Source organism: Arachis stenosperma, chromosome 2, assembly GCF_014773155.1.
Source record: "Arachis stenosperma cultivar V10309 chromosome 2, arast.V10309.gnm1.PFL2, whole genome shotgun sequence".
NCBI classification, from domain to species: domain Eukaryota; kingdom Viridiplantae; phylum Streptophyta; class Magnoliopsida; order Fabales; family Fabaceae; genus Arachis; species Arachis stenosperma.
In genome coordinates, this window is record NC_080378.1 from 8,441,299 (window position 1) to 8,585,477 (window position 144,179).

The 144,179-nt window shown below is 31.3% G+C and overlaps 12 protein-coding genes across 19 annotated transcripts in view; 7 read left to right on the top strand and 5 right to left on the bottom strand.

The window, feature by feature from the left end:
* The first annotated feature begins 3,647 nt into the window (after positions 1 to 3,647).
* LOC130960359 (GDSL esterase/lipase 5) lies at positions 3,648 to 10,426 on the top strand. The gene is made up of 5 exons (XM_057885741.1): positions 3,648 to 3,954; positions 4,480 to 4,604; positions 8,279 to 8,512; positions 9,391 to 9,646; positions 10,082 to 10,426. Exons 1-5 carry the CDS (start codon positions 3,672 to 3,674, stop codon positions 10,315 to 10,317), a joined length of 1,134 nt encoding a protein of 377 aa, XP_057741724.1. The 5' UTR covers positions 3,648 to 3,671; the 3' UTR covers positions 10,318 to 10,426.
* Positions 10,427 to 11,555: 1,129 nt separating this feature from the next.
* Positions 11,556 to 21,382, top strand: LOC130961771 (GDSL esterase/lipase 5-like). Of its 2 annotated transcripts, XM_057887775.1 has the most exons (6): positions 11,556 to 11,921; positions 12,809 to 12,936; positions 15,466 to 15,702; positions 16,327 to 16,588; positions 17,632 to 17,817; positions 21,095 to 21,382. In XM_057887775.1, the coding sequence occupies exons 1-6, from the start codon at positions 11,645 to 11,647 to the stop codon at positions 21,112 to 21,114; spliced, it is 1,110 nt and encodes a 369-aa protein (XP_057743758.1). In that variant the 5' UTR covers positions 11,556 to 11,644; the 3' UTR covers positions 21,115 to 21,382. The 2 variants fall into 2 exon arrangements, with proteins under 2 accessions (XP_057743758.1, XP_057743757.1); XM_057887774.1 differs by lacking the exon at positions 21,095 to 21,382 and having other exon boundaries at positions 17,632 to 18,119.
* A 5,861-nt stretch (positions 21,383 to 27,243) lies between these two features.
* On the bottom strand, positions 27,244 to 30,193 carry LOC130960518 (GDSL esterase/lipase 5-like). Its single transcript, XM_057885934.1, has 5 exons — positions 29,660 to 30,193; positions 29,454 to 29,575; positions 28,718 to 28,954; positions 28,398 to 28,650; positions 27,244 to 27,602 (listed from the first exon to the last, which is right to left on the bottom strand). The coding sequence occupies exons 1-5, from the start codon at positions 29,913 to 29,915 to the stop codon at positions 27,367 to 27,369; spliced, it is 1,104 nt and encodes a 367-aa protein (XP_057741917.1). The 5' UTR covers positions 29,916 to 30,193; the 3' UTR covers positions 27,244 to 27,366.
* Positions 30,194 to 37,927: 7,734 nt separating this feature from the next.
* LOC130962474 (GDSL esterase/lipase 1-like) lies at positions 37,928 to 45,516 on the top strand. Its single transcript, XM_057888681.1, has 6 exons — positions 37,928 to 38,064; positions 41,731 to 41,945; positions 42,955 to 43,076; positions 44,039 to 44,275; positions 44,726 to 44,978; positions 45,272 to 45,516. Exons 1-6 carry the CDS (start codon positions 37,928 to 37,930, stop codon positions 45,514 to 45,516), a joined length of 1,209 nt encoding a protein of 402 aa, XP_057744664.1.
* Positions 45,517 to 55,927: 10,411 nt separating this feature from the next.
* LOC130957550 (GDSL esterase/lipase 1-like) lies at positions 55,928 to 58,741 on the top strand. Its single transcript, XM_057884399.1, has 5 exons — positions 55,928 to 56,183; positions 56,725 to 56,846; positions 57,147 to 57,383; positions 57,473 to 57,722; positions 58,480 to 58,741. The coding sequence occupies exons 1-5, from the start codon at positions 55,928 to 55,930 to the stop codon at positions 58,722 to 58,724; spliced, it is 1,110 nt and encodes a 369-aa protein (XP_057740382.1). The 3' UTR covers positions 58,725 to 58,741.
* Positions 58,742 to 60,330: 1,589 nt separating this feature from the next.
* On the top strand, positions 60,331 to 63,074 carry LOC130962475 (GDSL esterase/lipase 1-like). The gene is made up of 5 exons (XM_057888682.1): positions 60,331 to 60,607; positions 61,313 to 61,434; positions 61,897 to 62,136; positions 62,445 to 62,703; positions 62,839 to 63,074. The coding sequence occupies exons 1-5, from the start codon at positions 60,331 to 60,333 to the stop codon at positions 63,072 to 63,074; spliced, it is 1,134 nt and encodes a 377-aa protein (XP_057744665.1).
* Positions 63,075 to 68,279: 5,205 nt separating this feature from the next.
* Positions 68,280 to 76,129, top strand: LOC130960471 (protein PIN-LIKES 3-like). 6 transcript variants are annotated; one of them, XM_057885868.1, is made up of 13 exons: positions 68,280 to 68,449; positions 69,372 to 69,486; positions 71,866 to 72,027; positions 72,181 to 72,337; positions 72,819 to 72,898; positions 73,374 to 73,498; positions 73,644 to 73,765; positions 74,454 to 74,687; positions 74,943 to 75,038; positions 75,171 to 75,271; positions 75,399 to 75,451; positions 75,540 to 75,725; positions 75,821 to 76,129. In XM_057885868.1, the coding sequence occupies exons 4-13, from the start codon at positions 72,203 to 72,205 to the stop codon at positions 75,946 to 75,948; spliced, it is 1,260 nt and encodes a 419-aa protein (XP_057741851.1). In that variant the 5' UTR covers positions 68,280 to 68,449; positions 69,372 to 69,486; positions 71,866 to 72,027; positions 72,181 to 72,202; the 3' UTR covers positions 75,949 to 76,129. The 6 variants fall into 6 exon arrangements, with proteins under 6 accessions (XP_057741851.1, XP_057741853.1, XP_057741852.1 ...); XM_057885870.1 differs by lacking the exon at positions 71,866 to 72,027; XM_057885869.1 differs by lacking the exons at positions 68,280 to 68,449; positions 69,372 to 69,486 and having other exon boundaries at positions 71,720 to 72,027; positions 72,129 to 72,337.
* A 128-nt stretch (positions 76,130 to 76,257) lies between these two features.
* LOC130960470 (uncharacterized) lies at positions 76,258 to 79,437 on the bottom strand. Its single transcript, XM_057885865.1, has 7 exons — positions 79,284 to 79,437; positions 78,904 to 78,965; positions 78,010 to 78,407; positions 77,525 to 77,835; positions 77,374 to 77,430; positions 76,903 to 77,210; positions 76,258 to 76,626 (listed from the first exon to the last, which is right to left on the bottom strand). Exons 3-7 carry the CDS (start codon positions 78,387 to 78,389, stop codon positions 76,426 to 76,428), a joined length of 1,257 nt encoding a protein of 418 aa, XP_057741848.1. The 5' UTR covers positions 78,390 to 78,407; positions 78,904 to 78,965; positions 79,284 to 79,437; the 3' UTR covers positions 76,258 to 76,425.
* Positions 79,438 to 80,114: 677 nt separating this feature from the next.
* LOC130961820 (peptidyl-prolyl cis-trans isomerase FKBP20-2, chloroplastic) lies at positions 80,115 to 83,029 on the bottom strand. 2 transcript variants are annotated; one of them, XM_057887841.1, is made up of 7 exons: positions 82,912 to 83,016; positions 82,736 to 82,811; positions 82,447 to 82,651; positions 82,080 to 82,189; positions 81,208 to 81,316; positions 81,014 to 81,090; positions 80,115 to 80,476 (listed from the first exon to the last, which is right to left on the bottom strand). In XM_057887841.1, exons 2-7 carry the CDS (start codon positions 82,757 to 82,759, stop codon positions 80,357 to 80,359), a joined length of 645 nt encoding a protein of 214 aa, XP_057743824.1. In that variant the 5' UTR covers positions 82,760 to 82,811; positions 82,912 to 83,016; the 3' UTR covers positions 80,115 to 80,356. The 2 variants fall into 2 exon arrangements, with proteins under 2 accessions (XP_057743824.1, XP_057743823.1); XM_057887840.1 differs by having other exon boundaries at positions 80,116 to 80,476; positions 82,447 to 82,658; positions 82,912 to 83,029.
* A 12,226-nt stretch (positions 83,030 to 95,255) lies between these two features.
* LOC130961571 (hydroquinone glucosyltransferase-like) lies at positions 95,256 to 97,287 on the bottom strand. Its single transcript, XM_057887520.1, has 2 exons — positions 96,178 to 97,287; positions 95,256 to 95,947 (listed from the first exon to the last, which is right to left on the bottom strand). The coding sequence occupies exons 1-2, from the start codon at positions 97,196 to 97,198 to the stop codon at positions 95,523 to 95,525; spliced, it is 1,446 nt and encodes a 481-aa protein (XP_057743503.1). The 5' UTR covers positions 97,199 to 97,287; the 3' UTR covers positions 95,256 to 95,522.
* Positions 97,288 to 115,931: 18,644 nt separating this feature from the next.
* Positions 115,932 to 118,052, bottom strand: LOC130958066 (hydroquinone glucosyltransferase-like). The gene is made up of 2 exons (XM_057884958.1): positions 117,159 to 118,052; positions 115,932 to 116,685 (listed from the first exon to the last, which is right to left on the bottom strand). The coding sequence occupies exons 1-2, from the start codon at positions 117,984 to 117,986 to the stop codon at positions 116,014 to 116,016; spliced, it is 1,500 nt and encodes a 499-aa protein (XP_057740941.1). The 5' UTR covers positions 117,987 to 118,052; the 3' UTR covers positions 115,932 to 116,013.
* Positions 118,053 to 143,121: 25,069 nt separating this feature from the next.
* The window catches only part of LOC130961662 (actin-related protein 2/3 complex subunit 5A), a 2,700-nt gene continuing 1,642 nt past the window's right edge, over positions 143,122 to 144,179 (top strand). The window contains exons 1-3 of the mRNA XM_057887643.1: positions 143,122 to 143,455; positions 143,587 to 143,659; positions 144,055 to 144,155. Coding sequence (XP_057743626.1) covers positions 143,358 to 143,455; positions 143,587 to 143,659; positions 144,055 to 144,155 — 272 coding nt within the window. The 5' untranslated portion in view covers positions 143,122 to 143,357. The remainder of the gene's footprint in view (positions 143,456 to 143,586; positions 143,660 to 144,054; positions 144,156 to 144,179) is intronic.

Sequence of the window (144,179 nt, forward strand, 5' to 3'; positions counted from 1 at the left end):
AATTGAAATTTAAAGAGTATCCCTATATTCATAAGAGATTTGCTTGTCTATCTTATGTATAATTTCATGTGATCTTTTAGGCCCAGACTTAACGTCACTGTTTAAAATATTTTATACTAACTAGTGTATCAAAATTAAACTCTTTTAATAATGTATGTAAAATTTTTTGTTGAAATCTGATTATTTTTTTTTACTATATTTCTTTATCTTTGGTGCATTTTATCAAATTGAGATTATTCCTTGACAATCAAAAAGTCATTTCTTTTTTTCCCAGTGATTATTTAATAAAAAACTGAATCTTTTAAAACAAAATTGGTAATTTTCTATGCTAACTTATTTTTTTCTCCCTTTTTTTCATAGAAAATGGGCTTTTGAGGCCCTGGTACGGTTTTGGTATTCAAACCCTGCAGGTTCTCTGAAGCAACAAGTTTGGTTGAATATGGGCTTTCTATTTTAAATAAGTAGCGGGCTTTATGAGGCTAAAGTAAATATTATTTCAAGAAAAAAAAGTGAAAGACATATGAATGATATAATTTTGAAGAATTCTATTTTAATGTATTGACACTATAATATATATGTTATTCTCAAAATTAATAAAAAATTTATAAATTTTATTTAAAAATTTGTTGTTAACAATAAGATGGAACTTAAATTTTTAATACTTGTTTAATGGTTTAATTATTCTGTTGGTCCCTATAGTTTTGCGAAATTTTTAATTAGGTCCTTATACATTTTTTTCTTTTAATTAGGCCCCTGCACTAATTTTTTTTAATTAGGTCTCTCTTGACGGTAATTAACTTAATTTTACAGGGACCGGACTAAAAAAAATATTTGATGCAGGGACCCAATAAAAGGGAAAAAAAGTGTGTAGAGACTCAATTAAAAAAAATTTGGTGCAAGGACTCAATTGAAAGGGAAAAAAATACAGAGACCAAATTAAAAATTTCGCAAAACTATAGAGACCAATAAAATAATTAAACCTTCTTTAATTAAAGAGACAAGTGAGTAAATTAGACAATTTAGGAATTTAAAAATTTTTTTTACAATATTTTTTAATCTAATAGATCAAAGATTAATATATTATAAATTATTTAAAATTTATTTAAAAATTTATTATTGATCAAATAAATTATTACCTATATAAAATGAGATTCTCTTCCAATCTAAGTTCATTTTTTACAAAGTCATATATAACACAAGGATATTCTCCAAAATCTTAAGATCACCCTTAATTATTCTCTTCTTTAAAACGAAACTGTTGTATTTGTTATTATGATCACAGCTTGCCCTAAAAAAATTATTATAGAATGTTTTTGTTCAACCAAGCAACCCTAATGAATAATAATGATATTATATTATCATCAATTGGAAATATATTTGGACAAAAGATTGAGTAATTAATAGAGTCATGGATCACGCCGGGGATGTTTAATTAATTTTTAAATGCAAGTGAAGAAGATAATCATGTATATATAAGATATAATAATAGTAACAAATTATTAACACGCATTTCAACAAATGTTTAAATAACTGTTTTCAGATTAACTTTGTTGTTGCAATCACATATATATATGATATACCCTAAAATTCAAGATGATAAACTTGATCCCATTATTCCCATCTAATAATCTGAATTCAACTTTGTTTTGCGTTCGACTTTTTTCTTTGCCTCAATCAAACTCGGCTCATTCTCATTATTCTCATAGATACACACACAGAGACATATATTCTAAGAAAAACGCACGCTTTAAATAATGTCAAAAGTGTAAAGCATGTAGTTTGTTGACCGAAAAAAAAAATTGAATGTGAGTTGTTAGGCAAATATAATAAAATAATTATTTATGTGGCTTTATTTATTAAGTTTAAATTTTTAGGATATGTAATTTTATAATATAATATTAGAATATTTTGTTATGATTAAAGAATTTTAATTTTAATGTTCATCAATCGAAAAAAATGAAAATTTTATCTTAAGATAAATAAAAAATTATCTTTATAATAATATTATTGCACCATACGCAAGAAGTGGTAATGTTTAATTTATAGATATATAGTCAATACGAACTAATATGAGAAAAAATATAAAAAATTGATAATTAGTAATAAAATAAAAAGTAAAAGAAAATCTAAATATTAGAATAAGAGGCTAAAACATTTAGATAATCTAAAGTTGGTATAATGCTTTAAAATAGAGTTTACGAGTAAAATATAAAAATATGAATTTAAAACTTCTCGTAATTTGTGAGAATATATTTTTTTTAATTTTTTACTATCTTTTGGCAATATGTAAAAGATATATTAACTTATTAATTTGGGTCGATCGAGTAGTGAGTTTATTGATTTACTTAAACAAGTCTTGAGTATTTGAATTTTATTTTATATATGTAGTAATTCATTAATTAATAATAAATTTCGTAACAAATTAATTATTATTTTATCGGATTAAAAGACATAGTAAAAAAAATGTATATTAAATTTAGACACATAATGACGTTGGACTCAAACCATGTGAGAATAAGAAAACTCCATACTAGAATAATCACCTCAAATTCTATTTTAGTGTATTAAACTTAAATCAATGAATAAAAACCACATTCACTAAGTAAGTAAGTAAGTAAGTAAGTAATTTTCCTTTAAAAAAAAAAAAGAAAGCGTGAGAGTAGTAGGATAATGACGTGACGAGATGGGTATGCTTAAATCAAACAAAAATGAAGGTATAGGAAATTAATTAATGGTTCACATGAGAGACTTCCACATAAAATATTTCACCTATTCTGTGGACCCCTCTTTCTCTCTTTATCTCACCAAAACGTTCAAACATTAATGATTTGCAAAACTTTAATCTATAAATTGCCGTGGCTGAATAAAATTAAACCTTTTAAAACATGCATTACACGTCCAAATAACAAGCGTTTTAACATCTATGTAATTCTGTGTCGGCTATGGTTGTGGCTGGAATCAACTGCTCTTTTATTTCATGAGTCAAGAATAATTAGAGATATTGTAGTTTCACAAGTTTACTTTAATGTTATATATATCATTTATTTCGAATCTCAAATAAAAATATTTAAAAATAAGACAGTTAAAGAAAGAAAAAATGTCTCATAGACATTTTTATTGTAAAATTATTTTTCTCAAAAAGCATAATCTAATAAAAAATATAAAAAATTATATCTCTAACATACTTTTATATGCAAATATCTTTTTTAAGTTTGTGTGAATTTTTTATTTAGACATTTTTTTTATTTGTTGTATGTTTAAATTCTTATTTTTTAATTAAGGTCAACAATAATCAAATATTAGATTTTTAAGTTATAGAAGCAAGTTTTGATGCTATTTTTATGTCATGAATTATTCTTTTAAAAAATTTAAATTAATAAAATAAATATAAATGAACAAAAATGATTATATTTATAACCATGTTAAATCTTAATATATAGGTTTAAAAAATTAATAAAGACGCATCTCAATTATTCTTTATTCATGTCCTTAATTGTGATGATTTCATTCACATCATCATTATTATATATGGAATCATCAAGTAACATATCCTCCAATTAAATTGCTGTTGACTAGTCCAAAATAGCATATAATATATATATGTTAATTAATTGTCTTCACACACATACACATGTATAAATGTTTGTTATTAATTGAGTGATAATGAATGAATGAAGTTGATGATGGCAAACATAGGAAGCTGTATCTTCTCCCTGCTTTTTTTGTTGTCTCTAACTCTTTTCTTCTCTCCAACCCTTGGAAGAAGTATCAATAATAAGAAGCATCATATGATTGGGTTGTTCATATTTGGGGATTCATTCTTAGATGCAGGGAACAACAATTACATAAACACAACACCATATGATCAAGCTAATTTCTTTCCTTATGGTCAAACCTACTTCAACTTCCCCACTGGCAGATTCTCTGATGGTCGCTTGATTTCAGATTTTATAGGTAATCAACATTCTTTCATTTCCATATCTTATCTTATATATTATATTCTCTCCCCATTGAATTAAGTAATCTAGCTTCTTTTTAATTTTCTCTTATATGTCTTATGTTATTGGAAAAATTTCAAGTATTTTTAGAATACCAATTTTTTTAATCGTTGATTTTAATTATATAAATATATGTTAATTAAAATTAACGATTAAAATTATTGGAATATAAATATTTTAATAACATTTAAAAAAATTTTTATACTATATATTATATATGCCAAATTTTATATTAATTTTGAATTCGTCGTTAAAATCGTCGCTAATAGTGACGGTTGTAAAAATCGCCACAAAAATGTTGTAATTCGATGATCTTAGTAAAGTGTATATTTTATTTTATTTTTTTTATAATTAATCATGAGTAATCAAAATAAAGAAGAGTACTCATTATTATCATGTGTAGCACAAATTAAAATTAATTACTATTATCTGGATCGATATTCTTGTAATTAATATATGATTATTTGGTTTTTATTTGTAGCTGAATATGCGAACCTGCCATTGATACCACCATTTCTACAACCTGGTAATTACACACAATTCTATGGTGGAGTGAACTTTGCGTCTGGTGGAGCAGGTGCTCTTGTTGAAACTTTTGAAGGTTCGGTAAGTATATACAAAAATATATTTATTTTAAAAAACATTATTTTTCTTGTATTATTAGAAATTTTTGAGTTATATATATCCTTATATATTCAAGTACAAATTCAACACGGAATTACTAAACTATTGAGTTGTTAAACGATTTAGAATCTAAGCAATAATAAACATGATGAGCTTTTTCCTTGGTCCGAATGCACCTACTATTTCATTCACATGTTATTAGTTATTACTGTATAAAGCTTAGCTTAATTAATGGAACTTTGAACAAGTTTTTATATGAACATAGCTAGTGATATAGCTGTTAGTAATTGACCAAATTACAATTATATGCTATACTACTTTGCCGCCAAGCATATATAGATCACTATAATGCTAGCTAGATAACCACGTTCACATTATAGATTAATTAGCTTATAAGAAAAGTTCAAAAACCAGTAGAATTTGTTATTTTTTATTAACACTTTTAGTTATTAATTTAATTATTTTAGTTTAATAATTTAATAATATATTTTTAATTTATATTTTTAAATATTAATGATTAATTACTGGTCTTGACTCTCTAATATTCTTCTTTAACTTAATTGATTAATATCAATTTTAGAAGCTAGGGTGGAGATGAACCTAATGTTGAGAAAGAATTATTATTATTTGTATTCATAACATAGACACGCAAAGAAAAAAGAGAATAGTGCTAGTGGATATCTTAAGAACAAAATTATGTGATTAATGTGAAGCTACCATTTTTATTTATTTATTTGCAATAGTTAAATACATACACTTCATGGTAAAAGTAAATTATACAAATTTTTTTTAAAGAAAACACAAATAAAAAACCATCTTATAAAACTTAAAAACGAAAAAGCAAAACAAGATTTTATAAATCCTTAGTATTTTAGAATAGCACTAAGCCTTATGTTTGACTATGAAAATAAGACAAGACATTAAAAATAAGATATAAAATATAGAGATACAAAAATTAGTATTTTTATTTTTTATTTGGTGATAAATTAGAATAAATTATGAAAGTCTAGTTAAATTTTAATTTTTTTTATATAAAAAATTTGGAAAAACATTAATAATAAAAAATATAATTCTAAAAAATTAATAGAAATAATAAAAAAATAAAAAATAAATTATTTCTTGTTAATAATTCTGTATTCTTTCTATCAAAGACATAAAATAAACTAATTAATATCGATCACAAGTTACCACTTTATATAAGTTTCTCATTTTTAATATATCTATAATTTGCCTTTAATATTAGTAGAAATAATATTTTTTCCGTTCATAATTTTTTCTCAAAGTTGAGAGCCCATGAAAAAGGTGCAGTGATAGGTCAAACATCAAGTACAACTGTGATTCAAAGACAAGAAGCAGTACAAGCACAAGTAGTCATTGGACCCATGACACCAAACAAGACCAGAATCAATAAATCACTCATGGCCCAACCAATCAATTTAATTAATTATTTGACCATGAAATTAATGATAGAGATAATTTTGAAAGAATTTCAAAGACAAAAGATAGACAGTGTGTGTGGAAAAATGATCTGGTAGGAGTCATTTCATGGATAGAAGTAGATTCCATGAAAACAATATATAACTAATTAACTATAATTGTTTTTTAAATTTTATGAAGAACATTTAAGACGTTTTCTGAAAAATCATATACATAGTCCACAAATCAAAAATCAATTTTGTTCAAATTTTCATAAATTATACATCAATTATTGCATTATGTTATAAACTTACCTTACAATTTATGATGCGAAATCTAAGGAAAAGTGCTAGAAAATTAAATTCACGGAAAATATAATTAGAAATGAAAGTGATATAACCTTAGCTTACACACTTTTTCTCTATTTTTTCTTCTATGTGGCCAACAAATAAGACTAAGGGTGTGTTTGGCAAATCCGTTTGAGAAGAAAAAGCACGTTTAAGCTTCTTGAAAGTTTCATATTTTTGTTTGGCTAATTTTTAGTTTGGTAAACGCAGAAGTGATTTTGTATTTAAAACCACGTTTACCAGAAGCAACAATTTCTAGCTTCTGCGTTTCACCAACGGGCTTTTAGCCATTTATCCTCAACATCTATTTTTTCTTTACCAATTTTATCTTATAGACATGTTATTGTATTATCTATGAAATTCTTATTAGGTGAATTGGCCTTCTTTTCTTGTTATTTCTCTTGATATGAGTTCTTTTTTTCTATTATGTATTATTTATTATTTCTCTTTATATAAGCTCTTCTTTTCTATTATTATTATTTTTAATAATAATAGTAAAAATTTATAAGGTACTAAAAAAGAGTACTAAGAGAATTAAAAATATATTATATAAAATACATTATAAAAAATTTTTAGATTTTTTTCATTACTGTCAAGATAAATATTTAATTTTATTATTTTTAATATTTTTTTATAATTATAATTCTGGTATATATAGTTTTTTATTGTAATTTTTTTATAATATAGATTATGATCCTATTAAAAAAGATAAATTAAATAAAAAATTAATCATAAGTATTAATAAAATCATACACGTTAGATTCTAAAATAATATTAAGAATAAAATTATTAAGAGTATTAAACCGAAAATACGATGTAAAAAAATACTAAATTAACATTTTTACGTTAATACTTAAAATTTTAAAAAAATATAACATATTTGATTAAATACTCTTATATATAGTCACCAAAAAAATACTCTTATATATATAATTTTATTTTGCTAATTTTTATATGTTATTTTTATTTAAAATAATATATATTAATTTTATTATAAAATTAATTAATAAGATTATTCAAATATCTAAATTAAAATGATAGGATAATATAAAAAATTATTTAAATTGATGTCTATTTTAGTAATTTTTCATCTAAAAGTGATTTTGAGTAGTGTATTCCAAACCATATTTATTTTACTATAATCCATTTTGATATAAAGATAGCCAAACATAAATCACTTCAATACAAACTTACTTTTCATCAAAATCAAGTTTGCAAAATCAATTTTATACAAACTCCCGTTTACAAACTAAAATCCAAACACACACTAAGACGATCTCATCAGTTCTCATTTCATATTTTTTTTCCCTTTACTTTATTTTCTTTCCAAACATATTGTTGATATATATTGTGCAAGTAATTTATAACCTCAAATGTCTCTATTTCATAGTCACATCAAAATAGTAGTGGAGCTGATGAATTATTTCTTAGAGGATAATTATTACTTTTATTGTTGTTGTTTCCATTTTAAATTTTATTCTTTATTTCAGTGAACTTAATAAAGGAAATTAGGAACTAAATGTAAAAAAAAAAAAAAAACAACTAGGAACTATAATAATACTATTTTCTCAAAAAATTTAAACTATTACATAAATGATTATATATTTAACATGTTCTATCAAATAAGAGTTTCTTTTTTATTTGTTTAAATTTTTGTATGAATCTTTTTTTATTAACCTTATGCTGAAATTCTTTTTTTTTTTTGGAATTTAACAATCATCAAATTCTAAATTTTTTGGTGATCATAAAAATTTTTATACTATATCATAATACTACTTTTTAAAAAAATTTAAACTGATAGAAAGAGACACATAAATAAATGATTATATATGTTTCAGGAATTACTAGTATTATAATTCTTTGATAATTTGTAACATTAATTTTATTTTTCAGGTAATACCTTTGAAAACACAAGCTAGAGATCACTTCAAGAAAGTAGCAACATGGTTGGAGCACAAGTTAGGAAGTTATGAAGCTAAAATGTTGTTATCAAGAGGTGTATACATGTTTAGCATTGGAACCAACGATTACCTTAGCCCATTCTTGACTCAATCTGATGTTCTTAATTCTTTCTCTCACTCACAATATGTTGGCATGGTGGTTGGTAACATCACTTCCATTATCAAGGTATATAAAGTTCTAAATTATGGCCCCTCTATATATATGTTCAAATATAGAGTTAGATTATGGCACATAATGGGATCTTAGAAATTTAAGATAAGGATCCTATAAACTTTTTAGTTGGTGATGGCTAATAATCATTTTCTTCATATGAGAGTTAGACAATAATCATTTTCTGTCTAGATATTTAATTTTAATTGAAAAGTGATATTAAAATAATTATTTGTAATTATAATATTATATATAAGATAAATAGTTGCTAGTTAATAAAAGGGTATAATATAATTATTATTCTATTATTATATTATTATCATCATTAAGGACAACTTGATAAAAAAATACTGTATAGTTTTAGAAAATATTTTTACAAATAATTAAGGTTTAAATTTAGTCCTTTTATTATAAGGTTAAGAAAAGCTTTAATTCTTTAATTAATTTTAATTATATACATGATTATCCTTTTTAAACAGAAATTTTGTGGGAAAAAAAATATTTCTTTCCTTTCATTTTTCCTAACACACTACTCTTAAGTTAACTCTAGTTGTGGAATATGCAAACAATATATCTTTAATTTTATCATCATAAAAAATATTATTCGTACACCAAAATCAATTATTAATATATTTATGTATAAATACATATATAATTTAATTTATTTTTAATGTATACTTATATTTCAATATATATTTTATAATAATGACTGACTTTGGCGGTTAATTTTAATGTATACGTAACATAGTCGATCACGGCATATAGTATGACAATCTGCTTGCTTTTCTAATTAATTAACTTGTTATATTGATGATTAGGGTTATTCAAAACTATTTGTAATAAGTGTAAATATAAATGCTGATGCATGGTATATTGGTATGGTGTATTGGCAGGGAATATATAAGAAAGGGGCTAGAAAGTTTGTGTTCATGAATCTGCCACCATTGGGTTGCCTTCCAGGGACCAGAATAATAAAGTCAGATGGAAATGGAAGCTGCTTACAACAACTTTCATCACTTGCAAAATTACATAATCAAGCTCTATCTTTGGCTCTCTTTAAATTGGAGAAGCAGCTAAAGGGCTTCAAATATTCTCTCTATGATTTCAATGCTGATGTAACTCAAATGATCAACCACCCCTTTAAATATGGTTAGTACTCCTTAATTAATTATTGTTTAGATTGAATTACCCATATGAATTTTGGATTCCAAGAGTTTAATTGTTATGTGCTTATTATGAAAAAGAATTTTCGGAGCGTTTAGTTTGCGCTTTTATTTTTTATTTTTATTTTTAAATTTTTGTTAAAAAATCAGTAAAAATAATAAAATTATATTTTGTATTTTTATCTCATGTTTCTCCTTTTTTTCACATAATTTTAAAATTAGAAAAACTGAAAATAAAAAAAAAACACAAACTATAAAACTAAACATACCTTTATTAGTTTTTTATTTATATATGATAATATAACATATTATTAGATTTCTGTATAAATTAAAATACTTTTACATTGTGAATACATGAAAATTAAATATAATTAATAATTTAAATTTTTGGTTAATTAATTAAGTATTTGATTTGATGTAGGTTTGAAGGAAGGAAAATCAGCATGCTGTGGGAGTGGAGCATTTAGAGGAGAGTACAGTTGTGGGGGTAAAAGAGGGAATAAGCATTTTGAGTTATGTGACAAACCCAATGAATATTTGTTTTGGGACTCATACCATCTTACAGAAAGTGCTTATAAACAATTGGCAACTAGGATGTGGGCTTACACAACTAACTCTCACTTTCTTGGGCCTTACACTATTAGTGATTTCTTCTAAGCCCAATACTTTGTTTTCCAATTCATTCTTGTTTTTCCCTTTGTTGCCACTATATGTTTTTCAATTATGAATTAAAATGTAGGTGCAAGCTATGGTATTTATATATATCTACCTAATTTACTAAAAAAAATTAATATTAAATTCAAAAAAGTACATAATTTTTAAATATTTAAAATTTATCATAAAGGGCAAGTTAAGAAATTTTGACACTAAAATTATAGATACCAAAAAATTTATCTAAAAATATAATTGCAGCTTAATTTATTACTATGATAGTGAGACATTAATTGATCATATATAATATTAAATTAATTGGGTAATATTAGGAAGACAAAAAATAACTAGAACTTACATTATTTAACATTCATTAATTATCGCAATAATTAATAAATACTAAATAAAATAAGTTATAATTGTTTTTGGCTAATTTTGTTTGATTATTAAATATTTTCGAAATTAAAAAGTCAACTGCCAGTTCTAGAATTTTTTTTTATGGGCTCGTTTGTCTTTTTTAGCTATTATTAGTTTACTACAGTTCTTTTTTCTATTATTTAATAATATTTTTAATTAAAAAGTTGTAATGCAAAGATGATAATAACTTGTATGAGATCATGAATATGACATATATGCAACAAGTGTAATGTATTCCACAATTTTTCTCAATTGAAAATAACTGAAGCAATAGAAAAATAAAAGAAAAAAATAACAGAATTATTACTGGATATCCCAATTTAAAAAGATCTTTCACTCGTTTGGCATTTTTAGCTGTTTATGCATTTTATTTTTAAATTAGGAGTAAAATTCAACCTGATACCTTTAAATAAAAAAGAGAGATTATATTATTTAATTTATAACTCGTGTTTATACATTTTTTTATTTTTCAAAATATATCCATTTTTATCAATTATTTATTTCAATGTTTGTCCACATAAATATGACATTATTGTATTTAACGTTAGAATAGAAACTATAACTCAAATGATATAGTCTTTTCATACTCATTTAGAAGTTACGGGTTCGAATCTTTTTATTTTTGGTAAAAAAAAACATTAGAGGAGGAGCGAAATTTAGTCTATTAAAAATTCACATGGTGAAAAAAAATTAATTTATTCTCGAATAAAAAAAATAAAAGTTAAAAAAAAAAGAGAAACCTTGGACGGCAAGCAATGTCATAATTAATAAATCATGATTCCTAATGTAGTTTATATATCAAACTCCAAATTTGAATATACATGAATGCCACCAGCAACACATTAATTAGAGAAAATCACAAATTATAAGAAGGGAACTACACTTGAATATTGCATTATTGCAAGTGTAACTAACTATGTCTATATTCACCTTCTATCTTTGCTATTTCATACTCAATATTATTATTATTATTGGTTACTCCTTTTCGCATCAAAGCCATGCTTCTTATTATTGCTTGCCACAAAACCACAGAGCCCTATTCATATTTGGAGATTCATTGTTTGATAATGGAAACAATAACTACATCAACACCACCACTTTTCTTCAGTCAAATTTTCCTCCTTATGGCAAAACTTTTTTCAAGTATCCCTCTGGAAGATTTTCTGATGGACGTGTAATACCAGATTTTATTGGTATGTCTCACTTCAAACAATAATTTAATTATTAATTCTTTCATGATAAATATATTTTTAAAAAGGGTCTTTTGACAAATATATTAAGCATACTCTTTAAAGGTTTCTTCAATTATTGAAAATTTTTAATTTTTTTTTCTTTTATGAAAAAATTTAAATTTAAATTTTTATAAAATTTATTTATTTTAAAAATTCTCAACAAATACTCCTAACTAATTTTTTTTAGTCATTAATCTATGGTTCTATCTTCTTGCTTTCTTAATATAACCTTAACCGCTCCATTATTATTCTCCAAGACAATTTTTAGGTTAGGTTGAAATTCCAAATATATATAAAACTTGTTAGAGGATGATAATTCATATATCTGTTTTTATCGGTTTAAATTTTTGGAAGAACTAATTCGGATATAATACCAAAATTTTATAATCTAAAAATCCAGAGTTTAATTTTTATTTATCCCAAAAAAAAAAGTTTAGCATAAGACAAATAAAAGGAGAAAGAAGACTTATGTAAAAAATTTATGTAAATTTAAAAGAAGTTCTTACGTGATCATTACAGAACTTAAATTAAATATTTATACTTTTATAAGAACAAAAAGAAAAAAAGAATTTGTTTAAAAGATGTTTGAGAAGTTTTTTGAGAGGTTGCTAATGGCACCCGATAAAATCTAAAAGGCAGAAAGTTTATACAAAATTCAATAAATTCTTGTGTTGATTATCATTGTAAACTTAAAAAAAATGTTTCAAACATTTTCTAATTTCAAAATCGACTTTTGTTTTATTATGCGTATAAAATTTGTTGAAGAAAAATAATTAAATTACACAGCTTATGAAATGAAGTTTTAGTTTGAGGGTTCTAATGTGTTTTGCTTTGAATTTTGATTGTAGGTGGCTATGCAAAGTTACCGCTAATTCCGCCATATTTGCATCCTGGATACAACCATTATCAATACATTTATGGGGTGAATTTTGCATCAGCTGGAGCTGGTGCTTTAGTTGAAACTAATAAAGGAGCGGTAATTATATATATAATAAGATGCATGGTCTTATACATTATATACTACTTTGGTTTTTTCTTATATTGAACAAATAATAAAATTAAAAAAGACTACCTGTAAAAAAATAAATATTAGAGGCCTATTATAATTTATTATTTTTTATTATCAGTTAGTCATTAATGTTTAAAAGTACGGGATAAAATATGTATTACTAGATTATTAGATTAAAGAAATTAGATTGATGATAAAAAATAATAAACAATAACAATAAATTCTAATGATCTTCAGTTGCTAAGAGAAGAGGGGTGGGGGGTTGAATCTTAACCCCTTTTCGCTGAACATTAGTTTCTGACTTTTAAAAGAACTTCAGGAGATATTTTTGTTTTTTGTCTCGTGTCGAGTTGAGAGACACTTTTGTTTTGTCTCGTACTGAGTTGAGATATATTTTGTTTTTGTCTCCTGATAACCAGAAAGAGAGAAAAGAGTAGGGAAGAAGAATTAAAACCAGATATATCATGGTTCAGCCACTAGGTGCAATGTGGTCTACATCCAGTCTCCATCATAACAATGATGGAATTTCACTATGTTTTTACAACATTACAAACACCAATTTCTCCCTAGGAACTACCCATGGGCAAATTCAGATTCTACACCCAATCTGAATTTGACTAGGACTCACAACCTAGCTTTCAACCGCAAAGTGCTAACCCAACTTGTAAGGGAATTTCCACAGGATCATGAAACACAACAGATAGATGAACAAAGAAACTCTGAGACATCTATGACTTTTTTTCTAATATTGCTCACTGCTTTTTTTTTCACTGACTTTTTCCTACAAACCTTACCATGTTTGTCTTTTACCATGAGACTCAGACAGACAATACTAAGAAAAAAAAAACAAATAGAACATCTTTGAAGGAAAAGAACTCAGAGAGCTTGGGTAGCTATGAGAACTCTGTGCTTTTCACTCTCTCTTTGATCTCAACCTTTGGCCGTTCACCTTTATTATAGAAGGGAAAGCTTCCAAGGTTGAAACTGGTTCAACCAAGCCACTTCTTCTCCAACAAAAAACAGCAGCGGTTCAGACAAAGAGAAGAGAGAGGAAAAACCAAAAACCCACATGCATGTACCTCTCTCAACCCTTTTCATCAAGCTCCTTCAATCTGAACCCCTTGATCTTGTCTTTGGCTCCAAAAAAGGATTCGAACCCTTGACGATCTTCTAACCCAGGATAGCTTCTTGCTTTCCATTTTTGCTCCTTTCTACGTGTAGCTCAGCGGCTATCTTCTTTTTTTAATGAACAAAAATAGAAATAAACTTTTGCAACTGAGATCTTCTTCCTGATAGAGGCAGATCCTTTTCTTTTCTTGACAAAGAAAATCTTGAGGCCCTTCTTCAAATCATGCCTTTAATGGCAAAAATCTTGCCATACCTTTCTTCAGATCTTCCTTCTTCATAGTCTTTCTTCCATGATTTCTATCTTCTTCTTCTCTGATGGATATGACCGAAAAGTCAAGAGAGAGGAGAGAGAAGAGACAATGCTTTCAATACCCAATAAACTCAATTTAATTTTGAATTTCAGTTACCTATGTATGCATTTAACTAAATTAAATTTTTAATTCCATTACATAAGAGAGTGGGTAATCCAGGAGTGCATGCTCCATTATTTCTTTCTTCTTTCAATTCGGACCAAAGAATTTGTTGGTCCAAGAGAATATTGACTTGGGCTTTGTACTACTTTTTTAGCCCAATCTATTTCTTTATTTTATTAACATTCAGCTATATAAAATAAAATATTTTTTTGTATAAAAACTCAACATTCTCTAATTATATTGGGCTTGATTTAATTTGGTTCAATACAAAATCTACACACTATAATAAATATATCAACCAAACAATTAAAAGTAAATAATAATTTAGTAATTTTTTAATTAATATTTAATAATATTTGATAATCAAATTTGATACCAGTTTTCCAAACTCAATATAAAACAATGAACGAAAGGAGCAGTGAATTTCCAATAGCATCAATAATTCAATATACATAATTAGGGTCATCGGCTCCGTATTATACATGTTATATTTATTTGTTTATAGCATATCATATTTGTGAATGATTAATTAGTTTATTAGAGGCTGGATTAAGTTATATGCAATCTTCCCGTCTAAAGGAAAAAAAAAAGCCAAGTCTAAACTCTTGAAGTTAACATTAATTATTGAATAATAGTGTTTCTATTTAATTTAATTGTCGGATGTGGACAACATGTAGCATTCTTAGAATTATATACAATAATTCTAGTTTTTCACAATCATATTATTACTCAAACTGCTGTTAAATATAATTTTTTTAGTGACAGTTTTAAAAAATTACTGTTAAAAATTTGTCGCTATATGTCGAATTTAGTAATCCAAGGGTATTTAGATATTATTATTTTTTCATTGGGACAATGGCAAATTGAACAATGTTATGAGTTCTAAATGAAAATTTAATCCCCTTAATTATTTAAGCTTTAATAATGGCGATGCTTGATTAATTGATTTAATTAGGTGGTTGACTTGAAAACTCAGTCATTTTACTTTGGACAAGTTAGCAAGCAATTGAGGCAGGATCTAGGAGAAGAGGAAGCCAATAAAATGCTCTCAAAAGCTGTCTACATATTTTCCATTGGAGGAAATGACTATGCTGCCCCTTTCTATAGTACAAATTCCAGCACTGCGCCTCTTCCATACCCTCCACAACAATTTGTAGACTTTGTGATTGGCAACATTTCTTCGGTGATCAAAGTATAAAAACAGAGATTTGAATCCTTAATTTGCCTAATTCTCAAATATATGATTATTTATATGTCATTTTTCTTATCAATTTCGATTTTGGAGATAAGTAGTTACATAATATAATTTCAGAACTTATGACAAAAAAATAATAAAAAATTTAATCATTCTTATTCTGAGAAAAAAAATCTAGCATAAAGACTTTTTTTTGAAAAAAAAAATGTATACACAATCACACTTTAAACTCTAAAGCACAAACAAATCATATTGCATGCACTAACATAATTTTATTATTCTTTGCATATGGTTTTAGTCTATAAAAATGTGTCATTTTGATTTTGGTCCTTCAAAATGTTTTTCTTTAATTGTGATATATAAATATTCGTGTGAATTCAGAAAATATACATTTGCAAGAATAAAAAGAATAAAGCTTTTTAATATATTTATATGAAATACATATTTTAACATTTGATAGTAAAATTTATAATTATTAGGAATACAAATAAAATAAAATAAAATAAATCAAGTGAGACTAAAAAAATTATACGGACTAAAAAAATTATTTAAACCTAATTTAGTAATTTTATTTATTTATTTATTGTTTAATTTTGCTAATTTAATAATTTTGCTAAATAGGATATCTATAATGAAGGTGGAAGAAAATTTGGATTTTTAAATGTGTATCCATTGGGATGCATACCACTTCTAAGGATACTTATTGCTGGAAACAGCTTTGATGATTGCTTGCAACAAGAAGCTACCGTTCTTGCAAGGCTTCATAACAATGAACTTCCCAAAATCCTTCAGAAGCTTGAGAAAGAGTTAAGTGGATTCAAATATTCACTCACCGATATCTACGCTGCATTTCTTGACCATATGGAAAACCCTTCTAAATATGGTAAGCTAGGATTTATTTTGTATATATATATATATATAACTTATTTTTAATATATATTTTATATTTTAATATGTATTTTGTATTGATAGTTGATGTTAGTATATATTTAGTATGGTTATTTAATATTTAAAATAAGTATACAGAGAAAAATATTTAATTAGGTATATACGTATAATTACTTTACACACTACAAAAAAAATAATGAGCATTCTTGATGATGAGAGAAATTATATAAAAAGGTTAATTATTTTATAAGATTGTTGGCATGAAAATGTTTAAGAGTAATTTTAACTACTATGGGTAATTGTTAAGAAAATAATTGCCAACACTCAAATAATTAGTGATCATAAATAATACACATAATATTTTTTTCCTTTTACAATTATTGAACAATTATTGTTGATACTACAAAAATAGGTTTAGTTATTCTTCAAATTCTATAATTTTACTAAATTTTTAGTTAGATTTTTTTTAATTAAAATTCTATATTATATCAAATTTTGTAATTAAATATTTATCATGACAAAAACATTGTAACTAACAGAACATTTCGTTAAATAAATAGAATATTCAGTCAAATATTAGACATATTTAATTTGTTTAACGAAATATTCTGTTAATTCTAATGTTTTTGTCACAGCAGAAACTTAATTACAAAATTTGATATGGTACATCAACACAATTAAAAATAAAAAATATTAAATATTAGTTAAAAATTTAGTGAAATTATAGAAATCGATAAAATAATTAAATCTAAAAAATATTTATGTTTCACATATATATAAATTAGCCTTTGTATCTATTAGAGAAGGATCAGGAAGAATTGGTTAAGGATGTGTATGTAATTGATCATCACTGTATACACTAAGAGTTGGTTACATGAGTCTATATACAGTTGATGCCAATAACAGAAATATGCTGAGTCAGCATAACTAACATAACAGATTCTAACTTCTCTAACTTCACAAGCTTCTACACGCTTCTCTCATTACCTATTTTATTTGATGTGGTTATTGCATGATTTGTATTTGTGTTGGTACAAGGTTTCAAAGTGGGGAGTGAAGCTTGCTGTGGAGGTGGTCGTTATGGAGGAGATTATAGTTGTGGAGGGAAAAGAGGAATTGAAACATATCATGTATGTAGCAATGCTAATGATTATGTTCTCTTTGATGCTGCTCATCCCACTGATAAGGCTGCTAAGCATATTTCCCAGATCATGTGGATTGGAGGTGATACACATCCTAAACAATCTTCTTATAATCTCAAACAACTCTTCCAGCTTTGAAAATTTGTGAGCTCATCCCCATGAGCGTTCACTAATTAATAAGAATAACAAAACATTCACTAATATATATGCTCTCTGTTTGAATTAATTTCTCCTTATTATTGTCTTTCTCGTATACATGTCTTGCAAAAACAATTGATTTGTCTTTGTTGTGTTGTGCTGTAACCAATCCAAATGAAGTCTTTTATTCAGTCTAATTCAAATTGAAAATTGATTATGAACCACACTAATTTGAATTAAATTTGATTCTAATTATGACAAATTATATGGATTGGATCGAATTTTAAATTTATTCCAAACCGATTCAATTCAATCCAACCACACAATGCAATATAATATTATTGTTTTATTATTATATTTAAAATTTTACTTATAATATATTCAATTTATCATACATTTTATCTTGTTGATATATTATTATTGTTATCATTATTATTATTATTATTATTTAGTGAATATTTTATAAATTTAAAATTTATTTATTTATTTATTTTAATTAACCTATAATTTTCTTTCTATTGTTATATTATTATTAATTTTTTAAGATACGATTTAGATTTATTATGTCATTTTTAATTATTTATTTATTTAAAAGTTGATATTAAGGTTTGTTATATATATTTTATTTTTTTTAATTTACAAAGTCTCAATTTTAATCCAATTCAAATTATACTGTAAGTAAATGTTTCTATTTTACCGAAAATGTAGTTTTTTTTTTTAAATGTGATGGTTTATTAAAAAATGATATTTTTTCTTTTTAATTTAAAAATAAAAAAAAGTTATGTTTACATACATGAGATTAGAGACATTGTAGAAAGTGATTTTAATGGTTTTAGAAATTAATAGTAAGCTGGAATTTATTTATTACTTTTTTTTGTCAGGAATTTATTTATTACTTATTTCAATAGTTCGGATAAACTATACAATAAAAATATGCTTTATGATGAATTTGTTTTTTGATGGGTGAGCCAACCAAAAAATCAACCCAGTGAATATATAGAAAATTTGTAAACTGAATGAAAAACAAAAACAAAAACAAGACGATCTCCTAAAGTGAACTGACGTATGCATCAACGACTTTAGCCAGCGTTAGGGTTTCAGCCTTTCAGGGTTTTTATTTTTCGAAGTAATTTTGCTGGTTAATTGTTGTTAATTTTACTAAATTTGTTATAATTTATTTATTTGAATATAAAAATTTGATTTTTTTTTTGTTTATAGATTTAATTATTCTGTTGTTCCCTATAGTTTCATCAATTTTTTTATTAGGCCTCTGAACTTTTTTTCTTTTCAATTAAATCCCTACATTACTTTAATTTTGTGATAAAGTCCTTTCTTGTGTAAAAAATATTAAAATTAACTGAATATTTTTTTACAAATTATAGGGACATAATTAAAAATTTGGTAAAACTATAGGGACCAATAGAATAATTAAACCTTTATTATAATTTGTCTATTGATTATGTTTATAGTTTTCAATTGAAGGTATACAGTCTGCTATTCCAAAAAATGCTCTTGTAGACAGTAGGTTTGTAAGTTGCTGAAATTATATAAGTTTAAATAAATATACCATTTGAGAGTCATACATATCCAAATTAGTAGATTACTTAGAATCTTAAATAGATATACTATTTATATAATTAATTTTTCTTTTCAATATTTTATTGTCTGGAGAGTTTTAACTATGTAATTTATTTAGCCACCATGAGATATCTTGTTTTTCATATCGAACCTAATGTAAGTTCATCTTTTCTAGATTTAGAGTATCTATTTATAGTGCTACTTTTTTCATGCACGAGTAATTACTATTTTTTTTATTCTTAAACTTTTATCTGTGAACTTATTTGTGAACTTTTAACGAAAAATTATAGACAAATTATTATGAAAAATTGTAAAATTTTGAATTTTGTTCGTTTAAAAATGATTGAATTTTTAAACAATTTAAAAAATAAAATAAAATTTAAGATTACTGTTGGATTTACCGAGAAATAATTCTGATGGTAACAAGTTCTAGAATTTCTCCAATTAAAAGTTAATATCCGCCGCTAAATCTTTTGGTAATTAGTGGCGGGCGAAAAATTCTGCTGGTAAACAATTACCGGCGTGGTTTTATACCGTCGGATTTATTCCCGACGGTAAACATATTACCGGCAAATTTTTTGGGTAAATCCAACGGTGTACGACGAATTTCTTGTAGTGTTTAATGGGTAGTAATAAGTTCTTTAACAATTGGAGCACTAAGACATAGGATTTAGTGCTATTTACAATAAATAAGGATGGTGAGTTAAACCTCTTAATGAAATCATAATATTATTTTTTAAAGGATTCTACCTATATGAAAATAGGAGTAAGCCACTCCGATAAAAACTTTTTAGAAATTTTATTTTTGTAAATATTCATGAAACCAAGATGAGTATAACGTTGTATAAGTGTTTAAAATTATAGACCCTTGAACTCAAAGGATATAAGTAATGTATGATTTTTGGTTCTAGCATATGAAGTATATGTTTAATCGACTAGACACCTATTATTTCTTTAGAATCTTAAATTTTATACTAAAATGATGTTTAATTTTAGTGACATATTCTTTATGCATATACTTGTATGATATTTGAATTTTGTAAATTGTGGGAGATTGAAGAATATTTATAAATTAATATATTAATGCTAATTTTATTAATAATAATATTAAATATAAACAGTTAAACAATGACCATTTCGATTTAGTTTTTTTTAACCGTTGTACATGTACATACATACATACACATCGTTTGTATATATATATATATATATATATATATATATATATATATATATATACACACATGTACATACACAACGGTTAACAAAAAACTAAATCAAAACTGTCATTGTTTAACCGTTTACCTTAAACGATTATATATATAACCCACTATTTAAAGAGTGACTTACAAATAATTCAAAGTGTGCATTTAATTACTTTTTCAAGAGAGTTAAAAATTTTTTATTTTTACTAAGTAAGAAATTTATAATTTGATTATATGTTAAGAGAGTATTGTCATCAATCTTATAATGGTTATATTTTACGTACTCTTCATGTACTCTTGAAGTATTTATACTGTAATTAATTATAACTAACATTAAACTTACAAGTTAAGATGTCTCTTAGTTAACCAACAAATTTGTTGTTGTTGTTATTATTATTTTATGGCTTGTTGAATTTGCTGTTATGAATTTTGTTTTAGTTGCGTACATCAATAATTAGAGTGACCAAATTAAAGAGGTAACAATTGGGAAAACAAATCCTCAGTGTTGATAGGACTCGACGACAAATGGAATCTCTTGGGTTATACACAACAAATCGAAGAAAGTTTTCGAAGTTGTATAAATACGATCAAGTGTACGAAACACTTCACTATCGCATTCAACATACTCATTCCCAATGAATGTGTCAACATACTCAGACAGTGTTTTATGGGATTTTACTCGGAAGAAAAAAAATTGATATATTCTATTTAAGATGAAATGTCTGTATTGATGAATTTTTTTGAAATTTTTTCCTTACGTACTCTTTATGTACTCTTGATGTATTTTTATTATAATTAATTATAACTAATATTTAACTTACAAGTTAAGATGTCTCTTTAGTGTAGTTAACTAACAAATTATTATTATTATTATTATTATTATTATTATTATTATTATTATTATTATTATTATTGTATAGCTTGTTGAATTTGCTGTTATGAATTTTGTTTTATTACTCCATAAGAATTACTATTTTGTTGCCGAGCTTATGAAGTTCTTTTTGGTAGAACTTGTGGTGGAGCTCATTTCTTGGGACTAATAGTCAGCTTTTTCCTAATCATTCTTTCTTCATATAAAGAAAAATATGCCGACAGTGCGTGACAAACCATCCATCAACAGCAGTCTCACTGATGCTAAAATGGAGCATGTTTTGCTTCTAAGCCCAACTCCAGATCATTTGACTCTGCTACGAGAGATCTTAACGATAAGGATTAGAAAGTAATCAATATTTATTGCGTGTTTTGGTTGAGTACATCAATAGTTGGAGTGACCAAATTAGAGAGGTAACGACAGAAAACCAAATCCTCAGCGTTGATAGGACTCGGCTAGAAATGAAATTTCTTGGGTTACCAAAGGATGGCTAGGTTTGTAGCCAACAAATCGAAGAGAGTTTTCGAAATGGTGTAAATATGAGTTAAAACCGGACAAATCCGCTACTACGATAAAGAAGTGTATGAAACACTTCACTATCGTATTCAACATACTCATTACCAATGAGCGGATGTTGTGTCAACTAAATTTTAGCTAATAATGTCTCCATGAAATAGGGAGTACGGATTTTAAATGAATATCTTTAAACGTTCTTTATTAAATAGGGAGTACCGTACTCCTTGTTAATTTAACAAATCTCAATTCTTTATTTATTATATTTTATGTGAATGGTTTAAATTAAAAAAATAGCTTATTAATCAAGTTAACTATTTTTTTAATGCTTTTTTATTAGACTAATAACTAATAACTAAGAATGCAAGTTAGAATATAGGATAGTAAAGATATATTCCAAAATTCTAAAAAAAAAAAATTGATATATCAGCAATACAAATTTTATGCCAAAAGAACATACATATTGTAATGATGAACATCTATACCATCAGCAAGATTATCAGACAAATTAAAATCAAATCGCACCAAAATAATTATCATTAGCTATAAATTATATCGATTAGTGAGACGTTAAGTAATAAGCCAAATTGAAAGTGTGATCCATAAATCTTACACCCACTAAAATAGATAATAAATCATCAATAATTTACTTCATTAATTAGTATGCTTCAAATACGGTACATCTTTATATAAATTTTATATTCAGCTATTGCATTTAATCTTCAATCCATGGTCTTAAAATTTTAAACACATTATATAAAACTAAAAGAAATGGATCATAAGATAGATTCATATATAGTATAAAAATATGAAACATCTATCCATTCAGATCAATGATCCCGAATTGCACATACATTTTATTTAATTAATGAAAAGACGATATTAATAAAATAAGTTGGTAATTATTAAACTAATGAATGAAGGTAGAAGATTATTAGAATTGAAAGAGTTAGTTGAGATTGCAGGGCTATTGAAAGTGTAGTTGCCATCCCATATGTCTGTTGTGGTATTAACGTAGTTGCCATCCCATTTTTTTTATTGAACGAAGCTAATAAAAAGAATTAAGTGAAACAATAGGAGCAAAAGAAAAATATTATGTAGTCAATGAATGAATGAATTTGGTGGTCGTTAGATCTCTATCGCAATAAAAAAAACACCATTCATTGCTATAGCTTCGTTCTTATCATCAAATTAACATGGTCAAAACCATCAGAATTCATCAAATTCAAATTGGTGGCCCTCAGGTCTCTCTCTTTTTCTCTCTCTCTCAAAATAGTGATATTTTTTATTTCTATGATTCCTCAATGCAAATTATATATAAATAGATTGAAAATAATCATATTTGAATTGTTAATTATTGAATATTTGAAAGAGCAATGCCAGGGGCATTAATTTTTGTGATTTGTAGCTATCAAATAGCCATCAATGATGATTTTAATAGTGTGAGATTGGTGTGAGATTTCATCCAATGACTCACTTTTCTTTGCTGGTTACATGCTGGCCAGAATTTAACAAAGTTGCTGTTCCCTAGACTTTTCCTATTTGAAAAGTATGGAGAAGTCTTGGAAGGAAATAAGGCTGAGGTTGTATAATGCTTTTTACGAGTCAACATTTACGACTGAACAAAATATTGAGTACCTTCCGCCGGGAATTGATCGAGAACATTGGAGATGGTTCTTTGACTATCGCGCCAAAGCTGAGACGAAGGTAATCTAGTTTATCATTGGTACACAACAAAACAATTTATGTTGCATTGAGTATTTTTAAATCAGTTCCTAATCGTCCGTTGTCTCTGATGGACCAATAGGAGAAGTGCCGAAAAAACGCGAAAAATCGATCAAAGCAACTATATATCCACACTGGCGGTTCAAAAAGTTTCGCACGGCGGATGGAAGAAGAGGTACTTACTTTTACATTCACTATTTGGACTATCTCTATGAATTAATTTTCATTGATTTTATGGAATACGATAATGGCAAAAACTTTGTTGTTACAGTCGGAACAACAAGGGAGGAGAGTTATGGATCACAGTGCACAAAAAAAAAGATGGCTTCTATATCAATGATGAAGCAAGAGCAATCGGTGTAAATACTACTTGTTAGACTTTGTCGTTAAAATTATGATCTCACATAGGGTAATCGTTTACTTCTACATGAAATGATATATGATCTTTTCTTAATTTTATTGTGGCATTTATAAAACGATATATGATTGACAAACATTCAGATTTGATTCTGTGTAATTTTTAGATTTCATAAATTTTTGGCACCATGTTGATAATAATTTATATAAGCTTTATTGATAGAGCAAAAAATATTATTTGTGTTATTTCTAAACCTGGATGAATGGATTTAGTTAATGAAGATTACAACACATTTTGACATAGGAGGTTATTTTTGGTGTGCAGATTAAGTAACCTCAGGATTAATTCGAGTGCATGATGATATGCTTATGGTTGAATTTCATCTGTGATTTCATTGAATTTGTGGATTACAGTTCCTTAGTTATTGTTGCAGATAAAATATATGCTACCTAGTACAATTGTTAGTTAAGCATTAAAAAGACATGTCCTATATTGCATGAGATTTAAATCCTTAAGTAGAGGTTCACATTTCTTAGAAAGGCAGAGCTGGAAGGCGAGAAGTTGAAGAGGAAGGCGATGGAAGATGAGGCAGCAGCAGAAAAAAAAAGGATGAAGGCGATGGAGAGTGCTCTGATTTATCTATTTAAATGGCAAGGTGAGGAGCTGCCATCAGACATTGCTACAGGGATGAGTTTCGTGGAATGATAGAGTAATAAATAGTATATTAGGATTGGAGACATTTGGGATTGAAGCGAACATTTTGTTGAATTAGACTATACAACTCTTTGCAAGAGATTTGTTTTCTTCGTATTTTAATGAATATGTTATTTTGTTTTGCAGATAATTTTTTTGTTTTTACCACAAGTATAAATTCTAAGGTTGAAAATATTCACTCTTAAAATAATAAAAAATATAAAAGAAAAAAATTAATTCTATAAAATTTTAAAAAATTTATCCGTGTTTCTTTGAAAAACCCAAATTTTTTTATTTTCCTTAAATTAGCGGTGGTTTTAAACCGCCGAAACGTGGTTCAAAAATTAAAAAATCGGTTACATCTGGCGGCGATTTGCAATCTCTGGTAACTGTGTCTGAAATTATAGTACCATTTAGCGGTGGTTTAAAACCGCCGCTAAACGTTCGCCAACTTGGACATATCGAGATACATAGCGGCGGTCTTGAAAACTGCCGGTAAACATGAAGCAAATCATGTCAGTCTCATTTAGCGGTAGTTTTCTAATCATGTTCCACGAAATTTTGATTTAGTGGCGGTTATAGCAGCGGTTGCTAAAAACCGCCGCAAACCCAATCCCGGTGCCTATATCCATGGCGGTCCAGTTAGCTGCCGACTTTTGATTTTGTCAAGAAAAAATTTGCGGTATTCTGCGCCTCTCTTGTAATGATTGTTGTTCCCAACATCAAATAATGAATCTTCAAAAAATAATGGAACATGTTCTTCTTCTAATTGTGCCACACAAATTTGGCCATGGCTTATGGCCAGGTTTATTGCATGAAAATTATTTAAATAAAAATGTTAAAAATATTTTTTTATGAATATATTTTGTATAAAAGTATAATTTATTTATTTGATTACACTTTAAATAAAGATAACACTTTTATAATATATCAAAATTTAATTTTTACAAACCAACAAATTATAACTCAAATGATATATATATATATATATATATATATATATATATATATATATATATATATATATATATATATATAACAGAATATAGTTATAGAGGATAACTATTAAGAAGTCTATTAATTAGAAAAACTTACGTGATAAATGCATCTTCCCAAAGTTCTTATGGCAGGGATGCGATAGTTAAAAGGTATTAAGTCTTACATTATTTAAGATTAAAAGTCTAATAGTTTTTATAAGTGGAAGACAAATTCGTTTTTGAGATAAGTTAGATTGACTTCATTTTTTATATGGTATCAGAATTGTTCTTGTATGATTACCTGGACGTGACCTCGGTTAGGAGAACCGACGCCGAGCTTTAGCCTTCAATTCCGAGTTATAAGCTGGGATGATTCGAACTCTCCGTCCAGAGAGATATCACGTCATGGAGAGTATGAACAAAGGGGGAGTGTACCTGCAAAAGGTACTCCGATGCTTAAGTTAGTACTGAGAATTCAGTGTACCATTTGAGGATAAAATACCATATCTTTATAGGTGAGGTGAAGATGGTCGGTTACATTCTATTGATAATCTGAATTGAAGAACAGTTATTAGGTTTTAACGAGTGATAATGCCTGGTCGGACGTTTTTATTCCAAGATGTAATCCGTTGAGTCTGATTATAACGTATAACGCCAAGTTATAACGTAAAGTGCCAAGTTATTGTATATAATGCCGAGTTATGACATCGAATTTGTAACGGCCATATCAAGAACAAAGTTAAAAATTATTATTGGATCACCCTCATATCATAACAAATTCAAATTGTCCTCAAATTTCACCCTCCAAATCCTTGTCCAGGAGCGTGAGGGAGTGTTTTAAATGTGAGACAATCCTTATTTTCGATAATTCAACCTTTGCAAAGATTAAAAAAAAATAAATGTGAGACAACCTTTACTTTAGAAAATTTAGCCCTCGCAAAGATTTAAAAAAAAAAAAGTGAATTTAAAGACCATGATCTGATTGCAGTGCCTTGAATTTAAAGCCTGTTTGAGTCTCTCCATAAATTGCTTAAAATTTTTTTGGCGCCCCTAGACATGAACAAACACAAGCTCAAGAGGCTGAGAGTAAACTGAATCAGAATCACTAAATGGAAGTCTATGCATTTTGGGCATGGGTTAAACAGCACATTAACACATATTATGAGACCAAGGATTAAAAGGAGGTGATAAAATTCATTGTTCCATAAAAGCCATAACCGTTTTTATTTCATTCAGTATATGGAATTACAGGGTTAAACAGCACACAAAACATATGTATATATATAGCGGATAAATAATTTCGAATTAAAAAATGTTATTCGTATACTAAAATCAGTTACTAATATATTTGTTTATAAATATATGTAGAGTTTAATTTATTTTTAATGTATATTTATATTATTTTAATATGTATTTTATACTGATAATTGATTTTAGTGTACACGTAGCATAGTCCTCCCAAATTATACATACATTTTATTTAATCAATCAAAAGACAAGAATAACAAAATAACTTGGTAAAGAAAATAATGATATATATACATATATATATTGAAAATTATTATTATTGAGATTAGAGTTGAAAGAGTTTGCTGAGATTGTAAGGCTTATTGATAGTGTAGTTGCCATTCCATATGAGCTGAGCAAAATGCTCGCAAGCTTTATCGGAAGGATGATGGGAGTCAAAGAAAACATAGTCATTTGGATTGTCACATAATTCATATTCTTTGATCCCTTTGTTCCCCCCACACGTGTCTTCTCCTTTGTATGCTCCACTTCCACAGCATCCCCCACTCCCTCCTTTGAAACCTTCAATTCAATTCCAACATGCATTTCTATTTGTTAGATTATTTAAATGTTAATTACAATAGTATGTTTAGATACTTCAATTCATACTAGAATTTGATAAAGATTTACTACTCTTCATTCATCCCTCTTCTCTTATAAATTTAAATTTTTTAAAAAATAATTTTATAATATAATATTAAAATTTCTATAACTAAATGATTTAGAATTTGATCTTTGTTATTTAAAAAAAAATAACATAAAAAAATTGTATACAAAAAATTTACACAAATTCAAAAAATATTTTTTTTAATTTTTAAAATAAATAATTTTACGACAGAATTTAACTTGATAGATATCTTTTTATTATTTTTTTAACTTAACTAATATATACCTATGAATAAATTATACCTTGTATTATATTGACACTTAAAAAAAAAAATACATATCTTCTTTTCTAAATCTTTTTTTTTCCGTTTCCAACATAATTAATGACATGACATATACTAATAGATAATCATGATATTTTAGGATTTTTCCATTTTGGCATTATGCACATGTGGCTGAATTAGTGAATTTGCTTAGTAATTAAGCTAATTCTGACTTATCCAACTACTAGCACACCCTCGTGTTAAGAAAAACAAGCAATTTTAACTGTGACTAGAAATAGTTATTTTGATATACAAGATATTTTTAATCGTCATCAATTCTCAAAAAAAAAAAAAAATATTAGAAAATAGTTTAAAAGTTTTATTGTTTTTAATAATGTGCATTATTATTGAATCAAATTAAAATTACTGAATGGATGAATAATAATACCATATTTTGAAGGATATGTGACAACTTGAGAAAGTGAAGCATAGAAATCATGGACTGAATATTTGAATCCATTGAGCTGTTTCTTAAGCTTCAGAGTCATCTTTGAAAGTTCAATATTATGTAACCTTGCAATTGCTGAAATCTCATCAAAGCATGTGCTTCCATTGTTTTTCAGAATCCTTATGCTTGGAGAACACCCTATAGGACCCACATTTAAAAAACCAAACTTTCTTCCACCTTGCTCATAAATTTCCTATAAATTAAATAAAGTTTAGAATTATGAATAAGTTTAGCAATAATGAAAATATATGCTTACATACTTTAATGGCATTTGTAAGGTTTCCAATGACAAAACCAACAAATTGTTGTTTATCAACCGGCAATAGGCTCACAGTGGAGTTTGTAACATTCAAAAGTTCACCATAATTATTGCTTCCAACACTCAGAAAGTACACAGATCTTTTGAGAAGTGCCTCTGCTTCTTCTTCTCCTATTTTCTCCCTTAATGTTTTCTTTACATTTTTGAAATATTTCACCTGAGTGTGAAGGTCTATCACCTATATATATATGTCAACAAATAAATTAATTAAAAACCTTAGCTTGATCAATATAATGTTCTATTCCAATCATGTACCTTTACATTCTATAATTCTATGTTTAAAAATTTAATTTACAAGTCAAGATATTAGAATATAAAAAATTTAAAAAATCAGTCACTATTTTATATATATATATATATATATATATATATATATATATATATATATATATATATATATATATATTTGTGTGTTAAAATGATCTCTGAACGTAAATTTCATCTAAAACGTTAAAGACAAAATTAAAAGTATTTTAGAGTAATTTTGACACAAATTAAAAACAATAAAAAATAAATAAATCGAAAATGTTACCGACAAAATTAAATAAAAAATATTAAAAATATTTTTAAAAAATCACAATATTAGAGACAAAAATATATCTTATTTAAAAAATATATCAAAATAAAGTTAACTTAAAAAATGATATTATTTATTTATGGGAATATGAGGTTATTACATATCCTTGAGCAGTTTGAAGCAGAGCACCAGAGCCTCCAGAGGCAAAATTGACTCCATAGGTGAAATCAGGGTTTCCAGGATGAAGATATGGTGGAACCAGTGGCAACTTTGCAAGCTCAGCTACACATAAATAATAATTAACTCCTAATTACTCAAATCATTTATGAAAAACAATAAAAATCAGTTAATAATGAGAGATCTCACCAATGATATCTGGAATCATACGTCCATCAGAGAATCTTCCACTTGGATACTTGAAAAGGGTTTCTCCATAGGGAGGATAATTTGCCTGATATGAAGTTGTTGTATTGATATAATTGTTGTTTCCAATGTCAAATAATGAATCCCCAAATATGAATAAGGATGCATGTTTCTTGGGTAAGCATATCTGAGCCTCACTTGTTTGGATAATAAGAACACTACTCAAAGAGAGCACCAACAAAAACATTAAACCATCCATATTATCCTATGATGTTTGTATTAACCATGATCTAAGTAGGTTTATATAGATAGATAGATATAGAGGCATAGTCATTGTTGTAAAGTTAATTACATTCAAGATCTTGCATGATGAGAACTTTTCAAAGGCGGCAAACATATAAATCTAGATGGTAGCAGGTGTCCAGGTGAATACTAGCGAAAATTGATGTTTAAAAGTAGACATGACAAGTAATTGATGTTTGCAGAGTCCCTTGCCGTGTTTAAAAATTGAAAAGTATACAATAAATCAATAATAACAATTTCGGAACAAAGTTGAACATCGCTTCTATAAATGACAAGGATTGTGTATGTGGTGTGAATTATTTATACTTCAAAGATATTTTTTTAGTATCATCCCTATCATATTTTAGTCATTATTGTAGTATTTTATTAGAAAACACTGTATGCAATTTTTTGTACCAGAATTTGTGATCAATTTTATTAAACATCTTCGTTCTAAACTATATATCACTATTTCACATGTTAGATAAACAAATGCAAGCTACTTATTAATTAATTGAATTTAACTCAATTTTAAAAATATAATGATAATTATTTTTAATATTTTTAATATATTCATTGCATTGAAAACGTAAAAATATTAAATTTTGTAATACATTTTATAATATATATTTTTTATAATAATATACTTAACTTATATTCTTAAGACACAAATTAGCAAAATTCTAATTAATTTTTCAAAAATCCATGATTGACACGATAAAAGTTACTGGAAGCAAAGCAAATGTAATAATATATGTAAGCAATTTATTTAGACTAGCAAATATGACTTTGTTAGCAAAAATGAAAGTTCTGAGAAGCTAATTAAGGAAACTAGGAAAGTGAGACTTTATGATTTCAATAAATTTCCGCGTGTAGAATTGTGCATGGTTCCAAAGAAAAAAAGGAATATTTAATTAGTATATTAGATTTCACATTTGAAATTGAGCCGAATATAAGTAAGTTATCCCAAAACCACGTTATTTACTTTTTCGTTTTCTTGTTTTTTTCTTGTTTTTTTTTTCCCCACGGTTTCTCATTCAACCAGATTTAATTTGTGGCTACGATTTTCTCTAATTTTTTAATTTGTCACTCTTGATTTTTCTTAATCTCTCACTTTTGCCTCTTTGCTATTACATTTAGCAATGATTTTGGAGGTATCAAAACGTTGTCTATTTTTTGTTTTGTTTTTGGGCTGGAAATATGTGTTTGCTTGAATGAGCAAGCACTTGTTCTTTTCCGCAGCCTTACACGAAATTTAAACCATATAGTTATTCATGTTGGGCCTCCGGGGAGCCTCGACTACTGAAGAGACATTATAGAAGTACACCACAAAAATTAAATAACATACAAGACCAAAAAAATAAAAAAGTAACGTCAACGAAGGATAGACTCTAACAGATTTGGATTCTCTAAAGTTTGAATTTCACTTTAGAGAGTAAAGTGTGATCTTTCACCATTGATTTCATAAGTGAGACTAAGAATAAATATGAAAGAGAAACTATTCAAGAGTAGAAGATCACACTTTACTCTCTAAAGTAAAATTCAAACTTTAGAGAATCCAAATCCGACTCTAACATATGCATACCACCGTACCTCTTATTGTCAACGTTGTTTAGGGTGGTTGGCGCATAGATCTCCACGAAAGGTATTTTCTCTCGGAGGGAGAGTTGATTTCTCTAAATAACTAGAGCAACTACTTCGATAGGAACCTTGTTTATCTTCGACAACGGAGTTCTGTTAAAGGAAAAAAGAGAAAATCATAACATCATCAACCAAAACGATCACAAATTTCTGAGTCTAAATTTTAAGTTTAGCTAGTCAACATTTCAAGCTCATGGCAGTATTGAGTGGAGAAATTCTTCACCTTGATGGAGACCAGGATCTCGGTGAACATCAAATCAGAAAGAAGCTAATTGAAAGAATTTTGACAAAAAAGAATGTAAATAAAGTCACTGTGGAAAAATCAATCAGGAGAATATGGAGAGACCGCCAAGATTTGATTATCTCAAGCATAGGCGCAAATACATATTTGTTCAACTTCAAACATGAAGAAGATGCCATAAGAATTTATGAAAAAGGGCTATAAAGGGTGGATGGACATATGCTTAGCTTGCAATGGTGGAGGCCAGAGCTTTCATTCAAAGAAGTATGTTATAACTCCATTGCTATCTAGGTCTAAGTTCATGACTTGTCCTTGAAAAAGTTGAACAAAAGTAATGCTGAAAAGATAGGAGCTTCTATGGAAAAACTATTAGAAGTTGAAGATCCTTACGTTGATGGAAACCTGCTTAGAAACTTTTTGAGAGTCAGAGTGGAGGTGAATGCATTGGAGCAATTGAAAACAGAATTTTTGGTGCAAAAGAAGTAATGGCAGCTATTCTTGGGCGTCATTTAAATATGAGAGGTTATATTATTATTGCTATAATTGTGGAAGGATAGGTCATGATAGGAGAAGCTGCAGAGAGGAGAAGGCCATGTCTATTCACAACTCAAACTTACCAAGATATGGGTCAGATCTTTTAGCTCCAGAACTCAGGTCAATTTCTTCATTAGCTGAAAAAGCTAGAATCAGGTAAAAAGACATCAGAATTAAAACTTCAGAACCGATTTTATGGGTGGCGCGTGAAAAAAATACATGAAATAGAGAGTGAGTAACGGAAGGAGGAAGAGAAAGCAGGCCTATCCAAGAGCAGGTAGATACTGCAAAAGCTAGAGGCACAGAAGTAAACCTACATGCAACTAGAAGGTTCCAACAATAGATCGAGATAGAAGAAATGAACAGGGGAGAAGATACACAATGTCTTGAAAAGTGTGATGGTCAGAATGTGTAGGAAGAAACAAACAAGATTAATGAGATATTATTAGTAGAGGGGGAGAGTGAGAAAGGGATTAATGAGAAGGTGATTGGGCCAGGTTCACAAGACCCTTTCCAAACTTTGAAACCAAACGAGAAAGAAGCTGAGCCATGCAAGTAACACACATCAAAAAGGCTTTAAGTATATAGGAGCAGGAGTACTTGGACAAAGGTAAAAAAAGTAGATAATCTTTCACAAAAAAATAAAGCAAAGCTAGATGGGCCTGAGAGGCAGGATGCAATGTCACTAAACAAGCAGGATGATGCATCCCAAAAAATTAACAGGGCCATATTTCTATTAGAAAATGGCCCACAAGAGGAAGAGCATGATTTAATTTCTGGGCAGCTGCTGAAAGGGGCAATAAGGGGAGAAGGCAGTGGAAGAGCAGCGAATGGAGTTGGACAGAATAAATATAGAAGGCATTCAAGAGAGAATCAAATTCGATTATGTTGAGAAGTTCCAGAGACATTGCAGTCAGGAAGACGTAAAGGAAAAAAAATGGAAAACAAATATACAAGGCTAAAGATGGAGGGTTTTATATTGTTGAACTTGCAGATGATGAAGAGGAAAAAGTCAACAACAACCAAATTATGACAGTAACATACCAGTATGAGATTGACTTGACCTAAAGATTATGTAATACTTTAAGACTAAAAAGAGGAAGGGAAGAAGAGGTACAGATGCAAATAGAAGACGTCACTGAAGAAGAGGAGAATTCGGCACAATTTCAGAGAGTGAGAAAGAAAAATAAAACGGTCCCAACAATTTCAGGTAAAGGTCAGAGAGTGAAGATGCGCAAGGAATTGAAGAAACTATGGAAGGCATGAAGGCTAAGGAGGCGGGCCTTATCATGCCCCACCCTCACCCATGAGTATAATCAGTTGGAATTGTCGTGGGTTAGTGGCTCCCGCGATAGTTTCGAAATTAACAAATCTGTGCAAACAGATTAAACCAGCCGTTGTCTTCTTAATGGAAACAAGAACAAAGAAAATGTATGTAAACAAACTTAGGAAGAAGCTTCATTTTGATAAAATGTTTTGCATAGAACCCCAGACTTTGTCCGAAGGTCTTTGCTTATTTTGGAAAGAAAATTTGGATATTAACATATATTCCTAGAGTATCAATTTTATTTTAATGCGGGTTAAGGATAAAAAAGGAAATAAATGGTATTATAATTTTGTATATGGAGACTCTATTTTTGCTAGAAGGAGGCAGCTATGGAGTGAGCTCATTTCCAGAAAAGATGACCAACAAAAGCCTCAGGTTTTTATTGGAGATTTCAATGATATTTTAAACCAGGAAAAAAAATTGGCCTTTACCCAAAACTAAACAGCCAAATCATTGAATTTAGAAAACTAATTGATACTTATGCTCTCATGGATTTAGATTAAAAGGAGGAAGATTTACATGGTACAGCAACCCAAGAAATGGTTTCATTACAAGAGAAATGATAGATCGAGCTATGGCAAACTGGGAATGGAGAAGAATGTTCCAACATGCTACCCTGATTGCTTTACCAGCTATAAGTTCATATCATAGTCTTATTATTATAACGCCAGAACCAAGAAAGAAGAGCAGCAGATTTTTCAAATATGAAGCATACTGGGAGGACCATGAAAAATGTGAGGATATTGTGAGAAGAGGGTGGAACAAGCCAATAGAAAATGAAGAAGCATGACAGAAATTAGAAGAAAAAATGAAGAACTGCACACAAGAACTGAAGAAATGGAGCAAAAAAATATTCTCAAGAGAAGACAAAGAAATTACCAATCTAAGCACTGTATTGCAAAAACTACAAACTACGGATCTATCAGAAAGACAGCAGGAGCAGATTATTGAAATAAAATCAAGAATAGCCAATCTTTGGAAGCAAGAAAAAAAATTCTGGGAGGCAAAGGACAAGACTGAAGTGGCTCAGGTGGGGTGATAAAAATACTTCTTTTTTTCATACAACTACCATTCAGAGGCGAGATAGAAACAGAATTGAAAGATTGAAAGATAAAGATGGTAATTGGATTTGTGAAGAAGGGGATATTATGAGGATGATTGAGGAGTATTTTGGGAATCTATTTAAAACTTCAACTAGATCAGAGTGGCAAGGGTGCATAAGCAAGATTCCAAAGAGGGTCACACGAAAAATAAATGATGATTTAATGGAAGAAATTAAGGACAGTGAGATAAGGGATGTTGTCTTTAGTATGGGAGTTCTCAAAGCACCGGGACCTGATGGTTTAAATGGACTCTTCTTCCAAAAGCATTGGGACGACATAAGCAAGGAAGTTGGAGATGTGGTCATGGATTTTTTCATGAACAAAAGATTACCAGAGAGTATAGGAAAAACTAATGTGGTCTTAATTCCAAAAATCAAGCAACCAGAGAATCTTAATAATTTAAGACCGATAAGCTATTGCAATTACATTTACAAAATCATTGCAAAAATCATGGTCACGAGGCTAAGAAAATGGCTCAACAAGCTAATTTTACCTATTCAAAGTGCTTTTGTGGGCGGAAGACTAATTCAGGATAACATAATTATAGTTCAAGAAGCTTATCATAGTTTAGAAAAGAAAGAAAAAGAAGCTTCAAAAAATTTGGCAATCAAGCTAAACATGAATAGGGCCTACGATCGCTTGAAATGGGATTTTTTGGAAAAAAGTTCTTCTAGCTTTTGGGTTCCAAAAAGAATGGGTACAATTGGTGATGACGTGTGTTAAGAGTGCAAATTATAGATTTAAAGTGAATGGAAACTTAACACAAAAGGTGTATCCGCAAAGTGGACTTAGACAAGGTGATCCTTTATCACCATACCTATTCATATTAGCTGCTGAGGTTTTCTCCATCCTTATGGAAGAGGCACATAAAGATGGTCGAATCTCGGAGTTCAAAATCAGACCAGGGGCTCCAACTCTCACTCATCTCCTTTTTGCAGATGATTGCATCATTTGACCGAAGCAAAAAAAGAGGAAATCTACCAGATTATACATATACTAAATGAATATACGAAAGCATCAGGTCAAAAGATCAATGTGGAGAAATCAGGGATCATCTACGAAAGACAGGTTCCAATACAAGTTAGGGTGAGCATAGAGAAAATTTTAGAAATGTCAGCTTGGGATAATCTGAAAAAATATTTAGGCTTCCCAGCTCAGTGGAAAAGATAAAAAAGCAGGGCTCTAGGATGGATAGAAGAGAAAGTTATGAACAAGATGGATGGATGGAAGGAAAATTTTTTGAATCAAGCAGGTAAGAAGGTTTTAATAAAGTCAGTGATACAAGCTATCCCGACATACGCTATGAATGTGATCATGTTTTTCAACAATTTTTGTCAAAGACTAACGACAAGAATTGCCCAATTTTAGTGGGCAGCACTAGGTAGAGACTGAGGCATACGTTGGAAGGATTGAAAAACCATTAGCAAGTGCAAGTTGGAATGTGGGTTAGGATTTAAAGATTTTCAATGTCAGAATATTGCCTACCTAGCGAAGCAAGCTTGAAGGATGATTAAGGATCCAGAGGCACTGTGGGTAAAAATTTTAAAATTTATATATTTTTCTAACTCGGACTTTTGGGATGTGCAAGTTCAAAGGCAAGCATCACGGGTGTGGAGAAGCCTCTTAATTGGGAGAGATTTTTTTAGAAGAAATGGAAAATGGGGTGTGGAAAGTGGAGAAAAAATCGTAATAGAAAAAGATAATTGGATAGCAGGCATGACAAAAGGTAGTGACAAGACGGGCAGCACAAATAGAAGAGTATGCGAGCTAATAATTAGAGGAGAAGGATGGAATAGAGCTAAGATTGAAGCAGAATTTTTTCAATGTATGATTCAAAAAATCTTTCAGACACCTGTCAGCTTAAGGGAAAGGGAATATTTCTTATACTGGCCTTATAAACAGGACGGCATGTACACTATTAAAGCCTTCGAGCTCAATAACTAGAGCAGACTGGAGAGAGTTATGAAAAGGTATATGGGAGTTATAAGTACCACAAAAAGTTAAAATGTTTTTATGAAAAGCTTCTCAAAATGTTGTACCAGTAAACTCTAATTTACACAAAAGGAAGTTAACTAAGACACTAATATGTCATATTTGTCATGAGAAGGAGGAAACTACTGAACACACCCTTCTACTATGCCCGTGGACTAGAGCTACTTGGTTTGGAGCGCAATGTCAGTTCCTTCTAACAAAAGAGACAGTCTCATCTTTTGAAAATTGGTTTTTAGAAAACATTTTGAAGATAAAGCAAATCGTAGGGAAAGAACAAGACATCAGATTAGTAGAGTTGCAGTTTTATGCTGGGAGATTTGGAAGACACGAAATAGAGCAATATACCAAAAAGAGGAGGTGAATCCTAAGTTGACGATCATGAAAGCCAGAACAGGAGAACTGAAATACAGAAAAGCCATACAATCAGACATAACCAACAAACACAGAATTAGCAGAGAGAGTAAGGCACATTACCTGGAGAGCACCGCCAGAGGGTTGGTTAAAAGTTAATGTTGACGCAGCATTCAGAGCAAGCACAGGGGAGGCAGCAACCGCGGTTGTGATCAGAGACACAGATAAAAAGCTTCTGTTGGGAGCAGCAGAGATAATTGCTTCATGTTCAGCACTGGCGGCAGAAGCAAATGCTATAAGAAATTCAATGATAATAATAAGTAATTTAGGACTAAGCAATGTTGTGATAGAATTAGACTGCTTACCCTTAAATCCAAACATTGAAATTGAAAGGTAGCTTGGGGGAAGTGAATCCGATTATGATGGATATTGTAGAGATGAAGTAGGAAGTCTCTGGTGAAAAATTCACATGGACACCTCGGGAAGAGAATCAACTGCCCTACCTTGTGGCCACCCTCATGCTCAACGGAAAACTCAGCAAGGATTGGAACCAGCATCCATCGGGAGAAATATCAAAAATCCTAAAGAGGGAAGAGACGGCAGCATGGCGGAACAAAAGAAGACAGGTAAATTCGCTTCAACTCCTCAATCAGGGAGAAGACGTGCACAGTCATAGTATCACAACAAAGCAAGAGCAGCCGTGGAACACCGTGATAGCAAACTGCGAGGTGTACTGGAGGACTCTGCTGCAGCAAATCGACGATGAAAGGGGTAATCATCTGTGATGGCAAGAGAAATCAATGCAACCGGCAGATGGCGGGGTGGACGGCGATGCAAACGGCGGTGTGGAAGTGTCACCAAAGCTGCAATGGAACCAGAGAAGCGAAGCAAAGGAAAGACCGACAATTGCGGAACCAATGACGGTCGCGACAGCCATGTGAGCACGAGAAAGAACCGGCCTAGCGGGTGAAGCGGCCCGGTGACGGTGACATGTTCGCGGTAGATAAAGGTTCTCTTGGAAGTTCAAAGGTGTTAGAGTAGCGCCCAACACACACACAACAAAAGAGAAGAAGTTTGAAATTTGGATCCGGAACCAGGTTAGACCCGTATTTCCTTAGTTCTGGACCTGGATCTAACAAAAAAAAATATACATACAAAAAAAAAATATTAATAAATTTAGAGTAATATTAATTAGAATAAAATATTATTTTAATTTTTACTATTTAGACTAAATTCTAATTTTATTTTTAAAAATTAAAATATTTTATTGTTATTTTATTTTATCCTATTTTAATTCTATGATCAAAATAAAAAATCTTTTAAAAACATCATTTTTTTTATTATATTTTTTTAATAACGACAAAAATTGTAATTATAATGGTGATAGTAGCTATAGTGATTTGAGAACGAAAGTCACAGAATAATAAAAGAAAAAAAGATAACAATAAAAAAAAGATGTTTTTGAAAAAAAAATTTTGACTAAATAACCAAAATTGGACAAAATATAATGTTTAGAATAAAAATAGAAAATTGTAAACATTAAGAATGAAATTAGATCTTAGACTAAACGTTAAAGATTAAAAAAGTATTTTATTTTATTAATTATAAATCCTAAATTATATATTTTAAATTTTAATTCTCCAAAATATAAAAGTTTTTAGAATTAAGAAAGATTAATATTAACTAACTAAAAGTTCTATACAATTTCTCATAAATTTACGATCTTTCATCTTATATACCATTTTATTCTTTTTATTCTTTTTGATATAAAATGAATTTCTCTTCTCCTTCACACTTACTACTGGAATATTCTATAAATTGGAGCTAAGAAATTTTTGCTGGGCCTGCAACTAATGAACAATTTAATGAAACTCGTCACGATAAACCATTACTACTTCTGCCCCCTGTTTTCTTTTCTTTGCATATTACCGGACAGCTACTTCCATTTTATTAATAAAATGCATGGAGGCGTGGAGCTACCACGAGACATTATTATTTCTCATTTTGTTAATGAGTCCTGCTAGGGAGATAATGGCTTATTTGTATAATATCTACAATAGGTTATATGAGTTACAAAATGAACATCGTCTATATTATCTAGAATAATCCGAGTATTAGGGATAATAAACATCTTCTAAAAAATTTAAACTAATTTTTAGGTTTATCAAGAATCGAACTCTTGATCTTTTAAATCTAAAGTTTTAATACCATGTCATGGTACTACTCATCCCAAAAGCTTCATCTGATGAGAAAAAATAACACTAATAATTATATCTTTAATACTCTCTAAACCTCTATTATACATATTATATAAATATTTCATTGGCTCATTGTACTTTTCATTTGTTAATATATGTAGTGAGAAAGAAAATTAATTAAACTTCTGGAATGACCAATAATTAAGTACTTGGACTTTTTCATCAAAAAATAAATTATTCTAAACTTTTTGACCTTTTGCATCATCTTTTTCTGTTAGTAAAAATTAAACACAACTTCCAATGAGGTAGTGATTAACAACATTTTTAGGTAGTGTGTATCTGGTACCATGCATAACGGTACGCTCGCCGCCACTGAAATTTAAAATCATAAATAATGCTCAATTTTACTCTTTAGCTCGTTAGAATTTTAGAGTGCCTTTCGTTTACATTTTTATTTTTTATTTTTTATTATAAAAAATAAAAACACAAATCAAACTCATTCTTATTTTTGTTGTTTTATAATTAATAAGGTTATATCTACTAATATACTTAGGTCTAATTTAGGTGAATAGTTTAATTAAATTCTTTTTAAAAAAATAGATCAAATAATAAATATTTATATTAAAAATAATTTATAAATAAATTATTTAATATTTGATTTTTTAATTTTAAAAATATTTATTTAAAAAAATATGATAAAAATATTTTATTATGAAAAAAATTATTTTTTTTAAAATTTTTTTATAAATATTTAAATAAATTTTTAAAAAATTACAATTTAATTTTAAAATTTATACCTTATATTAATACTATTACTATTACTTTTTATAAGTTAAAAATTAAAAAGAGTTTTGAAGCTTTCAAACGAGCCCCTAATCTTCTAGTTGCATTTGCTTGCAGTAGTTTTCATTTTCAAGAAATTAGATTAATTAATTTGCAGCTTGCATTTATTTATCTAACATGGGAAGTAGTCATATATATGTGAGACGATACCTATTAGTAAAATTGATCACAACTTCTATATCCAATGAGAGAGTCTAAAGTGTAGAACATAAACAACATTTTCTGCTAGTTTTCGACTGGTACCCGTAAATACATATATATGCTGTGGCCGCCTTTGGAAAGGTGGTTACGACAAGCAATTATTAGCCCTAATAAAAACAAGTTCCATTATTTATAAAATGAAATAAAAAACTAATATATGATTCCAAAATCAGAGATATAATAAATATTTACTATCTCTTTTTATCAATTTAAATTTTTTACAAAAATAAATTTATAACATAATATTAAATTTTTATGACCGAAATAACCAGTTTGATTTTTACTATCTCCCAAAAAAAATCAATACAAAATATAAATTTAATTTTTTGTATAAAAATATAATTATTTATGTACTTCTTTTTATTAATTTTAACTCGAGAAAAGTGAATTCATAATATTTAGAATATTATGTGTCTAACAATTAGTTATGTTATTTTTTAATAAATAACACATGATTACGTATTAGCTATATCTTTTATGAACACATTATTTTTTAAAAGTTTATATGAAATTCGAGTAACTGATTCGATTTCTATAACTCCTTTTTATTTCTCTTAAAAATTTCCAGTAAAAAAAAATCACTTAAATGTGAAATTATTAAGTAGTTTAAAGAATAGAGATATTTTATTTTTCTAAGTATATGTTTGTAAAAAATTGTGCCGTAATATAATCTCTCAAATATTTTTGAGTATATATCCTTTCATCATATTTGATGTAATTTAATGTATCAAATTAAACATAATTATTTCAAATATTATTGTATGAGAAACGGTTTTTTGTAAGACAAAATAATAAGGGTAAAATATATTTTTTTAAAATTTAGCAAAAATTTTAAAAATATTTTTAAATTTTATTTTGTTTTAATTTTGTCCTAAAATTTTCGATTTGTATCAAATATATCCTTAATAGCTACATTTTCAAAAAATTTAAGACCAATTCAACAAAAATGTATGAAAATTATACTTGGTTTGCTTGTGTTAGAAGATTGTTTTATGAAATTGTCGTTGTATTGGTCTTAAAATTTTTGAAAAATTAGTAGTCATGGTATAATTAATGCAAATAAAAATTTTTTGAGACAAAATTAAAACAAAATAAAATTTAAGAATATTTTTAAAACTTTTGTCAAACTTCGAAAACAAAAAATATACTTTGCCCAAATAATAATTATTAAGTCTCAATTTTCTTGTTAGCTTCTCAGAACTTTCATTTTTACTTTGCTAACAAAAGTATACAAGAAGTTTGCAATGGGTATTCTATCTATATATAGGGGTTGATCATATATCCATGTATTCACAAAGCATAAAGAATACATAAGATAATATGGATAGTTTAATGTTTTTGTTGGTGTTCTCTTTGAGTAGTGTTCTTATTATCCAAACAAGTGAGGCTCAGATATGTTTACCCAAGAAGCATGAAGCTTTATTCGTATTTGGGGATTCATTATTTGACATTGGAAACAACAATTATATCAATACAACAACTCCTTATCAAGCAAATTATCCTCCCTATGGAATAACCTTCTTCAAGTATCCAAGTGGAAGATTCTCTGATGGACGTATGATTCCAGATGTTGTTGGTGAGCACAAATTCCTTCACCCCCTGAATAAATTTTTAATCGATAATATTAGAAAGATAAAAAATAATAAACTTAAATAATTTAAATTTATTTTATTTAAAATTTATTCATTATAAATATATTAAATAAAGTTAAAAGTAATAAATTTTCACAGTTTTTGACTAATATTTACCTTTTTTTAATTTGCGGGGTGATTTAATTGCAAAGAACAATAACATGCATGCATGCATGAATTTCTTTATCAATATTTTTGTGTAGTCATCATAATAATGTTGGTGTCTTGCTAACATGCTTATTTATTGACTATTGTTGGATAAAGGATTGCTCAAATTTAGATCATGTAAACAAACCACATATATATATATATATATATATATATATATATATATATATATATATATATATATATATATATATTTTAATAATTTTGGTCATCATTTGATTAGCACGAATATAAAATTATTTTTAATAAATAAATTTTATTAATTTATGTATATAAATTTTAAAAAATATGAGTGTAAATTATATTAATTTATGTGTGCAAAACTTTGATAAATATAAATAAAAATGATATATTTATTATATATCAAACATTTTAATATGAATATAAATTATTGTTAGCTATATAGCATTTCTCAAATAGTTATTCTTACTCTTTAATATCATTAACAGTGTGTCTTGCTAAACAATAGGTAAGTCTGGTTTTTTTTTTTAATTTGTTATATTTTATATAAGTAAATAATTTTTTAATTAAAAACTAAAAGAAATCAGTTTTTAGACTAAAATATCAACTTTGAACCAAATTTTTTTACCTTTTTAATACATGATTGGATTAAAATCTGAAATATTTGAAATGAATTATTAAAATAGTGGTTAATATTTTTATAGAAAAAAAGAATTATAAAAATTTGAATGGATCAATCTATTTATTTCACAGGTTAATCAGATTGATCTCATTCAACGTCATATTTTATTACAAGTTTATTTTTTGTGTGACGTGTATGTGTAGCTGAGCTTGCAAATTTGCCTCTGCCTCCACCATATCTTCATCCTGGAAATCCTGATTTCAGCTATGGAGTCAATTTTGCCTCAGGAGGTGCTGGTGCTCTAGTTGAAACTGCTCAAGGATATGTAAGCTCATTTTACATATATACCCATAGATAATTAAATGATACATTTTAATTTATGGCGCAGAAATTGGACTCTTCGATTTTTAAGAAGTACGTAAAAATCAAACTATATATATATTTAATAAACTTTGAAATAAAAAAATTTATCACGTCAAAAAAAATAGAGCCTCCGATTTAATATTAAAATTTTTTGAAAAATTTCCATGTATAGTAAACGTACTAATTGATTATATTTTCTTAATTTTTTATCATAAAAGATTAATCGAACCCTCCGATTTAGTTAAAAAATATAAAAATTGACATATTTTGTTATAAAAAATTTTTTTATTTTCAGGATATTTCTAGTACATAACTATATGTAAATTAAATTAAGTTTGATATATTTTATTACTTAAAATATCATGTACATTTTCTCTTTTTTTTTGTGTGTGACCTTTTGAATCATAATGTGCCACTGGTTAGAAGTTTTAATTGTATTGATTGGAACCAACATGTGGGATTGTTGTTTTCACTCTAATCATCTCATGACAATATAGTGACAATAGATATGAGAAAATGAATAAAATAGGAGTTAATTATTTTCCTAACTAATTTATATATGGGAGGAGTGGTTTTATGACATGATATTAGAGTTCTATGTTCGAAAGGTCAAGAGTTCAATTTTTGGTAAATTTTATAAGTGAAAAAAAAAATAATAAATCAAACAAATCTAAAAAGAGAGCTTAAAAATATAACCATTAATGTTACATTCTTCTATCAGTTTAAACTTTTGAAATGAGTGTGACAAAATCTATATGTTTTATTTAGAATATATAGCAGGGAATATATTTTAAAAAACAAAAAGGTAGAGAATGTAAATGGATATGTACAAGTAGTGATGGACCATACCATGATTGGAATAAAGCATTATTATATAATAATCTTTTCAATTTCTTCTTGCATTGGATGTATATATATATATAGGTGGTAGACCTTCACACTCAGGTGAGATATTTAAAGAAAGTAAAGGAAGTATTAAGGGAGAAAATAGGAGAAGAAGAAGTAGAGGCACTGATAAGAAGATCTGTGTACTTGATCAACATTGGAAGCAATGATTATGGTGCTCTTTTGGATGTTTCAAACTCCACTGTCACTTTCTTACCCGTTGATAAACAACAATATGTTCATTTTGTCATTGGAAACCTTACAATTGCCATTAAAGTAAGTATTTCAAACATATTTTTTAATTATTTAATTAATTTATGGTTTAATTATTCTATTGTTCTTTATAATTTTATTAAATTTATAATTAAATTTTTATATTTTTTAATTGAATTCTGGTTACATTATTTTTAATTTTATAACTAGATATTTTTTATATTAAAAAAATTAAAAATTAACAGAATATTTCTTTTAAAAATATGTGATTAAAGATTTAATTAAATTTTTTTAATTGTAGGTATTTTTAATTTATAAAAAAATATTCTATTAATTCTAGTATTTTTTTTATACTGATAACAACTTAATTACAAAATTAAAAATAGTATAAAAATTTAATTAAAAAATATTAAAAATTAATTATAAATTTAATAAAACTATAAAAACTAATAAAATAATTAAACCTTAATTTGTTCGTGATTCTAATAAAGTTACATTATTTAATTTATATAGGAAATTTACGAGCTAGGTGGAAGGAAGTTTGGTTTTTTAAATGTGGGTTATATAGGGTGTTCTCCGGCAGTAAGGGTTTTGAAAAATAATGGAAGAACATGCCTAGAGGAACTCACAGCAATTGGAAGGCTACACAACATTCAACTCTCAAAGATGCTTCTGAAACTTAACAAACATCTCAATGGATTCAAATATTCGCTCCATGATTTCTATGCTGCACAATCTCAAGTTATATTATATCCTTCAAAATATGGTATTATTATTATATATGGTCACTAATTGAATTGCATAATGTTTTTTTTTTTGGTGACTAATTGCATAATGTTTTGGAATTAATATTAAGAATATAAAAAATATTATTTATATACTAAAATTAGCTACTAAAATTAATTATTAATATATTTATATATAAATACATATAATTTAATTTATTTTTAATATATATTTTATACTAATAATTAATTTTAATGACTAATTTTAGTATACACGTAACATAATAGTAAAAATATATATAATTGTTGATTTTTGGTGGAAATTGAACAAAAGGTTTCAAAGGAGGAAGTGGGGGATGTTGTGGAAGTGGGCCATACAGAGGAAGAGATGCGTGTGGGGGGAACAAAGGGATCAAAGAATATGAATTATGTGACAATCCAAATGATTATATCTTCTTTGATGCTCGTCATCCAACCGATAAAGCTAGCCAGCACTTCGCTCAACTCATTTGGGATGGCAACCACACTCTCAATAAGCCCTACAATCTCAAACAACTCTTTCAACTCTCATCTCAATAATAACAATAATAATCTTCAAGAGATCTATAATATCTCGTTATTATTTGCTTTACCGAGTTATATATTTTGTTATTCTTGTCTTTTGGTTAATTAAATAAAATGTATGCATAATTCGGAATCATCCGAATTTATATACATATGTTTTGCATTTAGCCGCCCTTTTGCGTCCTACCGTGTAATTCTATATACTCAATGAAATAAAATGGTTTACGTTATTATCATTGTTTGATAATACAAAAAATTTAGTCAAAATTAGTCATAATTTATTTTATCTAATATTTATTAATTATTAAAATAATTAATAAATATTAAATAATTAAAATAAATTTTAACTGTTTTTTAGTATTATCATTAATATTTTTATAGTTATCAAACGACTTATTCTAAAAATTTTAATGGATAAAAAGATATATATGAATAATTATATTTCTAATACGCTATATTCCTTCACATAAAAATTTTTTTGGATTCTTATAAATTTTGAATAGAATTTGTTTTTTTCTTTTTTTTTATGCTAAAACTTTATTTCTTAGAGTCAACAAAGAAATGACACAATGCCATAAAATCATTTTATTCATAAAAATTTTGATATTATATCATAAAATTATTTAAAAAAAATTAAATTGATAAAAAAAAGACACATAAATAATTATATCTCTAATAGGTTCTTTCACAAACAAATTTTTTTAGATTTGTGTGGGATTAAATTCTAGATTTATATATAAATCATAGAAACGGTAAATGTTCTTGGTATACCCAAGAATGAAGAATTGCATTTTATGCAGAGAATATGCAGAGATTTGGAAACTGAATGTACTTCTATATTTAATATGTAATTCACACCTATTACAATATAGCATACTTCCATATATACATATTCCAGGGATGCATCAGCATGACTAATTAATAGAAATCTAAATTCTTTTTAACAGAATTATAACTAATTCAAACTGATTCTAATTAATTCTAGTTAACTTATCACACACATCACTAATCTCTTCCCTTAACACCCCTCTCAAGCTTAGTTGGGATTTGATTCCCAACCTAAGCTTGGACTTAAAGCGATCAAAAAGTTTAGACGACAATAGTTTAGTCAATAGGTCTGCTACTTGATCTTGTATCGGCAGATTAACAACAAATACTTGTTTCTGGTTGACAAGCTCCCGAAGAAAATGCAGGTCAGTTTCAAGATGTTTACATCTGCTATGCATAACTGGATTTGCTGCCTACATGTACTTTGATTATCGCAGTAAATAATAGGTGTAATCATTTGTGGTACTTGTAGTTCCTTTAAGAGATTCTGAATTGCCATAATCTCCGTTTGAGCTGATGCAACTGCACGATACTCTACTTCCATGGTTGATCTGCTCATCTTAGACTGTTTTCCACACTTCCAAGCTATCAAATTACTCCCTAAGAACACCAAATATCCACTCACAGATCTTCTATGATCCAAATTTGTCGCCCAATCTGCATCAGCAAAAGAAATAATTCGATAGTCAGTGCATTTGCTAAATATCATTCCTTGATTCATACTACCTTGAAGATATCTCAATATTCACTTGACTGCTTTCCATTGTTCAACCGTAGGTCTGCTCATGATCTAAGAACACTTGTTCACTGCAAAGGTCATGTCTGGCCTTGTTATAGTCAGATATTGAAGAGCACCTATAATGGACCTATACTTCTTTGGATCTTCAAACACCTCTGAATCATTCTTGTGTAATCTTAATGAGGACACCATAAGAGTGGGCATAGGTTTAGATTGATACATCCCTGCCCTTTACAGCAAATCATTAGTGTATTTTGTTTGTGTAAGTAGGAGTTTGTTACTGTCCAAAAATTCAGCTTCCAAGCCCAAGAAGTAATTAAATTTGCCTAAATCCTTCAAAGAAAATTTGTTATTCAATGCAACAATTAAATCATCAATTTCAATAGGATTGGAACATGTTATAATAATATCAGTAACATAGATAATCATATATATAACTGACCCAGATGACTTTCTAATAAACAAGGCAACATCAGAAGTAGATGTATAAAAGTAAACTGTTTCAATGTTTGGGATAGAGTCTTATACCAAGCCCTTGGTGCTTGTTTGAGATCGTAGATTGCCTTATGCAGTTTGCAAACTTGGTTAGAGTTCTAAACAGCGTAGCCAATAGGTTGTTTTATGTATACTCGATTTTCTAAATGTCCATTAAAAAATGCATTGTCAAAATCAAATTGTGTCATCATTATTTTTCTACACTTCTATATTTATCTAAGACAACAATTGTATTGTTAAAGGGATTTTTGAGGCAGAAGATATTAGGTTAAGGGCTTGCATTCATACTTGCTGGTGGATCTGGTACAATTCTCTTTCCTATTAGTCTGTTACAATGCTTAAAATGCTACTTATGGAAGAAATAAAGTCAATTGCAACTGTTTCTTCCTTTTCCAATTTATCTTCCAACTTTTAAATGTCATTCTTGAATAAGGTCTACGCCAATAGTATTTTTTTGGATAATTACTATAATATTACTTTATTGCTTATTTTGGTTATCCTTGGGTTTTGTTTATTGCTAGTTGTACAGAAAAATCTTGAGGGCAGTGAAGTTCTAGCAGTTGATGTTTCATGCTCCATTCCAATTTATTGCTATTTCTTGAGAAAAAAATGGGTTTTGTTATTGATTGAGCTAATAGTTGTTATTCTTATTATTTTTTCAATTATGGTTATTGATTCTTATTGTCTTGATTTTTGTTATTTTTATTATGTTTGAGTTCTGACTGATTAGTTATTATTATTATTATTATTATTATTATTATTATTAGTATTATTATTATTACTACTACTACTTTTTTTTAAAATAAGTTTTGTGGAAAACCACCCTGAAAAGATGGCAGCGGTGGGCGTCGCGGGTGGCAACGTCTAGGGACGGCGTAACTAACGGTGGCTGGGTTGGCGTAGGCAGAGGCAGAAGCAGAGGCGGAGATGATGGTATGTTCTTTTTTAAAGCAATGGACTTTCATTAACTATATAAAAAATGGACTTTCATTAACTATGAACCCAATGCTTAGCTGAAAAATTTGCATGAAACATTAAGATTCCAGCAATCTCAACAAGGTGTCTATTCTTCCTCTTTGCTATCAGACTCTACTAGGAAGTATGTGGACAAATTAGCTGATGTAAAAAATTGTAAGGTTACATAAGAAAAAGGATCAAAAGAAAAGTTTTCTTTCGCATCGCCACTAATAGAGTGAGTTAGGAAAGTGTCTAGAAGAGTGTCAAAACTAGAAGTGGTTACTGATCTATTAAGACAGTGCCAGTAAGGACAATTTCATCTAGCCAACTCGGATTTTTTTAACTGGCTTAAGTGTGACCCTTCCGCCCCTCTTCATTCTATACTTAAAAAAGACTTTACTTGGATTTTAATCTCGAATTTGGTTAGTACATGATCTATTATCCGCTTAAGCTTTTGTAGGAATTCGTATTTTGATACAATTTTAAGGCATTTGTTTCCAATGTAGTCATGTGTTTGATCCTTTCCACTTATTCTTCATAATTATATTAAGAGAAAACATGCATTCTGATACTTGAAAGATTTCTTTGGCATACTTTAGTTCTTTATAGTTCTTAATACTTTAGTTCTTTATTCTTATTTTTATTTTTTTTAAAACAGGTGTTGGGGACGGCCTTCTAATAATGTTGACCGATGCTGTGGAGGTTGTTGAAGGAGCTACCAGGGGAGGCGACAGCAAGGGCCTAGGGAGGCAACGACAGGGGCCGGGGCCGCATCGGGGGTGGCATGCACCGGGGGCGGCGTAGTCGACGATGGCCTGGGGGCTGGGTTGGCGTAGGCAGATGCAGAGGCAGAGATCTCGGTATGTTATCTTTTAAAAAAATGGACTTTCATTACCTACACAAAAAATGGACTTCCATTAACTATCAACTCAAAGCTTAGCTGGGAAATTTGCATGAAATATTAAAGTTCAAGCAATCTCAACAAGGTGTCTATTCTTTCTCTTTGCTACCCTGTCTGCTAGGGAGTATGTGGACGACTGATGCAAAAAATTACAATGTAACATAAGAAGAAGGATCAAAAGAAAAGTTTTCTTTTGCATCGTCACTAATAGAGTGAGTTAGCAAAGTGTCTAGAAGAGTGTCAAAGCTAAAAGTGGTTACTGATCTGTTAAGACAATGTCAGTAAGGACAATTCCATCTAGCCAACTCGAATTTTTTTAACTGGCTCAAATGTGACCCTTCTGTCCCTCTTCATTCTATACTTAAAAAAGACTTTACTTGGGTTTGAATCTTGAATTTGGTCAGTACATGATCTATTATTTTCTTAAGCTTTTGTGGGAATTCGTATTCTGATGCAATCTTAAGGCCTTTTTTTCTAATGTAGTCATGTGTTCGATCCTTTCCGCTTATTCTTCATAATTATAATAAGAGCAAACATGGATTCTGATAGTTGAAAGATTTTTCTGGCATACGTTAGTTCTTTATAGTTCTGAATACTTTAGTTCTTTATTGTTAATCTTAAATTTTTTCAAAACAGGTGTTGGGACGACCTTCTAATGCGGATGGTCGATGTTGCGGAGGATGATGAAGGCACTGCCTGAGGAGGCGACGCCCAGGGGCTAGTGCCGGGGCGGCGTCACGGGTGACATGCGCTGGAGCTGGCGTAGTCAACGCTGCCCCGGCGGATTGGTTGGCAGAGGCGGAGGCAGAGATGATATGTTATTTTTTTGAAAAATGGACTTTCATTAATTATACAAAAAATGGACTTTCATTAACTATGAACCCAAAGCTTAGTTGGAAAATTTGCATGAAACATTAAGGTTCCAGCAATCTCAACAAGGTGTCTATTCTTTCTCTTTGCTATCCCAGTCTGCTAGGGAATATGTAGACAAATTAATTGATGCGAAAAATTACAATGTTACATAAGAAGAAGGATCAAAAGAAAAGTTTTCTTTCGCATCGTCACTAATAGAGTGAGTTAGGGAAGTGTCTAGAAGAGTTCCCAAGCTAGAAGTGGTTACTGATATGTTAAAACAGTGCCAGTAAAAAAAAATTCATCTAACCAACTCGGAATTTCTTAACTGACTCAAGTGTGACCCTTCTGCCCTTCTTAATTCTATACTTAAAAAGACTTAAATTGGGTTTTAATCTCGAATTTGGTCAATACATTTTTTATTATTCGCTTAAGCTTTTGTGGGAATCCATATTTTGACACAATATTAAGGCCTTTGTTCCAATGTAGTCATGTGTTCGATCCTTTCCACTTATTCTTCATAATTCTATTAAGAGCAAACATGCACTTGGATAGTTGAAAGATTTCTCTGGCATACGTTAGTTCTTTATAGTTCTTAATACTTTAGTTCTTTATTGTTATTCTTATTTTTTTTCAAAATAGGTGTTGGAGATGACCTTCTAATGCGGGCGGTCGATGCTGCGGAAGATGTTAAAGGGACTGCCTGGGGAGGCGACGGCAAGGGCCAGGGCCGGGGCGGCATCACGGTTGACATGCGCTGGGGCCGGCGTAGTCAACGACGCCCCGAGGGATGGGTTGGCAGAGGCAGAGGCGGAGATGGTATGTTATTTTTTTAAAAAATGGACTTTCATTAACTATAAAAAAATGGACTTTTATTAACTATGAACCCAATGCTTAGCTGGAAAATTTGCATAAAATATTAAGGTTCCAACAATCTCACCAAGGTGTCTATTCCTTCTCTTTGCTATCCCAGTCTGCTAGGGAGTTTGTGGACAAATTCATTGATGCAAAAAATTGCAATGTTACAGAAGAAGAATGGTCAAAAGAAAAGTTTTCTTTCGCATCGTCACTAATAGAGTGAGTTAGGAAAGTATCTAAGAAGTGGTTACTGATCTGTTAATACAATGGCAGTAAGAAAAATTCCATCTAGCCAACTCGGATTTTCTTAATTGGCTCAAGTGTGACCCTTTTGCCCCTCTTCATTCTATACTTAAAAAGATTTTACTTGGGTTTTAATCTCGAATTTGGCCAGTACATGATCTATTATTCGCTTAAGGTTTTGTGGAAATCCGTATTTTAACACAATATTAAGGCCTTTGTTTCCAACGTAGTCATGTGTTCGATTCTTTCCACTTATTCTTCATAATTCTATTAAGAGCAAACATGCATTCGGATAGTTGAAAGATTTCTCTGGCATATGTTAGTTCTTTATAGTTCTTAATACTTTAGTTCTTTATAATTATTCTTATTTTTTTTCAAAACAGGTATTGGTGACGACCTTCTAATGCGGGCGGTCGATGCTGCGGAGGATGTTGAAGGGACTGCCTGGGGAGGTAACAGCAGGGGCGGCGTCGCGGTTACCATGCGCAGGGGACGGTGTAATCAACGCCACCTCGGGGGATTGGTTGGCAGAGGCGGAGGCGGAGATGGTATGTTATTTTTTTAAAAAATGGACTTTCATTAACTATAAAAAAATTGGACTTTTATTTACTATGAAACCAATGTTTAGCTGGAAAATTTGCATGAAACATTAAGGTTCCAACAATCTCAACAAGGTGTCTATTCCTTCTCTTTGCTATCCCAGTCTGCTAGGGAGTATGTGGACAAATTCATTGATGCAAAAAATTACAATGTTACAGAAGAAGAAGGGTCAAAAGAAAAGTTTTCTTTCGCATCGTCACTAATAGAGTGAGTTAGGAAAGTGTCTAGAAGAGTGCCCAAGCTAGAAGTGATTACTGATCTGTTAATACAGTGCCAGTAAGAAAAATTCCATCCAGCCAACTCGGATTTTCTTAATTGGCTCAAGTGTGACCCTTTTGCCCCTCTTCATTCTATACTTAAAAAGACTTTACTTGGGTTTTAATCTCGAATTTGGTCAGTACATGATCTATTATTCGCTTAAGGATTTGTGGGAATCCGTATTTTGACACAATATTAAGGCCTTTGTTTCCAAAGTTTTAATTTACCACAAATTTTTTTTGCAAGTTCCCATTCCTCATTACTTGGCACACTTTTATAATTGGAGTCTTTTTGTTTTAGTCGAGCAAAGACATCTCTGTACAACATGCAATTTCTAACATCACATAAGTGGAATTACATCTAGTCATACAATCAAGAAATAATTTTTTGGTAAAGGGAACACCTGACTTACTACACCAACTCACAAAGGTTTCATGTTTTTTACTAGTTGATGTCCAATACACTACACTATTACGAATTTTATCCACAGTTTCTTTAACTAAATTGAAACCATCCTTCACAATTAGGTTTAAAATATGAGCACAGTAACACATATGCAATAACTTACCCTCTAACAACAAATAATTTGAATTTAGACGTCCCAACAACACATCAATCATAACATCATTTGTAGAATAGTTAATAATTTTCTATCTAAGTTCTACTCCAACAAAACTTTCATTAATGCATTAGAGAGAACTTCACTTGAATGAGGAGCAGGAACATAAGTAAAATTGAAAATTATTATAAATATATCAGATAAAAAAATATCACAAGTACATCAAGCATTAGAAAGCATATCTTATACTAGAAGCAAAGTTTAAGGTATTACCTCAATACTCGCATTTGCAAATTCCATGAACTATCAATGTAGTGTGCTGTAACAACCATGTATCCTTTTTCCTGGTTAGAAGTCCACATGTAAGTTGTAATAGCCACTCGACTATCATTTGCATCCATCATCTTATTTATGTTAAGCTTCTCCACTTTGTACATTTCAAGGATATCCTTCTTGATTGTGTTTCGGCTCGTCATCTTAAATGTTGGTTGCATTGAAGCAAACACTTCTCTTGTTGCAACATGGTCCACATATGACAAAGGATACTCATGCATACGAATGGACTTAGCAATCAATTTTCTTGTGTGAGATGCATCAAATAATAAAGCATCTAAACTATTCTTTCCATGTCTTTGAAGAGATTCGTCAATTGTTGATTGTCTTGAATTTGCTAATTTTATTCTCTTACAATAATAGAGCACATGTTTCTTCAAATTTGTAGTCACATTCCTTGGATTGGCACCAAGAACAGACTTACAATGGTTGCACTTTGCCTTCTATTCTTCTCCCTCTTTATATCTACTAAAGTATTGTCAATAAACACTTTTCAATAAAGATTTATTGCTATTTTCACTCGAGGCAGACTCGTCTGGAATAAAATTAGCGTTTCTTCAACAAGAGTTTCTTCTTGTTATTCTTGAACAACTATATCCATGTTGGTATTATCCATTATTGCCTACACAATAGTAAAATAAATAATTAAATATTAAAAATTTAAGCATACTGAAAAATAATTAAAATTCAGAAAAATTATTTATACATAAAAAAAACTTAGGAATCCAATTTTTATACATAAAATTTATCAAACTAAATTTACTATGTATCCAATCTACTTTCGCTCTTTCTTTCAATTACAAATTTTTCTAAAAAAATTAATATCCTTTTATAAAAATTGGAAATTTTTTTATGACCTGACTTCAATTAATTTGAGGGCCTTATTTTTGTATATATGACTACTTCCTCAATGTTAGATAAATAATAAATATGCAAGCTGCACATTAATTAATTTAATTTCTGCAAAATCGATTATTGAAAATAAAGTTACTGGAAGCAAATGCAACTAGAAGACTAGCTATCAGTTGCAGATATATATGACCTTGATTGTTAGCAAAAAGGGAAAAAAAAAATGAAAGTTCTGAGAAGCTAAGGAAATTGAGCATTTATGATTTTAAATTCAAAGCGTACAGTTATGCATGGTACCATATACACACTGACTAAAAATGTTGTTAATAATGTCACTATCTCATTGGAAGCTGTGCTTAATTTTAAAAATATTACAAGATGCAATTTTTTTTTGGATAAAATTACAAGATGCATTTTAAGTATACTAAAGTTCTACATGTTCTTCTAGTGTTTTTAATTATTGAGTTCAATAGTAAAATTAATTTTAATTATTAATCTAGTTATGATACAACTTTTTTCAATAAACAATTATATATATAATTAAGATCAATTATTGAAATTAGTCAAATTACTGTAACATTCGAAATCATAGTACATTTCAAACGTTTCCTAATATTATATACCTTGTTCATAACTATGAGAAAAAGATGATGCAAAACGTAAAAAAAATATTTGAATTTTTAATTTTTTTGCAATTATTGTTAAAAAAATAAAATTGGGTTGGTTGAGGAATCAACTCACTAGTTCGCTTAAGTATTGAGAATTCGAATCTCGTCGTCTTGTACATACAGCAATCCATTAGCTAGCGACAAATTTTTAAATAAAACTCATATTCGCAACGGATTAATTCTTAACTTATCAAACTATAAAAAATACCATGGCCAACCAACCAAAAAAATTAGGTCAAAGAAAGATGTTTAATTAATTGTCTTTCGCACAGTATATATATTAACAAAATGAGAAATGATAATAATAATGATAATGTCTCGAGATAGATAGCTCCATTTTAATAAAAATGAGAGTAACTGTCCGATAATTCTCAATTTCCTTTAGCTTCTCAGAACTTTCATTTTCGCTAACAAAGACATAGTCTAAATAAATTGCTTACATATATTACATTTGCTTTGCTTTCAGTAATTAATTTTTATTGTGTCAATCATGAATTCGCCGGAAATTAAATTAATTAATGCATTTGCAGCTTTCATTTGTTTATTTATATCATGATACTATTTTTTTTAAAATTAATTGATAAAAAATAATATAAATAATTATATTTCTAATATACCTATTTAAATAAAAATGGTTTAATTATTCTATTAATTCCTATAGTTGCAAGACTTTTAATTAAGTTCTTATACTTTTTTTTTAATTAGGTTTCTGTACTATTTTTTTTTTCAATTAGGTTTTTCTTAGTAGTAATTGGCTTAATTGTATAAGGACTTAACTAAAAAAAAAAAGTGCAGGAACTCAAATAAAAAAAATGTAGGGACTCAATAAAAAAAAATTAGTGCAAAGACTTAATTAAAAAGAAAAAAGGTATAAAGACCTAATTAAAAATTTCATAAAACTGTAAAAACCAACAGAATAATTAAATCAATAAAAAATTTATTTGATTTTTTTTATATAAATTTGTTTTTTTATTTATTTTATGCTATTTTTTCTAACCGAAGATCAAATTCTGAAGTTATATATATTAGTTTAGAACGATTTAAAATATACTTGGGCTTGAGGACCACACATAAACATCATTTTTCGCTAGTATTTACCTTGTACCATACATATATGCTGGCAGCCTTTGAAAGATTCTCAGCACGTACTTTCATTTTTTATTACAAGTAATAACCTTGCAATGATTAATTCTTCTATATTCATCTATCTATATAAACCCACTTAGATAGGGATTGATATATACATATGTATACACCAAGCATATATAAAGCATACAAAAGATAATATGGGTGGTTTAATGTTTTTGTTGGTGTTGTCTTTGAGTAGTGTTGTTATTATCCAAACAAGTGAGGGTCAGATATGTTTACCCAAGAAACATGCATCCTTATTTGTATTTGGAGATTCATTATTTGATATTGGAAACAACAATTATATCAATACAACAACTCCTTTTCAGGCAAATTATCCTCCCTATGGAATAACCCTCTTCAAGTATCCAAGTGGAAGATTTTCTGATGGACGTATGATTCCAGATGTCATTGGTGAGCACTGGTTTTTATTTTTTTGACATTTATTATCAGATACCATTTTTTTTAATTTAAATCGATAGGATAGGAGAAGATAACATAGATAGTTATATTTCTACAATTTAAAAAAAAATTATTCTGTTATTTATCTTATATTATTATTTTTTATTAAAATATTATTAAAATTATTAGTAGTTAAAAATTAAGTCAGTAATAATTAGTAGTTAATAGATAAAAATTTATAAAATTAATTAAAAATATCTTTATAAATAGGCATATTTATAATATTTTTTTAAGTTTATGCTAATAAAAAAAACTACATAAATAATTATGGAAAAGTCTAGGGAGCCAGCAGTTTTATTGAATTTTGGCCAGCATGTAACCAGCAGAAAAAGGTGAGCCATTGGATGAAATCTCACACCATTAAATCATCATTGATGGCTAATTGATGGCTAACAATCACAAAAATTGCTGGCCCCTAGCATTGCTCAATAATTATATCTCTATGTTATCCATAAACCATTTGACTAATGAGGAGTTAATAATGTGTGCGTAGCTGAGCTTGCAAAGTTGCCACTGGTTCCACCATATCTTCATCCTGGAAACCCTGATTTCACCTATGGAGTCAATTTTGCCTCTGGAGGCTCTGGTGCTCTGCTTCAAACTGCTCAAGGATCTGTAATAACCTCATATTTCCGTAATAAAATGATATTTTTTAAGGGTATTTCGATATATTTTCTAAAAATATTATGTTTATTATAACAACTATCTTTTATATATATATATATTGATTTAGCGACTGATTTTAATTTTTTTATTTTTTAATATCTTGACTTGTGAATTAAATATTTAAGCATAGAAATATAGAATGTAAAGTACAAGTGGTGATATGGACCACATACCATGCATGATTGTAATAGAATATTATATTAATCAAGCTAAGGTTTTTAATTATTTTCTTTGTTGACATATATATAGGTGATAGACCTTCACACTCAGGTGAAATATTTCAAAAATGTAAAGAAAATATTAAGGGAGAAAATAGGAAATGAAGAAGTAGAGGCACTGCTCAAAAGATCTGTGTACTTTCTCAATGTTGGAAGCAATGATTATGGTGGCCTTTTGAATGTTGCAAACTCCACCGTGAGCCTATTGCCGGTTGATAAACAACAATTTGTTGGTTTTGTCATTGGAAACCTTACAAATGCCATTAGAGTATGTAAACATATATTTTCAATATTGCTAGGTAGATATATCTTTAGTTATAAACTTGTTCATAATTATAAACTTTATTTGATATATAGGAAATTTATGAGCAAGGTGGAAGAAAGTTTGGTTTTTTAAATGTGGGTCCTATAGGGTGTTCTCCAAGCATAAGGGCTCAGAACAATGGAAGCAAATGCTTTGATGAGATTTCAGCAGTTGCAAGGTTACATAATATTGAACTCTCAAAGATGATTGTGAAGCTTAAGAAACAGCTCAATGGATTCAAATATTCAGTCCATGATTTCTATGCTTCACTTTCTCCAGTTATCAAAGATCCTTCAAAATATGGTATTATTATTCATCCTTGCGGTTCTTTTAACTTGATTCAATTGAATAATGCACAATTATATTTAAAAAATTCTTAAAATTGACATTTATTATTACTGATTATAAAAAAAATTAATAAAAATATTGTAATAAAATTCTTTTAATAATTAAATGACAGTTAAATATATTTTTTAATTATTAAATATTTTTTATAATTGATTATAAAAAAATATCCCACTAAAATAACTGTTTAATGACTTTTAAAATAGTTTTTTTTTTTTTTTTGGCAGTGACTTGAGCAGATTAGCTGGATCAAAGTTAGAATTAGTTTAGATTAAATTATTAATTTTATTAGGTTCTATAATTTCACTACATTTATAATTAAGTTCTTATGGCTTAAAATTTTTCAATTAGATTTTATTTTAAATTTTATAATTAGTTTTTTGTCATACAAAAAATATTAAAATTAACAAAAAAAAAATTTTCAAATTAAGGACACCCACATTTAAGTACTAAATTTGTAAACCCGAATGTCCTTTCATTTTTAAAATATTTTGTTAATTCTAAAATTTTTGATACAACAAAAATTTAATTATAAAATTTAAAATAATATAAAAATTCAATTAAAAGCTTTTAAACTACGTAGACATAATAATAATTATAAAGCAAGTACAGCACCACTTATCCATATATAATGCTAAAATCTTAAAATACAATAATTATTATTAGTATATGCCCTTAATTGAAATGCATATATGTTGGAATAATCAAAATGAAGGTTTCAAAGGAGGAAGTGGGGGATGTTGTGGAAGTGGACCATTAAGAGGATTTGATGCGTGTGGTGGGAACAAAGGGATCAAAGAATATGAATTATGTGACAATCCAAATGATTATATCTTCTTTGATGCTCGTCACTTTACGGATAAAGCTAGCCAGTACTTTGCTCACCTCATTTGGGATGCCAACTACACTCTCAATAAGCCTTATAATCTCAACACACTCTTTCAACTCTCATCTCAATAATAATAATCTTCAAGAGATATATATCTCCTCATTATTTGATTTACCAACTTATTTTGTTATTCTTGCATTGTCTTTTGGTTAATTAAATAAAATGTATGTATTATTCATATATACATATGTTTTGTGTGCTGTTTAACCCTGTAATTCCATATACTCAATGAAATAAAAACGGTTATGGCTTTTATGGTACAATGCAATTTATTATCACCTTCTTTTAGTCCTTAGTCTCATAATATATATTTGTGTGCTATTTGTTAAAGATATAATTATTTATATTGTCTTCTTCTATCATAAATTTTTGGGATAAGTGATTTTATAATATGATATGAAAAAAAAAAAAAACACCTATGCAAAAATTAAGTTTTTAGTACGAATGGTTTACACTTGTTTAATCCATGGCCAAAATGCATAAACTTCCCTTTTAACTATAACATCCGTCACTTAGGTAGCGTTTGTTTTGAGGTATTGAGACAAAGATTGGGAGACTGAAACTCAATATCATGTTTGTTGGTTTAGAGACTGGTATTAAAATTTCTGTCTCTGTCCCTAAACTTTCAGTATTTCAGTACCTCCAAAAAATAGGGACACAGGGACTAAAATTTTTAGAGATAGAGACTGAAACTTTAATAACATTTTATACCTAAAATATCTTCATTTCAATTAATTAATTCCAATTTTATCTTTTGTATAAATTAAATTAGAGTTTTATTCTTATTTCAATTTTTGTCTCTCACTTTGTACCAAACAGAATACTGAGATTTATTTTAATATCTGTCTCTTAGTCTCTGTCTCTCAATCTCAATCTTTCCGTCTCTGTCTCTCCACCACATATGTTTTTCTAATTAATACACTTCTTACTAATGTTCTTGAATCAATGTCACCCTTTGAAGTGTTCTTACTATCCCTTTTATGCAGTATTGTTCAAATTCATCATTTACCTGCAACTTCAACCACTAGTTGTTAGTTAGTTAGTGATAATAGTTAGCCTCTGTAACCATATTCTGTTTTATATATATATACCCAAGTACGTTGCATCAGTTGCATACTAGTCTTATGTCCAAAGCCATCAGTACAGTTAACTTGAATATGCTTACCTCTAAAAAACAGTTTCCGTTGCATCAGTTGCATACCAGTTTTATAGTTGCATATCAGTTTTATGGCCGAAGTCATATAAGTTGACTTTAATATGCTTACCCCAGAATTATAATTCTCAGTTGTGGGCGTCCCACTCACATTTTCATTTTCACTTTTGTAAACTTTTTTCAAATTTTTCCTCTGTTTCACTTCCTTAATTAGCCACTCCTTTACCAGTTCATAATCACAATACATATAGAACACTACTTCCAATGTAATTTTCTCATATACAGTTTAAATTTTGAAAAGTACACATGCCAAAGAACATTGACAAAAAGTGAATTAAAAAATGGGACTCAGAATACACTTACGTATTGGCTTAAATCAGCAAGTAGATTTTTTATGATATCAAGTTCTGAAAATTCATACACCCTATATAAACAAATAGGGCTACATATATACTATATATATATATATATATATATATATATATAATGGTACATACATGAACCAAAAAAAAAAAAAAATGAGCATGGCAATTAGTTCATCAAGGATTCAACTACTACTACCTTTGGTGGTTGGCTATGCAATAAACCTGGCCATAAGCCATGGCCAAATTTGTGTGGCAGAATTAGAAGAAGAGTATGTTCCATTATTCATATTTGGTGATTCATTGTTTGATGTTGGGAACAACAACTACATTAATACCACAACAGACATGCAGGCTAATTTCTGGCCTTATGGCCTCACTTCCTTTAAGTACCCCTCTGGAAGAGTTTCTGATGGACGCTTGATCCCAGATTTCATTGGTAATATAATAATTAGGATTTGGTTAATATATGTTCTAAACATACATTCAAAGTTTTATGGATGTAGTTAGCAATGTGTTTTATATATATATATATGCTAATAAGATTATTATTATTAGTAGTAGAATTTTTTAAATTTTTAATTAAATAAATGTGCAAAAACTACATTGAAATTAAATTTTGATTTTTTTTTAAATTTATTTTTTTAATTGATAATTTTAATATGTATTCTTATTAGAACAGATGTTAGCTAAATTCTTAAGATAATGATAGTACGCTTTTTTAATTTTTAATTTTAATAAAATACATAATAAATATATTTAAAATTTAAACTTTATATTTCTTATAAAAAAATTCAATTAATAATTTTAACATTATATTAGCTAAATTCATTTAATAATCCTTTTGCAAAATAAAAATATTTTAAATAAAAATATATATTTTTGAAAAAGAGAGTGATTATAATAAAAAATACAAATAAAAACTTTTCATTCCATGATAAAATTTGTCAATTTTTCTATTCATTTAAGAATTAGAAATGATAAAAATATAATGTAAAAACGAATTTTTTTAGTCTTATTTCTATATATTTGTTTATTTGTTTTTTTATTTTTAAACATTTATCCAAGGACTAATACAAAATGTGACTTATATGTTTTATACAAGTATAGAGTTTAAGTTTGATTTGTTCTCTGACATTTGCAGCTGAATATGCAAACATGGAGTTTATTCCACCATATTTACAAATTGGTAACCATCAATATAGTAAAGGAGCAAATTTTGCATCAGCTGGAGCTGGTGCTCTTGTTGAAACCAATCAAGGCTTGGTATGCAATAACTTATACGACAAATTGTCTTTAAAGTTTGTTAAAAATTTTAAAAATATTTTAAATTTTATTATTTTTATTTTGTCTCAAAAAATTTTGATTTGCATCAAATATACCTCTAGCAGCTAATTTTTTAAAATAAATTAGGATCAATTTAACAATAACTTCACAAGAACAACTTTTAATATAAACAAATCAAATATAATTGTCGTGCATTATTGTTAGATTCGTCCTTAACTTTTTGAAAATTTTGTTATCAAGTGTATATTTGATTATACTTAAAAATTTCAGAGACAAAATTAAAATAAAATAAAATTTAAGGATATTTTTAAAATTTTTAATAAATTTTAGAAACAAAAAATATACTTTATTCTAATCCATATATATATGCTTAAATTAAAATTGTGCTCTCTAGTGGTGAATTTCATATATGTATATATGTGATTATATTATATTCTTCAGGTGATTGACCTCAGTAGCCAACTCAAATACTTCATTGAAGTTGAAACATTGCTGAAGCAGAAATTGGGAGATGAAGAAGCTAGGACATTATTGATATCTAAAGCTATCTACTTGTTTAGTATAGGGACCAATGATTATCTTGTTCCTTTCATTCCAAATATTTATTCAAGCATTTTACAGAAGTACCCTCCACAAGTCTATGTGGATATGGTTCTAGGCAACTTGACTATTGTCATCAAAGTAAGCACCTAATAATTAATTATTTATTTAATTAATTAGTTAATTAACTAATTCCAAACTTGATTAATATTCGATAGCTACTTATATGAATATGTGAATATGTTTTTATACGAAGGCAATAATTAAAATATTAACACGCATAATATTAAGAAGTTTAATCAAATATATTAAATTGTATAACGATTTTTAGTTATTATTTTTACATGAGACATACTCACATAAGTAATAATTTTAATATTTATTTATTTAATACTTTGATTATTGGATTGTGGTCAATCATATGTTTATTGGGATTTCTTATTTTTCAGGAAATATATAAGAAAGGTGGGAGAAAATTTGGATTTCTAAATCTTTTTCCATTAGGGTGTTTACCCGTAGCAAAAGCACTTAATCTAAAAATCAATAAAGATGGCTGTGTTGAAGAGATTATGGAAATTACTCAGCTACACAATGTTGCACTTAAGGAACTCCTTCAAAAGCTAGAAACTCAGCTACAAGGATTCAAGTATTCATATATTGATTTCCACACTGCCATTAGTGAAAGGATAAAAGATCCTTCAAAATATGGTAATTTTTTTTTAAAATTTCACCCCTTTGATAATTAGGCTTAATTGTTTGCTTATGATAAATAAACTAAACATGCAATTAAAGATAACATAATTAATATATGCATTTTTTTTAACTATTTGAAACATTTAATAGGATTCAAGGAAAGCAAGATAGGATGTTGTGGTGGTGGTCCTTATAGGGGATTTCAAAGCTGTGGAGGGAAAAGAAGTGTGAAAGAGTATGAATTATGTGAGAATGTTGAAGAATACTTGATCTTTGATGCTGCTCATCCAACAGAGAAAGCTTATCATCAAATTGCTGAGCAAATGTGGAATGGAGATCACAACTTTGCAGGACCTTACAATCTCAGAGAGCTTCATCAAACTTGAAAAAAATGCAATTAGCTATTTTATATATTGTTTTATCAAAAATGCTACATACACAAAATAAGTAAAGCTTGTATGTGTTAAAAGTGTCATGGATGTACAAGAATTACTGAGATCCAATTTAAGGGTTTGCCGCATGCACAAGGCGGGATTCAAACCCCCGACACTTATTTAAGCGGACTAATGAGCTAACCACTAGACCAACTCAACTTAGTTATCTTTATTTGTTATCATGATATATATTATGTGTTTTTGATCAATAAACATAAGGCCCTCCATAACCTTGACAAAAAATTCACACAGTTAATCCAATAACCTTGACAAAGAAAAAAGCCAAAAACGGGCTTTGACAAAAAAAATGGGCCAATATGGCAGTTTTTTCCTATGTTTTGGTAGATTAATTGGCAAGTTGTTCTTTAGAACAAAAAAAAAAAAAAAAACTGGTAAGTCGTTAGAAACTAAAAAATATAGGAAAAAAGAAACTAAAAAATATAGGAAAAATAGTATGTGCATTTATGCAGTATAACATAATACAAGATATAATTTATTTATAAATGTTAAATAAATTAAAAAAAAAAAACAGAAAAATTCATTTTAATTTAAATAAAATATGAATTCAAGTATTTAAATATACCATTCTAACAAATATTTAAATACTATTTTAGTAACATTCCACAAATAAACACAAAATCATTTCTTTAAGAAAACAAATTTTAAAAAATTTGAGCATTAAAAAGGCTCTCAATAATTGACAAAATATTTTGTAATAATAACAATTATTATCATCGTCGTCCTGGTCGTTTTTGTTAGCAAGTTACACGAATTTTTCCTTTGTTTACCACCCTAATAATGTGAAAGCTCTCTCCATCTCTCGATTGTAATACTTTTTTCAAACAATTCTGTTAGAGAATTAAGAGGGATTCAGCTAACTTCTGTCAATTTTTTAATGGGTTAGATCTCGAAACTCATCTTAATAAAAATAAGTTAATATATATAAATATTTCTTCTGTTAAGAATTAAAATGTTTTTTTTTTCATACTAAATGGATGTTCTTTTATATATTTTTTGAATTTTTTATTACAAATGTGAATGTCTTTATTTCTTTAAAAATTTCATAATTTTTTTTAATTTTATAGATATCTAACTATTTTTGTCAAAATATAACAGAATATTTCTTTTGTTAAGCATTAGAATTTTTTTTCATATTAAATGAATCTTTTTTTATATTTCTGTAATTATTCAAGAACAATTCTTACTCTACCACTCTTTCCTTAAATAATTCCTGAAACTGAACTAAGTGCAAGGCAGAGACCGATTGAATGTGATGAAATCACGATTTGACCGATTCGAAGGGAGATTGGATGTGATGGAATCACGATTTGACCGATTTGACAGTGTGTATTTCTGAAACTAACTGGTGATTACAGGAGGAAGAAAATAGCTACTGCATTGTTGAAAGCATGTGACAAGCTTTCCATTCTGTGGGATCATGAGTAGGGGTGTTCGTGGTGGATCGGTTTTAAGTCAAAAACTCATCCGATCCGAACACTAATTTTGCTTGCGGTGCAGTTTGGATTGGATGACTTAAAAAAAAAATCCGATCCGATCCGATCGAATTTCAAGCGGATTGGATTGGATTGGATTTGCGGTTTTGTAAATTAAAAAAATTAAATACATATAACAAGTCTTAACATCAAATTTTAAATAATCAACAATAAATAATAAGTCTCAACAATATCTTTAAAAGCAAACTATAATATAATAATAGAAATAAAATTATAGGTTAGTTAAAATAAATAAATAAATAACATTTTGAACATAAAATATTTATTAAATAATAATAACACTGAATAATATAAAAATGTATAACAAATTGAACATGTTATAAGTATAATTGTAAATATAATAATAAAATAATAATATTATAGTACATTTTGTGGTTTGGATTGGATTGGATCGGTTATGAAAAGTATATCCGAAATCCGATCCAACGGTTTACAAAAAATAGAATCCAATCAAATCCGAATTAATGCGATTTTAATCGGTTTTCGGTTTGAATTGGATTGGATGAGCAATTTAATTTAGATCGGTTTGAATTTGAACAACCCTAGTCATGAGTTTCTTGCACTTCGGGCTTATGAAGAAGATCTTGGTACACGCAAATTATACACAAATGCAGGATACCATGTTGTATCTAGAGATCCACCATGGACAAATAATTAGATTGGACGAAAATGTCGTGTTCTTATGAAAAGGGCAGAGAGGGTCCTAACAGTGAGAAAGAGGAGCGTGTGTGGTTGTTGGAGGTGGCCGGTAAGTTAATGTGGGAAAGAAGAAAAATGTTTTTATAGGTTTTAATTAAGTTTATTTAATTAATTTTAAATTTTTTATTTTTAAATTTAAAAAATTTAAAATTAATTATTAATAATTATAATTAATTGAGTTATTCATTTTTTGACTGATTAAACACTTGTTCCTATACTTTTCCTTTTTCAAATATTTACGCCAATTTCAATTGGCCTCTCTATTTTTTTTGTTGGTTGTCTAGGATTGCTGAATGTATAAAATGAAATTTAAATTCCCAACACTTACTCAATTAGACGAGTGAACTAACTATTCGACTAATCTAAATGAGCTCAATTGGTCTCCCTATTGTCACGATTTAGCAAGAGTAAGAGAGTCCTAATATTCTATATAATTAAACGCAATTGTGCTATGTGTTATTAAAAATTAATCATTAAATTAATTATTAATATAAAATATATATTAAAATATAAAATATACACTAAAATTGATTTAAACAATACATGTATTTAAACATAAATATATAATAACTTATTTTTAGTATTTATATAACATTTTGAATTAAATAAGCTTTCTCTTCATCCAAAACTAAACAACTCTATCTGATCTTTGATAGTATCTTCTTTTTGTCCAAATACAAACATTATTATGCTCTATTTCTTTTTCTATCTGATTGGAATTTCATTGGAAGACATGTTACGTGTATGAACAGCATTACAATAATCTTAATAAATGGTAGTATACGTGAAAGTGCAAAAAACGTATTTGCGCCAATAATACCGAACGAGACAATACATGCACCAAACACGCACCAACAATTACGCACGTGCTTTATTAATCAAACAACCCATTACAGCTACTTCTTCTTCGTTACTTCCCAATCAAAGTTGCATCTCTTGAACCTCATGCATTATTCTTCATCTAAAAGGTTAATAAACATACATTTCAAACCCTATTTATTATTACTAGTGTATTAGTATTTATTTATTTTCTAGGAGTGTAAGCGAAAACGGATAATCGGATTATTTTTTTATTATTATACTCTTAACATATATTCTTAAAACACAAGTTAGTTATATTTTTAATTAGTGAGTTGAATGTGTGTCCAGTTAAGTCCTTAATAAAATTATAATCAATATAAGAAATACTTTACATTATAACAAAGAGATTTTAAATTCAACTCTAGAAATTGCAAATAACTTCTTTAAAATACATATATAAAACAAGTTTTAAGAACAACAATTTATACATTAGATTCTTCTATATCACCAATTATACATATTAGATAACTAAAATAAGGTGAGTTCTACCCAACCCCCTCTATTTCAACATGTAAATTATCCCTCGTGACGTGGTATGTTTTAATTGGATGCTTAATTTTAGTTTGAATTAATTTAACTCAATAAGAGTTAATATGTTAACTAAAGTAGGGTAATTTTGTAATTAAATATTTTTATAAGAGGGATAAATATATAATTTCTATAAACATTAAAAACTAAAGTTATATTTTTATCAATCATCCCCATTTAGAGTTCAGAGCTTGAGCTTCAATGGCTACAAAGAAGCAGAACAATAATAACACCAAGAAGATAGATTTTACTCACTAGTGCCCCCAGTCCCCAACCTTTGTTCTCACCCTCAAGCAGCTGACTCGCTTTCGCCCTTCCCTCAACTCCCCTTTTCTAGCAAAACAGTTCTGGAACTGCCCTCCTGAAGTTTTTCTGAATTTTTAATATTTTAGTAAATTACATAATCACCCATTTGGGCTATAATTTAATTACCAATAGTTTAACCATAGTTAACATAGCAACCAATTAAAAGATGACATGTCACAGAGGGTAAATTACATGTTATTATAGAAAGGGTAGGCTAGAATTTACCCTAAAATAATGAGTTGTGATGATATGTAATGAAAAAGATGTTTTTAGAATTGCGGCGGCTGTGAAGGTGGGTGAGACACCGCCGTCACAAAGATAAGGATTGGAGTTGAAGTTGCATTCATAAATTTCATGGCACTAGGCTGTGTCAGTGACAACACTAACAAATTGACAATACAAGTTAGAATAATGATGAGTAAAAATTAAAAGGCACAGGAATAATATATATATATATATATATATATATATATATATATATATATATATATATAGAAATGTTTTTTAAAGATAAAAAACTAAGTATATTAGCTTTTAAATTTATATTATTTTTTAAAGATAAAAAACTAAGTATATTAGCGGTGTATATATAACAATTCTAACTACTCTTTCTGATATTAAATAAGTGTTTATTTTTGAGGTTTAATTATTTGGTAGTTTTTATAGGTTTATTAAATTTTATAATTAAATTTTTATATTTTCTTTAATTGGATTTTTACATTATTTTTAATTTTATAATTAAGTATTTTTATGTTAAAAACGTTAAAATTAATAGAATATTCTTTCTAAAAAATATGTGGTCAAATATTTAATTAGATTTTCAATTATGGGTATCGTTAATTATTTGTGAAAAAATATTCTATTAGCTCTAATATTTTTTACACTGATGATAAAGATCTAATTATAAAATTAAAAGTAGTATAGAGACCTAAAAATAAAAACAAATAAAAATTTAATTATAAATTTTAAAAAGTTATATATAGAAATTAACAAAGTAACTAAATCTATTTTAAATTGGTAGATAAATTATCTTAAAAAAAAATTTGCATGAATCTTACAAATAACTGAAATATATTGAAGTTATTATAATTAGGCTATGTGATGCACATCTTAACCAACCATGAGATAGATAGATGCACCATAACAACATTAATCATTCGTGTCTAATAATATTCCTATAATAAATGAAGAAATTGAATTATATATATTTCATAGATAATTTTCAGAACTTCCACTAAATCATTGATATAAGACAACAAGTTCTTTTTTGTCCCAAGTACTCCTAAATAATGCTACAACACATACAAACTATATATAGTTAACTATGGAAAATAAAGGAAGCAAAAGAGGCTAGAAAAAAAAAAGGAAGGTGAAGGGACAGAGAAAAAGCATAGGAGGGAAGCTCAGAAATCATAACAAGTAAGATGTTATCCCCTTCTTCTATTATAATTTCTTTGGAGTATATATATATTTTGCTACTTGAATTCTTGGTAAAAGAAGAAGATTTGGTTTAGTAAAATTTTGTGAAAAAAAAATTGTATTTTTAAAAATATAAGTATTTTATTTTGTGTTTAATAAATAAAAAAGATTATATATTTGTATTTGTAATTTTTTAAAATTAGAGATATTTTTTAAGTACTAAAAGATAAGTCTTTTAAAATTAATTTGTGTTTATCAAAATAAAAAGTTTAATATAAATTTATATATTAATAAATATCTAAATTTATTTTTATATTTGTGTTTATTATAATCTTTTTAAATTTTAAAAATTATTTTATCAAATATAATTATTGTTATTTGTGTTAATTGAATATTATTATTTTTAGTTTAACTTATCAAACATAAATGCCTAAACCTTTTTAAAATTATCTTTCAAAAGTCAGTTTTAATAAGTTAATTTCAAAATTTAAAAGTTTTACCAAATTATATCTTAAAAATAAGAAAGATAAAATAGATTGCACTCCTTATTATAAAAAATAATAACTATTAGTTAGGAAATACTTCATATCTTAAGTGTAGTAACTTTATTTTCAATAAAAATATAATTATTTACATACCTCTATTTATCAAATAAAAATTTTGAAATAAGTGAATTTTTGATATATTTTCAGAATTTTTATAATCTAAAATTTTAATATTTTGATTTTTTTTAATAAAAAAAATTTAGTATAAGGCAAAATGAAAAAATATTTATTCAAAAATTCATGCAAAATTAAAAAAAATCTTACAACAAAAAATATATCTGTATATATATAATTATTTATGTATTTTTTATTATTTAATAAATTTTCAAAATAAGTGATTATATTATAATTTATAATTGAATAAATGTGTTTTCTAGGTGGAGTACTTCTCCTTTCCAGACACATATAAATGATGATCTCTTCAACAATTCCTTCAGACCATATCACATTTGCAAGTATTATAGGGATTTAAGTCTTTAATCTGAATTTCAGGTAAGATATCCTTAGCATCTTAGCCATATTTAACCGAAGTAGTGTATCTTGCTAACTAGTCCCCATCGTTTTCTATTTATAAATAAGAGATAAGACAATTGATTAAGTCATGATCAACCATCATTGTCAAATGAAATCCTTTTCACAGAAAATTTTTTTTTTAAAAAAATGTCTTAAATAATAATAATGTAGACAAAGGGCATCAATCTTGATATATTAGACACTAACACCACAAGTCCACAAGCCACCTCTATTTTACTTTTTAGAAATTGTTATATGCACTACTACTATAGAAAAAGATTCATCCTCTATAAGAAAATTTATTACATTGGAAATTTTTTTAATATATAATGCAAAAATAAATACATAATTATAGTTCAAATTAAAATGAATTGTGAGCTACTAACCACACATAAGCTCAATTTTTCCAGTCCATTTTCCACCAGGTTTTGAAAGTGCTCTATTATTATTATTATTATTATTATTATTATTATTATTATTATTATTATTATTATTATTATCATTTATTTCAAAAATTTAAATTATTAAACATAGACATATAAATTATTTTATATCCCACACATACGGTAAAGTTCCTAAATATATTGTCTAATATAATTCTAATTGTGCATAGGATAAAGCCAGCGGCAGGCAGAACTAGAAAACCTAACAATACAATATAATACAATAATACATAACTGTTAAAATTTGGTATAGTAGGGATGATCATCAAAATAATATCAGATTGTCAACTGAATTAATAAAAATATTATAAATAGCATGCATGACTTATCTTAAATAAATAAAACCTATTATCTGATAGATGTTGATTTTCTGCAACTAATTAATTAATTAACACAACTCTTAACTATATTTCTGATAAATATATTGACGGATTTTGTCACTTTTATCGACGGATATAAATTCGTCAGTAAAAAATTCATTGGTAAAAAATCTTACCAATTTTTTTTTTAATAATTTGGCGAAGGTTTGCTAATTTAATTAAAAAAAAAAGGTACATGGTGTGTTTATAATTAATTTCTAGGATTTAAAAGATAAAAGGCAAAAAGTTAAAATGGAGTGCACAGTAGTGGCCGAGATTTACCATATAGAGAGAATTGACCCTAAAAGGAAATATTCATTGCAAAACATAACAAAAGAGACATGATATGGAAGAAACTAAGAAGGAAGATATTTCATATTTGAGTGGTAGTGGAGAAGAAAGAAGAATGAAGAAGAGATCAACCCTTTGATGTAACGTGTGGGGTGAAAAATGAAAGAAGGGAAACAATGGTTAGAATTGAAAGAGTAAATAGTGGAAAACATTACTCTATCTTTTGTATGAAATTAACACTTACCGTGTGTTTCCTTTACTTAATTTATTTTATTCTATCCGCTTTGGAATTCCACTAGCAAGTGCATGTGGTCTAACGCAACCGCGCCAACTAAATTGTCATTTCCACGTACCCGGTTCTTTTTTTTTTTTTTTCACATTAATAACTTTGATACTTTGTTTGATTCTCAAATTATCTCTTCCTCTTCATTAATTACTTTTAATTATTTAGATATTAATACTTCCATTCATTATTTTTACTGTTGATATTAAATAAGTTACCCTAACTAGTTGGTACTTATGGTCTCATCAATATCTATTAGAATTGAAATGATTAAACCTAATTAAGGATTATACATTTATGGTAAAAAGTCTGAAAAAATATCTACTAGTGATTCTTTAACTATTAGAATAATCTAGTGAACTTAATTTTCAAAAAATTTTATAGTCAACATTCTAATAATTTTATTTCACTTTTATTCCCACTCTTTCATAAAAAATTAATTAAAGAGAGTATTTTGCGTGTACTTATAACTCATTGTAGATGATTATTGGATCTTAAGTAATGATAAGGTTGGAGATAATGGTAAAAACGTCTAAGATAATTTTACGTCAGCTCTAGAATAGCAGGTGAAAATATATACAAGAGATTTCGATGCTTAAATTAACAAGGATTTAAGTAAGTTATATCTAAAATAAAGTTAAAAAATACTTGAGTTCGACATGATATATATAGGAGAGAATTATGATGATTTGATCATCACTTTAAAATCTTTATCTGTAGATAGTGAATATTTCTTTCTTTATAATATGAAAAGTTACTCCACATAAAGGTAATTACTGATTTATAGATAATATCAAAAAAAAAAAAAAAAAGTCGGGTAAGTCCCATTAAACACAAATCGTAATACCTATTTCTCAGGTAGATCGAGTAGGTTAATCCGTGTAACTCTCTTAAAAATGACTTTATTTAGACTCTTGTATGATGAGACGCCATAATTGATTATTTAATTATTATTTTTTGGTGTTGGCTATATAAATGAAAGTTGGGCAATTGGGTGTATGTAAGAAGAGCCAATTTGGTTTTGTCATGTACTTTTGAGATATAGTGGGGTATAAGTGTGTGTGTAACTTTTTCACACACTATATATATACAAGCTAAGCTAAGCAAGTCTTTTGAAGTGCAGGCCGAAAACAAAGTATATCAGGTATAATAATAATAATGGAGTTCTGTTTTATTCTTCATTTCTTTGATTTTTTTCAGTTTTCAACTAATTAATTAAATTAGTTCTTCTTAGTTTCTTCGTAGCTTAGGCATTATGTGATGTTAATATGAGAAGTTGAAACTTCATTTGGATCAGCCAAGAAGAAGAAGAAGAAGAAATGGAGTTCTGGAACCTTTTCATGGTTGCATTAATGCCAGTTGTAAAGGTGCTTTTGATCACTGCTCTTGGGACAATTCTTGCCATTCAGCGTTTTGGTATACTTGGGGATACTGCCAGGAAAAACTTGAATCATGTGATCTTTCTTTCTTTTCTCTTCTTATTAATTATCATTTTAATTTAAGAAAAATGCTAAAACACTAACACAATTTATTATTTTGTGGCCAGCAATTAGTTATCGGAAGAGTCTTGAGACAGCAATTTTTTAAAAAGTTGGCCAGCAATTAATCATCAAAAGAAAATTTGAATGATCCTACATTATTGGATTTAATCTCACACTATTAAAAATATTATTGATAGCTAATTGATGGTTACAAAACACAAAAATTGCTGACTCCTAACACTCCTCTTTATTATCAATGTTTAAAGTGTAAGTTAAAAGTATGTCGACGAATTATTAGACTAAAAAAATTGGGTTGATAGCTAAATATAATGACAAAAAATAATAAATTATACTTACCGATTCGTTATTTTTCTTAACTTAATTAAACATATTTTTTATTTATTTTAAGTTCAAACTTGCAAATAATTGAATAAAATTTTGTGGATCATCACAGATGGTATTTTACGTGTTTGGGCCTGCTATTGTTTGTAGCAGCCTCGCAAAAACCATAACTTTAAAGAACGTCGTTATTTTGTAAGTCTTTTTTCCTTCCTCCATCCTTTTTTTTGGCAATTTTTTGAAGACTTTTTTTTTATTGTTGTTTTAGATGACATTATTTTTATTATTTTTTTTCATTTCTTATCTATGTGTTACTGTTTCGTTATGGTAGCACTCGTTATTTTTTTTTTGTAACATGTGCTAACATGATAAAAGGGTGACATCTGAATAAATATTTTACAAATTATGTCATTTTTGGTTAAAAAAAAAAACTGAAAGAGTGGCAGTGAATTTAATTTTAATACATTAATTTTATAAATTATTTTATACAATTGTCAAATTATATTTGTTAATTTTTATGGTTATTTCTTTAATTAAAAGAAAAATATTTTGTCTGATGTAACAATATATAATTAAATATACATGTACAACATTTTTATACAGCATTAAAAAATTAAATTTTTCTTTAGATTGAACAAGCTTTTGATATTTTCTTGAATTATGTATGTAGGTGGTTCATGCCGGTGAATGTTCTTCTCACATTTCTTATTGGAACAGCTCTTGGATGGTTACTTATTAAAATAATCAGAGTTCCTCTTCATCTTCATGGCCTTGTCTTAGGTTGTTGTGCTGCAGGTAGGAAAATTCAAATGATTTTCTTTTAAGGAAACAACCAATAAAAAAAAATATATATATATAAATAAAAATCATATACCAACAAAAAAAAATATTCAAGAGTGGAATAATTACCTAAAAGTACAGCAATTTTATTTGTGTGCAGGGAATGTGGGAAATTTACCTCTTATTATAGTTCCAGCTGTCTGTAAAAAAAGAAACAACTCTTTTGGAGATGTGGATGTTTGCAAAAAGAATGCATTAGCATATGCTTCTCTCTCAATGGCAGTATGTCCCTAGCTCAATAAATAATTCAAATATATATTATAGAAAAGTTTTTAAATATATCGGAACAATAGTGTTCTAATAATTTTATTCATTGATTTTAATTAATATATTATATATATATTTTTTTATAATTAAAATCAACAATTAAAATTATTGAAACACTAGTGTACTTAGTACACTTGAAATTTTTTTTATATTATATAATAAAATAATAAATAAGTCTTTGATTTTTTATCTTGAAGACAAATAAGACTTTTACTAATTGAAAATAAAAAAACATCATTTAATTTCTAAAACGTGAGACATCTAAGTCTCTTCGAAAGACCTATTTGACCTTATATATTTTGGATGGAAAAACTTAAATATCTCGTATTTTAGAAGATGAATGACGTTTTTGTTTTTTAATTAGTCAGAAATTTATGTGTTTTTAAATTAAAAAGTCAAAGACTTATTTATTTTTTTTTTTAATTTTAATATATTATCAATGTATAAAATTAGTCCATTCAATTATATAACATCATATTAATAAAAATAAATATCTTTTATATTGAACGACTAAAATGTTTTACAATATCAATCCATCAAAATTAACCTCCTATAACTATGCCTCATTATGCAATTCTAAGTTGTTTTGAACCATTTTCACTAAGTTTATTTCTTTTTCTTTTCTTTTATTTTCCCCCCCCAGCTAGGAAGCATTTACATTTGGTCTTATGTATACAACATTGTTCGCATATATTCAAGCAAGGTTTCATCAGTTGATGATTCAAAAGTAAAAGCAGTGATCATTGCAACAGAAAATGATGATATTGATTCAGAAAACCCTTCAAAATTGATCACTGTTGACGACAAATCACAAACTAATGATCATGTGAAGCAACTTGAAATTGAATCTGTAGTGTCTCACCAACAAATAGCAAAGGTACTTTATTAACATAAGTTCTTAGATAATAGTTATATATACTTATACGAGTTTAATTTGCATGCACTGACAATGATTAACGACTATTTAACAAGGATGATATACATCACATAATGCTACTACTTTAATAAAATCTTATATACACTTTAGGTTAGAGATGAATCGGATACAAATTAAAAGAAAATTTGGTATGGATTGTTGAAATAAATGTGATAGAAATTATGATCTTACATATTGAAGAGTTTAATTTTACAGATATCATCAACAAAGCAAAAAATTAGGAATCAGATAAAGGTATTAGCAGAAAAGATCAATTTGAAGGTACTATTTGCACCAGCAACAATTGGAACGGTATGTCACTGGTGTCTATTTGTTCTTTCATTGTCTCAACTATGCGTAAATAAAGCATATAATATATATATAATTAGTATATTTTTAGTTCTACTACCTAAACAAAGACATATACAATTCCTCATTATGCAGATAATTGGTTTAATAATTGGAATTGTTCCTCAATTTCGAAAAGTATTAGTTGATGAAAATGCACCTCTTTTTGTGATTCAAGATTCTTTAGTCATGTTGGGGTAAGTATATATATATAAAGTGTTCGAGCCTCTTTATATTTATTTAATTATGACCAGGTTAGTCGGTTCAACTAGTAATTTACCAGTTGAACTAATGATTCGATTGTAATCTCTTGTTGGTTTGCAGGGATGCAGCAATTCCAGCAATGACCTTGTTGGTCGGTGCAAATCTTGTTAAGGGTAAGCAACAATAATGTCATTTCATCTCTATTGTAGATAAATGTTATGATATGTATAAACTAAAATAATTTGATGTTTTAATTTTCAGGTTTAGAGGGAGTAAGAAAGCAACTTCCACTTGTTATTGGGATTACTATAGTTAGATTTATTGCCTTGCCAGCAATAGGTATAGGAATTGTTAAAGGTGCTACTCATTTTGGCTTGATCCACCATGATCCATTATATCAATTTCTTCTACTACTTCAATTTGCTCTTCCTCCTGCAGTAGCCATGAGTAAGTATCATACTTGAACATTCAAGTCTTGCCATGCCATATATATGTATATGTATTTATCAAATAATTGAATTCTGTATATATACATATGTCAGGTACAATGGTTCAATTATTTGGAGGTGGTGAAGGTGAATGCTCAGTTATCATGTTAGCAACTTATTCTTGTGCTGCAGTTTCCCTTACTCTTTGGTGCACATTCTTTGTGTGGCTTGTATTATCATAATTGTTTCTCCATGCCTTAGTTATAGTTACAAATTCTCCATTGTTGTAAAAGTCAAAGCTCTATGTAGAGAGTTTTGATTAAATTAGTATACATGTTTTTAAAGAGTTAAGTTAATGTATTAGTATTAGTAGAAGTTTTTAAATATTTTACTTTAATAAATACATAACAAATACATTGAAAAGTTACACTTTATATGTTTTTTTGTAAAATCTTTTTCAATTAGTAATCTTAAGACAGATGTTAGCTAAACTATAACTATGACAAAAAATCAATATGAAGGTATGGACTATGGAGCTGAATCCTGTTATCATATTCACAATCATGTACAATTGAACAAAGGATTACATAGGTGTAAGAGTATGAAAATATAGATGATATGGAAAGTATTTACACATAAAACCAGAAGCACATCACTTGCAACATGTTTGAGAAATTCTCAGTTCCTTTCAGATGCCTAACAACTATCTTAGATTCAGCTTAACCAAATGACATCCGGTTCCAAGAGGCAGATTTGTTCCTTCTTTTCCTTTTGTTCTTAGGAACATTTGACTTTGATGTGGAGCATACTTTTAAAGTAGAATGAATATTAGGCACAACATCCTCAACAGAAAAGTCAGATTCAGAAACTTGCAACTCTTTCTTAGCTTCTTGATTTTGGATAAGGGTCCCATCTTTGATCTGCACCTTAAGAAAAGGCTAGTATAACTAAAATGTATGTAATGGTTCTAAAATTTATACAAAAAGATTGTTTAGAATTGGTCCTTCCAACATACACCATTATACTAGTTGGATAACTGATCTTATAACAAACTTTTTATTGCTTCAAAATTCCAAACAATTATAAAGTAAACATTGTAACACATACTATTAACAAATCTAATGCTGCCATAGGAAATGAGGGTGGAAATTTCATGCCAAAGAGTTCTTCCAAGAAGTACATATGAATAAGGTTACCTCTTCTCGCAAGTCCTCAAGCCGAGGCTTATCAGTCATCTCAACAAGGAGATTAAACCCTTCATCAGTTAATGATGCATTTCCGGGTTCAAGCTGAGGTGTCCCAGGCTTGTCCAATTGATTTCCGGAATCAAATTTTCCTGGATTTTCTTTAATTACCTTATCAATTCGAGTTTTCAATTTGTGAACTTGTGATTGTACTGCTTCAATCTTTTGAATGATGTCATCCAATGACTTATCACTATTTTCATAGTCAACATAAGACCACAGATCATCCAACTTGAACTCAATATCATCAATGTTACCACCTAAAATAAGAAAGCAAGGTAAGAAATGTAGAATCTCATGGAATCAAAAGATAAAGAAAGAAATCACATGCTTATAAGTCAATACATAACGATAAAGAAGAAAGGCTCATATGTAATCAGTTGGGTTTGCTTGACCTTGATTCATAGTTTTACTTGTACTCACCATTAGCAGCACCATGAACATCTTTCAAACAAGTATCAACAGTGCGATCTTTTTGTTCTAGAAAATGACAAGTAAAAGAAGACATCAGAACTAAGAACAAAAACATAGAGAAATACACTAATATACTATAACAAATGAAGAAATCCCATACCATAGTAAGAGAATAAACTATGGTTAGACATGTATGATGCTAAATCATACTTCTCTTCAACTCTCTTCCTTTTTTTCCTCTTCATAATTTTATTCCTGTGCATCCGACCAGATATAGGTACTGACTTGATATCAGAGCCATCTAATGTTAGGTGTGCAAAATCAAGCTGCTTTCTATAATTATAAGCTGCAAGCTCTTTTTCATACTTAAGCTCTTGAGACTGAAGTTGCTTCAGACGCAGTTCGATCCACTTACAACGCCACATTAGAGGGTGTATGAACTTTCTCCAATGACTTGTAACCCCTTTCTTTCTGAATGGTTCGGAGTACAAACTTCCATACTTAAGATAATGCAATTTGATCCATTTTGTAAATACATATGTGTATGTATGAATAGGAAAATAGATAAATATGCAGACAGATGTGAATTCGGTCATTTATTACATTTTTCAGACTGATGCAACAACTATTCAAAGTGAACTATACCTTCTTGGAGGTGATTCAAAATAATCATTGGACATGGATGAAGATGCATTGTCAGCACAAAGACACGATTCGACTTCAGGGTCACTGAAGGATGGAACGTTTTCTGTGTCAGATTCTGTATCACCAAAAGAACTAGAACTCTCAGTGGCATCCTCACGAGAATCTTCCACCACCAAAGCTTGTCCAGAATCTGTGGATCCAGTGATATTAACCTCTCCATTCTCATTCTCATCGGAGAAATGAGTTTGTTCAATTCGCGATGTTTCCATGCCGCAAGCATCACCAATGTAGTCCTTTCTAGGCTCCGGAACCTTCTGTCGAGAAAATGTAGAGGAGTGTATACTCCCTGACTTGTTCTTCAAATCCAAGTCAGGCCCCATTCTTGTGCATCACACAATCTATAATGTTCACATATCCTTACTCATTATTCAGACAATATAAACTCATGTTTTCTTAGTACTTAACCACAAAACAAGAACATTAGGAGAAAACCTCAATTAATGACACACCATATGATCTTCAAAAGAAACCAAATACATATAAGGGGTTACCTTACATGTATTTGGTTTCACTTTGCAGGTCATGATCTAATACCTATATATACCAAGTAGTAACATACCAAGTAATTTGTCAAATACAATCGGAAAAGAAGGATTTCTAGAATTAAAACATATTTATTATCCCTAAATTAGAATCAACAAGCTCCTAGATAAAAGTCTAAACTCTAAACTGATTCGATAAACCAAATTCAAGTTCAAGGCACAAAATTTCAGTTACACACACAATCTTTTAACCTTTATTTCCCGCTAGTTATAAGTACAATATCAACAGAATTGAAAAGAAAGACAGAAATTCAATTATCAAAAGAAATGAGAAAAAAAAAAAAACAATTACCCAAAAACCAAAACCTGAAGAAAACATCAAGAATTGAAGAAAAGTCGAGATTTTTGCAACACCTGTAATAAAACAAAAAGAGTACATGAAGAGTACGCAAAAATAATAAAATTGTGAAAGAATAATGAAAAAAAAGATGAAGAAATTTTATTGATTGTTGATTGATTGAAGATTATAAACTATGAAGATAAAACTAAGTATATATAGAGCAATAGCTTATGAAAAATAAAAGATAAGATAAAAATAAAAATAAGATAAAGATAAGATAAAATAAAGATTAAAATTATAGTTAAATTTATGTATTCTGTTGAGCTGAATTTATGGACGGTGAAACGTCTTTATTGTTGCTATGGGCTAAAATAGAAGAGTGGTTTAATAACCTGGAAGAAGAACAAAATTACAGAATGCTCCCTTAAGAATTCCAAGAAAAGAAGAAAAAGGAACAAACTTTTTTTACTAAATTTCTTAGGTTCTTGGGTTTCAGCAATGGTTGACTCGTTTAGTGTTTGTTTCTCCTTCCGAATTGGAAACGTTAATTCTGTCGTACCCTCAGCAATAATAAATTAATTCTATTTAATTCAATGAATTGAAACCTCTCTCTACTCTGTTTCTTTTTCGCCAAGCTAAAATTCAAAAACCTCGCTTCAAATAAAATATTTCTTAAAATTAAATAAAAAAAAGGTGTATTTGAAATTAAAAAAATGTTTACTTTTCTTTAAGAATGTTTTTTTTTTCTGCACTTTTTTAAATGTTATTTGAGTACTCATTAGCTAAACTCGGTTTAAAATAAGAGATTTCTTCGACTGATCATTTGGATTTAATAATAAATTTTTATGTTATTTAAAATATTTATTAATTTAAATTAATAGGCTGTTTGACATATTTTTTAACTACATTTTCTTTTTTAATAAAAATCACTAAACTTTGTCATATTTTTTCTTTCCTTAATATGTATGTTATAAAAAATAATTCTTATATTTACCTTTTTACTTTATTTAAAAATTAAAACAATGATTAGAATAATAATATGTAAGAGGATATCTCATAAAAAACACGTGTGCATAGCACAAGAATTTGCGGAGCAAGAATAGGCAAGTGAAGAAGTCTATGGATCCAGAATACATTTTGCAATTTGAGGAGTCAAAGTAGGAACATATTTAGTGACAGATTTTGTTGGTAAAGAAAACTCATTTTTATAACAATTATCCCTTCTAATTATAACAATTTTATTAATGTATGCATAATTTACATTAAATTTTTGTTCTTTCAATAATGTGCATGATTTCCTATTTCTAGAGAAACATGGTTTTATCTTTAACTTTCTACAAGAAGAAAATAAATTACAAATAATCAATTATGTCTCCAAGTTCCAACTCATCCTTAATAATCTTCCATAGTTAACCATTTTGGTAAGAAATTATGAAGGTATAGGTAACAAATAAAGTAAGGAACTTCAGTTGCATACAACATCAGAGTAGAAAGCTATGGTCCTCCTTTCACAGTTCTGTATGCTTAATAATTCAACATCAAAAACTTCAAATTGTTTTGAGCTGAAAAAGGTTGAAGGTCCAACCTGCATAACACAAAAAAACAATCAGATCATAGAAATTACTTGCTTTGGAAGCACAAAATAGAGAAGAACTAAGATTGATGTACTGTTGTTAAGAAGCTGCATAGTATTGAAAATTATATGCTAATGCAATCCCAACATAGTTCTGATCAATGACAAGTCCCAAAAATAGTAGATTATTTCATTTTATTATAGGTTGATTAATTAGTTGTTAGGAAGAAAGTTGTTTTAACATAGTTTAATCTTGTTTAGAATGGCAGGATTCTAAGTTCTGGATCCAACTTATAGACTTCAATATCCAGTCAAATTTCTTCAGTGTGAGACTAAAGGTAGACTCGAAAAGTTTCCGATGCGTTTGGTGCTGTGACTGTGACAGTTCGGGGGAGATTTCGGCCAAGGAGTGTGTGCATCAGTAAAAGATTTCAGTTCTAACATAAATGAAGAGAAATCTAGAACTATTATGCAACTGCTATTGCTATCTATATATTATATTTATCTAGTAGTTTCTAGAACAAGAAAATGAGACATGTTAGAACTCACTGGTGGCCCAAGTTCAGGAGGAATAATGATTCTTCTCTTTCCACCTGGTCTCATGTCTCTAATTCCTTCCTCAAATCCTGCATCAGAAGAAAAAATAATGAAAAACTAATAAAAAAATTTCTCAAGAACAAAATGAATAATCTTTCACATCCATTTCTCAAGGGAAAAAATGGCACTAAGATTTGAAGTTTTACCAGGAACCAATGCTTTAGTTCCCATACGGATTCTGGCAGGAGAACCCTGTAAGTAAGTGCTGTCTATACGACGGCCAGATTCGTTATAGCCGACATAGTGAAACGTTACCTGCCAAACATGAACAAGTAATCAGATAATGAACAAACTGATCAATATATTTTGTGCACTAAAATCAACTTAAAAATGTTAGTGCCCAACAGCCTAGAAGTTGCAATTTCGCAATGCCGAAAAGTGAAATGATACTTTTTTAAGTATCTTCAAAGCTATAATATTGGCAACTTTCACTATTCACCTCATCCTTTTTCATTCAATCACACTTGAGAAAACATAAATGACAGAAAGAGTATAGCATCATCTATTGATTTCACAGCCAAAAACCAGGTTTAGCTACAAACCAACAACATAAGCATCTCCAATGCTTGGTCTCAGTTCAACTTCATTTTGAGACCACATGTCATAAATAGTAATTTGAGACTAAATATAAAATTTATCACTCTAATGTTTGGTTCCAATTCATTTTAAACTTTACAGAAGGTGGCAAAATTTAATTGGTTTTCCACCAAAGTAAAACCGTCTTTCTAAAGTGAGACCGGTCTCATTTCATTAATCATCTCCAATGCAAAGTGAGATTTCGAATCGTTTCACTTCATGTTCACATCAGATTTGAAACTCCAAAAACACTCCATTGGAGTTGAGACTTCAAACATCAATATCCATTTTCCCCTAGCTCAAACCAGCACAAATTATTCCTATTTCCTAGAAACAAATAAGTATGCAATTGAAGAAGAATTGCCCCAACAATGAACTTAAGATTGAATCACAAAGAACAATCTAGGAAGTAGCAGATTGGGAAGAAAAACAAAAGAAAAACCTGCTGACCATCCTTTGGGCAATCACCTTTACCAACTTCGAAATCCCGGTATATAAGCCCTGAATCACTCTTGGTATAGTTATCCGGTGCTACTACTTTAACTTCAAAACCTGAAATGTACATCAATAAATCAGATCATTACTTAAAAAAGCATACACAAGAGGTTCACAACAAACAAATTTTCCTTGTCAATCATGCTAGGTGTACACCAAGATCAGTCATCAGTTTAGAATACACATTAAAATACAAAATACACACTAAACATAAGTTAAACTACACATGTACTTTCATAGCATTTTTGTTTCCTTATTTAACTCAAAAAGTAACATATTTTACTGAAAATTTGCAGAATCACATTGTTAATTACCTTCTCTTATGAAATTTGGGAAATCCTCAGGTGCATTGTTTTCTTGCTGTATCCGTTTATTTTGTTGTAGGAGACGTTTTTCATCATATGGATTCTTAGTCTTAGTCTTGGCATAAGAAGATAAGGTTGGAAAAACACAAGTTGATACAAAAGCAGAAAGAACAAGTGTCCTCCTTAATGTTATTTTCTCAGATATGCAACTACCCTGTAATCTGTCACAGAATCATAAGCAAAAAACAGAAGGATAATAAGCAATAAATCGCAGGAGAATGTGAAGGGTCAGTCTTACATGTGCTGCTCGTGATTTGTGCATTGGAGAATTAATTGTTTAGCTCCATGAATAGCACAAGGGAGGGGGGCTGTAACTGCCACAAAAGAAAAGGAATAAAGTGTGAAGAAGAAGAAGAAGAAAGAAAGAAAGAAAGAAAGAAAGAAAGAGGAGGAGAGAAGGGTTGTTGCAATTACAGTGTGTGAGTGAGAGTGGAACCATGGCCTTCACTTGTCTTGTCTTCTCCGACCAGAGTTCAAGTGCTGCTCTCTGCTCTGTTTGTTAATGTTATCCACTCTCCTTCGTAACTATTTACCTAAACACATATTAAAATATTCATATATTAAGTACTTTAGATATATTAAATTACATAATAATTTTAATTATTATTTTTATGTAAAGATATTACATTCACCTTCAAATATATTATTATAATTATAATTTATAATACAATTTTTTAGATAATTATTTAAGAAATTTAATTTTTATATTTGTCTGTAAAAAATTATATTATATTATATTATATATATAACTAATTTTAGATTTATTATTTAAAAATTAACTAAACACATGATAGTCATATAAATTAAATTCCTATTTTAAGAATAAAATAATTAAAAAAAAATTTACTCTTGATAATAGTATACAATATTCCTATTAACATTGAATTTACTCAATTTAGTGAATCTTTTTTACCAAGGCGATCAGTTTATTGGGTGTTCAATTATGAAAAATTTGGTTAATTTACAGTATTTTAATTGAATTGTCTTTCTTCAGTTAAAAAGTATTTAATATATATATATATATATATATATATATATATATATATATATATTAAATTTTGAAGTATTTAGATATATAATTTGAGAAATAAAGTGTTTTTTTTCCTAAAAAAATTGTTTTTTCAAAAACCAATAAATAATGATTATCATGTGATTGAGCACCAAAATTATATGATCTCGATTTTATACTTTTAGTAATTCAAGATTACATATCAATTAAAATAACGATTAGTTTTTTTTTTTCTTAAACGACAGTAGGTTATTTTCTTTTAAATGAAAGAAAATATTATGTACCAAATTTAAGACTACACAAAAAAAAAGGGATTTTCTTATTTTTCGTTTAAACATTAGCGAGGCATAATAAAAAGAATGAAACTAAGAAGAAAGTAAAGTTGGAATTAAGTTGGGGTTTTAGTGGGTAAATTTACAAGTTTCTAATTTTGTTTAGTAGCAATTGCCATAAATTCTTCAGGATTCATAGATTGGCATTCGAACACCCTTTTACACCTTTCTTTCCAAATATGCCAGGGCATAATCAAAGTAAAACGGACCGAATTCTTATTCACAGATTGGTAACCCAAAAAAATAATTTGAAGTCTCTACCAATTGAAAAAGGAGATGCAGTTCAGATTTGGGATCAGGTGCGTTATTGGACACTTGCTCCAAGTTTCTGAAGTATTTGGACAGTTAAAGATGCAATGTAACAAGGATTCTGGTTCAGCATTGCAAATGTGATAAGTTGGTGAAGTACTTAGGAATTACTGATTTATGAGCTGCATGACGGAGAGTTTTTCATGGAGGGACTTCCACCCGAATACCTGAAATTTGTGTGGGGCTGTCAGACTCCAAAGGAAATTTCAGATTCTCAGTTGTTGCATGATATTTGGACAAAATTCTAGAAAAATATGGTGGAAAAGGTAAGCAACTCTATATTCTAAAGCTACGTCATATATATTGGATCTGTTAAGTGTCCATTGAATTTCATCCTCCCCTTCTCCTGGTACTGTAGATAGAATTCTCTAGACAACATCTTGAGAGAATATTGAATTAATTAGGGACTGATTCCATTGTTTATGTGCAGAGAACAGATCATGAACTAAGAAGATTGAATGTCCAGCTTGGGACTGACTTGTAAGAGCTGGTACTGAGAATAGATACGGAGGTGGGAGCCATGGATATTGCTGTTCCAGAACCAACTCTCCAGTTTAACCCCTTTTCAATAACACTTCTACCTGTAAGGATAATCTTCCATCCCCAAGAAGGTAAGGACCCCAACTCTGCATCTTGAATAGAATTATATCTGAAATATTTTCCTTTTAAGATTCTAGATAATAAAGAATTAGGATTAGTGGCAATTCTCCAACATTGTTTACTTAGGAGAGCCAAATTTTGTGCACGTAGGTCTTTAAAGCCAAGCCCTCCTTCTTTCTTAGCCCTTGTCATTGTATCCCAACTAATCCAAACCATACGACGTTCCACAACTTGTTGAACCCACCAGAATTAATTAAGAATGCCATGGATTTTCTTGATTAGATTATCTGGAAGTCTGAAACAAGACAGAGTATATATTGGGATTGCTTCTCCTACCGCCTTCAGTAATACTTGTTTTCCTCCATTAGATAAAAGACATCGTTTTCACCCTTGAATCTTTTTGATAACCCCTTTTTTTGACAGCAGAAAATGTGGTCTTTTTCGATTTATTTACTAAAGAAGGTAGTCCCAAATACTTGTCTTAAGTTCAAATGTTTGAAATATTCATATACCATATATCATGAGGAGTGTTATTGCTGAAGAAGATTGCATATTTATTAAGGTTAACTTTTTGGCCGCTGAAGCTTTCAAAGTCCCCTGATAAATCTAAGATCCTCCCACAATTGTCTTATAATGCCTTACAAAATAATATAGAATTATTTGCAAAAAGTAAATTATTAACCTTAGGACATCTTCTTGTAATCTGGATCCCTTGAATGTGCCGGTTTTGCTTTGCTTTGTGTAGCAAGAAGGAGAGGCCTTCTGCACAAAATAGAAAAAAGAAAAGGAGATAGAGGGTCACCCTGACGAATGTCTCTATTTGGTTTAAAAAAATCGTATGGTTGGCCTTCCACAACCACAGAGTAAGAAACCGTCGTTATCAATTCATGAATCCAACCTATCCATATAGAATCAAATCCCATCTTCTTCATAATAAACCATAAAACTGCCACTCAACCCTGTCATATGCTTTACTCATGTCAAGTTTAAGGATCATCTCATACTCTAAACCTCTCTTTTTCTGTTTGAGGTAGTGCATACACTCATGTGCTATTAGGATATTATCTGAAATGAGTCTCCCTTTTAGGAATGCACTCTGATTAGGGCTAATAATTTTATTCATACATCCTTGTAATCTATGAATCAGTATCTTAGAGATGATTTTGTAGAATACAGAGGATAAACTAATGGGTCGTACCTAGGACATGTCACAAGCATCAGGAATCTTAGAAATGAGGCAAATGTTAGTGTGGTTGATACTCCTTAAAATGCACCCTCCTCGAAAGAAACTTCTAACTGCCTTGAATACATCCTCGCCCACAGTATCCCAGTAAAATTAGAAGAATTTAGTTGTTATCCTATCTTCTCCTGGAGCACTCTATGGGTGTACACTAAAGGTAGCTTTCTTTACTTCCTCAAAAGAGACCGGACGTTGTAACCTACAGTTTATGCTAGCTATAACCCTAGGTTCAAAGTCTAAAAAAAAAGGCTCAGGATCCGCCTAATTGGTGGAAGTAAAGATGCCCTTGAAATACTCCTCTGTCACCCCTGCGATTGCTGCATTAGAAGTAGCCCACTCTCTATTCTCAGCCTTGAGTCTCCAAATCTTGTTCCTCCTAAATCTAGCCTTAAATTTTCGATAGAAGAAGCTAATATTTTTGTCTCTTTCTTTTAGCCATTTAATTCTAGATTTATCTTTCCAATAGAGCTCTTCATTCAAGTAGGTTCTCTCTAATTTTTGCTCAAGTTCCATGATTTCAGGATCTCCCATTAAACATAATGCCCTCATTTCTTCTAGTTGACCTATAATTTCATCAATCTATTTTTTAGAATTTGAAAGACTACTCCTCTACCATATGACCAGCCGATGTTGAACGAGTTTAAACTTAGGGCATTGTCAATTGTGCCAATCGAAAATACCTTATTTGCAAAGAGTCTTCCCGAAAGACTCTTAATACAAGCCTCCAACTCCTGAGAATAATCTTCCATCTCCAATACCACAATATTATCCTCATCCTCCTTGCTACCTGGATCAATTTTAGAGTTTTTCCCTTTACTGAAATTCATATTAGATTGAGTGCTAATTGAGGAGAAGTTTATTATAAGGTAACAAGAACTAAGAGTACAAATTATTGTGATCGAAGAAGAAGATAGAAATAGAAAAGTAGAAAAGAGGTGAAAAGATCGAAGCTCTAAACAGAGCACTAATAAAATCCTAGTAGAGCACTGGTAAAACCCTAATAGAACACTAAAAGAGAGTACTAAATAATGATTAGTTACTTCTACTATGGGTTTGTTTTGGTGAGCTTTTAAGAAAAGATCTTTTTTCGAGTTATATTTTTTTAAAAGATCTTATGAAAAAGTAAAAGTAATTTTATGTTTGGGTATCTCATGCAAAAATATCTTTTTGTCTATCAATTATGTTTGGGTATAACAATATAAAAGTACTTTTTTGTTTATTTATTCTATGAAAAACATTTTTTTTAAGGAAAAAAGATCTTTTAAAAAAAATGTAAATTACAACTTCTCAAAAAAGATGTTTTTTATTTTTCTAGTGCTTTTACTTTTACTACTAAAAATTCACCAAATACACTAAAAAATATCAAGATATTGGTGCTCAAACAAGCACTATATATAATAGAAATATAAAATATTCTTGTACATAATTTTCTTTTATAAAATATTTTTTTATCATATATAGTTTATGAAAAAATATATTTGATTATTTATATAACTTAAATCTAAAATTTCTTAATTAAAGTACAAAATACTTATTAGATTAGTGTCATATTATTATTATTATTATTATTATTATTATTATTTAATTAAATATGAATTAATACAGAGGTTATTAGTGAAACACTCTTCCATTCCTCCATAAAGTACTAACATCACTGAGCTCCACCAATCATTTTGTTGATATTCTCTTTAGCTTATTGTCAATACATGCTCTTGATGCTGCAAAGGAATTCACAAGAACAGAGGAGGTGTTTCCTTTTGTTTTTAGCTTTTCATTCTGTGGCATCAGCTGACCAGAAGTTTTGGAGTAATCGTTGAATTATTTTTCTGTGATCTCTCAATTCGTGAAATTAATTACTAATGCAATTATTAGGTTAGGTTGTCTATATTATATCCAAATCCTTCTCCATATCTCATGTTAAGGTGAAGGAAAAGTATTGGGACCAAAAAACAATCAGTCAAGTTATAAAAATTTTAATTAATAATTATTAATTTTAAATTTTTTAAAATTAAAATTTGAATATTCAACAACATTAAACATATTTCAATTCAAATAATAAGAATCAGGCAAATAAGACAACAATAACCTCCTCTAAACGTCTCCATCTCTCTCATCGATCACGAGATCTCCACATCGCAGCTTTCGAAGTGCCTCGGTCGCGCAGACTGCCGCATCACCGCCTCCACAGTGCGTCGCACATATCGCCACTCTCCCGTCGTATCGCCTTTTGATCTGCGCCGCACTCGCACCTACAATACTCGCCTGTGGCATCCTCGCCGCTTGCATTCCCAGGCCGACGATCCTCTGGCAGTGACGGTGCCCTCCGCAACCAATCTCCGTGGCCGCAATGCGCGCTTTGCATGCGTAGTTTTCTCCTCCGCAGGATTACCGCAGCACCATCCCCCTCACAATCTGCATCGCTGCCAACGTGCTCCCTCTATCTCTTTTCCATCTTTTCAATTCGATCAAAGACACTTCCACAAGAAGACATATGCATAAGGAGACACATGTAAGAGACACTTCCATTAGACACAGCTATAAAAAAACACAGCCCAATTAAAAAAATCTTTCTATTAGAAGTCTAGTATAGTGTGTGTGGAGGTCGAGCAGTGGCGACGGTAACCTTCGTGTGGAACGGCAACGGTGGTAAAATAAAAAGTAAAAAAAAGTGGTAAAATGTAATTCTAAATTATAGTAAATTTAAGTAAGAGAAAAGGACAAATATGTCCCTGACCTTTTATTTCGCGGATATTTTCGTCCTTAACCATTGAAAAATACTTTTAAATCCCTAACGTTTTTAAAAGCTGGACGGATAGTCCCTCCGTCCAAATGCCTCCGTCAAACCTAATGGAATAGTCTGATGTGGTTCCGTTCTGCTTACCTGGCATTACGGTTGCCCTAGAGGCACATTAGTGGAATGGAACTTTTGAAAAATGGACAAAAAAGTCCCTGTCTCTCCCAAGAGTATATCCGCCACCACTGCCTCTTCCTTCCCAACCCCACGAACTCTTGCTCTCAACACCTTCCCTGACGACAAAGCTTGGAAGAGCGGCGCATGCACCAGCACCAGCTCAGAGAATCACTCAGCAGAATTCGCCAGTGCTTAAGGCCCCTCCGACAGTACTTTAGATTTCTCCAACCAAACCAAATCACACCTTACCACCAAAACATGACCATCCTCAGCATTTTCACTACTCGCCTATGAAATTTCAACCACCCCATTATCTAGCCCACCATCAATTTTTTGTTGTGCTACATTTTCTTTCTATTTCTGTGGTATATGTGCCATTTTCTTGTTTCATGCTTTCTTTTGTTATTTTTCTCTTCAAGCTGTAGTTAGTTGTAGCAATGCACTAGTTTCAAAATTATTCGTGTTGTTTATAGATGCATCTATATAATGCAAGGTAATTAATCTAAAATTTCTTTTATTTAAAACTTCGTTATAGGAGAAAATAGGATTAAGTCTATCATATGCATAAAGAATACTATCACTATTAGAAAAAGGCACACTTGCGGTCAAAAGAATCAAATTTTTTTTGCAAAGGTTGTGATGTGATGCATGTCTGTTTCTCATCCTCCAATATCTTTTTCACTCTGATTCTCAAGTGCCTTAGCCTTGCAACCATCCTCTTCTTCACCTCCATGTAAGATAAAACCAGACGGCTAACAAGGGAAGTTTCCTCAAGAAATATCATATTAGAACTGAAAGGCATTGCATACAAAAAAGTAGAAAACTTGGAATTATTAGCTCTCAAGTAAGGCTCATTCCCCATACCTTTCCCTTGTGAAATTTAACCCCATTGGAGACACACCCTCCAAGCAATCCTCAAGATCAATACTCTCAAACTCATCCACCCACACACCATAGTTGTTAGGCCACATGGAGATAGGGTCAGGATCAACACAACAAAACTTAATTCCATAGCGGAAAACTTGCTCTCCTAGGCGAGTGCCTGCAGGGCCAAATCCAATGATGATCACGTCAAAACGAGATTAATCAGAAGGATGGCACCATGGGAGATCAAAATCCAAGGGTTCAGGTTGATGGGCAGGCTTCAAGTTGAGAAAATTTCCAAACTTGCTCGTGTTGTTGTAGGCCTTGACTCTGAACCTTCTTGAAGTTGAAGAACATGATGAACTTGATGTGTAATGAGTTTTTGGGAGACGGAATGAGGAAAGTGTGGCTTTGGTAGGTGGTGATGGATAACGACGTCGCATTGAGAGACATGGACTTCTTTGTCCATTTTTCAAAAGTTTCATTTTATTAACGTGCCATGTGGGCAGCCGTAATGTCATGTAAGCAGAACGGTAGTCACGTCAGACTTTTCTATTGAGTCTAACGGAAGCATTTGGACGGAGGAACTGATCCGTTTAATTTTTAAGGACGTCAAGGATTTAAAAGTATTTTTTAATGGTCAAATACGAAAATGTCCGCAAAATAAAAGGTCAAAGACCTATGTGTCTTTTTCTCTTTAAGTAATTAAGGTGTGTTTTTTTTTATTATTTAATGAATTTAAAGTTTAGCCCAACAAAAATTGACCGGAGCAACTGAAATGTGTTTTTTTGTTCGAAATGCTTGTATACTTAATTGTCCTATCATTAATCTCTCTATTATAATAGGGTTATATTTTGAATTTGAAATTTCTTCTGGTGAATTTAATTTGTCCTTTACTTCGTGGTGCATGGTTAAGCAGAAAGTTTTAGAAAAATAGCAGTAGTTATAGTTTTTTCATAGGGTATGTAAATCTTATCTTGAAAAGTAATGAGAAAAAATCATATACAAGTTAATTTAATTATGACATCTTAATTAAGCGGACTAATAAGCTAACTACTATAGATAAATCCAATTTAATTGAATTTATCTCTCTTCTATCTTTAGCTTTTTGCACTTTCTTTCGATGAAGATGGATAAAAAGTTATCTTTATGCTTGTAATGGACCTCCCACTCTGCCCACTAAAAAACCATTTATGATAAAAAATAATTTTTTTATCCAAATACATTTAATTTCAAAACTCTTAATGGTATAAAGCCCAACTAAAAAAACATAGTAAAGGAATTAAGGAAAAAATATACATGATTTTTTTTTGTTTTTTAGGACTGCTTTCTTAGAATTTCAAGTAAAGACAAATAAACATTCATCCATTATCATAACATTCAAATAAAGTTATTAAAGGCTAAGCAATAATTCCAATTGATGATCATTTTGTAGTGGTTGAAAGATCACCTTTAACATTTAATATGAATAAAGGAAGTTTGTGTATAATCAACTAGAAAAATTATTAAGATATGCTAGTTAGAAAAATAAAAGATACATAAGATTATGTTCCGCAAGTCAACAAAGTATCCATGAAAGTGGATGAAATAAATGGTGAAGAAGTAATAAAGAAGAGAAGGGTTGTTACAATTACAGTGTGAGTGAGAGTGGAACCATGGCCTTGAAGCTTTCTGCTCTTTTGTTAATGTTATCCACTCTCCTCTTCTCCAGGTAATACTACTCAATATAATTAAGATAAGCAACAAAACAATTTGGTTAACTCAGCTACTTCTACTATATTCTATATATATACTATATAGGAGAGTTTCAGTATACTAATTTTTTTTATAATTTTTTATTATTATATATAATAATTTATAACTTAAACTTGAAATTTTTTAATTAAAGTATAAAATACTTTTTCTTAATTAGTTCTATTTTTATTATTATGTAATTAAGTAAATTAACAGAGATGTTAGTTCGTATTATACAAAATTATTCAGCATAAAAAAAAGAACAAAATTATTTAAACGGTGTAAAAAAAGTTCACACACAAAATTAACCAGTCACACAGTTAATTTTAAAGTAAATTTGATACTAAAATGTGTGTTGTATGATCTTAATTATTTTATAGCGACTAAGTAGTATATAATAGGCATTAATATCTTTTATATTAATATCTTAATTATTTCATAGCGACTAATATGATCGATTAACTGCTTCTACATATTGAGGATGGTAGGGTAGAATCTTTCATTGTAGTGCCACAATAAGTCAAGTTAAACAGGTGGAATGGCAAGACAACGATTTAGAACTACTTTTACATATTCAAGATGTATACGGATTTTGACTTAAAAGAAATAGCTGGGTTTAGAAACAGGTAGAATAATTTCTTTCGCTCATTGATTTGAAATAGAATATTTAATTGATTTCAATGTTTTTTGTGATGATAGAGACTTAGTTACAAATTATAATATATTATAAGAATTTATTTAAAAAAATAAAAAATAAAAATTTAATTAAAAATTCGATAAAATTATAGAGACTAGCATAATAATTAATTTATAAAATAACATCTGGACCAAGTATCTTCATGGTATGTTGATTGTAATATATGAAGGAATCATCTAATTGTAATGATACTATGTATCTAGCCATGTTAATAAGTGATAACAAGAGAATTTGTAGGTCCAAGGTGGAAGCATACGCTTATATTTTTGGGACAGAGGGGCAATTCAATTGTGCGGAAAGAGAACTGACAAAATTATCAAAGAGGAGACAAATTTTTTAGGGCTAAACGATAATTCCAATTGATGATTATTTTTGTAGTGGTTGAAGGCTCACTAACCTTTAAAGGCTAAGCAATAATATAAGTTTTATTAAAGGCTAAGCGATAATTCCAATTGATGATCATTTTGTAGTGGTTGAAGGGTCACCTTTAACCTTTAACATGAATAAAGAAAGTTTGTGTATAATCAATTAGAAAAATAATAAGATATGGTAGAATGAATCTTTGTCTAGAATGATACATAAGATTAGGTTCAAGTCAATAAAGCCTCCCTGAATGTGGATGAAATAACTGGTGAGCAACTTGAAGATGAAGAAGAGAGATTTGTCATTTATTAGGAGCAGTCAGTAGTCAAAAGTGTATATAATATATAGATACGAGTAAAACCCCATAATGGTCCTTCAGATCGAGCCCGTGCACCAATGTTATCCCTGACTTTCGAAATGCTCTAATTGCACCCTTCAGATTGAGCTCCGTGCGAAATTCTGGTCCCTCCACCCAATTTCGGCGTGACTCGACAGCCGGAGCGCTGAGCTGGCAGTTCCACCACCTCCACGTGGGCTTCATCACCCTCCACCATCACCATCGTTCCTCCTCTCCTCCCAACGGAGCCACTACCCTTCTCTCTTCTTCCAATCCTCCTTTCCTTTCTTCCTTCCTCAAGCATTGCAGCCCTTTCCTTCTCTCAGTTCACCAGCTTTCAGATCACTACCTCAGAACCACCGCCACAACCCTTTCTCTTTTCTTCTTCCTCTCTTCTTTTCTCTTCTTCCTCAAGCTTGGAGAATATTTCTATACACTTTCAGCAACAATCAGAATCCAACAAACTAAAGAAGCCACGCCTGCCCAACCTTCTTTCTTTCTTCTCTTCTTCTCTGAAACCCAGCCCAACCCGCAGACCTCCACACCAACCTTCCGTCCGTCCGTCCATTCCTACCGCCGGCGACCACCGTCGCTAACCCTCCCTCCTCCCTTCTTCCTTTTCTTTCTTTCCTATTTCTCCATTTCTTTCCTTCTGTACGCAACACCCCTATTCGTGGTGCCACCTCTGTCTGCACCTTCCAGTTCCGGTGAAAACCACCAGCGGTGGTAAAACTCTGTGCCGCTACGACACTACCTCCGCTCCTTATGCTATCTTCTTTTTTCACTCCTCAACGCAGGTTCCATTCCATCCTCTGTGTCTGTTTCTTTTTTTTTCTAATTATTTTTTTTTCAGTGCCTTTTGATTCTGCTTTTACTGATCTTGTTAGACTTAGGATAGTTGATTATTTGTGTTTCTGGACTGAATGTGTATTGGCTGGTTGAAATTTTTGGATTGATTGATGCTTACATTAAATTGAAATTGCTGTTTATGAATCCTGCATACAACCTGTTTGATAAATTGCCTGAAAGTTAAATCTTATGTCTGATCATCATAGGCTTCAAATTTTGTTTCCATTAGGCATTGTAACTCAGAGAAGAAGGCAAACCGAAATGTGAGGAAGGAGAGGAAGGTTAGTCATCATGGGTGATGGAAATGACAAGGAGAAGTAGACGAGGGGAGGACGCTGACAGAGTAGTGGTTGCAGCGGCTATTGCGGTAGCAGTAGTTCGGTGATGAGGAACAAAGATGAAGGTACGCGGCTCTTTAGCTGAGAAGAGGAAATGGGTGAGGAAGATGTGGCGGCGCTGGGTAAAGGCTGGAGGTGATGGTGGTGGCGATGGAGATGCTGGAAGCTGCGATAGGGCTAGGGTTCGGTGCGTGGAAGAGGGTGATGAAGATGGCAGATTGGCGGCGACAGTAAGCTCGGGCCCGGCAGAAGAAGTGGTTCACGAGGAAAAAAGCTCGACGACTCTGGACCTGATGGTTCAGCCTTAGGCCAATGGAAAGAGCTATAATGCTTGAGGAAGGGAAAAAGGGAAAGGAAAATTGGAAGAAGAGAGAAGGGTAATGGCTCCAATTAGAAGAACAATGGTGATGGTGGAAGGTGATGAAGCCCACGTGGAGGTGGTGGAACTGCCAGCTCAGCGCTCCGGCTGCTGAGTCACGCCGGAATTGGGTGGAGGGACCAGGATTTCGCACGGAGCTCAATCTGAAGGGTGCAATTAGAGCATTTCGAAACTCAGGGTGCAATTATTGGATTAATTTTTTTTAGTAAAGTATGATTTTTGTCTTCAACGTATTTAAATAAATGTTAGGGACATAAATAGGACTTATCCTAAACGTTGGGGACAAAAACAATATTTTTTTTTTTAATAAAAAAATTATTTTAAAAAAATACAATATTTTTATTCAATTTAAAATTTATTTAAATACGTCTTTTAAAAAAGATGTTTTTATTTAAAAAAATAAATTAATTTTTTCTAAAAACTAACAATACTTTGTTTTTAAAAAAGTAAAAGTAAAAGACGTTTTTAATATTTAAATTTTTTTAAAAAAGTTTATCTAAATATAAAATAATTTTTGTTTGTTAAATTTTTTTTTAAAAAAGATAAAAAAAATAAATACTTTTTTTAAAAGTCAATCCAAATTCACCTTTAATAAAATAGACAAAAGAGGTCTATTTAATTTTTATATAAATGTAAATGTAATTATATAAAATAATTATCAAATACATTAATTTTTTGTTACACAATAATAAAACTTTGTGGTTTGGACCAACCTCCCTATATGTTTACAATTTTATTGTTGTATTCCTAATTGATTAGACTTGCCATCTTTGTTTTGAATATAATTACAAAGAAATAAGAAAATAAACTTTTATTTTTATTGATAATTAATAAGTTAATAATACAATCCAACGAACTATAACTCAAATGATACTATCTCTCCATCTTCACTTAAAAGTCTCAAATTCGAATTTCACTCGTAATTTAGGGAAAAAAAAAACTAATAATACAAAAACTTCATTATTAGAAAAAATGCATAGGATGTGCATTATTATTGTTCACACAGAGAAAAGTAACTAAAAAATATCTATGAAAATATCTCCACATGATACTAACATGTTACTCAAATGTTTTGCCATTTCAGTGCAAGACTAGACAGTGTCTTCATGGAGGAACCATTTTCACTAAGTGCAGCAGCAGCAGCATCACTCAACTCTTTGATTCTCTTTCTCATTTCCAACCCTTCTTCATTCTCCTCCATGATCCCCTTCACAACTCTGGCCACTTCTTCTCTTTTGACTATCCCATCTTCATTAGCCTCTGGCCTCACTGCCACTTTAAGCACATCTTTGAGCAACACTGCATTCATTCTCTGCTCTGCAAACAATGGCCATGCAATCACAGGCACACCATGTGACACACTCTCTAGAGTTGAGTTCCAACCACAATGGCTCAAGAAAGCACCAATGGAACCATGACCAAGAATCTCAATTTGTGGGGCCCATGATGGAATCACCAAGCCTTGTCCTTTGGTTCTCTCCACAAAACCTGATGGTAACAAAATTTTTTCAAAAACAGTCCAAATCAATCAGAAGTTATCATATTTTGTATTTATTAATTATCTTAGAATAAATATATAATATTAAACGCATACATTTTTATATAAAGTTAATAATTAATAATCATAAGATGATTTAATATGTTTAATTAAATTGTCATCTAACAGTTTTCAACTATAACTTTAGACGAAAATGTTTCACCAAATTTAAATAAAGTACCTGATGGTAAATAGTGTAATGGATCTTCCTTTTGTTGACTCAGATATGCAGAACCACCAAAGTTGCTAGGAGCTCTCACAACCCACAAGAACTTGTGTCCACTCAGTTCCAATCCAAATGCAATCTCATTGAGTTGCTCTTGAGAAAGTGTTCCACCACTTCCAAAAGATATATACAGCACTGATCCTGGCGGCTGATTATCCAACCATGTTAAACACTCTAGCTTGTTTACCTCATTACTTGTCTCACTTTGAATGATTGGTCCAATTGGGTAAACAAAAGGAACATTCTTTTCTCCGTTATTATTATCATGTTCTTGTTGTAGAGCTCTTACTGCATCTGGTTCCAAATCTGTGAAGGTGTTCATTATGACACCATCAACCAATGAGTAGTTCTTTACCACAGCAAGAAATGATTTGTAGACTTCACTTGATCTTTCAAAAAGAACTGGATCAGGAAGATCCTTGACCTGAAATGGAACAGAACAACCAGGAACATGAACAGGATCTGTTAACTCCAACAAGGAGTTCTTAGAGGAATCATCAGCTTCCTGATCAAGTTGTGGAAAATGAAAACAGAATGAAAAGAGTGTTGCTCCACTTGCAAAGAAGAGATAAGTTAAGAGGTTGAATTCACTTGCAAGATCAATAACATCAGTTGAGAACACACTGAACAAGATAGCAACAAGGTGATTGGTGGAACTGAGTGAGGTGAGTTCTTGATGGATGAATGGAAGAGAGTGCTTCACTGTTTCTTTCATCTGAGTTGCAGGGTCAGATTTCTCAGTGAGGTCTTCAATGTTGATTTGGGGGAGAATGATGAATGATGAGTTTGGTGGAAGAGAGTTGTTGAGGATGGATTTCATGGAAGAAGAAGGAGCACCAAGTGTTGGAACTATGAACTTCACATGCAAATTTTCTCTTTGAAATGATAGTAATCTCTTTGAGAACTCAACCAGTGGAATCAAATGGCTAAGTCCTGGGGAAGGAACCATAACAATGCAGTGATTTTTCTTCTCCATTGTGTATATAATATGGTGATTAATAATTAATGTGGAACTTGTATGTGAAAATTTAATTTGATGAAGAGAGATTTTATAGTGAGTGAATGAATTAATTGGTGGAAAGAGTGAATGATGTAAGCTCTTGCGTAGATTCAAGACATTATATATTCATCATCAAGATCAGAGCTGAGATAAGATAACATAACATGAGTGGACCCAAGATGACAAATTATGTATGTTCCTTTCTTCATTCCATTAAGTATACAATAATGATTTGCAAATCGGCTAATTTTTTTTAATATGAATGAAAATGATGTGTGATGACTTGATGTTTTTTTTTTAAATATGATATTAATTTTTTTTAAATTATTATAAAATAAATTGAACGGTCAAATTTGTTGACTAAAAAAATGAAAATGGAGGCTATACTTGCAATTTTTTTTTGAATACACAAATAAATTACAGAAATTAGTAGGTCTGATTTTAGGATTTTTTATTTTAATAAATTCAATAAATATTTTATTTATTAAAATAAATAATTTTAAAAATTATTACAAAAATACGTCGGCCTCTCTTATCTCGTTTACATTGTAAACGAGATAATTTTGCATGTATTTTGTTTATAATATAAACGAGATATGTGTATTTTTTCAATTTTCATATATCATAAACAAATTATCTCGTTTACAGTATAAACGAGATATATATATTTGTAAATACAAAAATATATTTTTTAAAAATAATAAAAATATTAATAATTTAAATTGGATCAAACTCTTAAAAATGGAACATTTCAAATAATATAAAAGATATTTGGGTGTGCGATATATGTTCTAATTGCTCCACCTTCTCGTACCAAAATGGGATCCAAAAAAAATTAGAAAATTATGTAGAATATGATTCTCCCTCTATAATGAGATATCTATAATGAGATATCTTGAGATACAAACAGTAGATATGTTTAAAGCTCAATTTGCAGATTGTCATTTTGATGAATCAAAATTTTAAATATTAGGAAGAGAGCATAAGCTTTTCAAAAAGTAACTTAATTGAAATGTATCATCCTTGATGCATTTAGATCCTCGATCAGGGCAATATGAACTAGAAGTTCAAAAGATTATAAATTTATAAAGAATAACAAATGAATTGCCTGACGAAAAGGATAACTACATCCTATATACCAGTTGAAAATACTCCTATTCGAATTGATATTCCAGTCAGAAAAATTACCACCAAAACAAATTCACCTCAAAAGCGTGGTAGGCCTGTTGGTACCAAAGACAAAAATCTTCGAAAAAGAAAATAAGAAAATACTATTCCTCTTGAAAAGGATAAAGACATAGTAAAGACACGTGCAGTTGTCTAGAATTCTAATATAGTTTTGACGCCAGAAAATATTCAGGTACCTGAAAATTCTAAAAATTATGAAAATGATGAGATCTCAATAAATTATGTCTTTGTAGGAGAAAAATGAAAGCAAAATAAAATAATTGTCGATAAAATATTTGTATATAATGTAGCATTACACATCATACATGAAAGTAAGGATATTGAGCCAATAACAGTTGAAGAATGTCGACAAAAGAATGATTGGCCAAAATGAGAAGAAATTATAAAGACTGAGTTAGACTCACTTGCAAAGCGTGAAGTCTTTGAACCTGTAGTTCGTACATCAAAATATGTAAAACCTGTTGGATACAGATGGGTATTTGTAAGAAAACAAAATGAGAAAAATGAAGTTGTACGCTACAAAGCTTGACTTGTGGTACAAGATTTTTCACAAAGGTCCAGTATAGACTATGAAGAAACATATTTCCTTGTAGTAGATGTAATAACATTACGTTATTTGGTCATTTTATCTGCATACCATAAACTACATATTCATCTAATGGATGTGGTGACAGTCTATTTATACGGATCATTAGATCGTGATATCTATATAAAAATCCTTGAAGGACTAAAGATATCTAAATCATCAAATGAATACTCGCAGGGGTTATACTCAATTAAATTGCAAATATCTTTATATAGTCTAAAGCAATCTAGAAGAATGTGGTATAATCATCTTACTAAATATCTGACTAAAAACAGATTCAAGAATGATAATATTAACCCATGTGTTTTCATAAAAAAAAATATGTATCTAGATTCATTATAATTGTTGTGTGCATTGATGATTTAAATATCATTGGAATCTCTAAAGAGATTGCAACAATTATAAAAGCTTTAAAAGAAGAATTTGAGATGAAACATTTTGGAAAGACTAAATTTTGTCTTAGCCTACAGATCGAGTATACAAAAAATAAGATCTTTATTTATCAAACAACATACACAGAAAAGATCTTGAAGAGATTTTATATGATAAATCACATACATTAAATACCCCAATGATCGTAAGATCTTTAGATGTGAAAAATGATCAATTCCGTCCTAAAGAAAAAAAGAAAATATCTTTGGTCCTGAAGTATTATATTTCAGTATCATTGGAGCACTGATGTATCTTGCTAATAATACACAACTTGACATATCATTTACCGTGAATTTGCTAGCAAGATATAATTCCTCTCCAACTAGAAATATTGGAATGGAATCAAACAAATCTTTCGATATCTTCATAGAACAGTTGATATGGAACTTTGTTGAGTTTGGAAAACTGAAATGATGATCAAACATTATTAAAATATAAATTAAAAAATTATTAAAATTATTATTAAGTATTTTATTTAATAATTTCCAATAGGTTGTTTGATGATTTTTGTTCAAGTGTGCAGGCAAGCAATTTAATTTCATATTGGACCAAAAGTTAAACAAGCCCAATTTGATCATTGAACAAATTCAGCTTTGGGCAAAATTATTTAAATATTAGTGGCTGAATATTAAAAAAGAAAAAAATCCAAAATTGGCCCAAAAACTAATAAAAAGACCAAATAAAATTCTTCTCTTAGTCCAACATCATTATTGATCCAAACTAGAAGAAGAAAGAAATGGATCAAGGCATGCTTCGTTTACCTACTGGAATCCAAATTCCAATTCAATTAATTATATTCTTTGGTAACCAAAACTCTCATGGTTAATGGACTTCATATTGCAACTCAATTAAGCTAATACTTAAGTAACCAAAAGCCATACGTGACTTTATGTCTCGGTAACCAAAAATTAATTCAATTCAATTTATTTGCATTAAAAGCTCCACGGTTACCTATTCTTCATTGTGGATTGGAATTTAAATTACCTATTCTTCATTGTGGATTGGAATTTAAATTAAATTAGATTAATTGCATGCATTGGTAACTGAAAGAAAATTCAAATTGATTTGATGGCATTTACTGTTCCACACATTACTATGCATAGGGGAATGGAAGTGGATTTTTTTTTTAATTTCATTCATTGCATCCTAAGCTTTTTCTCTCTTCTCTCTCCTCTCTCTCTTTGCATACGGTCATGTCATACAGGAAGGAAGAAAGAAGAAGTTATCAGAAAAGCAGTAGAGTTATGAAGAAAGAAAATGGCTAGGGTAAAGATGGCTTTTGAGAAAAGAAGATATAAAGCATGACGTGACTGAGATTTTTGCCACAAAAGGCAAGATGTGAAGAAGAAACTTCAAGATCTCCACGCCAAAAGTAGAAGTAATCGGTCTCGGTCAAAGAAGAAGATCTCTATGAAGAAGTTTGTTTTCATTTTTGTTCATCCAATACAGAAGGTAGCTACTGTAGCTACATGGAGGAAGAAGTAAAAATGGAATAAATGGAGCTGTTAAGGATCAAGAGTTCATTAAGGGTCAGAATTCTTTTTTGTGGACAAAGTCAAGATGGAAGACTCAAATTGATGAAGTTTGATGAGAAGGGATGAGAGAGAGGTACATGCATATTGATTTGCTTTCGATTTTTTCTCTCTCGTCTCTCTGTCCGAACTAGCCTTTGTTTTGAAGAAGAAGAAGGTGGCTTGGTTGAACCGGTTTCAACTTTAGAAGCTTCTACTTCTATAATAAGAGTGAACGACCAAGGATTGAGACAAGGAGTGAGAGCACACGTTTGGGTTCCCATAGCTCTTTGAGCTGTTTATTCTTCTCCTTTATGGCTTTCATTGAATATTTCTTTTTCTCAGTGAGTCTGTTTGTGTTTCATTGGTAAAAAACAAAATATGAGATTTTGTAAGAAAAAGCCAATGAGTGAAAAAAAAGATAGAGAGTTAAAGAAAAAGCCATTATTATCTCAAAAATTCTTTGTATGTATTTCTGTTTTGTTGTCATGATCCTGAGGAGATTCTCTTACAAGTTGGATTAGCACTTTGCGATTGAAAGCTAGATTGAGGTCTAGTCAAGTTCAGGTTGGGGTAGAATCTGGACTTGTTCCCTTGCAAGTTGGTTAGCACTTTGCAGTTGAAAGCTTGGTAGGTGACCAAATCAAGTTCAGTTTTGTGGATAGATTCTGGACTTGTCCTGAATAGGAATGGGTAGTTCCTAGGGAAGAATTAGTGTATGTAATCTGTTGATTATAGTGAAATTCCGTCACTATTATTATGGAGACTGGATGTAGGCTGCATTGCACTTAGCAGCTGAACCAGGATACTTCTGGGTATGATTCTCTCTTTCTCATCTACTCCATTTCTGATTCTGTTGCGTAGGAGTCAAAATTGAAAAATATCTCTTAACCGGTTACGAGACAAAAAGAAAATGTCTTTTGACTTGTTATGAGATAAAAAGCAGAAATATATCCTGAAGCTATCTTAAAAGTCAAAAAGTAATATTCAGCAAAAAGAGGGGTTAAGATTCAACTCTCCCTTCTCTTAGCCACTGATTACCATCAAACTGTTTTTATCCATATGAATCCAAGTCACAATTAGTTGACTATGCAGATGCAAGATACTTGTATGATCCATACAAAAGAAGATCTCAAACAGAATATCTATTTGCATATGGTGATACAGCTATATTATAGAGGCCACGAAACAAACGATAGCAGCTAGGGACGATACATGGGGGGGGGGGACAAGTAGAGGCTTGGGTCTCCAGTTTTTTTTTTTTAAAAAAATAGTAGTATAAACTAAAAGGCCCCAACCCAAATAAAATATAATTTTTTTTAAAATTCCTAAATAATAAACACTACATGTCTACATTCTCTTTCTTTTATGTTCGTGTTCCTTTTGACATTGAAACGTTTGGTCTTCTTTTTGAGGCTTGGAGCCATCAGCCATAGTCCATAGCCAGTTCGGTCTTCTCTTGGTATCTTGGAGGCTTGGAGCCATCAGCCATATGCAGTTCGGTCTTCTCTTGGAGCACGCCTTCACAGCCTCACTTCGCTGTCAATTGTATTTGTCAAAGTCTTCAATCATAGCAAAGGTATTTACTATTCTACTCATTTTACTTTTTATTTTTTGTATATAATTCTATAAAATTATTAATTAACAAATCATATTTTTTTTACTATAAAATAATATAATTTTATCTTTTTTGTATTCACATAGATTATAGATAAATAGCTTATTTATTTTTAAGATTTATTCTCTCTTTCTTTTATTTTTAATTTTTAGTGAGATTGATAGTGAGTTAGTAAAAAAATATTGTTATTGATATTTAATTAATAAAAAATATTTAGATTTTGTTTATTCATGTGAGTATATAATTATTTTTTTTTCAGGTAAAAGAAAATTATAACATTTTATGATGAGAAAGCAAAGTAAAATTGATGCAATTTTCAAGAGAAAAGTTACTAGTGATGTTGGAGTTCAAACAAGTCAACCCTCTAATCTTATTTCACAAGAAGTTCAAGTAAGTGAACTCTTTAATCTTTAACATATCCTTTGATTGATCGTTTGATTTGCTTGGTATTAACTCTCCCTGTTTTAATTGTTACAACTGAGATATCTTTTTTAACTATGAATATTGTGAAGATTAGACTTAGAAACAAAATGTAAGATGAATTTTCTTGTTAATTGTCTTTTGATTTACATTGAAAAGAAGATTGTTGAAAGATTTGATACAGATTCTATTATCGATAAATTTTATGATATGAAGAATCCACATGTACCACTTCATTACTAAAAAGTACACATATTTTTTTGTACTTTAAATATATATTCTCTATCGGTATATTTTTGTAATGCATCTTATATTATAATTTATTTGCATATTTTTTTAATTTTATATATGTTATTGGCCCATGATAACATTTTTGGATCCATCCCTGATAGCAGCAACATTCTCTAATTATACTGAAATACTAGCGATATATGAAACAAGTCGTGAGTGTTTTTGCCTCAAGAATTCAATTCAATATATTCTATCATCATATGGACTCATTGATAGAAAAATAGCTCAAATTGTTCTATTTGAAGATAATACAACATACATTGCTCAACTTAAGAGTGGATAATCAAAGGTGATAGAACAATTGATCTTTACTCGTGATCTTCAAAATCAACGAAGAACAATTGATGTCCAGCAAACCGCTCAAGCGATAATTTGGCAGATTTATTTACAAAGTCACTTCCAAAATCCTCATTTAAAAGATTGGTACATCAAATTGGGATGCGCTGATTTCGAGATATTAAATAATAATGTCGACAAGAGAGGGGAAACTGTACTCTTTTTTTCATGGTCAAATTTTTCTTCCTATTAGGTTTTTCTTGATAAGATTTTTAATGTGACCGTGCTCATCACAAAAAATATTATACTCTTTTTCTTTTCACTAAAATTTTTTTTATTAGATTTTTCTTTAGTAAAATTTTAACCAAATATAATCCTAAATAGTCATCTAAAAAAATATTGTAATAAAGATGATGTGGATGCCTATTAATATTTAAGCGGCTCAGATTCTCAATAAAAAAAAGTTCAAATTTTCATTAATAAAATTGGAAAATAAAAATTTGGTGCGTATATAAATAGTTGGTTAACCCTCTAATAATAAATATAGCAATAATATAAACATTTATTTCCCTCTCTTTATATACTATAATAGAGAGTATATATATATATATATATATATATATCATCTTTATTATATTAAGATATTAATATTAGTAAAATTAATTTAAAATATTTTATTTATATATTTTTATTTTATATTTATTTTTTTTATTTTATTTATTTTAGAAGAAATCATTTTTTCGTGGAATATGATCAAAAAGTTAAAGCAAGAAGAGTTTTTAATTTATTTAATCGTAATTTACAAAAAACAAAAGGTTAATTCGGTGTCCATGATCCTCCACATCTCTAACACCCTTTCTTCTTCTGAGGAGCTACTTTGTCTTTATATGTGAATACACATCAACTTTTGTTTTTTAATGCCATTTGTGATCAAATATTGAACAATAATTAGCAACTTAATCATAAACTAAGAAGCCATCCCGATATAATTAACATGTGTCATGTGTGATATGAACTATATATCAAACATTTCTAGACCAACACGTTCAGGTAAATCACTTCAAACTTCTACATCGATAAATTATACCATAATTCTTCTAACATAAAAATTAATTTTCGATATTAAAAGGGTAGAAAATGAAAATAATAAATTTTAAATTTAGACATATTAAGTAGAATTAGAAAATTTAAAAAAATATTAATTTAAAATATTAATTTAAGTATTGGTGTTGTTAGGAGTTGCCTAATTTGCTTTATGAGTAATTGTTCATACCCTGGCCCAATGATAAGGGCCCAGGTCCAACCGAAAGGCCTAATCCAATAGGATAAGCCTTACAAAATACCGACTTTCACATAAGAAGTCGGTGTCAACCACGACTTGGTATGAAGAGGTCGGATGTGAGATTAGCTGGCAGATAAATACTCATTCAAATGAGTAACCGCCCCTAAAATCTCTCTAACCGCCTCATAAAGCCATATCTTAACCTCCCCAAGATAATGGGGACGGTTACCACCCTAAAGATACGGCACTACACCAACGGTGGTTATTGGCTCACCTCTATAAATACACTGACATCCCCTCAGGTATCTCTAAGTCCAATACTCTATAAGACCTGCTTGCACCCTTGCTAACTTAGGCATCGGAGTGTCTTTGCAGGTACCACCCCCCATTCACACGCGAGCACAAGTCGGACGGAGCCTCCCGAGTTGCGAACCTACTTGGAGTCCTCCTCTATTATACACTTGGGCCGCCGAACGCCATCCATTGGACTAATCTCCGGTTACCTACCGTAACATTGGCGCCGTTGCCGGGGACCCGCGAGATCATCCCTCGATGGCAGAAAGATCCCATGAAGAAGGCCATGTCGAAACGGATTCTGAGCAAGAGAATCTAGACATGGGCAATGACAATGAAGACACAACCCAACATCAAAACAATGATCAACACAGAGAGGGTACCTCCGGAGTAAAGAATCCGAAGGTAAATTCCTCAGATGGGCGTGAATCAGAGAAAGGCGGACCAGCTCACGTAGCTGAACTAATAGGATTGGTTCATAGCCGCCTAGAGCAACTGGAACAAGAGCGGGAGAGGCAAAAGGAAACCGAAAGGTACCTTAAAGAAGAGATGGAACGGCGAAAAGAGTTAGAAAGAAAACTCTTGCAGCTAGAATCCTCTCTCAAGAACTCCCGCGATGAAGGAGAAGATCAACTCCCAGGCGGAGAAGATCCTTTCAGCGAGGACATAATGAGGGCAAAAGTTCCAACGAACTTCAAAAGCCCTGATATGGACCTCTATGATGGAACTACGGATCCAAAGCATCATCTTAGCAACTTCAAAAGTCGGATGTATCTAGCTGACGCCTCCGACGCTACGAGATGCAAGGCTTTCCCGACCACTTTATCGAAAGCAGCGATGAAGTGGTTCGATAGCCTTCCCCCAAGATCCATCACTAGTTTTGAAGACCTCTCAAGGAAATTCTTGATGAGGTTCTCAATCCAAAAAGATAAGGTAAAACATGCACCGAGCCTCCTGGGAATAAAACAGGAGGTCGGAGAGTCTTTACGAGCCTATATGGAAAGGTTCAACAAGGCATGTTTAGAGATCCAAGACCTGCCCACAGAAGCAGTAATAATGGGGTTAGTCAACGGACTTAGAGAAGGCCCCTTCTCACAGTCCATATCTAAAAGACACCCCGTTTCTCTAAGTGATGTACAAGAAAGGGCCGAGAAGTACATCAACATGGAAGAGAATGCAAAGCTAAGAGACCTGAGTTCACGACCTGGACCCACTTCCTTCTCTAGGGAGAGAGAAAGGGAAGTCAAAAAGAAGGAAGAACTCGGTCTCGAGAGGCCCAGGAAGTATCACTCTTATACTCCTCTGAAGACTTCTATAGTGGACGTATACAGAGAGATTTGCAACACTGAAAGGCTGCCACCCCCAAGACCTATTAAAAACAAAAAAGGGGGAAGTCGCAGCGAGTATTGCGAGTACCATAAAATATATGGTCACTCCACCAACGACTGTTACGACCTCAAAAATGTGATAGAAAAGCTGGCTAGAGAAGGCCGGCTTGACAGATATCTCATGGAGAGGTCGGACACCCATGGAAAGAGAAAGCGGGATGATATGGACAGGAGAGATCCGCCACCACAGACCCCAGAGAGACATATCCATATGATCTCGGGAGGATTTGCGGGAGGCGGGATCACCAAGTCTTCTCGCAAAAGACATCTCAAAAGAGTCTACCAAGTCGAGGAAGAGACACCCGACTTCCCCACCATCTCATTCACGAAAGAAGATGGGCAAGGGATAATCCCCGGGCATGATGATCCCGTGGTGATAACCATGATCCTAGCCAACGCCCATCTCCACAGAACCCTAGTAGACCAAGGAAGCTCGGCGGACATCCTTTTCAAGCCCGCCTTCGACAAGCTAGGGTTAGATGAAAAAGAGTTGAGAGCTTACCCCGACACCCTATATGGGTTAGGGGATACGCCAATAAGACCACTGGGATTTTTGCCCCTTTACACAACTTTCGGAAAAGGGGAAAAATCGAGGACTTTGAGCATAGATTTCATAGTCATCGATGAAGGGTCAGCCTACAATGCCTTAATTGGCAGGACTACCCTTAATCGACTCGGAGCAGTGGTATCAACTCCTCACCTCTGCATGAAATTCCCGACTCCAGGAGGAATAGCAACGGTGAGAGGAGATCAAAAATTGGCAAGGAAGTGCTATAACGAAAGCCTAAATCTGAGAGGAAAGGGCAAAGAAGTCCACACCATAGAGCTGGGCAGCACAAGAACCAGAGAAGAGCTACGACCCCAGCCGGGTGGAAGAACCGAGGAGATACAAGTCGGTGAGGAGGAAGGAAAAAACACTTACATAGGAACCAACCTAGAGGAAACCCTGAAACAAAGGTTGGGTGAACTCCTAAGAGCTAATTCCGACCTCTTCGCCTGGAAGGCTTCCGACATGCCCGGGATTGATCCCGAGCTCATGTCTCACAGGCTCTCGGTTTACCCAGGGTCCCGACCTGTACAGCAAAGAAGACGCAAGCTCGGCCCAGAGAGGGCCTCCATAGTAGAAGAGCAAGTACAGGCGCTCTTGGAAGCCGGCTTTATCAGAGAGGTCAAATACCCAACATGGCTAGCCAACGTAGTGCTAGTCAAAAAACAAAATGGTAAATGGAGGATGTGCGTCGACTATACCGACCTGAATAAGGCCTGTCCTAAGGACCCTTATCCCTTACCAAGTATTGATACCCTGGTGGACTCCAGCTCAGGGTACCAATACCTATCATTCATGGACGCCTACTCGGGATATAATCAAATCCCGATGCATGAGCCCGACCAAGAGAACACATCGTTCATCACACCAAAAGCCAACTACTGCTACGTGGTCATGCCATTCGGATTGAAGAATGCAGGAGCTACGTACCAAAGGCTGATGAACAAAGTGTTTTCCACCCATCTAGGGAGCCTAATGGAGGTATACGTCGACGACATGTTAGTAAAAACCAAGCAAGAAGTCGACCTCTTAACCGACCTCTCACAAGTCTTCGACACTATAAGGTTGCATGGGATGAGACTAAATCCCGCAAAATGCGCCTTCGCAGTAGAAGCAGGGAAATTTCTAGGCTTCATGCTAACACAAAGAGGGATTGAGGCCAATCCCGACAAGTGCAGAGCCATCCTAGAAATGAAGAGCCCGACTTGTTTAAGAGAGGTTCAACAGCTCAATGGCCGACTTGCAGCCCTCTCCAGATTTATGGCAGGATCGGCACTAAAATCCCTTCCATTATTCTCCCTGTTAAGGAAGGGATGCCAGTTTGAATGGACTCCGGAATGTGAGGAGGCGTTCCAAGAGTTCAAAAAATTCTTAAGCCAACCTCCTATCTTGACCCGACCAATACCGGGAAAAGACCTCGTCCTATACCTATCCGTCGCAAACAGGGCTGTCTCATCAGCCCTGATCACAGAAGACAAGGTCGGTCAACATCCGGTCTACTTTACCAGTAAGGTTCTACAAGGCCCTGAGCTAAGGTACCACAAACTAGAGAAGTTTGCCTACTCCTTAGTGATAGCCTCACGAAGGCTACGACCTTACTTTCAGGCTCATACAATAAGAGTCCGTACAAACCAACCCATGAAGCAAATCCTCCAAAAGACGGATGTTGCAGGGAGAATGGTTCAATGGGCGATAGAACTCTCCGAGTTCGATTTGAGATACGAAACTCGGACTGCAATTAAAGCCCAATGCCTCGCCGACTTCATTGCGGAATACGCAGGTGAACAAGAGGAAAAACCGACTACATGGGAACTCTATGTAGACGGATCCTCCAATAAGACAGGAAGCGGCGCAGGCATAATATTGGTAGATGGAAAAGGGACCCAGATAGAGGTCTCCTTAAAATTTGAATTTCCGGCTTCAAACAATCAGGCAGAATATGAAGCCTTGATTGCCGGATTAAAGTTAGCAGAAGAAGTTGGCGCTACAAAGGTGATGATCTACAGCGACTCACAAGTGGTGACTTCCCAAATAAGTGGAGAGTATCAGGCAAAGGACCCCAATATGAAGAAATATTTGGAAAAAACCTTGGAACACCTCGGGCGCTTTGCGGAAACCGAGGTTAAGCACATAACTCGGGATCTAAATAGCAGAGCTGACGCCCTATCCAAGTTAGCAAGTACCAAACCCGGAGGGAACAATAGAAGCCTGATCCAGAAAACCCTCCAAGAGCCCTCGGTATCAAAAACAGAGGATCAACAAAAGGTACTTGAGGTAGTCGGCCTAAACCTCGGATGGATGAATCCCTTAGTCGAATACCTAAAATTCGACATCCTCCCCAAAGAGGAGAAAGAGGCTAAAAAGATCCGAAGGGAAGCACAACATTATACATTGGTGAGAAATGTCCTTTACAGAAGAGGGATATCAACACCATTGCTGAAGTGTGTACCGACCTCAAGAACCACCGAGGTGTTAGAGGAAGTACATAGTGGAATCTGCGGAAACCACCTCGGAGCAAGGTCGTTGGCCAGGAAAGTAATCCGAGCAGGATTCTATTGGCCGACCTTGCAGAAAGATACCACAGACTTTGTGAAAAAATGCCAGCCATGCCAGATGCATGCAAATTTCCACGTGGCTCCACCAGAAAGAGCTCATTAGTATAACTTCCCCCTGGCCTTTCGCAAAATGGGGAATGGATTTGTTAGGTCCTTTTCCCCAAGCACCAGGGCAAGTCAAATACTTGATCGTGGGAATAGACTACTTCACGAAGTGGATAGAAGCAGAACCATTAGCTACTATCACCGCTCAAAGAAGTCGCAGGTTCCTCTACAAAAACATCATCACAAGGTATGGAATACCTTATTCCATCACCACGGATAATGGAACCCAATTCACTGACGCCACCTTCAGAAGTCTAGTAGCCAGTATGAAAATCAAACATCAATTCACCTCGGTAGAACACCCACAAGCAAATGGGCAAGCCGAGGCAGCTAACAAGGTCATACTGGCAGGTTTGAAGAAGAGATTACAGGAAGCAAAGGGAGCTTGGGCGGAAGAGCTCCCCCAAGTGCTGTGGGCTTACAGGACAACCCCCCAATCTGCCACAGGAGAAACACCCTTCCGACTAGTCTACGACGTAGAAGCCATGATTCCTATAGAAATCAATGAGCAAAGCCCAAGGGTAATTCTCCATGACGAGGTCGGAAACATACAGGGGCACAAAGAGGAGCTCGACTTGCTCCCCGAAGTCCGAGAAGATGCCCAGATAAGAGAAGCAGCGTTAAAGCAAAGGATGACTACCAGATACAACAAGAAAGTCATTCGAAGAACATTTGCCTTAGATGACTTGGTCCTAATCAGAAACGACATTGGAGTCAACAAATCAGGAGATGGAAAGCTCGCTGCAAATTGGAAAGGGCCATACAAAATCAAGGAAGTGTTGGGAAAATGTTATTATAAAATAACCGACCTGGATGACACTGAACTACCGAGGTCGTGGCATGCTTGTAATTTAAAAAGGTACTATAGTTAAAAGCGAACTTTACTCCCTGATGTACTCTTTTCCCAACTTCATGATTTTTTCCCAAAAGGGTTTTTTCTGGAGAAGGGTTTTTAACGAGGCATCATAGTAGAGGCTAAGGGAAAATATACTGTCAAGACCCTTAGTAGCAAAAAGGTACCTTCCCGATTAATAAAGATCTTTTTTCATAATATCTCTTATAATATCCTCCTTTATTTTTCTAAGTCTTTCTACGAAACGCGCCGACTTAAGCTCGACAAAGCGTGAAAATCCCATGAACCGACCTAGATGGTCGTCAGGATAAAACGACGAGGTACAAGTCGGTGTAAAGAGGTTATATAAGTCGATCGTAAAAAACTCGGGAACCAACCCGACTCATAAGTCGGAAAGAGATCCCGAGTAGGGAAACTTGGAAAACTTTGATCCACAGATCGGAGTATAACACCGAGTAGAAGAAAAACGCATCGCAAAAATAACCTAAGTCATAAAAAACTCACTAAAGCAAAGTCGAGTATAAAGGATAACAAAAGAGATATGACAACCTGAAAAATTTAAAGCTTGCATACAAGCCTTTCCACGAAAAAGGCTCGAGAAAATAATACAAGCTAGCAAAAAGTTTTTTCGAAAAGATCAAACATATTTCAAAATAGAAAAGCATGTGCACGCGCAAAGTAACTTAAACCCTTATCCAAAAAAGGGGCACCTACTTCGATTAGAAAACCCTTATCCAAAAAGGGCATTTATTTTGTTTAAAACCCTTATCCAAAAAAAAAAAAGGGCAACAAACAGAATATTTTGTTTACGGCCTTGAAAGGCCAGAAGCAAATTGTTCACAACCACCAGCAAATAAATAGAAGTTTAAAAAAGGGGGGACCCACAGGCCGGGCCCCCATATAGCCACAAAAATAAAAAAGTCATTTCTTGGACGGAGTAGAGGAATCACCACCACCAGGAGGAACACCACCAGGACCGGGAGGAGGAGCCAAAGAGGAAGTCGGAGCAAGGGTTGAAGAACTCGGTGGATCTGCGGAATAAGGAGGAGACTCTATAATCCTCTGCCCCCGAGTCTTTAGGTCTGACTCGGAAAGGACCTCGGGAGCAGGAGGATCAACGATGGCGCCATCAATCACCACTTTGTCAGGATGTAATGGAGAAAGATCCAAGTCGGGGGCTATAACCCTGACCTGCTCCAGGAAAATTCTCCAAGACTCCTCGGCGGCATCGGCGATAGAGTCCTCCAAGTCAGCATAGGCATTCCGAGAGTTCAACAAATCCTTCTTCACCTCCACCATATCTTTAAATAGGCTTTGGTAACTCTCCTGGGCTGCCTTCCTTAGATTTACCTCCATAGTACATTGGGCTCGCAGCTGGCTCTCCTTCTCCCGGAGGTCATCTCTCTCCTTCCTCAACTTATCCCTCTCCTCCTTCAACTCCTTTTGATGTTTTTCAAATAAAAGAAGCCTCTCCTCTAGCTCCTCAACCTTTGAGGAAGTCCCCAAGGAGCTGAGAGGAGTCTTCTCAAACATGTCCAAAAGTTTGCCACAAACTCCCGCCGCCCTAAAACTTTCTTCGGCCAGAGTGGCAAGGTGTTTCCGAACAGAAACATCATCCATATTTATGAGAGGATAGATGTTCTTTCGGACGAATGCAAGAGCATCCGCCTTAACCCCACCTTCCCAAGAAGGGCCAGACTCTGAAGTCTTGCGCTTCTTCTTCTCTCGCTCGGAAAGTAGTGGGGCAGAAGGGAGTAGTCGAGCCAAACTTGAGGAGGAAGAGATGATAAGAGGCTGAGAGGGAGTACCCACATTTCTAGGAGGAGGAGGAGGAGGAGGAGAGACGACCGCCTTGGAACCCCCGGACCTGGCCCGGGACTTTGCCTTGGCTTCCTGCACCCGCTGGTAGGACTCTTGAGCATTTTTCTTTGCCATATCTACAAAAGGAACAACCAAGTCACAAGTCGGTAAAATACAAGTCGGGAAAATGCAACTCGGAAACAAGAAATGCATGCACTACCTATGCAAGATTGAACAAAGACCGACGTCCCCTGGAGGATTTTCCTCGTATCCAAGTATGGGGCCCTCCCCCATGCTTCTCGGAAAAACCCCACAATGGCCGCCTCCACCTCGTCTAGGTCATCTAGACCAATCTTTTCACAAGGGGTGGCCGGCAGCCAATAAAGGGGAAAGCGAGGGGAGGAATGCTCGTCCAGAAAAAAGGGGTGGTGACCCTCTACGGCTTGAACCTTGAAGAAGAAATTTTTGAAGTCGTGGAACGATTCGTCAAAAAGGGTGAAAATCCTCCGACCTTGAATGGCTTGGAAGGATACCCATTGTTGTTTGTTGTTTAGCCCACTAAAGGGCTTAGTCATATGAAAAAGATAAAAGAAGATTCTCAAAGAAGTCGGGAAGTCCAGAGCGTGGCTTATAAACTGGTAAATCTTCAAAAAACCCCATGAATTGGGGTGGAGTTGAGTAGGGGCAACCTTACAGTGGTGCAAAACGGATACCTCGAAATCAGAGAAAGGAAGAAAAACACCCAAACGGGTAATCATACATTCATACATGAAGAAAAAATGAGGGGCCGCCTCATTAGCTCTCCCAAAACAGACCCGGTCTTCAGGACCCGGGATTATCAGTTCATATTTGGGCTCGTCCTCGTCCGAAGTACAGAGCCTATGATGAGTACGAAGGTGGGTGATGAACTCAGCGTCAACCAACGGTTCCTCCCCAAGGACCGTATCGTCAACCCACTGAGAAAGAATGTCTACAGAAGCCATTTTTTATATAAAGAAGAAAGTGGCAGAAAACCTACAAAAAGGAAAAAGAAAAAGAAAATCAAAAAATACGGCCACTAAAGAAGAGAGATTCGAAACTAGAATCTACAGGTCAACCTATCTACTCGCAAAACAAAACATGCAAACATAAAGCATGGCATGAAAAAAGCAAAACTAACCTTTATCCGAAAATGGAGGTTGGAGAAGAACAGAAGTCTTCGAACGCAAGGATGCAGTACGAACAAGATAAGGAGAAAGTTTGAAAGATTGCAGAAACGGAAAATGGAAAGAGAGGGAAAGTATTTATAAAAAAGGCTAAGGGGCATAATGGTAAAAAGCGAGGCAGTCATTAATGAGACTGCACCGTTACCAAAGCCCTCAATCCCTAAATGATCCCTCAACGGACACGACGCTTGAATTGACGTAACTGTCAGAAATCAAAGGTCGCGAAAATCACGTCGGTTTCCAAGATCCGTATTCTCTCAAACAAGTCGACTACGAACCCGAGTTGAATACTTGAACCCAAACTTTAAAGAAAAATTTGGGCTCAAGTAGGGGCACTGTTCATACCCTGGCCCAATGATAAGGGCCCAGGTCCAACCGAAAGGCCTAATCCAATAGGATAAGCCTTACAAAATACCGACTTTCACATAAGAAGTCGGTGTCAACCACGACTTGGTATGAAGAGGTCGGATGTGAGATTAGCCGGCAGATAAATACTCATTCAAATGAGTAACCGCCCCTAAAATCTCTCTAACCGCCTCATAAAGCCATATCTTAACCTCCCCAAGATAATGGGGACGGTTACCACCCTAAAGATACGGCACTACACCAACGGTGGTTATTGGCTCACCTCTATAAATACACTGACATCCCCTCAGGTATCTCTAAGTCCAATACTCTATAAGACCTGCTTGCACCCTTGCTAACTTAGGCATCGGAGTGTCTTTGCAGGTACCACCCCCCATTCACACGCGAGCACAAGTCGGACGGAGCCTCCCGAGTTGCGAACCTACTTGGAGTCCTCCTCTATTATACACTTGGGCCGCCGAACGCCATCCATTGGACTAATCTCCGGTTACCTACCGTAACAGTAATATTCACTAGTTTTTTTTTTGTTATTTCATTTCACTTGATGTGTTGAACTTTTCTCTTTCAAAAAAAAAAAAAGATTACAATCCTCATCGTACAATAGAATGTTTACAAATTTAATCTAGTGGAAAAAATATTATCCATGAAAGAAAAGTCAATGATTACCATAATAACTTTTTTGTTTTTAATAATAACAAAATGAATTTGTCAATTTACATGAAGAAAATAATAAATCCAAAAACAAAATCCAAAATCCAATATTTAGAAATTCATATGAAAGAGAACAAATCGTCAAATCCCCTGACTCAAATAAGGACGGATGCAATTATGCAAATAATAGCTTGATAAAGACACCTATGGCCCACTTTCTAGTTTCTCTCTCATCTAGTCATCTACTAGTCACAAAAAAAATCTGCATTATATTCTCTCAGTAAATTTGCTACGTACCATAATCTGACCCATGTTGTGGAAGAAAAAAAAAGAGCAGATAACCTTTCATCTCGTCAATAAATTATAATTTAAATGATATAATTTTTTATATTTATTTAAAAAATTATGAATTTAAATTTTTTTATTTTTAGTTAAAACAAAAAACAACCTTTCACGTTTTACTTAAGCATTTTTTTCTCATTATATCTCGTAATTCATTAGACTAAAAACTAAGAGTATATAAATATGCTTTAAAAAGAATTTGTATCGAATTTAAAAAAAAAAGTTTATTATGCTGAGATTTTAAATTTTATAAAAATAAAATATATAAATTTTTATTTTAGTCAGATATATTATTTTATTTAAACAAATAAATTTTAAAATATTTTAAAAAAATCTATGTATCCTATATTTATATCAGTGTTATAGTAGTTGATATCACTTTTTTTTTAGAATAATTTTGATACTTCTAAAATATTGTGTCCCCATTGTCATGTCATGTATCCTATATTTATATCGGTGGTATAGTAGTGTTTCAAAAATTTAACTGAATATATCGTTGAGTATAATCAAACATTAATCACGCACTAAGTCAAATACTTTACCACCAGCAGCATCAACAATAAGCCAATAATATGATACACTTGTATTATTCCTCATAGTAGCTTTTCCACAGCCCATTATATCATTAAGAGGAAAGCCTATGAATTAGTAGTTTTATTGAAATTTGACTAATATTTAATTAATAAAAAAGAAGTAAATAATTTTATATTATTAAATATAATTTTATATTATTAAAAATATTAATAATAATTAATTAATAATTATAAATTACAAAAAATTATAAAAATGATCCTATATATAATATGACCAAAAATTGCAGAATTGAGCGTTATAATAAAGCTGTCATTTATTTCGGTAAAAATAAAAAAATAAATAAATAAATTCACTAATTACATGAAATAAAATTAAATTCAGATAAAAATAATAAATAAAATTATTAGATAATTTAATATATTTAATTAAATTATTTTTAATTAAATTTTTCACACGAACATAATTTTATTAAAAACTATTAAATAATTCAATATATTATCAATATTTGAGTTTCCACCTTATTAAAATTGTCACTTAAAAAAAAAAATCAAATGCCACATTTCCATTTCTTTGTAAGAGTAGACAATGCCTTATGAGAGGAACCATTTTGAGTGAGTGCAGCAGCAGCAGCATCACTCAAGTGTTTGATTCTCTTTCTAATTTCCAAACCTTCTTCATTCTCCTCCATCATTCTCTTTATAACTCTTGCAATTTCCTCTCTTTTCACTATCCCATCTCCATCATTATCAACAACCTTCTCTGGCATGAGCGCCACTTTAAGCACCTCTTTGAGCAACACTGCATTCATTCTCTGCTCAGCAAACAATGGCCATGCAATCATGGGAACACCATGGACAATGCTCTCAAGCGTTGAGTTCCAACCACAATGACTCAAGAACCCACCGGTGGATCCATGACCAAGGATCTCAACTTGTGGGGCCCATGATGGAACCACTAGGCCTTGTTCTTTGGTTCTATCCACAAAACCTAATGGTAAATAGCGTAAAGGATCCTCCTTTTGTTGATTAAGATATGCAGAACCACCAAAGTTGCTAGGATTTCTCACAACCCACAAGAACTTGTGTCCACTCAGTTCCAATCCAAATGCAATCTCATTGAGTTGCTCTTGAGAATGTGTTCCACCACTTCCAAAAGAGATATACAACACTGATCTTGGTGGTTGATTATCCAACCATCTTAAACACTCTAACCTGTTTACCTGTATTAGAATTCATCATAAACTCTGAATATTCAGATACCTTAAATACAAAATACACTTAAATAACAGAGATAAATATACTTAAATATTAAAGATAAACTATACTTTTTATCTCTTAATATTTGAAAAATTTTAAAAATATCTACGTTTAATTTACTTCAATTTTATTCCTTATATTTTAAATATATTTTCATTATACCTTTAAGAATTAATATTATTAATGGATATATTAGTGTAACAATTAACAATCCTCGATAACATATTAGCTAGAATCTCAATTTAACTCTTAAAATCTTCTAATATTACAATTTTAAAAGAGTTAATCTGAATTTTTTCTACTTTTTGACAGAGTGATATGTCACTATAAGATTGTTGTATCTGACATATTGTCCAATTAAAAGTATAATTAAAACATATTTAAAATGTTGAATATAAAATTAAAACAAATTAAGTTTTAAAAAATTTCTATGAACCTGATTGCTGGTGGCACTCTGAATGATTGGTCCAATAGGGTAAACAAAAGGGCTCTTAGTATTTTCTCTATTGTTGGCTTGATCTTCTATGGCTCTTATTAAATCAGCTTCTAAATCTGTGAAAGTGTTGACTAAAACACCATCAACCAGTGAGTACTTTCTGCAAACACCAAGAACTGATTTGTAGGCTTGGGTTGATCTTTGAGAGAGAGCTGGTTGTGGAAAATCATGGACCTGAAACGGCACAGGACAACCTGGAATATGAACAGTAGTTTTTTCTGTTAACTGGTGGTGGAACAACAAGGACTCTTCTTGTTCATGTTCATGTTGTTGTTGTTGTTGATCATCAAGGTGTGGAAGATGAAGACAGAATGATAGAAATAAAGCTCCAGAGGCAAAGAAAACATAGGACAAGAGATTGAATTCCTTGGCAAGATCAAGAACATCGGTTGAGAAGAGGCTGAAGAGAATTGCAAGGATGTTGTGATTGGTGGAAGTGATGAGTGATGTTAGTTCTTGATGGAGGAAAGGAAGAGAATGTTTCACTGTTAGTTGCATCTGAGTTGCAGGTTGAGGATTCTCATCAGTGATGATGAGGTCTTCAACGTTGACTTGGGGAAGAAGAGTGAAGGTTATGTTTGGTGGGAGAGAGTTTTTGTTGAGGATGGAGTTCATGGAAGAAGAAGGAGGACCAAGTGTTGGAATCATCAACTTCACATGCAACTCATCATCGTCATGAGTAAGAATCTTTGCAAACTCAACAAGTGGAATCAAATGGCTCAGACCAGGGGAAGGAACCATCACTATGCATGGATTTTTCTTCTCCATAATTGTGTGATGATGCTCAAAAGTGATGAGTCAAGATGGTTTTGTAATATGTGACGCTGAATGAGTCCCCACATCGAATGTTTTAGGAATATGTATCAGGTTTGGTATTTAAAAAGAAAATGCTGTTTATACTTTATACATTAAAATTAATCACTAAAATTAATTATTAATGTATTTATATATATAATTTAATTTATTTTTAATATATATTTATATTTTAATATATATTTTATACTGATAGCTAATTTTAATGATTAATTTTAATATACACACTATAATTATATTTTTAAAAAGCTAAATAATTTAGAATTAAAATTTTTTGTATTAAAATTAATAGATAAAATAAAATTAGTGATATCTTAAAAAATAGTATATTTTTATAGAGAATTAATAAAATTTTGTTATTTGTATAATAATTTTGATAGAATAATTAAAAATAATATAAAGTTATTCTAATTAAATTAAAATAAAATATTATAATGACAAATTTTATTTTTAATTTTAAAACATTATTAATATTCATGGTATATAATTTCATAAATATTAATGTATTATTTTATAAATCCAAAATAAACTTAAAGTTAAAACAAACATTAAATATTTTTTAACAAAGTATACTCTCTCACATTATATTTTTTAAGTAAAACTAAGAGAACATATGTGAGAGAAAATATTAAATAATAAAAAATATTTTACTAAATAATTGAGATAAAAAAATTAAGAGGATTCACTCCCTCTTAAATATACGTTTAGTGGCTTAGAAATAAGATTGAGTGAGAGTTACCATAAATTGACTCAATTGTTATATAATATACATAATATTAGGTGGAATGATGGTAAAAAATAAATAAGAAGATCAATTAAATAATGATAAATAAAAGTATTCGAGAGAGGAGGATTATTGTCTTAATATAATCTTGTGGTACTATCTATAAAAACAGAAACAGCATCCCATAAATTACCATCTTCAAAAAGATCCAAATAAAATTTTCTTTGTGATAGTGAAATCCCCTTAGTTGATTGAACGACTTCAATGTCAAAAAATTATTTTAAAGGACGTAAGACTTTAATTCTAAAATGCTGGTGCAAAATAGATTTAGTGATAGCAAGATCAAAAATTAAATTTACTGTGATAATTATATCATCAATATAAACTAGAAGAATAAAGACTTCAACACCAATAAATTTGACAAATAAACTATTTGGTATTGTCAGTTGATATCCATGAGAAATTAAGAGTGTATAAAATTTTTGATACCACATACAATTAAGATTGATATCAACAATTTGCAGCATTGGTTTGGACGAGTGGATGCAATTTCAGGAGGTAAAGACATGTAAACATCTTAAACATAGAGATTCTATGTAAGAAAGCATTGTTGGCATCCAAGTAATATATAAATCAGTGCTTTATTGATGCCAAAAGCAAGTACCATTCTGAAAGTTACATGTTTGACGACATGAGAAAAAGTTTCTAAAAATTTAACACCTTCAATTTCTATAAATTCTTTAGCTACAAGACGTGTTTTGTACCGATCGATGAAACTATCTGGCTTACGCTCGATCCAATACACCTATTTGCAGTTAAATGTTGTTCAACTCAAGGATATCCAACTCATATTTCATGTCACTGCGCCAATTTGAATGAATATTAGCGTCCTTAATAGCCTAGGTCAGAATGTAGAGACAATAAATTGATGACCAAAGGTGAAAGGAAAGAAAAAGACATAACAGTGCTTAAAGAAAAATGGCACCTGAAGGAAGAAGGATTTACATAAGTGAGAGAGAAATTGCATAAATAATCTGAAAGGTAAGGAGGTGGATGTGACTGTTAGTGATAGAACTCTGGTGGTGATTGGAATGGTGATGAATGACAGGACGGTGATGTCTCACAAGAAGGAGGAGGAGATGTGGTGTCTTGTTGCAAAATAGAAGTAGTGTTTGGGGATGCATTTATGGGTGAAAATTTGGATGAAGATACTGGTGAGGTAGAAGAAGGAGAGAGAAGTGTGTGGCGTGGATGTGTTGAATCAAAAGGTATGAGTTGTGTTGGTCTAATTGGGTTAATGTGGAGAATGATTGTTTCAAATTGTTGTAAAGGGCTAAGAGAAGTGGTGGATGTGGCCAATTGGAAAATTAATAGGAGAGGAAAAAGTGATTCTATCAATCGGGTTTGTTGGACAGGAGGAGTATTCTATGTATTTTTGTGAACTAATGGGAAAATAGATTCATAAAAATTTTTAAAAATTTCAATTTGTTTATTATTTAAAAAATAAATTATGTAACCTTTGAAGTTATTTTGAAAACCGATGAAATTATGAGGGTAGAAATACAACACAGCACTTAAAAATTTTAAATTTCATGATAATTTGATGAATGATGAAATAAAATTTAGAATGGTATTTGAAAATTAATTGCGAAAGACGACACCAGATTAAGAAAATAAACGACATAAGACTAAAAAGACAGAGATTAATTGGATTGAAATATTAGAACACAAGTTATATTTAAAATATGTTGGTATTTATGTTCTATCTTTTTATTTTGTTGGGTGTTTCAATACAACTACATTAATGAATGATGCCTTTCGAAAAAAATCATGCAAAAAAATTCAGATTTATTATTTAAACGAATACATTTGACTTTAGAATTAAATTATGTTTTAACTAAAGTAATGAAATTTTTTACATGATTTTAAACTTCGTCTTTTGATTTTAATAAAATAATCTAAGTAAAGCGATTAAAATCATTAACAATAGTTAAAAAATATTTATGATTGTAAATAAAATTTTGTCAAAAGGAACCCAAATATCAAATGCAATAAATCAAAATTTGCATTGGCTTTATCGAAGTTTTGATAAAAAGAAAGTTTTTTTATTTGCTTAAAGAGATGACAAATATCACAAAATTTATCATGGTGCATAAAATTAAAAGAAATCTTGTCTATGTAAAAAATTTAGTCTTTTTTTTTAGAAAGATATACTAAACGAAAATGTCATAAATTTAAAGGAGTGATTAGTGAGGATTGGATGGTATGTATGAAGTGTGTAGGTAATGATTTGTTGGTGAAGGTGCTTTAATTTCAAGAACGTATAATCATTCTCTGTTCTACTAAAATCAATTTTCTTAAATTCTTGGCTTATAATGTCCAAAAAAAATGAAAAAGTGAATTTACATTTGGACATGAAAATAATTTTAGAAATTTAAATTATATTAAAATTGAACTCAAACAAATAAAAGACATCATAAAGAATTAAAGAGGATAAAAATTTTACAACACCCTTGTACAAGCCAATAACTTGTGACGTTATAATAAATGATTCAAGTGTCCAAAAAATTATTTTGATGCAAAACATAATTTAAAATAGCAAATGTGTTTAAAGAACAAAGACAATGTGTACTTAGACTTTGCAAATACCTAAGTTGGTTCGAGGGCCCAAGGTCATTAAAAAGCTGGATGTTTTTATTTTGACATTTTGATGGAGAAGCTTTTGCTTTTTTAACAAGGACTTTGAAAGTGTTGTTGGGCCAAAGAAAGGCCCAAACCCAGGTCAAGATTTTGTCAAGTTAGAAAGATTTGATGGTGAAAATTTTATACAATAGCAAAAAAAGATGCACTTCCTTCTCACAATACTAAAAGTGACATATGTTCTTATCATACCAAGACCACCAGAAGTTGAAGAGGAGGCCATTGCAGAAACACAAGCCAGGCAAAAATGGGACAACGATGACTATATATGCACCAGACACATACTCAATGGCATGGCTGATGCACTGTTTGATGTCTACCAAAATGTTGGGAGCGCAAAAAAACTATGGGATAAATTAGAGGAAAAATATATGGCCAAGAACGCAACAAGTAAGAAATTTCTAGTCACTCGCTTCAATAATTATAAGATGGTTGATGGTAGATCTGTCATGAAACAACTGCATGAAATTGAGCGTATTTTAAATAATTTTAAGCAACATAACATGCACATGGATGATACCATTATTGTATCTTCAATTATTGACAAACTCCCTCCATCATAGAAGAATTCAAAAGAACTATGAAACATAGAAAAGATGATGTTTCTCTTGAGCAATTAAGTAATCACCTTCGTCTTGAAGAAGAATATCATAAACAAAAAGATACTAAAGAGCAAAGTACTCATGCTAATCTTCACGTAATGGAAGATGAAAAATCCAACAAATCCAACAAGAAGAGATACCGAGATTTTAATAAATCTCAAGGTAACAACGGTGATATCAGAAAGAATAAAAAGAAAGAAAATTGTTTTCATTGTGAAAAACTAGGACATTTTAAGAAAGAAGGTCGTTTCTTAAAAAAGAAGAAAGAAAAGAACGACAGAACAATAAAAGATAATCTTATTGTTGTTATTTCTGAGATTAACATGATTGAAGACATTGGATCATGGTGGATAAATTCTGGTGCAACTCGACATGTATGCATGAATAGAGATTTTTTCAAGACATTCAAAGAGGAGAATAAGACTATCCTGTACGTGGAAAATACATCAACTGTTCAAGTAATGGGCAAAGGAACGGTGGAACTTGAATCCGCTTCTGAAAAAGTACCGACTCTTACTAATGTATATTATGTACTCGAAGTCAGAAAAAAATTATTTAAAGGAGACAAATTTATTCTGTTTAAGGGTGGAGTGTTTGTGGGTAAAGGATATCTATGTGAGAATATGTTTAAATTGAATATTGTAAATAATAATAATAATAATAATAATAATAATAATAATAATAATTCTATTTATATTGCTGAGTCTTTTGATTTATGGCATAATCGTTTAGGACATGTTAATTTTCATAAATTAAATGATATGATAAAATATGATCTTATTCCAAAATCAATTAAAAATTCAGATATATGCACCATTTGTATGTTAGCCAAAATAACAAGATTTTCTTTTCAAAGAGTACAAAGAAATTCAAAGTTATTAGAATTAGTACGTTCTGATGTGTGTGATTTGCATGGTTGGCCTATTATAGGTAGAAAGAAATATTTTGTAATTTTTATTGATGATTTTAGTAGATATTGTTATATATTTGATGCATTCTAAAGATGAAATCTTGAATAAATTTAAGATTTTTAAAACCGAAGTTGAATTACAATATAAAACCTTTATTACGTGCTTAAGGTCTGATCGTGGAGGAGAATATTATAATCCTGATTATTTTGAGTCTGCTTGTATTATTCATCAAACCACTGCTCCATATTCTCCACAACAGAATGGTATTGCTGAAAGAAAAAATATGGTTTGAAAGAAATGGTTAATGTTATACTATCTTATTCTGGTCTAGCAAAAGGTTATTGGGGTGAGGCTATATTAACTGCCTGTTATATTTTAAATAGAATTCGTAATAAAAGGAATAAAATAACTCCATATGAATTTTGGAAGAATAAAAAGTCTAATCTTAAATATTTTAAAATTTGGGGCTGTAGAACAATAGTAAAAGTTCTTGAACCTAAAAAAAAGAAATTAGGAGAAAGAGGTATAGAATGTATTTTCTTAGGATATGCTGAGAACAGTAAAGCTTATAGGTTTGTAGTTATTGAATCTAATGAATCACACTCTTCTAATACAATTATTGAATCAAAAGATGCAATTTTCTTAGAGGATAGATTTAATTCAACTCCAAGACCTAAAAATAAAATTCACTTAGAAATAGAAGAAAATGTAGAAAATAAGCCCGTTGAAAATATTGAACCTAGAAAAAGTAAAAGAATAAAAAAAGCAAAGACTTATGGATCAAATTTCTTTATGTTCCTTGTGGAAAGGATAGGAGAATTAATAGATAGCATTGCACCTATATGCCTTCATATGGAAGGTGATCCTGAGACCAATGAAGAGGCTATAAGGTCTCAAGATTCAAATTTTTGGAAAGAAGCAATACAAGATGAGATGGACTCAATAATGAGAAATAACACTTGAAAATTAGTCGATCTTCCTCGTGGATCAAAGGCAATTGGTTCTAAATGGATTTTCAAAAAGAAAATGAAAGTAGATGAAACTGTTGAAAGTTCAAAGCATGGTTAGTTGCTAAGGGGTTTGCACAAAAAGAAGGAATTGATTACTTTGATACATATGCACTAGTAGCAAGAATTGCTACAATTAGGGTACTTATAGCACTTACTTCAATTTTTAATTTTTTCATTCACCAAATGAATGTTAAAACAGTTTTTTTAAATGGTGAACTGGACGAAAAGGTGTATATGAAGCAACTCGAAGGATTTATAGTTGCTGGTCAAGAAAATAAAGTGTGCAAATTAGTTAAGTCTTTATATGGACTGAAACAAGCCCATAATCGATGGCATAAAAAATTTGATGAAACTGTTTTCTCTAATGGATATAAAATAAATGAATCTGATAAATGTGTATAGTAAAGTTAAAAATGGTAAAGGTGTTATGATTTATTTATATGTTGATGATATGCTTATTTTTTGTACTGATTTAGAAGAGGTAGAAAAAATTAAATATTTTTTGTCTAATAATTTTGATATGAAAGATATGGGAGTTGCAGATATAATTTTAGGAATTAAAATTGTTAGAGATAGTCATAATTTAGGATTATCTTAATCTCATTATATAGAAAAAATATTAAAAAGGTTTGATGAGTTTGAAGGATATTCGTTAAGTACTCCTTTTGATCCAAGTATTAGATTAGTACCCAATACAGATTCGTCTGTTTCAGAAATTGAGTATGCAAAAATAATTGGATGCTTAATGTATGCTATGACCTATACTAGACCAGATATAGCATATGCTGCAGGTCGCTTAAGTCGGTATACAAACAACCCAAGTAAAGACCATTGGCATGCTATCCGTAGAATATTAAAATATTTAAAAGGAACAACAAACTATACTTTGTTGTATAGTGGTGAACCTTCTTATTTAGAAGGATATACAGAAAGAAGAAGGTAACACCAAACAACACCAGTGGTGAGAGTAGTGACAGAGACACAGCAAAAAGGTAAGCACATCAATGACCGGAGATGATAGTGACCTAGCCAAATAGAGACAAAGGCGGAGATAATGTCTAATGAAGTAATGGTTGGTGTTGGATTTCGACTTCGTCAGAGAAGAAGAAGGCAAGAGTTCCTTCGAGTAAGAAAATGACAGAGAGACTGAGAAAGAAGGGTTGTTTTGATGTTTTTTTTAGAATGAAAAGTTAGAAATGTGAGAAGAGGGAGAAATTATTTCATTTGAATAGGTATTTTAGTTTTTTTTTTATTTTATTTAAATGGCTTTTTTTACAACTTAATATGTAGTTTGTTGAAGTTGGTTGATCTAAATTGCTTCCCTTCCATGATTGTATACTTTAACGTATAATTAGTTCAAATAATTCAATCTATAAATTTAATAATAAAGTTAGCTTTTTTTAAACCGAGACCAACCAAATCTCACTTATTGTATGCGCGCTTCGTCGTTATTCTCGTGGTCTTCTTCTCCTTCTTTTTCTGTTTTTATTTTTTAATTTTTTCTCCTCTTTCTTTTTTCTCCTCACTAGGGGTGTACATGGCCGCGTGAAATCGGGTTTGTCCAGACCCAGACCCGACCCTAAATATAAACCGGGTCTATTTTTTAGACCTTTACCCAACCCTAAACCCGATGAAATCTAAACATTTTCGGGCCACAACTATATCAGATCCAAACCGGGTGAAAACTAGATCTTTAAAGCTTTAATAATAATTTATAAAAAAATTATTTATAAATAAACTTATTTATGATGCACTTATTTATAAAGAAAAAACTTGTTATCGAAAAGTTGATATCCATATTTGAACTTGAATTTGTCCAAAAATTCTAATTTGATGCTTCTTTGATCTATTTTCTAATTCAACAAGTGCGATAAAAAATAAAATAATACGTTTATAATTAATATAACATAATATTAAAATAAATTTAAAATATATATCTTTTTTAGTTTTCTTAGGGTGCACACGGGTCGGATGAAGTCGGGTTCGTCTTGACTTAGACCCGACCCGAAATAATGACCGGGTCTATTTTTGAGACTCTTACCCGGCCCTAGACCCGGTGAAATCACGCCAAATTAGTCTCTAAAGTGTTCGAGGCCGGACCAAATCTTCGGACCGGGCCGGGCCATGTACACCCTTACTCCTCATCCTCCTTCATTATCATCATAGTCGTTGTCGTCGTCTTCTTCTTATCTTATACATGTTCAGTAAAATGACTAAGTAGAGAAATTTTTATATATAACATAGAAGTTTTGGTGCACATTTCATAATAAAGGATTACATGCGCAAAATATTGACACCCAACAGCAAAATATCATATGCACAACACATAAATTTTTTATGCATAACCAAAAAATTTTTAAAGGCCACATGTTCCAAATATTGACATCTAACTAACAAAATACACACAATATATAAATTTTTGAAAGACCACATACCCATAATGTTAACTCACCCAACTAACAAAATATATTCGCAATAAAAATTTATGTGTTATGTACAAAAAATCACTATACTATGTATAAATATTTTTTTACTATATGAAAAAAAGTTTAAGTTATGTTAATAAATTTATGTTATGTACAAAAATTATTGTACTATGTATAAAATTATTGTATTATATCAATAGGTTTCTAACAAAAATATTTCTGTGTTGGTGGAGAAGTGCGAAAATACGTAGTATCATCATAAATTTAAGCCATAGTTCTAAAAATTGGACCAGACGAATTAGTCGGACCGGCCCGACCGAGAACCGATGGAAATATTGATTTGGTTCAAAGGAAAAAATTGTCTGAAAAAATCGTTTTAAAACTGTTAAACCGATTGAAAACTGGGTAATTGTACTTTGAACCTAACCGGGATTTGGCCGGTTTTCTTTAAGCGGCACTACTTTGATATTTCATTAAAAAAAGAAAAGGAAAAAGGGCTTCTGAAATCAAAAGAGAGAAATGCAAAAACCAATCTCTTTCCCCTTTCTCTCTTTTCATCTCAATCTCACTTTTCCTTGAAAACCTTAGCCTCCATCGTGTCACCGTTTATCTCACCATCACCTCTAGGTTCGTCGTGGTCGTTCGCCAATCCTCCTGGTTTGTCATGCTCGAAGGCCCTCCCCTCGTTTGCCCAATGCCAGCGTCTCAAGATTCTACAAAAAGCAGCTCTTCATCCGTCGTTGCTCTGTCAGGTTTTCATCACCAGCTTGCCTGTGTTCATCAGGCTTCCCATCGTTCGTCGTTCTCCCTCAAATTTCTGCTCACTGCCATCGTTGAAGGTGATGTCTCAAATGCTTAGTCATTGCTCAGTGCTTGGTCTTGGTTGATTGGATTTTCTCACTGCTTGATGATCAATTTCAATTTCGATGACTCTGTTACTGGGTTACTGCTTGATTTGATGATAAATAGCATTGCCTGTTGATGCATGAGCATCATAAGTATCTTTTCTGTATGATTTGTATGGTATTTTGTTGATTTGCTAGAGGATTTAAGTGAGTTATACCCTAGTAGATGCGACTTTGAGTTGTTATGGTCTTTTGTTGATTTCAAATAGCATTCGGGTGAAGATTTAGCAGAATTCATGAAGAAGAAACCAAGTGAAGTGCCATTTGCCTTGGTGGTGCAAAATGACACATCGCCAGCGTTTAGCGCCGGACACCAGAAGCTTACCATTCCTCTTTGCGACCTTGGTGCTAAATGCCACATCACTGGCATTTAGAGCTGGGATTTGGAACGTGCGTGTATAGTCTCTGGATGGTTTGGTGTTAAACGGCACATCAGCAGTGGACCCCACGTTGGTCATTCAAATCACACAGATTCCATTCTAAATTCAAATAGAAAATAAAAAGTATACTTTTAGGTTTTAAGTTAGTTTTTGAATCAATTAGGATTAGAGATATAAAAGGAGAAGAGATTAGCTTCGCGCCTCTCTTCTTCCACTTTTGGTCACACTTTTTACACTTTGAGGATTTTTTCTGCACCATGAGCAACTAAACCTCCAATATTAAAGTTAGGAGCTCTATTTATTTTGATGGATTAATACTATTGTTCTTCTATTTTGATTAATGTATTGGTATTTTATTCAAGAATTGAGTTTCATTCTTCATCTTAAGGATTATATTATATTAAAAAATAACTTTAATCTGAATAAATTCTTCTGAATCTTGGAAAAGATAAATCACTGAAATTAGGCTAAAACTCATTTCTCATAATTCTTCAATTATTTGGAATTAATTTAATACGTGATATGAAATCAAGTTTTTTTTTGGGTTCTTAAGAATTGTGTGGCTTATAAATCAGAGATTGTACTTAATGTTTTAGCATAATTAATTGATCAAGAAATCGACGGTTGAATTACCAAAGAATTGGAGTTCAATTACCTAAGATTTGCCATGAATTATATCTTTTCATGATCAAAGGAGATGATAATAATTGTTAGTTTGAAAATCTAAATATCTCTGACACCTTAACTCTCCTTTCATATTATCTTTCCACATATTTACTGTTTGCTTTCTTTAATTCACTGTTTTTTATGCTTTTTACTATTGAAACTCTAAATTCTAACTGTCTAACTATAATTGTCTATTAACTATTGCTTGCTTAATCCGTTAATTCTTGTGGGAACGATAACCCACTCCCGTGGTATTACTTGATATGATCTGGTGCACTTGCCGGTAGTTTGTGGTTTGTAAAAATCCGCATCAAGTTTTTGGCGCCGTTGCCAGGGATTAATTATGATTAACAACTACCCGTTGATTGATTACCTAGATTATACTTTTTCTTTCGTTTGTCTAATTTTTGCCATTTTCCTTTTATTTTATTTCTTTTTATTTTATTTGCCTCACTGGAATTTCTCTTCAATTTGATGTAGAGAATCCCAATTTGTCTTGTTTTCTGCGTGTTTATACAGGGAAACAAAGACAAAGAGCCTCTTCTTGACTTTGATCTCAAGATTGCAAGAACTCTCAGGAGACGAAGGCAACAACCCAGAGCTCTGAGAATTGTGGAAGGTCTCAAGGACGAAATTGAAGAGGAAGTTGAAGAAATCAACATGGAAGCTAACAACAACAACGTTGTAATCCCCAATGTTCCTGAGCAACTTAGGAGTACTCTTGGCTCTTACACTGTGCCAAACCTTGCTCATTATGGCAGTAGCATTGTTGTTCCTCCTGTGAATGCTAATAACTTTAAGTTGAAACCTCAACTCATTACTCTGGTGTAACAGAACTATCAGTTTAATGGAAGACCTCAGGAAGACCCAAACTTATTTATATCTAACTTCCTGCAGATCTGAGATCCGATCAAAACTAATGGGATTCCCAGTGATTTTTACCGGTTGTTACTGTTCCCGTTTGCCGTAAGGGACATGGCCAAACAGTGGCTTGAGACACAACCCATGGAGAGTATAGCAACCTGGGATAATTTGGTCAGTAAGTTCTTAACTAAATTCTTTCCCCCTTCAAAAGTTGACAAAGCTGAGAACCAATATTCAGACTTTCAGATAGCTAGATGACGAGTCTCTCTATGAGGCTTGGGAGAGGTACAAGGCTATGATCAGAAAATGCTCTCCGGACATGTTCTCAGATTGGGTGCAGTTGTAGATTTTTTATAATGGAATCACTCTAGCTTCAAGAATTTTATTAGATAACTCTGCAGAAGGATCTCTGCACATGAAGAAGACTATTAAAGAGGCCTTGGAATTGATTGAGATGGTAACCAATAATCAGTTTCTATACTCTTCAGAGAGAACAAGGAAAAATGAGTCATAGAATTAGATGTCTTGGATACTATTCTTGCTCATAACAAGACCATGTCTCAGCATACCAATATCATCACTCAACACTTGGGAGGTATGCAAGTTTCAATTGTGAATACCCAAGATGCTTCATATGACATGAGTGGTGGGGTACCTCAGATGGAAAGCTTTGAGTATGGTTAATCTCCTCTGGAACAGGTTAATTATATGGAAAATGCTTCAAGACCATCCAACAATGATTCCTTTTCTAAAACCTACAATTTGGGATGGAGAAATCACTCTAATTTTAGTTGGAAAAATCAAGGTTAGAGGCAACAAAACTTTCACAACCACAACTCCCACCAAGATAATTCCAACAACCATTACCAACCTCCTCAATCCTCAAATCCACCCCAAATTTCTCAGAATTCCTCTGCCTTAGAAACAGCATTAGCAGACCTCTGTAAACAAACCTCCATCTTTACCCAAAATACTAATAGCTTCATGCAGAAAACTAAAGCCTCCATCAGGAACTTGGAAGTCCAAATGGGTCAATTAGCCAAACAAGTTGCTGAGGTTGCTAAGAAGTCTACCACCACCTTCCCCAGTAATACAATTCCAAATCCAAGGGAAGAGTACAAAAATATCCACCTGAGAAGTGGTAAGGCGGTAGGTACAAAAGCCCAGGGTAGTGAGGAACAATTTAAAAAAGCTCTGGAGGAAGCTAGAGACACTGAAGAGCACGCCCCTGCAAGCTCCTCCTCGAACCCAGATAAAGCCAAGCAAGAGAAACCCAAGGTGAAGATTCTAGTGCATAAGTATAAGCCTGAAATTTCATATCCCAGAGGCTTCAAAAGGCAACCAAGGACAAGCAATTTTCAAAGTTCTTGAAAGTCTTCAGGAAGTTGCAGATTAATATTCGTTTTATGGAGGCTCTGGAGCAAATACCTCTATATGCTAAATTCATGAAGGAACTGTTAACAAAGAAGAGAAATTTGAAATAAAACAGTGGTGCTTATCAAGGAGTGCAGTACTATAATTCAGAAAAATCTCCCACAGAAGATGAAGGATCCAGTGAGTTTTTTAATTCCTTACACCATTGGTGAAGTCACTATTCAGAGAGATCTATGAGATCTTAGAGCCAGCATCAACTTAATGTCAGTTTCTTTTATGAGAAAGCTCCAAATTGATAAGGTAAAACCCACTAGGATTTCTCTACAACTTGCTGACCGTCTAATTAAATTTTCACTTGGAGTTGTTGAGAATTTGCTAGCGAAGGTGGGAACTTTTATATTTCTTGCTGATTTTGTAATCTTGGAAATGGAGGAAGATGTTAATGCTTCTATTATTCTGGAAAGACCTTTTCTGGCTATTAGGAGAGCCCTGATTGATATGCAAAAGTGAGAGTTAACTCTGAGAGTCAATGATGAACAGATTATTCTTAATGTGTTTGAGGCCTTGCAACATATCAGTGACTCTGAGGATTGTATGAAAATTGATTTGATTGAGCCATTGATTCAAGAGGTCTTAGAATCAGAAGAAATTCATAGTTCTTTGGAGCCCCCTATAGAGGAAAATTTGACTGAGACTAATGAATCTTCACAACCCAGGGAGGAGCCACACGTTCTTAATAAGGAAAAGGGGCTACCAAAGCTTGATATGAAACCCTTGCCTTCTTTTCTCAAGTATGCCTTTCTGGGAGATGAGAATTCCTATCCAGTGATTATAAGCTCCTCTTTGGACTGATGTAAAGAGGAGGCGTTGCTACAAGTCCTAAGAGACCATAAAATAGCTCTTGGGTGGGCCATTAGTGATCTGAAAGGGATAAGCCTAGCTATGTGTATACACAAAATCATACTCGAAGAAGACTCAAAACCTGTAGTGCAACCACAGAGGCAGCTTAATCCAATTATGAAAGAAGTGGTCCAGAAAGAGGTTATGAAGTTGTGGGATGCATGGATTATATACCTAATTTCTAATAACTCTTGGGTGAGTCCCGTGCAGGTTGTTCCCAAGAAGGGAGGAGTTATAGTAGTTACCAATGATAAGAATGAGCTGATTCCTACAAGAACTATCACTGGTTAGAGAATGTGTATTGACTATAGGAGACTCAACACAACTACTTGGAAGGACCACTTCCCCCTCTCCTTCATTGATTAGATGCTTGAGAGGTTAGCTGGACACACTTTTTATTGCTTTCTCGATGGTTATTCAGGATATAATCAGATTGTAGTAGACCTTTAAGATCTGGAGAAAATGGCATTTACTTGTCCCTTTGGCGTGTTTGCTTACTGTTGGATGTCGTTTGGATTATGTAATGTCCCAGCAACTTTTTAAAGGTGTATGCTTTCTATATTTTCTAATATGGTTGAAAAGTTTATTGAGGTATTTATGGACGATTTTTCTATTTTTGGTAATTCTTTTTATACTTGCCTGCAACACCTTTGCTTAGTCTTGAAAACATGCCAAGAAGCAAACCTTGTTTTAAACTGGGAGAAATGCCATTTTATGGTGACTGAAGGTATTGTTCTTGGGCACCAGATTTCAAGCAACGGAATAGAGGTTGGTAAAACCAAGGTGGAGGTAATTGAGAAATTACCACCACCTGCTAATGTGAAGGTAATACAGAGTTTTCTTGGCCATGCTGGTTTTTATAGAAGGTTTATAAAGAATTTTTCAAAAATTGCTAAACCTTTGAGCAACCTCTTAGTTGTTGATGTTCCTTTTTGTTTTACTGATGACTGCATGCATGCCTTTAAGACTCTGAAAGCTAAGCTTGTCTTTGCACCTATCATAGCTTCTCCTGATTGGGATTTACTATTTGAGTTAATGTGTGATTCTAGTGACTATGCTATAAGAGCTATTTTAGGGTAGAGACAAGACAAGCTATTGCATGTCATATACTATGCCATGTCTTAAATGATGCCCAAAAGAATTACACAACTACAGAGAAAGAACTTCTAACTATGGTTTATGCATTTGATAAGTTTAGGTCCTATCTGATTGGTTCAAAAGTTATTATTTACACTGATTATGCTACACTTAAGTATCTTTTGACCAAGCAGGATGCTAAACCCATATTGATTAGGTGGGTGCTTCTTTTTCAGGAGTTTGACACTGAAATCAGAGACCGAAAGGGGTCAGAGAATCAAGTAGCTAACCACCTTTTCAGTATTGAGCCTGAAGAAGCAGCAGTTCATCCTATTCCAGTAAATGAAGTCTTTCCTGATGAGCAGCTCTTTGTTATACATGGAATCCCTTGGTTTGCAGACATAGCAAACTACAAGGTTAGTAGGATCATTCCCGAAGAATTCACTAAACAGCCGGTTAAGAAGCTACTCCATGATGCAAAGTATTTCTTATGGGAGGAACCTTATCTATTAAGAGATGCTTAGATGGGATCATCCAAAGGTGAATACTGGATGAAGAAACAAAGCAAGTACTTTGACATTGTCATGGTTCCGAATATGGTGGCTATTTAGGTGGAGAGAGAACTGCAACAAAGGTCCTCCAATGCGGTTTTTATTGGCCCACTCTCTATTGAGATGCTTGGGATTTTGTGAGGAATTGTGACCAGTGCCAGAGAGTTGGAAATTTATCCAAGCATAATGAGATGCCACAACAAGCTATCTTGGAAGTAGATTTGTTTGATGTGTGGAGAATTGACTTCATGGGACAATTACCTCCCTCATACTCCAACAACTACATCTTGGTGGCTTTGAATTATATATCCAAATGGGTGGAGGCAGTGCCCTTGGCCACCAATGATGCCAAAGTTGTGATTAGCTTTCTCTAGAGGTACATATTCAGTAGGTTTGGTGTTCCACAGACCTTAATCAGTGATGGGAGCAGTCACTTCCGCAACAAACAACTAGATTCTCTTCTTCAGAGATACGGGCTCTGACATAGGTAGCTACCCCTATTACCCTTAGATAAGTGGACAGGTGAAAATCTCTAACAAAGAACTCAAATGGATTTTAGAAAAGATCGTGATTGCTTCAAGGAAGGACTGGGCTAAGAGGATAGATGATGCTCTCTGGGCTTACCGAAAAGCTTTCAAGACTCCTATCAGTATGTCATCTTATCAGTTGGTTTATGACAAGACCTGTCACTTGTCAGTGGAGTTGGAGTATAGAGTTTACTGGGCTACTAGCTTTCTGAACTTTGATTCCAAAGCTGCAGGAGAAAAGAGGCTCCTCCTACTCAATGAGTTTGATGAATTTCAAACCACAGCTTATGAAAATGCCAAGCTCTACAAGGAGAAAATAAAAGTGTGGCATGATAAGAAGATACTAACCAAAACATTTAAGCCAGGCTAGAAAGTCCTTCTCTTCAACTCAAGGCTCAAAATATTTCCAAGGAAGCTGAAATTCCAGTGGTCAGGATCCTTTCTAGTCACTAAATTGTCTCCCTATAGTCATGTGGAAATCATCAAAGAGAACTCCGATAAGAGGTTTATGGTCAACGGTCATAGGTTGAAGGACTATCTTTGTGGTGACGTCGATTGCCAAAGGACCACTCACCTGCTTACTTAGCAAAGTTGAACCGTCAAGCTAGTGACGTTAAAGAATCGCTCTTGGGAGGCAACCCAACCTTTAGTATCCTTTGTTTACATTTTTTTATTTTTTTTGTCTTGTTTTCTTAGTTCGTAGCTTTCTTTATTCTTACATTTATTTGAGTCATGCAAATTGATTGAAACAGAAATAGGGATGCTTGGAATAGGTAGGGGAATATTTTAAAGTTGATGTTACATTCTAGTACCCGGCGTTTAGCGTTAAGTAAGGGTGAAAAAAAGGAATGGCCACTGGACACCTGGGGTTTAGCACCATTATTCAGCGTTTAGCGCCAGGTGCGCGACGCATGAGGAGGATGCTACTGGCACCCTGGCGTTTAGCATCAAGGGTGCGTTAAAGAGGGAGTTCTTTTCTGGAGTCCTGACGTTTAGCGCCAGTTTCTGGTGTTTAGCACCATGTCACTTAAAAAAAGGATTCGAAGTTGGCATTTAGCACCAAATCAACAGCGTTTGGCGCCGGTATGAAAATTTTAAGTTTGGTGTACTCGGAAAGGTTGGCGCTAAACGCCACCAACCTGACATTTAGCACCGGCATCGCATACCTCAACCCTTCCCTTTTAAAATTCAAATTTTTGCCGTGTGACCCCCTTTTTCCTGAACCCTACCCTTGATTTTCTCCCCCACCCTCTATCCTTCCTCTATCTAATCACTCCCCACTTCCCCATAATCCTCCCTTTCCCAAGACACCCTACCAACCCTTAACTTCTCCCTATTAATCCCCCCTCTTCGTGCAATTCTCCCCCAATCCCCATTTCTCTATCCATTCTATATATACCACCGGCCCCAATTCCTTCTTCCTATCCCAATCCATTCCCTATCTCCCCAACAACAACCAACGACCCTCCTTTTATCTCCCTCTCTTTCTGTTATTCACTTTTATTTTATTTCTTCTTCTTAGTCTCCTCCACACTATTTCTCCATTCTCCCTCAATAACCGATACCCACACCCCCTCCCTTCTTCGTCCCTCTATTTTTTTTGTTCTTCCCCTTTCTTCTATTCTTTTGTTGTTTAGAGACAAGCAAATTTTCAAGTTTGGTGTTATTGAGCAATAGCGGTGGCAAAACGGGTCGAACCCGCCGGGTCAAACCGCCGAAACCGCCAAAAAAGGCGGGTCGGGCCGAGATTTTGAACCCGCCAAAATTTAAAAAACCGCCTAAACCGCACCGCCAAACCCGCGGGCCAGGGCGGGGCGGGGCGGGGCGGGCTGGCCCGGCGGGCTGGTATCTTTTTTTTTTAAGGGCATTTTTGTAATTTTACCTATCATATAAATAAAAAATTTTTACTCTTCCTTGTTCAAAACAGCCGGCCCTAATTTCCCATTTTCCCTTCCCACTTTCCCAGCTTCCTAGACCCTGACCTTGACTCCTTGAGAGAATGAGAGTTGAGAGTGAGACAGTCCCTGACCCTGACCCTCAGTGGCTGAGTCGGTGAATACATGTCCCTGAGACCCTGAGCTTCGCCTCGTCCTCAAAGCCTCGACTTCCTTCAGCCCGTCGGTCTCCCAGTCGCCAGTTGCTGCCTCACCAAATCGCACTTCCGGCGGCGCTGTTGGTCTTGCCTCTACTCTATCCTCTGCTCATCCATCTCTCCTCCTTTGCAGCTCATCGCCATTGGTCTCCCACTCGCCGGTCCCTGTCTCGTGTGATTCTCGGCCGTCCTCACCGAATCGCACTCCCGGCGGCGCTGTTTGGTCTCGCCAGTCCTCTGCTCATCTCTCTTCTCTCCTCCTTTGCCTCTCGGGTCTCGACGGTTCTGTGTCCGACCTCCGGCGGATTCCCGGCGCCCTCCTCTCTCCTCCTCTGTTTCTTGTCGGCTGTGTTTCAAACTCAGTAAGTGAAGTTATTTATTTTCTTTTTTTTTTTAAATAAGGAACTGTGATTACAGTTTAGTGAGTTACTAAGTTTACCTATTCATTGTTTTCGTTATGCCTATATCATATAATCATATATTCATGTGTTTGTGGTTGACTGGTTCTGGACAGCTTGTTTCATGGTTATCAAATTTTTTGTGAAATTGTTTAGAAAACCTGTTTCACTGGACACTGGATTTTGTGAATTTGTTTAGGAAACTTGTTTTTTTGGTTGACTGGTTCTGGTCTTCTGGACAGCTTGTTTCATGCTTATCAAAATTTTTGTGAATTTGTTTAGGAAACCTGTTTCACTGGACACTGGATTTTGTGAATTTGTTTAGGAAACTTGTTTTTGTGGTTGACTGGTTCTGAACAGATTCTTTCATGCTTATCAAATTCTTTGTGAATTTGTTTAGGAAACCTGTTTCACTGGATACTGGATTTTGTGAATTTGTTTAGGAAGCTTGTTTTTGTGGTTGACTGGTTCTGGACAGATTCTTAAAATGCTAATTAACATCTAATTTATGAATGAATTCAAACATCAAAACTAGTTTGATGGCTTGGTAGCTTGATTGAATATGCTATTGACTGTTTATTCTTAATTTCTTATTTATGTTGATATGCATTCTTTGATATGCATTCTGTATTTCTGTTTTAATTTGTTGCTTTAATGATTTTTTCCTTAAAGGGATGCTTGGTGTATTTGTTTTAAATTTTTGATGCAACATTATTGAAAATTATTGATGGTTCAGTTCCTCTGCTTAGCTTCTTTCATACTTGTTCTGATGTATTTGTGTTATTTAGGTTGAATTGTTGATTTTGCTATGGATAACCCTTTCTCTATGGAAGTTGATAGTGGGAATGTAACACAAAATCTTGAAAATATGGAAACATCTGAAACGGCAGAAGATATTAAAAAGAAAAAGACGAAGGCAACAACATCTGATGTGTGGATTATGTGTTTGTTTTATTATTGTTATGCACTTAGCCACTTATGTTTGAGACTTTGATATTTATTATTTGTTATGTTATTTTCAATGAAAAGAGTTATAATGGTTAATTATAAATTTTTTATGAATTAATAATTAATTTAAGATATTATTTTATATGTTAAAAAATTAATTCAATAAAATAATTTTATTATAAAATAAAATAATTGTTAGTAGTTAGTTAGTATGATAAATTGAAAAATATGGTTAAATTTTTATATATGGTTAAAAAATATTTCAAAAAAAAAAAAAAGAGGCGGGCTGGCCCGCCAACCCGCCAGTCCGCCCTTTGGCGGGGCGGGGTAGCAAGTTGAGCCCATATTAGTTTGGCAGGGCGGGCCGGTCCGCCCCATATTTGGGCGGGCTTTGGCGGGGCGGGGCGGGGCGGGGCGGGCCAGCCCGCTTTGCCATCCCTATTGAGCAAGCTCTTTATTTTTCTTTATCAATGGAACCAAAGGGTCAAAAATCTTCATCGAGAAAAAGAAAAGGGAAGACACGAGAAACATCCCCTTTTGATGCAACACGGTTCCGTACCAAATTACTTGAGGAGCACTTCTTTGAGCTCACAAGCAAGAAAAAGGTGATTTCAAAGGTTAAATTCGATCTCAAGCCGGATGAATATCCAAAAAATTGGCAACAAATTGAAAGGAGAGGTTGGGGACTCCTATGTAATCCACACACCAAGGTCAATTGAAAGTCCAAGAGTTCTATGAGAATGCTTGGATCACATATAAAGATGTCCGTGGTGTGAATGTGAAGGACTACCGCACCTTTGTGCGAGGAAGAGTCCTCAACTTTAGTCCAAGGAGTGTGAGGGAGATGCTCCACTTATCACCTCCAAGTAACCCCCACGGTTGGACGCTTATGATGAGAGGAGGAGTCGGGATCAGAGATATGATCATATGCTTGAGGATATTTGTCTCTCGGGAGCTCATTGGAGAATGGATGTGGACGGACTCCCAAATCAACTGGGACAGAGTGGCCTTAAGCCAGTGGCAAGAGGATGGTTGGAGTTCATCCAACGATCTATTCTTTTGGCAAGTAACCGCTCCGAGGTCACCATGAACAGAGCCATCATGATCCATTATATCATGATTGGGCATGAGGTAGATGTTAGTGCAATAATTCCTCAACAAATATACCTCATCACCTTAAACCCCTCCTCACATGCTAAATTGGCCTTTCCTCATCTCATTCATCACCTATGCGAAGCCGCAAGGGTGAACTTGGAGAACGACTTCCTCATTCCTATTGAGAGGCCAATCTCCAAAAAGACTATGGAATATGCAAGGGTGGTGGTTCAGATAAGAGAGTAAGCCGAAGAAGAAGAAGTTCTACAAGCTCCTCCACCACAAGAGAGTATTGGCAACAACTAACCTCCTCCCTTAAACAAATCAAGGTGAACCACAAGAGTATTGGCAACAACTAACCTCCTCCCTTAAACAGATCAAGGTAAACCAAGACAGCGAAAGTGCCCTCCTTAACTAGATCAGAACTGAACAAGAAAACCAACGAGTTGAGCTCAAAAACTTTAGGCGGGATATAGAGGCTAGGATGTTGAGACCAAGAGAGCTCAACAGGCTGAGGCAGATAACGACCATGATAACTGAGGTGGTGGAGTTCTTTTCATGCTTATTTCTCCTTTCCTTTACGATTATGTTATATTTCTGTTTTCTATTTAAATTTTTGTCATTTGCATGATTTCTAGTCTTCTTAGTTTTCTTTTAGTTATCTTTTGTTTTAATGATGCCTCGTGTATTATTCTTCAAGCATTATTCAAAAAAAAAAAGAGAAAAGTGGTGTTAATGCATTAGCAATTGAGTTTATTTAACAAATGTCTTGTCAACACATGTGATGGTATTTACTTGTGATTATGATTGCATAGAAGAGAATGATGTATGAATGTCCTTGGAAAAGAGGAATGTTGATTTGTGACAAACATGGACTTAGAGAAGTGTTATGAAATCTCCAAAACAAACAAGAGATTGTTCTTTGAATCAAAAGAATCAACCAAAAAAATGAAAAGAGAGAAAAGAAAAAGCAAGAAAAAGAAAAGAATGATGAAAAGAGAAAAAGAAAAGGAAAATTGTAAAGCTCTAAGCATCAATGTCTGAGACCCAATTATGTGTCTATGGTGTCTATTGTCCAAGGGAAGCCTGAGATGATTAGATCCGAGGGGTGCTTCATCACCCAGTAATTTGGGCCAACTGGTTCGGAATTATCGATCAAAAATTCCCTGTCAAAAGTCGCCTTGCAACAAGACATTTAGCAGTCCTAAGAGACTCTGTACATTGATGTTTTGGAATTTAAAACCTCAGCTATATGCTTGTGATGCGACCGTGTCAAGGAGAGACTTGAGTAACTAGATCCGTAGGGTACCTCGTCACCCGATAACTTGGACCAACTAGTTCAGGATTATCGATCGAATGCTCACTATCAAGAGCCGGCTTGAGACAGAGCTCTAAGAGTTGTCGACAGAAAAAATTATCGCCGTTTTAAATAAAGAAATTCAAGGATCAATCAAAGCTTAAGGAAAGAAAGATTTCATAACATCATCCGAGTTATAGTTCTGTTCAGATATTGACATTCTCAAGATTTCAAAGAGTAGTGATAAGCAAAGAAACACTCATGATCATAGTGTTGCTAAACCCCACTCATAAGACAGACATGAGCTTTCAATAAGAATTCAACTCTTAATCAAACCCATTTCAATTTCTTGCTGTTTGAGTCGCTTGAAGACAAGTAACACTTTAAGTTTAGTGTTGTGATGCATGAGCATCATAAGTATCTTTTTTGTATGATTTGTATGGTGTTTTATTGATTTGCTAGAGGATTTAGGTGACTTATACCCTAGTAGATGTGACTTTTGAGTTGTTGTGGCCTTTTGTTGATTTCAGGTAGCATTCGGGCAAAGATTTCGCAGAATTCATGAAGAAGAAAGCAAGAGAAGTGCCCTCTGCCTTGGTGGCGCTAAACACCACATCACTAGCGTTTAGCGCCGAACACCAGAAGCTTACCATTCCTCTCTGCCACCTTGGCGCTAAACGCCATATCATCGGTGTTTAGCGCCAGGACTTGGAACGTGCATGTATAGTCTATGGATGGGTGGTGCTAAACGCCACATTATTGGCATTTAGCGCTGACAGCGTATCCAATAGTGGCCCCATGTTGGTCACTCAAATCACACGGATCCCATTCTAAATTCACATAGAAAATAAAAAAAAGATACTATTAGGTTTTAATTTAATTTTTGAATCAATTAGGATTAGAGATATAAAAGGAGGAGAGATTAGCTTCACGCCTCTCTTCTTCCACTTTTGGTCAGTTTACACTTTTTACACTTTGAGGATTTTCTCTGCACCATGAGCAACTAAACCTCCATTCTTAAGGTTAGGAGTTTTGTTTATTTTGATGGATTAATACTATTATTCTTCTATGTTGATTAATGCATTAGTATTTTATTCAAGGATTGAGTTTCGTTCTTCATCTTAAGGATTATAGTATATTGAAAAATAACTTTAATCTGACTAAATTCTTCTGAATCTTAGAAAAGTGAAATAATTGGAATTAGGCTGAAACTCTTTTCTCAAAATTCTTTAATTATTTGGAATTAATTTGATACGTGACATAAAATTAGGTTTCTTTTGGGTTCTTAAGAATTGTGTGGTTATAAAGCAGAGATGGTACTTAACCTTTTAGCATAATTAATTGATCAAGGAATTAATGGTTGATTATGTTAGAAGAAGTTGAATTACGAAATAATTGGAGTTCAATTACCTAGGGTTTGCCATAAATTGTATCTTTGCATGATCAAAGTAGATGGAAATAATTGTTAATTTAAAAATCTAAATATCTCTAATACCTTAACTCTCCTGTCATATTAGCTTTCTACACATTTACTATATTCTTTCTTTAATTCACTATTTTTTAAATGCTTTTTACTATTGAAACTCTAAATTCTAATCGTCTAACTAGAATAATCAATTAACTATTACTTTCTTAATCTATAATCCTTGTGGGAATGATAATTCACTCCCATAGTATTATTTGATACGATCTGATGTACTTGCTGCTAGTTTGTGGTTTGTAAAAATTTGCATCACCTGTGTTATTGATTCACTGCTTATTCTTGCTCTTATATTCCTATAACTACAGTAATTTATCACTTTGACAAAACTGTTTTTTAAATAGAAATTATTCTAGACAAAAAGAATGATTTTTTAAAGAGCAATAATCATAAGAAGCTGCTAAAGTGCTAACTATTGCATATGTGAGATAAGTTCCATCGTGGCATAAATATGGAGATAGTTTGGAGGACATAAATAACTTCAGTAAATTTTGATTTGATTTCTAAAGATATGTTGGAATTAATTCTAATCTTTGACAATAAATTTATATATGCTTATAAATACATAGTCCACAATAAATTAAAACTTTGTAAAGATGAATTATGGCATGGTGTTGAACTGTTGATCAATATGGACTATTTTAGTTTAATATTGTTGAATTGAAATTATGTGTTTTTTTACTAAGATTTTAAAAATCACACTCTAATAGTTGATCTTACATATTAGTAACTGAGCCTTTAATAGAATTTAGAGGTGTTAAAATTTGGATTAGCAGGATTAGAAACTAGAATTTACCTATAATTTTATTTTATATTTTCAGTTATGTTCAACGACAAAGTAAACATATGTAGGGTCAACAGAACTTAAGTTCAGATTGTGGTTCTGTCACAATATGATATTTAAAAAATATATATGTGGAGAAGTAGTAGTTTTGCATATTTAAAAGAACTATATTTTAAGTTGAAAATTAGCACTAGGTAAGTTTGTGCCTAATAATATGAGTAAGTTTATGTATTTATAAATGATAACTTTGGACACTAACTTTATAGATCTCCTTGTTTTGTGCAAGTTTTTCAAATAGTTTTAGATATATGAGGAATCTTAAACTTTTTCCTAGAATTTAATCATGGAAGAGAGATGGTCATTGACATGGTATCAAAATATGAATCAAGAGTTCAACCCTTATCATTTTTATTCTAAGTTGGAGTATATTATCAACGTCAACAAGCTTAACAAAGGTTATATTTTAGTATGTTTATTTATATTTAATTTTTATTTTATTATAAAATGATTATTCTAGTTAAATTTATTGGACCAATAAACCAATAAATCGATAACTAAAATGAATCGATGACTGATCCATTCAAAACCTTCATTTTAACGCGTTAGACCAACCTCACTACTCATAGAGTTAGAAACTCAGAAAGTAATAGAGCGGGACCAAAAAGGAAAGAGTAAAAAAGTAGAGTGAAATTTAATATAATCTCTATTAGGAACTAGGAGTGTTCAAATCTAAACTAATCCAAATTAAACCGCTCATTCAATCCAATTCAAATCGAAAATCGATTAAAACTGCACTAATTTGGATTTGATTGGATTCTATTTTTTACAAACCGCTGGATCGGATCGGATTTCAGATCTACTTTTCATAACCGGCCTAATCCAATCCAAACCGCACAATGTATTATAATATTATTATTTTATTATTATATTACAATTATAATTATAACATATTCAATTTGTTATACATTTTTATATTATCCATGTATTATTATTATTTAATAAATGTTTATGTTCAAAATGTGATTTATTTATTTATTTTAACTAACTTATAAATTTATTTCTATTGTTATGTTATCATTAAAATTTTAAGATATTGTTGAGACTTATTATGTTATTATTGGTTATTTAAATTTGATATTGAGACTTGTTATATATATTTAATTTTTTAATTTATAAAATCATAAATTTAATCCAATCCAAACTATTTAAAATTAAATAGGATCGAATCAAATTTTTTTTATCATTCTATTTAAATCACACTACAAATAAATTAATATTCAAATTAAATGAATTTTTGACTCAAAATGATCCTAACCTTACTTGAAAAATACCTATTAGGAACTTAGGTACAATTTACTTATGCCTGAAAAAATAGAGTTTCCTGACGTACACGCCAATAGCGTAGGGTCCACCATAGGAGGTGGGACACTCAAATAGCTACACACTTCTGCCGCCATCTTCTTCTCTGCCACCGTGAGATCCACTGCACCTGCCTTAGATTTGTTCGGAGGAAAGGGAAGAGAAAATCAAAATCACATTTTTTATCACAAAAATTTCAGATCAAATAGAAAAGGGATTGATTTGAAGAAGAAGAAGAAGAAGAAGAAGTTTTATTATGGCAAAAGCTGAAAGGTTCGTGGAAGCGGATAATGCAGAAGCTATTATTACCAGAATTGAACACAAATCCCGCAAGATCGAAAGCTTACTCAAGCAGTACAAATGCCTATCTTCCTTATTCTTTTGTTTTTGTATAAAAAAAAATGTTTCTTATTTTGTTTCCATTTGCGATGAATGAAATGGTTAGAATATGAAAATAGGAAATTTTCCCTTCGATGAAATTTCAGGTATAAACCTGTGGAAGCACTTAAAACTGCTCTGGAAGGCACGTATGCCATGACTGGTGATGAGCGTTGCAAGGTTTTTAATTTCTCCCATTCTCTCTCTTTATATTGCTTCTCAATTTTTTAGGGGAAATGATTTAGGGTGTTGAGGAGGATTTTTGTGGCAATGGAAGTTTTCAAGTTCTGGAATCACAGCATATTCTATCTATGTGTCATATTTGTGCTGAATGCACACATTTGATTTGGATTGATGAGGAACAAGAATAGTATTCTATTTTTTTGGTATCTTTTAAGCTGAATTCAACTACCAAATAGGGCAGATGCAGTTCCATTGTTTGATTGATTCATGTTGTTGCCTGGTGCAAAAAGACTTGCTTCTTCTTGTTATTAGAGTTTACTTGCAGTTAAGGAGCTTCTAATTTGTTAAAATCACAACATATTTTCTTGTGCTTCCAAATTTTCTTTTGGCAGTCAGCACACTGGATTGTGGTACATAGGGCTATAATGGCTATAAAGGATGTGGATGGGATGCTTTCTTCATTGGATCCTGAGTACTATGATATACTAATGAAGTGAGTGCTGAAGCATTTTGTTTC

What these genes read in the sequence shown, in the direction of transcription:
- LOC130960470 (XM_057885865.1), bottom strand. Translation starts at nt 78,389, where the DNA reads ATGGGGCCTGACTTGGATTTGAAGAACAAGTCAGGGAGTATACACTCC. An exon ending in TAGTTTATTCTCTTACTATG is followed by an intron (nt 77,431 to 77,524) that starts GTATGGGATTTC and finishes GTCATTTTCTAG; the next exon opens with AACAAAAAGATCGCACTGTT. An exon ending in TTGAGGACTTGCGAGAAGAG is followed by an intron (nt 76,627 to 76,902) that starts GTAACCTTATTC and finishes CTTAAGGTGCAG; the next exon opens with ATCAAAGATGGGACCCTTAT.
- LOC130960518 (XM_057885934.1), bottom strand. Translation starts at nt 29,915, where the DNA reads ATGGATGGTTTAATGTTTTTGTTGGTGCTCTCTTTGAGTAGTGTTCTT. An exon ending in TATGATTCCAGATATCATTG is followed by an intron (nt 29,576 to 29,659) that starts GTGAGATCTCTC and finishes ATTTATGTGTAG; the next exon opens with CTGAGCTTGCAAAGTTGCCA. An exon ending in CACATATCCTTCAAAATATG is followed by an intron (nt 27,603 to 28,397) that starts GTATTATTATTC and finishes ATTGAATTGAAG; the next exon opens with GTTTCAAAGGAGGGAGTGGG.
- LOC130960359 (XM_057885741.1), top strand. Translation starts at nt 3,672, where the DNA reads ATGAAGTTGATGATGGCAAACATAGGAAGCTGTATCTTCTCCCTGCTT. An exon ending in CTTGATTTCAGATTTTATAG is followed by an intron (nt 3,955 to 4,479) that starts GTAATCAACATT and finishes TTTTATTTGTAG; the next exon opens with CTGAATATGCGAACCTGCCA. An exon ending in ACATCACTTCCATTATCAAG is followed by an intron (nt 8,513 to 9,390) that starts GTATATAAAGTT and finishes GTGTATTGGCAG; the next exon opens with GGAATATATAAGAAAGGGGC.
- LOC130961771 (XM_057887774.1), top strand. Translation starts at nt 11,645, where the DNA reads ATGTCTATATTCACCTTCTATCTTTGCTATTTCATACTCAATATTATT. An exon ending in TTGAAACTAATAAAGGAGCG is followed by an intron (nt 12,937 to 15,465) that starts GTAATTATATAT and finishes TGATTTAATTAG; the next exon opens with GTGGTTGACTTGAAAACTCA. An exon ending in ACATTTCTTCGGTGATCAAA is followed by an intron (nt 15,703 to 16,326) that starts GTATAAAAACAG and finishes TTTGCTAAATAG; the next exon opens with GATATCTATAATGAAGGTGG.
- LOC130962474 (XM_057888681.1), top strand. Translation starts at nt 37,928, where the DNA reads ATGCAACCGGCAGATGGCGGGGTGGACGGCGATGCAAACGGCGGTGTG. An exon ending in ATGACGGTCGCGACAGCCAT is followed by an intron (nt 38,065 to 41,730) that starts GTGAGCACGAGA and finishes CTCTTTGAGTAG; the next exon opens with TGTTCTTATTATCCAAACAA. An exon ending in TATGATTCCAGATGTTGTTG is followed by an intron (nt 41,946 to 42,954) that starts GTGAGCACAAAT and finishes GTGTATGTGTAG; the next exon opens with CTGAGCTTGCAAATTTGCCT.
- LOC130960471 (XM_057885868.1), top strand. Translation starts at nt 72,203, where the DNA reads ATGGAGTTCTGGAACCTTTTCATGGTTGCATTAATGCCAGTTGTAAAG. An exon ending in CCAGGAAAAACTTGAATCAT is followed by an intron (nt 72,338 to 72,818) that starts GTGATCTTTCTT and finishes GGATCATCACAG; the next exon opens with ATGGTATTTTACGTGTTTGG. An exon ending in TTAAAGAACGTCGTTATTTT is followed by an intron (nt 72,899 to 73,373) that starts GTAAGTCTTTTT and finishes TTATGTATGTAG; the next exon opens with GTGGTTCATGCCGGTGAATG.
- LOC130962475 (XM_057888682.1), top strand. Translation starts at nt 60,331, where the DNA reads ATGGCAATTAGTTCATCAAGGATTCAACTACTACTACCTTTGGTGGTT. An exon ending in TTGAAACCAATCAAGGCTTG is followed by an intron (nt 61,435 to 61,896) that starts GTATGCAATAAC and finishes TATATTCTTCAG; the next exon opens with GTGATTGACCTCAGTAGCCA. An exon ending in ACTTGACTATTGTCATCAAA is followed by an intron (nt 62,137 to 62,444) that starts GTAAGCACCTAA and finishes CTTATTTTTCAG; the next exon opens with GAAATATATAAGAAAGGTGG.
- LOC130957550 (XM_057884399.1), top strand. Translation starts at nt 55,928, where the DNA reads ATGGGTGGTTTAATGTTTTTGTTGGTGTTGTCTTTGAGTAGTGTTGTT. An exon ending in TATGATTCCAGATGTCATTG is followed by an intron (nt 56,184 to 56,724) that starts GTGAGCACTGGT and finishes ATGTGTGCGTAG; the next exon opens with CTGAGCTTGCAAAGTTGCCA. An exon ending in TTCAAACTGCTCAAGGATCT is followed by an intron (nt 56,847 to 57,146) that starts GTAATAACCTCA and finishes ACATATATATAG; the next exon opens with GTGATAGACCTTCACACTCA.
- LOC130961820 (XM_057887840.1), bottom strand. Translation starts at nt 82,936, where the DNA reads ATGGTTCCACTCTCACTCACACACT. An exon ending in ACAAATCACGAGCAGCACAT is followed by an intron (nt 82,659 to 82,735) that starts GTAAGACTGACC and finishes ATTCTGTGACAG; the next exon opens with ATTACAGGGTAGTTGCATAT. An exon ending in CTCCTGAACTTGGGCCACCA is followed by an intron (nt 80,477 to 81,013) that starts GTGAGTTCTAAC and finishes TGTGTTATGCAG; the next exon opens with GTTGGACCTTCAACCTTTTT.
- LOC130958066 (XM_057884958.1), bottom strand. Translation starts at nt 117,986, where the DNA reads ATGGAGAAGAAAAATCCATGCATAGTGATGGTTCCTTCCCCTGGTCTG. An exon ending in AGAGTGCCACCAGCAATCAG is followed by an intron (nt 116,686 to 117,158) that starts GTTCATAGAAAT and finishes ATTCTAATACAG; the next exon opens with GTAAACAGGTTAGAGTGTTT.
- LOC130961571 (XM_057887520.1), bottom strand. Translation starts at nt 97,198, where the DNA reads ATGGAGAAGAAAAATCACTGCATTGTTATGGTTCCTTCCCCAGGACTT. An exon ending in ATTACACTATTTACCATCAG is followed by an intron (nt 95,948 to 96,177) that starts GTACTTTATTTA and finishes TGTTACCATCAG; the next exon opens with GTTTTGTGGAGAGAACCAAA.